The sequence below is a fragment of the Oratosquilla oratoria genome, chromosome 23 (genome assembly GCF_046742065.1).
Source record: "Oratosquilla oratoria isolate Oo_2021 chromosome 23, ASM4674206v1, whole genome shotgun sequence".
NCBI lineage: Eukaryota > Metazoa > Arthropoda > Malacostraca > Stomatopoda > Squillidae > Oratosquilla > Oratosquilla oratoria.
This window is the reverse complement of record NC_134799.1, coordinates 37091312-37235490: the sequence shown is the minus strand read 5'-3', so window position 1 is coordinate 37235490 and position 144179 is coordinate 37091312. Positions and strand designations below refer to the sequence as shown.

Below are 144179 nucleotides of genomic sequence, written 5' to 3'. Positions count from 1 at the left end.
AGAACATGTCCAGGTGTTTGTGTATTGGTTTGTGTCAGCAAGTGTTGTACAAGTGAGGTGGGCCCAGTTTTTGCACATATTGCACTGAACTGAGCAATATGTAGAAGTGGCACAGGACAGTATTAAGAGTGGGGGGACAGCATAACAGAGGGACAGTCGCAGTATAATAAAGTAGCATAATTTCTCTATGAATAGAGATTTCTTATATCACGGACAAAAATTATGCGTGCATGATTGTGTATAATGCAGTCTTCCATTATGTGTTGTATGGTATGGGGTGAAGTGTTACATCCTGGGCAGCTGCTTAAATGAAAAAGAAAAGGAATACAAGAAGCTGAGAGAAGAGTGGATTTGAGTACTAATCGGGGGTAAGGGCAAAGGGAAATTGGGAGTGGGTAAGGGTGTGAGGAAGTGTAGTGTTAAGTATTTGGGAGCACATGTGGTAGTGAATGGAAAGGTGGATGTGGGGATACATTATAAAGCAGGTAGGGAATACAGTGCAAAAGATAGGAATGAATGGAGGAAGATTAGAATGGCTGAAAGGGTAATGATGCAGCTCAAAGGGATGTTCCTCTCATCTGTTCTGTAAAGAATTTTGAATGAAGAGAAATGAGGGGGGCATACAATGACATCATGGGATAACTATGGATAACTGATTTTTTCTTTTTGCATAACAGAGTATGTGCATGAGATGGAATCTCTATGTGATTCACTGCCATCTGGGATCACATTTTGGACTCATGATTGACAACTATTACATCCTGAGAGAAGCAAGTAAATGCCTTCGAGGATTAAAAAAATGTAATGAGAAATAGACATTTGGGAATGAATGCCAAGAGGAAATTGTATGGAGTGATTGTGCCGACAGCACTGTATGGGTCAGAAACATGGAACATAAGAGAGGAAGATGTGTTTGAGATGAAATGCCTGAGAAGTATGGTAGGGGTTACTAGGCTGGATAGAGTGAGAAACAAGGTGAGGAGGAAAGCAGGGGTGGAAAGGGAGTTGGGAGATAGGGTTGGTGAAAGAGTATTGGGATGGTTTGGACACATGGGAAGAATGAGTGAAGAAAGATTAGTAAAAGAGGTGTGGAAGGCAAAGGTGGAGGGAGTGAACATGTGGGGGCAAGTTGGGATGTCTGTTGAAGAAGGAAGGGAGAAGACAGCACATAAGGGTGAGTGGATAATTGTTGTGTATGGATGATGATGTGATGCATGGAAGGGTGGGGGATGGGAGGGGTGAGGGAGTATGTGTGAATGATATTTTGACACAGCCCAAAGGGATTTCTTCCCATCTTCTCTTTTTCTGCATGAGGGGATGAAGAGGGGTGGAGGGTCACTGATTAAATGAAGTGGCCTTGCTGTGGATGTGCTGTGTCTTGCTACATTGCCTCTAACCTCGGGCAGTGAATGAGATACAGGGATGACCTGTCATCCAGGAGGAGCAAAGAAGAGAGGGAGGGGTGGTAAATAGGAGTGGAGTATTTGGGGATGAAATGGGTGGGAGTGGATTTATACCTTTGACTTAGGCTACCTCCCTTGGTATATGTATGTAATAACAAAGGTAGAATAAACTTTGGGCAATTGATGCCATTTCCATTACCACATCAAGAGGTGGAGTATGACGAGAATGGGATGGATAGCAAACATGTGTTAGACATCAACAGTGGCGGCAGTTGTAGTGTCTACTCAAGTACACTTCAATGGTTGAGGTTAATAAAGTTAATGATCACTTTCAGTAAAAGCTGTTTTTTATATAATTCTGTAGGAATACATACTTATTCAAGGATCAAGGATAATAAATTCTTCCTATTAAGTCTCCTATATTATCACATTTCAATCTTCCTGATAAGTCTGCTGATAGAAAGTAATGTTTCTGAATACTCAATAATTGCCTTTCATACAGTAGGTATAATTTTGGATTAACAAATTTTTTATGATTAACATGTCTTGCATTTTTTTTTTTATAATTTGCACATGCAGTTATTGTATATATATATATATGTATACAGTCATCCCTCGTTATTCACGGGTTTTTTATCTGCAGTTTTTACTATTCATGGATTTCAATTGGAAGAAGAAGAAGAAGAAGAAGAAGAAGAAGAAGAAGAAGAAGAAGAAGAAGAAGAAGAAGAAGAAGAAGAAGAAGAAGAAGAAGAAGAAGAAGAAGAAGAAGAAGAAGAAGAAGAAGAAGAAGAAGAAGAAGAAGAAGAAGAAGAAGAAGAAGAAGAAGAAGAAGAAGAAGAAGAAGAAGAAGAAGAAGAAGAAGAAGAAGAAGAAGAAGAAGAAGAAGAAGAAGAAGAAGAAGAAGAAGAAGAAGAAGAAGAAGAAGAAGAAGAAACATTGGAAAGCCACTAATGCATCCTGCGGCCCATGCTGCCTGTGTGGGCCGCGGGCAGCATGACCCACCACTCAGTTCAAGCGTGTTCTTCAAGGTAAATAATTATAAGGTGAATAATCACAGAATAATTATTTTTTCTATAGCTGTTCATTCATCAGTTTCCTGTTGATCAGTACCAAATTTTCCCCAATATCAGCAATAGCTTGTCCGAAAATAGCAAAAAACTAGACCTATGTTCAATTGTATCACTCAGAGCGCTAGTGCGTCGATGCAGTGGGTGTGGCCTATCAACCAATCGTTGGCCGCGGAGTGATGCAATTATTTATTGGTTAAATGTTTTGTTGTTGATATTTGTCTTTGAAGTATTTCCTTTTATGCCATGCATTAAAAGTTGGATTTTAGCAATGAAGAAGGAGGGTAAGAAATATGAGGTATGAAGTCAGTGAGTGAATGGCCCTATTATGGGCCATATTGTATTATTCTTAGTTTATTAAATGTTATTAAATTATACTTGTTAACTGCTGATCTATGAGAAGTGAATATATCATAAGTGGAAGACATTTAAAGCACGTTTCAGCTGTTCGTAGAGAAGTGTGGCTAGACTGAAGCATGAGAGTGCGAGTTTTGGCGGTGATATTCTGTAGATTTTCAATGGTTTTCTCAAAAAGAGTATTAGCGGTCTTAGCCATTCATGGGGGTTTTGAGAACGTATCCACTGCGAATAACGAGGGATGACTGTATATTATATATATATATATATATATATATATATATATATATATATATATATATATATATATATATATATATATATATATATAGATATATATATATATATAGATAATATATATATATATATATACATACACATACCTATATATATATATACATACACATACCTATATATATATATACATACACATACCTATATATATATACATACACATACCTATATATATATATACATACACACACACACACATATATATACATACATACACACATATATATATACACATACATATATTAGTTTTATAATCAACAGCCCTGATCAAAATTCAATAATTACAAATCTCTGTCTCTTCTACTAGTTTTACTGATTTATATTGGTCCTTAGAGCCCATTGTATTGTAGTGCATCTGAGGAATCTCTATTTTCTTGCCGGTTACTATTTCCTGATAGTCTTGCTAGAAGCTTTCGAGATTTAGGTTTGGGATTGTTATCTGGAGCTTCAGATGAATCTCTGAAATATAAAATAATTAAGGCAGATTTAAAAAAATAGTAGGAAGAACTAATACTAGATGATATGTTGTTGGTTCCTAGTTCTCTGGCTGGTAATAAAGCAATTATAATAACAATAATGCCAGTAACAATAATAGCAATAATAAAAATAAAAGAATGTGCATACTGTTTATGAGTGAACTCCAACACTTACACTGAGTACATACACTATGATTATGTGTTATTCTAACTGACAGTACTCTATAACTTTTTAAGATGTCCAAATACATACACAAGGAATGGTAGAAGGCTTGCAAGGGTAGACTTCTGTGGGTTATTTGCTAACTGTGGATTTGTAGCCAGGATGTGGTTCATGAGGAGTCGCAGGTACTGCTGCAAGCACACTCTCCGTTCCTCAACAACAGTGATGTCCTAAATCAGTTAAAGTATATTATATATATTACAAAGAATTAGTTCTATTATTACATCAAATACATAAAATAATTTCATGTACATAAATAAACATTTATTTGTGGACGATAGTGCACCAGTGGATGATTCTGAAGAGAGATTGAAAAAGCTTGTAACCAAGTTTGAAAGGGTGTATGAGATGGGATAGTTAAAAATAAATGTATACAGAAGTATTATGTTGATGAGATGTAGAAAGAGTGATTATGGCAGGCTGGATGTTATCATGAAAGGGGGAGGTTGGAGGGTGTGTAGTGTTAAGTATTTGGGAGCACATGTGGTAGTGAATGGAAAGGTGGATGTGGGGATACATTATAAAGCAGGTAGGGAATACAGTGCAAAAGATAGGAATGAATGGAGGAAGATTAGAATGGCTGAAAGGGTAATGATGCAGCTCAAAGGGATGTTCCTCTCACCTGTTCTGTAAAGAATTTTGAATGAAGAGAAATGAGGGGGGCATACAATGACATCATGGGATAACTATGGATAATTGATTTTTTCTTTTTGCATAACAGAGTATGTGCATGAGATGGAATCTCTATGTGATTCACTGCCATCTGGGATCACATTTTGGACTCATGATTGACAACTATTACATCCTGGATGAGAGCTCATAGGCCATATGAGGTTCTGTTCGGAAAGATTCCAGCCATTATGAATACCCCATCTGGGGTATTGGCTGCATGTTATTGTGAGGTAAAAATCTGTTCAGTAGCATGTAGCTGATACTTTAGGGTCTATATGGAGAATGCCTATGTACCAAAGCCACAAATCATTTTTGTCCGTGATAGAGAAATTATGTTACTTTATTATACTGCAACTGTCCCTCTGTTATGCTGTCCCCCCACTCTTAATACTGTCCTGTACCACTTCTACAAATATACATTTCCTTTTTTGCTGTACCCTGTGGTAGGGAAGAAATAATACTGCCACCAAGCATTCCCACTTGAGTTGTAAAGGGCAACAAAAATGGGATGGGGATAGGATTAGGCATCCTACTCTCTGTAGCCTCAAAGGAGACATTCCTAAAAAAAGTATAGGCATAAGAGGGCCTGGGAGGAGTTTTCCAACTAGAATCCTAAGGTTTGGGTCTTTAAATGTGCATGGATGTGGTACAGATGACAGCAAGGGAAGAGATAGGCAGTATGTTTGTGAGAAGAAAGATGGATATGTTGGCAGTGAGTGAAAGTAAGTTGAAAGGGAGGGGCAAATTTGAGTTTGGGTGTAGTTGGGAGGGTCTCTGGAGTGAAGAGAGGAGGGAGAGAAGGAGTGGCTATATTAGTAAGTGAAGAGATAGGTAAATGTGTGGTGGAGTGGAAGGAGGTTTCAAGGTTAATGTGGATTAATGTGGTGATCCGTTTTTGTATCTTTCAGCATCCAGTTTGATCTTAAATTCTTGTATAGTTTTTGCACTCACTGTTTCCTCATTCAGTTTATTCCAGATATCTATCACTCTGTGTGGGAAGCTATTCTTTTTCAGATCTCTTCTGTAACTATCCTTTGTAAGAGCATATGGGCCTGGTTGTGAGAGTGTAGAGGAAAGGGAGTCTTTTTGAATAGATTTAAATGAGTGCATAGAGGATTTAGGAAGAAATGTCAATGTAGTGGTATTTGGATATCTCAATGCTAGGGTAGGAAGTGTGGAGTGCCATGAAAAAATTGTAGTGGAGAGCTGATGGTGGAGATGTGTCTAGAATGAGATGTTGATGATAGCAAATACAGTGTTTAGATACAAAGTCAAGCATAAGTACACATGAATGAGGGTGGTGGATGGAAGGGTGGTAGATAGGGCTTTAATGGACTATATAGTGGTAACCTGGAGGAGTAAGAAGGGTTTTGGGTGTACATGTTCTTAGGGGAGAGAGGGAATACCAGACAATTTTTTGGAAGGTAAGTTGAGAGTGGAGGATAGATGGAGATAGAAGAAAAGGACAGAAGGTTGGGTGATGCTTGGGGGTTGAGGAAGTATGCGTGAATGATATTTTGATGCAGCCTGAAGGGATTTCTCACCCTCTCTTTTTCTGCATGTGAGGATGGAGAGGGGGGTCGCTGATTAAATGAAGCAACCTTACTGTGAATGTGCTGTGTCTTACTGCATTGCTTCTGGCCCAGGGGAGTGGATGAGATGCAGGGATGACCTGTCATCCAGGGGGAGCCAAATAAAGAGGGAGTGGAGGGGTGGTGAATGGGAGTGGAGTATGTGGGGATGAAATGAGTGGGAGTGGATTAATGCCTTTGACTACCTCCTTTGTAAGGGGGAAAAGCACTTGGTATATGTATGTATGTATGAACATTTGAAGAACTGGACATGTGATCCTAACAGAACTTGGCAGATACTGACAGAAGACCCTGCTGCACATTTGTGAACAGCCATATTTCCCATGTGACACCTCAGTTACCTGCCAGACATAGTTGAGCGAAAGTGTGTGCTGTTTGACTGTCGCACTGACAATGAGTGAGTATATCAGTGAATCTGTATCAAGTTTTATTGCAAACAGAACATTCATCAGCGGAAACTATTCGAATGATTAAGAAGGCATTCCAGGATGATTCAATGTGTGAAGCACAGATAAAAATGTGGTACAAACACTTCAAAGAAGGCTGAGAATCCATTGAAACTGATCCACATTCTGGAAGGCCTTCAACAGGCAGAACACCTGAAAATGTTGAATGTGTGGAGACCAATCTATGAAAATCAGTGATTGACAGTCTGAGAATTTGAAGATCATCTTGGAATCCCGTAGACAAGTGTTTCAAAGATTTTGATGGAAGACCTTGGCATGAGATGTGTGGTGGCAAAATTCATCCTGTGTCTCCTGACCCATGAGCAGAAGGAATTTCATGCTGAAAATTCACAGGACTTGCTTCAAGCTGCTACAAATGACCCAAATTTCCTGAAACAAGTAATAACCAGAGGTGAGTCATGGATCTATGGGTATGACCCAAAAACAAAAGCCTAGTCTAGCCAATGGAAGTCACCTGCATCTCCACTTCTGAAGAAGGTACAGCAAAGTAGAAGCAATGTCAAAGTCATGTTGACCGAGTTTTTTGATTATCAGGATGTTGTCCACCACAAGTATAGCTCCTCAAGGCCAAACAATAATGAAGGAATATTACATGGAAGTTCTTCACTGTCTGAGGGATGCAGTGAGAAGAAAATTGCCACAGCTGTGGATTAGTGGAGACTGGATCCTTCATGATGATAATGCACCTGCTTGTTCTTCAAGTGCTGTGCAGGGATTTTTGGCAAAACATTCCATCACCCAGCTCATTCAGCCCCCCTACAGCCCAGATCTAGCTCCCTGTGACTTCTGGATTTTCCCAAAGCTAAAATCGCCATTAAAAGGGAGCAGATGAGATTAAGAAGAATGCGATGAACCAGCTGATGAAGATCCCAAAAGAGGAATTTGCAAAAAAAATTGAAATGTTGAAGGGATGCTGGGAGACATGTGCAAGGTCCAAAGGAGACTACTTTGAAGGAGAGTAGGGCACCATTGTCCTAGGTTAGAAGCATTTCTTGAAATCGTAAATGGCTGGATACTTTCTGGACAACACTTGTGTATGGCCCAATCTTTGGGTAATACTGTGACCTTATGCAAACACATATCCAATTTCTTGCCCAATAGTGAGGTACCAGCTTACAGTGCTGTAATGCTTTTCACCCCCAGGGCAAGGCTTGAACTCAGACCACTGAGTTAGCAGGTGAGCTTTGCACCATACACCAACAAGGTAGTGTGCTGTGTGTGTGCACTGTAATGTTCAACTCACAAGTATAGTAATCCCTCCCATACCTAAACCTTGGGTTAATTACATGATTTATGTGTGTGTTAGCTGCAGGTCCCTAGTCATCTGGGAAAAAGCCAACAAACAAATAGTTGCCAGATGTAGATGAACCACTAACATAATTTCTTGAGGTTTCTTGAAGAAAGTTCTAATGTCCACTTGATGGACAGCTAAGTTTATCATACTTTGGGTGAGGCTAATGTACATGGACTGTAAGCAATTCTTGGATTGAGAAAAGTGGACTCCTCTCTATAAAGTGGATGACATCTTGATACAACTGTTCAAGTGCTCTTCACATTACCTTCTCTCAACTTTCCTCCTCTTCTGAATTGCTGTTTCTGTCCTCTTCATACCTTTCTCTTTCTTCTTGCATGATTCAATCTTCTGTTTAGGTGATGAATTACATGCTGCAAGTTACTCATCACACTTTTCATGCCAATCCCCGACTGTACTTGCTTCCTTAACTCTGTAACTTGTACCTACATCCACTCCACACTAACATCAAATATGAAACATATCAAGATTTTTTTAAATAAACCAATTTCTACACTACAATACAATGCAATTCAAAATAGTAAATAGCATACCTTGTATCCAAATGTCTTCTTCTGTGGAAAATTGAAGGTTTTCACAACCGGATCCTTTCTCTTCAGAGACTTATGAAAATGATGAAGCTGTGTGTAACGTCGATATACGTTCCACTCCTCATCCTTTATACGAATATATATCTGCAAGACATGCAACTATATTACTAGGAAGTAGGCAAGAACTGGTTTACCTACAAAGTAGTTAACACATGGAATAGGCTTAGTAACCATGCAAGATTTCTGTGCAAATTATAAAGCTAAGCAAATAAATCTGTAATCCTTTTCTGTAAATCTAAAACAAACTCCATATCAGACTACAAATTTTTTTATTCTGTTACTGATAATTCACCAGAGCTTCTATACTTGAGGACCATATTGTGCTGATATAAAGGATTCTTTATGATTTATAAAGTCTGGTGAGAAATAAGGGTCAGTTGGGGCACAATATTAGGTGTATATTGTATGAAGGGATTATACTATAATCATTATCATTTGGTAACAAGGTTCATCTCTTCAAGGATAGTATGAGAAACTATAGTATTGATGCTGGGTCCAAAATATAACGTAATAAAACTATTGTTGTTGTTCCCAAGACTGTCTAGCTGAGCAGTCCCATCTCCCTGAGGAACTCCACAGCTGGAAAGGGGTTTTCCCACAAATCCTTTATAGTGTGTACATTGTGATGTTAGCATGTGTGATTGTGTACAATGCAGTCTTCCATAATGTGCTGTATAGTATATGGGGTGAAGTGTTGCATCCTGGACAATTATCTGGGGTGGTCATCCAGTCTCTTCTGGTAGCTTAGAAGGGTTGGATGGTGGCTGCACTGCAGTCTGGCCAGGTGGACTCTGTCCTTTCAGGGGAGAGAGGATTCAGAGGGATGGATGTCAGGGGGTCTAGCATGCAGCAATGTAGTCTTTCAGTTTGTTGATAGAGCAGTGAGTGAAATGATTATGGACATGCTGTTGCTTGAGGAGGAAGGTAAGAAAGGAGATTGTTATGAATAGGTAAGATATTAAAGTAAAATATGTTCTATGATAAGAGGAATAAAGTGAGTAGGTAGGGGGTTATTAGACAAAAAATTGTCATGGTTGAGACAAGTTTGTTGATGGAGCAGAGTGAAATGATTATGGATATGCTGTTGTTTGAGGAGAAAGGTAAGAAGAGGTTGTTATGAATAGGTAAGATATTAAAGTAAAATGTGTTCTATAATAAGAGGAATAAAGTGAGTAGGTAGGGGGGTTATTAGACAAAAAAAATTTCATGGTTGAGACAAGAATGTCCTGTTCTTAAGCATATCAAAGCTCAATCCAATAGTTATGCTGGTGAGAAGAGTCCTATGTCTTTAAGTGGCTTATCAAGTACTCTTCCCAGCATTTTTGGCACAAGTCTCATAGTGTGAACCACAGGGTGGGAAGTCTGTTGTAGGTAGTAGGATGAAAGCATTACAAGGGGCTAATGCTGCACCTTGAACTGCCTTGTCAACTTGTACATTGTCAGGGATGTCAATATGAGACAACACCCAACAAAAGGAAAGATTTGAAGTGGGAGAAAATTTAGGTGTCATGTATTCAGTATTTCATCATTAATAACCAACGCTTCTTTCGTTGTGGAAAATATTATAAGGAAGAGGTGGAGTCAGAGGTAGTACAGGAGAGATACAAATAAGTTAGCAGAAAGGACAGATAGTACAAGTTAGAAGTTATCAGTTTTCTTCTTTTAGAATGTTGTACAAGTGGTTCATATGAGTATTACTAAAGCACCTAAAATAGTGACTGCATAAAAGTCAATACCTTGTATGTGGGGAAGGGTTGAGAATTGCTGTTGGATGAGCCATGAATGGATTTTACATGTCAATGAGTAGTGGCAATGAAAGGTGGAAAAATTTAGGGTGCCACAAGTCAGAGATGATTGGAATGATGAGGATAGGGAGTTGAAAATAAAGCCAAAGTGGTGAGTATTGCAAAGATTTTAGCAGTACAGACTGAAATGAAGGGGAATAGTTATCTGGACTTTTGTGTCTGTGGGGAATATTTCTGCATATCCTACTTTGTAGTCTGAATAGGAACAGTCTGTATAGATGTGGATAGCAGGAGAATAAGAGGATAGTGAGAAAGCAACTTGTCAGATAGTGTTCAGGTTTTTGATGGTGTAACTGAGGCAATGCAAAGATGTACAGAAGCGAGACACCAAGGGCCCCAGGTACATGTTTTAACTACAAGAGTATTGCCATTTACAGTAGAACAGTGGTTCTCAAATGTCTCACAAGTCAAACAAATTGGTTCTTGACCAAAAGCTTAGATAACTTTTTGCTTTGGTAGTCGTCCAAAATATTGGTCCTCTGCCAAACAAGAGAAAAATGGAAAAATCGAAGCAAAATTTGAAGTTTTGTGGAAAAATATCACCCAGATAAAGCTGTATCCGGCACATTAGTAAAGTTGTTTTGGTCCTCGACCATATTGGTCCTGAAACAATTTTCAAGAATGAATGGTTAAGAACCGAGGTTCTACTGCATTTCTATTATGGATAGCAAGTTATTCATCTTCATGATGGGTACAGTGTAATTACAAAGCAAGCAGTTCAAAACCAATCAACAAATTCCCAAATCCATCAAACCTCTCTAGACATCACACACACACTAACATGTTTCCAGATGATGCAAAAATCATGAGAAGAGTGAAAAATGAGGAGGACAGTAGAACATTTCAAAAAGATCTAGATGCTATTTTTGCATGGAGCCAAGAATGGGAAATGAAGTTCAATATCAAAAAATGCAAAGTACTGGAAATGGGTAATAGCAGCAAAAGGCAATCCTTAAACTATTCCTCCTGGTTAAAGATGGGAAGACTTTAAGAGGTCATGGAAGTAAATTAAGAAGGACCACATGTCGAAAGGATGTGAAGAAATAGTTTTCCATATAGATGTATAAATATATGATATAGCCCAAGCTCAAACAACACAGGAGATCTCTTCTCTCAATGGAATCACACACAACTAGGTAAATAAAGGGGATAGATTGCATTGATAGAAGAGATCTCCTGATTAAAGATACATACATACATATACCAAGGCTTTTTCCCCCTTACAAGGGAGGTAGCCAAAAAGGAAAAGGCATAAAATCATTCCCACCCATTCCATCCCTGAATACACTCCACACCCCTCCACCCTCCCTCTTATCTTAGCACCTCCTGGATGATGGGTCATCCCTGCACCTTGTCCACTGCACTGGGTCAGAAGCAGTGTCGCAAGACACAGCACATCCACAGCAAGGCCGCTTCATTAAATTGGCGACCCCCCCTCTCTGTCCCCCCATGCATAAAGAAGACGGGGAGAAATCCCTTCGGGCTGCGTAAAAATTTGCTCACACATACTATCCCACCGGTTATGGAAGTAAATTGAGAAAGACCACATGTCGAGCGGATGTGAAGAAATACAGTTTTCCCTATAAATGTATAAGCCCAAGCTCAAACAATATGCAAGTTCAAATCTAAATACGATAATTGGAAATCAAAGATATAGATAAAGTTGGAACCATACATGAATTTGAGTCTAGGTATGTTTGAAAATTAAAGAATTAGAGAATAGGACACAGGACCCAATGAGCATCGCAGTTAAGAAAAAAATAAAAAATAAATAAATAAATAAATAAAATAATAATAATCACACTATTACAAATGCATTCAGATAACACAGTATCTGCATAGAATAGGCACACAACATCAGAACCCAACTGTCACATATATAATCATCACATAGAGGACATCTAACACTCCATCTTACACTGCCATACCCAAACCAGACAATATGAAATTTCTTCCTTGAGTGACTTTTGGGTCAATCTGGTGACTGTTGCTGGTTACCAAGGGCAATAGAATGACTGATATGTAATATATTCAGGGCGTGTTAGTTTTGTGCTGAAGAGTGGTTTTTGGATTTTGCCCTTGGGTGCAGGTCCTTTGTGTTGTGTGGTTAGTGTTAGTGATTGTGGTATATGATTGGTGGACCCAAGATTTGCATGTGTGACTGATGTGCACATAATTTGTGTCTTGTACAAATTGGGCATGGAAAGGGGCATTGCTTAGTTTCAATGTCACCAGTTAGAGGGTGTGGGATAGTGGTATACTGTCCTCTTTTTTTTTTTTTTTTTTTAACCAGTGGTTCTTAACTGGGGGTACTCACACCCCTTAGGGGTGCAAGATCAATTCCTGGGGGGAACTCTACATTGGCTCCTAGGGGGTCAGTTATGTGAATAAAGATTAAAAACACACAATTTTTATTATTTACACATAATATCAATGTTGTTTCTTTTGATCAATTCTAGAAGGATATATGAGAACCCGTTTGTGATTTGAAGGGGGTGCAAACAAGGAAATAGGTCAAGAATCACCGTTTTAAACAAAGTTGTATTTTGGGTCTGTTCTATAGACCAGGTACTCCTTAGGGCCACATTTCTAAATGGAGGTGGGGGTTGGCAAATTGCATTTGTGTGGCATGAAGTGACTTGTCCCGCCCTTTCTCATTGCTTCAGGTTAGAAACAGCTCCATTCTGACCTCATTACCTGGTAAACATGATGAGTATCTGCAGAGGACCCAGTAAGAAAGGCAGATGGAATCCATATGTTAATGAGTGTGCGATGTGCTCCTGAGATATTATGAGCATCTAGGTCACTTGTCATACTCATGACATCTTCATCTTCGTCGTGGTCAATGGGCAAAGGACCACGCAACTCTTCCAGTTCCTCCCGCAGCCTTCTTACTTGAGCCTCACGTATTCGCACCTGATGCTGTAATTGCTCATTGAACTCCATCAGTTCTCCATGCATCTCAGCTACCTAGGATAACAAAGAAGAGACAAAATTAGGTGCAGTATATTCAACACAACATTAGTTTGCATTCTTAATTTACCAACCTTCACATACTTTACGTAACCCCTTCACTAGCCACATGATACGAGGGGCGTTCAATAAGTAATGCCCCTTACCCCCTTCCAGTTGTCCAATCTAGCTGAAATTTTGCATGTGCAGTGATTTATATCTCTATGGGTTATGTGGAAAATAAGAGCTTAGAACTAATTGTGGTTTTTTATTTACAGGTTTTTGAACTAAGTCAGGTGTGAAATGGAGCCTGTTGAATGCTGAGCTGTGATCCGGTTTTTATATTTGAAAGGACGCACACCATGGGAGACTTTTGATGAAATGAAAGAAACTTATGGTGATGATGCCCCATCCTATGACCTTGTAAAACACTGGCATCATGAATTCAAACATGGCCGGAACTCTGTGGAAACAGCTCCCAGACCTGGTCGCCCCCCTTCTGCCATTGATGAGGCATCTGTCCGTCAAGTTGAGGCTGCCATTTTGGAAGATCGACGCATTACTATTCGCCAAATAGCCCAAGAGGTCAAGATTAGTACAGGTTCTGTAGAAACAGTCATTCATGATCATTTGTATATGCATAAGGTGTCTGCCAGATGGATCCCCAGGTTGCTCACACCTTTCCAGAAGCAAGAACATGTCGTGTGCTCGAGGATGAATTTGGAGATGTGCCAAGATGAGTCAAAGTTTTTCAAAAGACTGATTACACAGGATGAAACCTGGGTCCATCACTATGATCCAGAGACCAAAGCCCAGTCAATGCAGTGGAAGCACTTAGATTCACCACCTCCAAAGAAGGCAAGGGTGCAGCCCTCCACTGGCAAGGTCATGCTCACAGTCTTCTGGGACCAGGATGGAGTAGTGATGACAGATTTCCTGGCAAAGGGTACCACAATTACAGGAGCCTATTATGCTTCACTTTTGAGGAAATTAAGAGAAACTATCAAAATCAAAAGGCGGGGTAAGATCAGCAAAGGTGTCCTCCTCCTGCAGGACAACGCTCCGGTCCACAACTCGCATGTCGCCAGATCAGAAGCACGGGCGTGTGGCTATGAAATTCTCCCCCATCCCCCCTACTCTCCTGACCTTGCACCCTCTGACTTTCACCTTTTCCCAGCTATGAAGTTGTTTTTGAAAGGAAAGCGTTTCCTAGATGATGCAGCCTTGATTTCTGAAGTCACGTCGTGGTTGGAGGACCAAACTGGGGTGTTCTACAAAAACGGTCTCCAGAGCTGCATCAAACGATGGAAGAAATGTGTAACTCTGGGTGGTTCCTATGTAGAGAAAGACTAATGAATGTTCCAAGTTTCGTTGCTCTGTTGCTATGGGAAATGGGTGAGGTACTTATTGAACGTCCCTCATACAGTCTGGTGTTAGAAATAAAAAGGTATCACTCAGTAATGTTGCGTCTTGCTATACTGCTTCTGACCCAGGGCAGTGGGCAAGATGCAAGGATGATCTGTCAGGAGGAGCCAAGAAAAGAGGGGGGGAGGGGTGGTGAATGGGACTGGAGTATGTGGGAATGAAATGGGTGGGAGTGGATTTAAGCCTTTGACTTTGGATACCTCCCTTGTAAGGGCGAAAAGCCATTGATATATGCATGTACTCAGTAATGAAGGATCAACCATGACAGGTCCAACTCCTTTGGATACCACATATGAATAAAAGTATCTACCAAGGAAGAGCTTAATAATAACATTTCCTCCCAGTATTCAAATGTTTTGAGTTCAATCTTAAGTGGACCATCTAAAACTTTATTTTTCTCCAATAATGTTTTCAATATTATGATCTAACAGCTCTATCATAATATTCAAAAAAGACTTATTAGTGCAGTTATCCAAATTTGCCAGACTAGCCAGCATTCTTAAAAAACAGCAAGAATATACTTAAGAAATTGATAACCTGGCAAAGATAATTATATTTTCTTGTTTCTCTTTTAAGCTTATGAATGTTTTCTTATGTTTTATTTTTCCCACTAGTTCTATTGTAATCTTTATTAGGGAGTGGTCTGAGGGGAGGTCACATATGGTTCCCCACATTATTTATGTTTAGAGGGAGGGTGAGCACATTGTTATTTCAGAGGAATTTGCTTGTTAGTTATACTGTGGAGGCTGGGAAGTTGTTCTTGTATTTTGTTTCCTCTCTGGTTTGCTATTTGTGTGTTAAGCCAAACTAAGTGGTGTGTGGTCATGCCACTTGTCTATATGTGGTTCATGAGCAAGTTGAGAGGTTAGAGTTGAGGGTTGTAGTCCACACAAGGCAGTAACAACTCTAATGCGCTTATGGTAAATCATTAATAAGGTATTTCATCAGCATTCTGGCTACTCACCTGTATCAATTTGCTTTCGTATTGTGTAGCTTCATAGTGATAGTCCCGGTATTGGGGAGGTGGTGTTGGGGGTTGAGGGTTGTGTAATGCCACTTCACCGCCTTCTCTTCTGAGCAACTGTACTGCACCAACATACTTCTTTAACTGGTGTTTCAACAAGTCATTCTCCCTGTGAAAAATTCAAGTTACCGTAAATACAAGTGATGTTGATTTCATTTTTTTTTTTTTTTCCCCCCCCCATATGCAATTAGTCAATTGATGTCTCGTTTCTGTCAACAAATTTACAGACCCCTGGCAGCCAGATCTGGTCCTCAAGAACTTCCATAGGTTGAAAAACTGGACTCAACTGTATTGGGTGGTGTAGGGCTGTTTCTACCTCACCAGCTGATATAAGGAGGGGGATAGTTCCTGCATCTAGAATTCTTACAAGAAAAAGTGGTAGAAAAATAATGGAAGATAATAAAAGAACTTTAACCTGGTCCAGTGCTTCTAGTCTCTTCTTGTATCTCATCTGCAAGGCTGGGCATATTTTGCTTGCTGCTCTTTGTATTTTCTCGATCTTTGTATGGGGACCACACCACTGCTGTATATTCCAATTTATGGCAGATTAGGGTCTTCATGATTTTTTTCATATCTTCATCCATGTAGTGGAAAACTCTTTTTATATTCTTCAATAATCTGTAGTCTTTCCCAATATGTTACTGATGTGTTTGTCAGGTGACAGATTATCCCTAATCAATACTCATAAGTTCTTCCTCCCTTCTGGTGTGTATATTCTCTTACAAGATATGATTAGATACCAGGTATTACTAGTATATTTTCTATGTAATTATTTCTATCACTCATAAAACTATCACATTTTCTATAATTCTTTATTTCAGGCATACAAGTGACTGCACCTCCTCATTCTACAAGCAGATGGCACTGAAACAATTACTGTATGAAAATATCTATGGCTGTACTTAAAGATTGTTGCTGGCTGCCATGGGTTCATAGGTTTTAAGCCAGAGAAACTTAAGGCAACAACTAAATGATTATCAATGGGAGAGTCATCGAATCAATTTGTACTAAACTACGTTTACCTTGAGAGAGTGCTTATCCGTGCATTGAGTTTCTCAATTGCTTCTGTATGCTTGGTTTGTTCATGTGCCATCTGAGCACGAAGCACAGATGAGTTCTCCATTTCTTTAGTTAAGGCAGAAGCTACTTCCATCCTCCTTCCTTCTGCAGCATCCCTTGCAGCACTGATCTCCAAAACTGCTGCACGCAACTCACCTGTTCAAAATAAGAAAATTATTTAGGCATTTTCTTGCACTAAGGTAAGGAGGTAAGGAGGAGAACAAGGGTGGTAAAGGAGTTGGGAGATAGGGTTGATGAAAGAGTACTAGGATGGTTTGGACACATGGAAAGAATGAGTGAAGAAAGACTAGTAAAAAGAGGTATGGAAGGCAGATGTTGAGGGAGTGAACAGGAGGGGGCATCCTAGGATGAGATGGATGGATGGGGTGAAGGGGGCTTTGGGGAAGAGGGGAATGTCTGTTGAGGAAGGACGGGAGAGGACAGAAGACAGGGGTGAATGGAGAATGGTTGTATATGGATGATGATGTGATACATGAGGTGGAATGTGTGGGGGGATGGGGGTGAGGTAGTCTGTGTGAGCAAAATTTGACGCAGCCCGAAGGGATTTCTCCCCGTCTTCTCCTTTCATGGAGGGACGGAGAGGGGGGTCGCCAATTTAATGAAGCGGCCTTGCTGTGGATGTGCAGTGTCTTGCAACACTGCCTCTGACCCAGGGCAGTGGACAAGGTGCAGGGATGACCCGTCATCCAGGAGGTGCTAAGATAAGAGGGAGGGTGGAGGGGGGTGGAGTGTATTTAGGGATGGAATGGGTGGGAATGGTTTTATGCCTTTTTCTTTTTGGCTACCTCCCTTGTAAGGGGAAAAAAGCCTTGGTATATGTATGCTACTTTCTATAAAAAAATAATAATAATAATAAAAAAAAAAAAAAACTAAGTACATTACTCTATGTTACACATCCCCTTAAAAAATATATGAAGATCCCTTAATAAATCCTCACATTTACCTCCCATACTACCCCATCCACAGTGACATAACACAGCCCCTGTGCAACCCTACTTTCACACCAAGCCACTTAATTTAACCATTCTCTATCCTACCCCAAGTTCTACTCTATCTATATACCAAGGGCTTTTTTCCCCCTTACAAGGAAGGTAGCAAAGTCAAATGGCATATACTCACTCATACCTATTTCACTCCCATCCACCAAACTTTCCTCCCTCTCATCTTAGCTCCTCATGGATGATGGGTCATTCCTGTATCCCACACAATGCCCTGGGTCAGAAGCAATGCAGTAAGACACAGCACATTCAAAGCAAGGCCACTTCACATAATTGGCGGAAAAAAAACTTTATTCCTTCATGCAGATTTGAGAAGATGGGGAGAAATCCCTTTGAGCTATGGCAAAATATCACTCACATTTAACAGCTCCCTATCCTTCCCAATCCCCCACCCAGTCCCTTCCTTGCATCATACTATCATCAGCCATTCTCCACTCACTCTTATCTCCTGCCTTCTCCCTTCCCTGCTCAACAGACATTCTCCTCTTGCTCAATGCCCCCTTCACCCCTTACATGTATCTCATCCTCAGTCCTCCCCTCAAATTCATTCCCTCCACCTCTGCCATCCACAACTCTTTTAGTAATCTTTCTTCACTCATTCTTTCCATGTATCCAAGCCATCCCAATAATCTTTCATCAACACTATCTGCCATTTCCTTTTCCACCCAAACTTTCCTCCTCATCTCCTCATTTTTCACTCTATTCAACCTTGCAACCCCTACCATACTTCTCAGACATATCATCTCAAACACATTTAAACTTTTCCTCTCAGCTTCTCTAAATTCCAAGTCTCTGCCCCATACAGTGCTATTGGCACAATAACCCCTTCATATAATCTCCCCTTTGCACCCATTCCCAAATGCCTCTTTCTCATGACAATTTTTAATCTCCCAAGGCATGCTTCTCTCAATCTACAATTTACCTCCACTTCCACTCCTTTTCCTGCCACATGCGACCCCAAATACCTAAAGCAATCCACTTCCTCCAGACTCTCTCCTTTAAGACTTCCAACTTGCTGCAATCCTCTCCCCTTGTACATCTCATCACCTTTTACCCACATTTAACTTGAACTTCATCCTACAGCATACCTTCCCAAACATTATCACTAACTCCCTTAATCCCCCTTCCGATCCTGCTACAAGTGCTGTGACTTCAGCAAATACAACTGACTCACCTCCCATTTTTCTCCATTTTCTTTAACCATTCCAGTCCCTCACCCATTACCCTCACTTACCTCCTGCACCACCCCATCCATGTACACATTGAACAGCCATGGTGACATGACACATCTCTGGCACACCCCCACCTTTACCTCAAACCATTCACTCTCTCCATTTCCAATTCTAACACAGGCTCTACTACTCTCATGAAAAACTCCTGACTGCCCTTTACAGCTTTCCCCCCAATCCCATATATCTGCAAAACCTCCCACAGTGCCTTCCTGTCTACCAGGTCACAGGCCTTTTCCAAATCCACATACACCTAAAAAATATTCTTACCTTTTGCTAAAGCTTTCTCACATATCTGCCTTACCACAAAAATCTGATCCATGCAATCCCTATCTTTCCTATACCCAAACTGTTCCTCACCAATTATTCTCTGTTCCTCACTTAATCCTCTCAATTAAAACCCTCCCATAAACCTTCCAAACTACACTCAACAACCTGATCCCTCTGAAACTACTACACTCTATTTGTCCCCTTTTCCCTTAGACACACATTAAACAACCTCACTAGCCAGTCCACTGTCACTGTACCTCCCTTCTTCAGACACTCAACATGGCATCCATTTAACCCAGGTGCCTTTCCTGCTCTTGCCATTTTCAAAACAACTTGCTATTCATCTTTTCTTATTTCTCCTTCATTCTCTTTTACCATCACCATCATTTTCTTAGCACCTCCCACTGCTACCATCAATACCTATCCTCCTCCACAATTAACAGCTCCTTAAAATACTCTGCCCATCATCCCCTTACTGCCTCCTTTTGTTCATCTGCACCTTTTACCTTTTTTTCTCTACTTGACTCACCTCCCCTTCCTCTCAACTTCCTCCCAAAACATCTTTTTAGTACTTTCATTTTTTTTTGTCATACTCTTCCCCATTTTACATCTGCTCTCCTTTTACCCTCATTTTTTCCCACCTCTCATATGTTTCTCTCCTACTTTGCAAATAGTTCTCAAATGCTTGCTGCTTCTCTTCTATTATCTTCTTCACTTCATGATCCCACCACCCACTATACTTCTTTCTATTCCCTCCCATCCTCCTTGTTCCACATACCATCTTTGCACATCTTGTCACTCCCTCCTTGAAACCCCCATTTCTCTTCCACTTTTACTTCTACTCTATCCTTCATCACCTGGCACACTTCTCTCAGCTTCTCCTTGTACTCCTGCCCCTTTTCCTTCTCATTAAGGCAGCTTACTCTAAGCACCTCCCTACCCTCTGCCCTTTTCCTCTTTCTCCACCTATCCTCCACTCTCCTCTTACCTTCCACCAAAAAATTATTTTGATATTCCCCCATTCTTAGGGTAAAGAATGTGGACAACCAGAACTCTTCCTATTTTTCTCCTGGATACCACTATATAGTCCATTAATGCCTTATCAACTACCCTTCCATCCACCACCCTCTCCCATGTGTGCTTATGCTTGACTCTTTTGCTAAACACTGTGTTAGCTATCATCAACTCTTTAAACATATCTCCACCATTAACTTTCCACTATAATTCTTACCTGGCACTCCTGACTTCCCAACCACTTCATCTATTGGTTCATCCCCTACTCTAGGATTGAGATCTCCAAATACCATTACAATGACATTTCTCCTGAAAGTCTCTAAACACTAACTTAAATGTATACAAAAAGCTTCCCTTTCCTCTACACTCTTCCCACTACCATGCCCATATGTACTTGCAAAGACCCTGTAAGGTTAACCTTCATCCACATATTCTACTACTAGTGTAAAAACTTTTGACTGCCCTTAACAGATTTCCTTCGATCCCATACATATGCAAAACCTCCCACAATGCCTTCCTGTCTACCACATAAGCCTTCTCCAAATCCATAAAGAGAGAGAGAGAGAGAGAGAGAGAGAGAGAGAGAGAGAGAGAGAGAGAGAGAGAGGAAAAAAAAAAAAAATCTTGCAAATCTACCTTAGTACAAAAATTTGATCCCTTCACCCTCTACCTTTCCAAAACATTGTTCCTCATCAATTATTCCCTCTGTTCTTCTCATAGCCCTTTCCATTAACACACTCCCGTATGCCTTTCCAACTACACTCAACAAACTGATCCCTCTAAAACTACATTCGCATTTATCCCCTTTCCTTTGTAAAGCCAAAGTGTACAAGCTCTCTTCCAGTACACTCCCCCCATATAAACACACATTAAACAGCCTTGCTATCTAATCCATGATAACCACACCTCTCTTTTTCAGGCACTGCATAACACCCATCCAACCCAGGTGCCTCACCAAGCTTTCATAATTTTCAATCCTCCTTGTACTTTCCCTTTTCCCAACCCCCTATAATTTTTCTCTCCCACCACCATCATTTTCTTAACATATGAGTATGAATAAATACAAAAAAAAATTCTGTTTATCTAAATGAACTTACTTTATCAAACTCAGAAGGATATGAAACTTACCTATATTCAGAGTGGAGAAAGATGAACTTGTGGACATGGAATGATTGGTGACACTTTGAGAGTCTTGAGCTACAGCTGCAACAGCTGCTGCTGCATCTTCTACCTCCTGGTTAATGCAATATCAACATCAAAGTTCCACTCCAATGTATACTTTCATTGAAATATGAATATTAAATCACACACTCCATGGTAGTCTCATGCAAGAATAATAATGACAGAAGCACTTTTTTTTTCTTAAATCTCAGGATGATTACTTATATATATATATATATATATATATATATTATATATATATATAAATATATATATACACACACACACACACGAGGTCTGTTAAAAAAAATACACAGACTGTTTGAATTGCACAGCTCAAGTTGGTTCCAGGGAAATCTGCTTGATGTTGCTAGATTTGCACAGATCAGTTGATTATGACGCCATTTCCCGATTGCAAATAACTTTATTTGTGTATTAGCTATGCAGTTTTTAGTGAAGTGCGATTTCTTCATTTGGCAGATTTCAGAATGAATGATGTGAAGGAGCAACGACTTGCTGTAAAATTTTGTGTTAAACTTGGAAAATCTGGGACTGAAACTTTTGCTATGCTTAACACGGCTTACAGTGATGTTGCTATGAAGTGTATGGCATGTTTCAAGTGGCATGAGCGTTTTAAGGATGGTCGACAGTCCATTGAAGATGATGAGCATCTTGGACATCCTTCCACATCAACCGATGACCCACTTGTCAACAAAATCAACACCCTGGTGTGGGCAAATCGATGTCTGACTGTCTGGAAGCTTGCTGAAGAGTGTGGTATATCAGTTGGATCTTGTTACAAGATTTTGACAAAAAGATTGAAGATGCACCGCGTTGGTGCGAAATTTGTGCCATGCCTGATGACATACTTACATATACCAAGGCTTTTTCCCCCTTACAAGGGAGGTAGCCAAAAAGGAAAAGGCATAAAAACATTCCCACCCATTCCATCCCTAAATACACTCCACACCCCTCCACCCTCCCTCTTCCCTCTTATCTTAGCACCTCCTGGATGACGGGTCATCCCTGCACCTTGTCCACTGCCCTGGGTCAGAAGCAGTGTCGCAAGACAGCACATCCACAGAAAGGACGCTTCATTAAATCGGCGACCCCCCCTCTCCGTCCCCCCATTGCATAAAAGGAGAAGACGGGGAGAAATCCCTTCGGGCTGCATCAAATTTTGCTCACACATACTACCTCACCCCCCCATCCCACCTCATGCATCACAACATCATCCATATACAACTATTCTCCATTCACCCGTCTTCTGTCCTCTCCCGTCCTTCCTCAACAGACATTCCCCTCTTCCCCAAAGCCCCCTTCACCCCATCCATCCACCTCATCCTAGGACGTCCCCTCATGTTCACTCCCTCCACATCTGCCTTCCATACCTCTTTCACTAATCTTTCTTCACTCATTCTTTCCATGTGTCCAAACCATCCTAATACTCTTTCATCAACCCTATCTCACAAATCCCTTTCCACTCCTGTTCTCCTCCTCACCTCCTCATTTCTCAATCTATCTAGCCTAGTAACCCCCATCATACTTCTCAGACACCTCATCTCAAACACATTCAAACTCCTTCTCTCTTCCTCTCTTATGTTCCATGTTTCTGCCCCATACAGTGCTGTTGGCACAATCACTCCTTCATACAGTCTCCTCTTAGCATCCATTCCCAAATGTCTTTTCCTCATTACACTCTTCAATCCACCAAGGCATTTACTCGCTTCTCTCAATCTACATTCTACCTCCACTTTCACTCCACCTTTTCCTGCTACATTTGCACCCAAGTATCTAAAACTATCCACTTCCTCCAGTTGCTCTCCCTTAATGCTCACTTCCAGTCTACTGCCACTTTCACCCCTTGTACATCTCATCACCTTACTTTTACCCACATTTATCTTTAGCTTTCTTCTATCACATACTCTCCCAAACTCTGTTACCAACTTCCTCAATCCCTCCTCCGATACTGCCACAAGCGCAGTGTCGTCCGCAAACAACAGCTGACTCACCTCCCACTTTTCTCCATTTTCTTTAACCATCTCCAATCCCTGACCCACTACCCTTGCATTTACGTCTCGCACTACCCCATCCATGTATAAGTTGAACAGCCAGGGCGACATAACGCATCCTTGACGAAGTACCTCAAACCACTCACTCTCTCCATTTCTAATCCTGACACAAGCTCTACAACTCTCATAAAAACTCTTGACAGCTCCCAGAAGCTTTCCTCCAATCCCGTATATCTGCATAACCTCCCACAGTGCCTTTCTGTCTACCCTGACGTAAGCCTTTTCCAGATCCATAAAAGCCCAAAAAACATCCTTCCCCTTTCCTATAGCTTTCTCACATATCTGTTTTACCACAAAGATCTGATCTACACAACCTCTACCTGTCCTAAATCCACATTGTTCCTAACCAATTACTCCCTCTGTTTCTCTCCTAATCCTCTCAATCAAGATCCTCCCATAAGCCTTCCCAACTACACTTAACAAGCTAATTCCTCTGAAACTACTACATTCACACTTGTCCCCTTTTCCCTTGTAAAGAGGAACTATACAGGCACTCCTCCAGTCCTCCGGCACTCTACCCTCTCTTCAGCAGACATTAAATAACCTCACCAGCCAGTCCACCATCACTGTACCTCCTTTTTTTTAGACATTCTGCATGGCATCCATCCAGACCAGGTGCCTTACCTGCTTTCATCATCTCAACAACTGCCTTCACTTCATCCTTCCTTATTTCTCCTCCATTTTCCTCACTCATCACGGTCATTTTCTTAGCATTTCCCACTGCAGCTATCTTTCCCTCCCTATCCTCCTTCACATTTAGCAACTCCCTAAAATATTCTGCCCATCTTCCCCTTACTGCTTTCTCTTCCATTATCATCTCTCCATCTGCACCTTTTACCTTTTCTTCTCTACTTGATTCGCCTCCTCTTCCTCTCTTTATTTCTTTCCAAAGCATCTTTTTATTACTTTCAAAATTTTCTGTCATACTCTTACCCCATTTCACATCTGCTCTCCTCTTTGCCTCCTTTACCTTTTGCTTTACTTCTCTTTTCTTTTCTTTGTACCTATCATATGACTCCCTCGTCCTATTTTGTAACCAATCTGTGAAAGCTCGCTTCTTCTCTTCTACAACCTTCTTTGTTTCCTCATCCCACCATTCACTACCCTTCCTTCTATTTCCTCCTGTCCTTGTTCCACACACCATCCTTGCACACTTTGTGACTTTCTCCTTGAACCATCCCCATTCCTCCTCCACACCTAGCTCTACTCTATCCTTCACTCCCTCCCACTCCTCCTTCAGCTTCTTTTTGTACTCAGGAACTGCTTTATTGTTCAGAAGAAGAAAACTTCTTGTACAGGATCATAACAGGTGATGAATCATGGTTTACGGTTTTGACATTGAAACAAAGTTCCAATCGTCCCAGTGGATGAGTGAAACATCCCCCAGACCCAAAAAAGCTCGCCAAGTTCGATCCAAGGTCAAGGTGATGTTGACAGTTTTCTTCAATGCTAAGGGTGTTGTTCACCATGTGTACCTCCCCGAAGGCTCCACAGTGAACCAGACTCACTACACTGAAGTTCTGAATTGTCTGAGGGACTCCATCTGTCACAAAAGGCCAGAAATGTGGAGGAGTGGCGACTGGTTTTTCCATTACAACAATGCTCCAGCCCATTCAGCCCTCAGAACTCATGAGTTTTTGGCCAAACACTCGATCACTGTTCTTCCCTAACCCCCTTACTCACCTGACCTTGCTCCTTGTAATTTTTTCTTGTTCCCAAACTCAAAAGACCCATGAAAGGAACAAGATTTAAGACAATTCCCAAGATTTAGGCAAATGCGACACAGGAGCTGAAGGATATTACAAAAGAAGTGTACCAGGACTGTTTCAACAAGTGGAAACACCATTGGGATAAGTGTGTGCATTGGGGAGGAAAGTACTTTGAAGGGGACCCAGATCTGTAACTTCTAAATAAAGTACATTTTGCTTTATGACGTTAGTCTGTGTATTTTTTTAACAGACCTCGTGTGTGTGTGTGTGTATATATGTATGTATGTATACATATATATATATATATATATATATATATATATATATTATATATATATATATATATAAAATGCTTTATCACTGGTTCAACTGTATCCTACAACTTTTTTTCATTAATCAAGAACAATTGGTGCTAAAGAAAAATGCCTATACACTGTGGCCATCCTAAATCAAATGTGCAACAGCAGTAGGCAGCTGGGAAACAAAGAGTACTGAAGTTATAGTTACTGAGTATTCTGAGGTGAGGAAACTTCATCCTCTAGACAGGGGATTTAGCCATATATTACCCATCTTACTATTTTGATTACAATATATATATATATATATATATATAATTTCAATAATCTTGCCCCTTATTTCATGGCTGCACCACTATGCAACACATAAGATAATGCACATGGTTGAATTATTTGTGAAAGACTATTTTTTGCATGATTCATTACTATGACTTCCTGTAGCCTATGCTTACCATTACAATGAAAAATTCACTTTAAATGTATCCTCTGCGCATAGATACTTTAACCTTTTGGGTAGTAAGAAGGGGTTCCTTAAACAGAATAAAATCACATAGCAGCAACCTGAACAAACGAGACAGAACCACCCCCAAAAAGGGTTAATATCTTAGAAAACAAGAAATGAACTACATTATAAAGTAAATGATCAAATACCTCAATTTTAACTAAGAGAGACCCACACAAAGGCAGCTTGTTTCATTGTGAAACCATTTGAAATGAGATCTGACCACTTTCTTCATATGTATTCTACGAAAGAAATTCAGATATTGATGACTAAGTTACCAATGGGCAAAGCAACAGGGCATAATCTCACTTGCAAAAGAAAATGGGTTGGAATGACATCAAGAAATTTAGTTACCTATATAAAAGCATATAAATGGAAGAAGACACTAGCAGAGGTGGTGTAGCCAAAATATACAAGAATTTAAAAAAGTTGTATGAAAAAAAGTCAACACATGAGATACTACAGAACAACCTTTACCCTGTAAATGACTTAGTAAATACCACAAGGTAAAGTGGGTAAACAAAAATAAATACAAACCCGACATGTATGCTTGTTTTCAGAGATAAACAGAACAAATAGAATTCTTATTAGATATCATAAAGATTATCCATAAAACAACAGCTGTCCCTAGTGTTGCTCCTGATATTCTTAAAACACAACTCACAATATCTTATATCTGATTCAAAAGCTTACACACAATTTGAATTAAAAAAAAAAAAAAAAAAAAAAAAATCCTATGCCAAACATGGCATCCCCTCAGCACTTTACTTAAGCAATAGAAACAAACTGCTCTCTCTTACACAAAGTTACATATTTACTTCACATAAGACTGTATGCACCAGACATGCATATGTGACAGCATACCTGAGAGTAACTTTGTTCAGACAAGTCATCATCAGACTGTGTGGTTTCTAGTGCTGCAGGAATGGCTTGGGGACTGACGGGTATGAGATTTCCTACTACGCCATCCTCAAGAACAGGAGTCAGTATGGTGGCACCAACACCATTCTCAGTCTCACTGCCAATACCAATATTGTACCTTATTTACCTTAAAATACATTGTTAAAAGCAACAATAATAATAACAGTACAATAATCCCTCCCATATCCAAATTGTCATTATATGGACCTCATTCATTATTACATGAAGTAAATGTGTTGTATACCTATATATACAAAGGGCTTTTTTCCCCTTACCATGGAGGCAGCCAAACTCAAAAGGCATAATACCACTCCCATCCATTTCATCACCACCCATTCCACTCCCATTCACCATCCCTCCCTCCCTCTTATCTTGGCTCCTCCTGGATGACGTGTCATCCCTGCATCTTGACCATTGCCCTGGGTCAGAATCAATGCAGCAAGACAGCACATCCACAGCAAGGTTACCTCATTTAATCAGCAACTCCCCCTCTCTGTCCCTTCATGCAGAAACATTGAAGATAGGGAGAAATCCCATCAGGCTAAATCAAAATATTATTCACACATAACCACTCCCTAAATGCCCTCATCCCTCACCTGCTCACTTCCATCCATCACAGTATCACCCATAAACAGCCATTCACCACTCACCCATATTTTCTGCCTTCCCCCCTTCCTTCCTCAAGACATCCCCCTCTTGCTCAATGCTCCTTTTACCCCATCCATCTATCTCATCCTCTGTCACCCCCTCATGTTCACTCCACCCACCTCTGCCTTACACACTTCTTTTACTAATCTTTCTTCTCATTCTTTCCATGTATCCAAACCATTTCAATACTCTTTCATCAATCCTACCTTCCACCTCCTTTTCCACCCCAGCTCTCCTCCTCACCTCTTTGTTTCTCAATCTATCCAGCCTAGTAACCCTTACCATACTTCTCAGAAATTTCATCTCAAACACATTTGAACTCTTCCTCTCTTATGTCTCTGCCCTATAGTCCTGTTGGCACAATCACTTCTTCATACAATCTCCTCTTAGCATCCATTCCCAAATGTCTATTTCTCATTACACTTTTTTAATCCCCCAAGGCACTTCTTGCTTCTCTCAATCTATAATCTACCTCCACCTCAAGTCCTCCCTTTCTCACCACATGTGACCCCAAGTATCTAAAGTTATCCACTTCCTCCAGCCTCTCTCCTCTAATAATCAATTCCAAATTGAAACCGTCTTCTACCCTTGTACACCTCATCACCTTACTTTACCCACATTTACCTTTAACTTTCTCCCCTCACCTTCTTAAACTCCATCACTAACTTCCTTAATCCCCTCTCTGATCCTGCCACAAGCTCAGTGTCAGCAAACAACAACTGGCTTACCTCCCAATTTTCTCAATTTTCTTTAATGATCTCCAATTCCCTGGCCATTACCCTTGCATTTACCTCCTGCACCACCCCATCCATGTACACAGTGAACAGCCATGGCAACATGACACATCCCTGGTGAAATAAGAGGGGTACAGGATGCCCAATGAATGTCATGAGTAGGGAAGAGAGAGGGCAAAAGATAGATGCGAGTGTGGAATGGTTGTGAATGGTTGAGGAAATAATATGGCCCAGTGATTTTCTTCTTGTCTATTCTATATTTAATCAAAAGAAATTGTGGAGGGGGGAGGGCAATCATGCAGTAAGCCAGTGGGCATAAGCCAGCTGCAGTTGTCAGACCCTACTATGGAGGTGTTGTGTCTTGTTACACTGCCTCTGATCCAAGCAGTGGATGGGGGATAGGGATGACCCTTTATTTATAAGGAGCTAAGATGGGAGAGAGAATGAACAAATTTTTAGATGGGTATATGGTGGGCATGTGTTTTGACACAGCCACCCATTATGAAGGGAGAAATGGCCTTTTGGTATATAGTAGTATTTTCATGATCTTTCTTAGGAGCAAGGCCGCTTCATTAAATCAGTGACTCCCCCTCTTCGTCCCCCCATTGCATAAAAGGAGAGGACGGGAAGAAATCCCTTCGGGCTGCGTCAAATTTTGCTCACACATACTACCTCACCCCCCATCCCCCTGCCCATTCCACCTCATGCAATCACATCATCCATATACAACCATTCTCCATTCACCCGTCTTCTGTCCTCTCCCGTCCTTCCTCAACAGACATTCCCCTCTTCCCCAAAGCCCCCTTCACTCCATCCATCCACCTCATCCTAGGACGTCCCCTCATGTTCACTCCCTCCACATCTGCCTTCCATTCCAGATAAGAGGGAGGGTGGAGGGGTGTGGAGTGTATTCAGGGATGGAATGGGTGGAAATGATTTTATGCCTTTCCCTTTTTGGCTACCTCCCTTGTAAGGGGGAAAAAGCCTTGGTATATGTATGTATGTATATTTCTTAGGAGGTAAAAAATAACAAATAATCCAAATATCATGTTCTTACACAAACATATGATCCCCTAAAAATTATCAGTTTATTTTTATTATCTAATATCAAATGCTCCTCATATATAATATTTGCCTACCTGGAATAGCTTTCCCCAGAAAGGTTAGATATACTTGATTTATACGAAGCTGTATCTTGTTCAGTGGTGTTTACCAAGTTAACAAGTCCAGACAGGGTTGCAGCTTTCACCTCGGCATCCCCACTACCTTCTGTTTCCTGTGACTCTTCTTGAAGCTGAGCTTTGGTGGGCTGTTGTTGAGATATCAATTGATCAAGAACCTCAAAATAACTAGGTTCAACTGAGGGATTTCCTTCCCGATATGACTCATCATTCATATTTGAGGTCTGGTTTGAGATAGTATCCTTGTTTAGGTCAAGTGATTCTGTAGAAAAGTTGTGGTGTAATTTTGGTCCCTCCTGCTGAGCTAACTTGTCAAGACGATCTGCATATGGCGTGGAAGAAGGAGGAAGGGTTGGGGCAGGGGAGTTGAGACATGTGGTTGGGGCACTGTGGTAAAGTGGTGAGTGAACTGCAGGTTGCTCTATGGAGCCAAGATCTTCCTCATCAAAGGAAACTAGCTGTGAAGGTACTTTCTTCTTCTTCCTTCTGTGCTCCTTTTTTTTACTGGAGTTTGAATCTGTTAAGTTATAGAATGAAGACACAATGAATTAGTGATCTGGACCAATAACAGGTATCTGCTACTGGTAGTCCTGTAAGATGAACATAAGACAGAATTATCTCCCTACTGTCCATCAACCTCCTCACCTCTATCTAGAGGTGCAGCCCTAGACTAATATATCACAGGTAAATGTCTAAAAGATTCTTCCCTGAATGATCTATGGGAGAACCTGAAGATTATTGCTCAACACTGAGGGGCTGTGGATTTCTAGTCAATCAAACCTGATGTAACAATCATTATTATCATCATTACCATTATGAATAAATGTGATACAAGGCAAAGATCACAATCAATATGAGTGTTCATTTGAAATCATATACCAATATGCACTCAATGAATATGACTTTCCTTACACAAAAGAAAGCTTAGATGGTAAATGATTCCACTCAAAAAAGTACTACAGTACTACCTCTCATTAACGGACTAAAAGGGGGTAACGGTGTCCATTGATGTGAATAATCTGTTGATTTGGAGTGTTTTTTGGGTGGCATAGTGATTGCACGCACTAAACAACAGCACCGAAAACAGCAAAAACACCGCAAACACAGCTAATTAACGTCCGTTAATGAGAGGTAGTACTGTATGTGTATTTATACAGCAACACAGTGCCACACAATAAAAATAGTAGAAAAATCATCATTCAACCATTCAATAATGTTCTGAATCATACCTTCTCCAACAGGAGGGCCAGATTGATTGGAAACAATCTGAGGTTCTGGTTCATTTTGTGTACAAAGAATAGGTTCAGATCTGGTCCTGCCATCTCCATCTCCATTCAAATTATGATTGTCAATGTTGATGGCAAAGAGTATAGAATCCAGACCTAAAAAATAATAATAATAATAAAAAGAAAGGGAGGATAGGCAATGAAATATATTGTAAAACATATCAACAAGTACACCAGTCCCTTGTAACATGCGTCTTTCCAATATGTGAATTCATATATAAGCAGTCTGTTCAGGAAGGAACGGAGAAGACAGAAGATAGGGGTGAGTGGAGAATGGTTGTGTATCGATGATGGTGTGATGCATTGAAGAGAGCAGATGGGGGATGTGGGGGTTGAGGGAGTATGTATGAATATTTTGATGCAGCCCAAAGGGATTTCTCCTAGTCTTCTTCTTTTCTACATGAGGGGACAGAGAAGGGAGAGGTTGTCAATTAAATGAAGAGGTCTTGCTGTGGATGTGCTGTGTCTAGCTGCATTGCTTCTGACCCAGAACAGTGGGCAAGATGCAGGGATGACCTATCATCCAGGAGCCAAGAAAAGAGGGGAGGGAGGGGTGGTGAATGGGAGTGGAATATGTAGGGGATGAAATGAGTGGGAGTGGATTTGTGATTTTGACTTTGGCTACCTTCCTTGTATGGGGGAAGAAGCCATTGGTATATATATGTATATATAAGCAATGAACCTATTTCTTGCAAGTCCCCATTTAATGAGTAAAGATTTCACAGGTATGAGAGATGTGTGAGGTAAAATGTGATATGGCCCTAATTTTCACATTCACACACTGTGACATTTTTTCACAGCATATCACCTACCCCCTCATCACTCCTGACAACTCTACCCACCATGCTCCCAAACTCTAACTCACCCTCCTCTATCAATTTAGTTTCAATCAGTGCTAACACATCTATCTTTCTTACAAATATATTCCCAATCTCTTCCCTTTTACTTTCATGTGTACCACATCCATCCACATTTAATGATCCAAATACTAAGTTTCTGGTTGGAGTCCTCTCCGACTCTAAGAGTAAAATAGTGTGGGGAATCCCTAGTCCCTGCATTCTGTCCCATTTAGCAACCTTCTATGACAGGCATGGGATTACATTGGTACCAGTCTTCAAGCCCCACCACAGGGGGATTAGAAAGAGGATGAGTTGTGGAAATGGTCAAGAACAGTTTGAAACAAACAACAGAGGAGAGACTGTAGTAATATAAAAGCAGCATCATTCTTTCATGAGTAGATTTAAACCCTAACATAGATGGAAGCATAACTTTGGTTCATAGAAGTACCCCATAAAACAGTCCCTAGACTGATGACTTGTGTCTTTTATTAATTTGTACCAATGACCTTGTGACATCCTCCAGTCCCAAACCAAGATATCATATCTGTCAAATTGTGTATTACCACTGTTGAACAGTCTGTAAATATGTGCTTCATTGCATGTGAAACTGCCTGACCCAGTGATGTAAAACATCAAAATAAACTCAAGACCTACCAGCAGCTAGAGTAGGAAGCATGGCTGCTCGCTCCTGGTCCCGTAGTAAAGCCCATGGTTCATACCATTGAACCAAAAGTTTTTCATCACACACTAAAATCTGAAATAAAGTCCATGAACCTCACTACATGAGCCTGAGTAATTATAAGATACAAACAACCTTATCTTACCAATGACAAACTCAAATGTGAAAAATAGTGCTAAATAAGTTAATTATTTTAGGCCATGTCTCTGAGAAATCAAAAAATCTTGTGTATCTCAAACTATTTTCTACTTATAACAATTCTCTTCTCTAGTAATATCCAATTTCAATTCAGCTTGAAAAGACTTCAACTATGAAAAATTGTGCCAAATAAGCTAAATACTTTATGCCATGTCTCTGAGATACCATGAATTCTTGCTTCATATCAAACAATTGTACTTTCAATTTATTGCATAGTTCTCTGCTGTAGTAATGACCTGTTTTTCCTGGACTTGAAGTTTTAATACACATATACACAAGCGACTGAAACTAGCTTACACTGATAAAATGACATCAGCAAATTAGATATATAAAAATACCTAAAGCCCCCTTCCCCTTTATAGAAATGGCCAGCCAAGCCATACACCCACCTTTCAAAAATTCTTTTACTTTTTTTCTTGACTCCTTATAGATGAAGTGCCATCCTAGTCCCCTGACCACTACCTGGGTCTGAAGCAATGCAGCATGACACAGTCCCTTTACAGCAGAGCCCATCAGCCAAACCTGGTTTATTCCTACTGTTTATCTAGTTGTAGTATACAGGTTTTGAGTCATGTTCATGGGGTCCCACTTCTTTGTCCCCATTTATGGTGGTAGCTGAGATTATAGTTTCATCCAACTTGTTCCACAAGGTTACACATCTATACGGAAAGCTATACATTTAATGACAAATGTTGCAAGTTTCATGATTCTCTAGTTAAACTTGACAGCTGGAATAAAACAAAGGCAGAACTCATGAACCCACTGTAATTCCATTTTATATCAAATTACCTTTTCTGGCAGTCCAAACAAACAAGGTAAAGGTAACAACTCTGGCCATACCTAAAAAGCTTCTGACATTTGTTACTCACCTTATCTCCTTTGCTAGTAAATAAATAAATTAGCTGTGCTTTTAAGCTAAGCAGTAAAAGGAATATATTCATATATACAGTGGAATCTTTATATTTAAATGACCCTTTATTTGATTTTTTCATTAAAAAAAAAAAAAAAAAAGCTCCAGTACTTGAACACTGCTCCAATAAATTAACCAGTTGTTGCCTTGAGTTTTACTGAAAACCCATTGCCCTACAGTGGTCAGTAATGGTCCTTGGGCCCTCCCACAGATCTTTCTAGAAAGAAACTTTGGACTGTGTTGTCCATGTTGTGATGTGACATGTTTTAACGTCACAAACCCCCCCCCCCTATCAGAAGGCTAGAATGGTGTCCCTCACAGAGGACTTTGTAGCATGGAATCTAATGAACCATGCCCTTGATTTAACTTTGCCAGTGCCAGGATTCGAACCACCATCACTTCGACCTTCGCTGAAATATGGCGCCCTAACCCGCTCAGCCAGCGAGGTTCCTGTCTGTGTTGTAAGTATGGGAATGTTTCTATGTCACCAGCTAAAAGTGGTAGGGGGAGGGGAGCAGTTACTGGTGTAAGAAATTATTTGGTGACACCATTTAAGAAATAGTAATTTGTGAAAAAAGAAAAAAATGCTGGCATGTATTTATTCTTTTTTACAGTTTTCAAGTACAATTTTATGCATGTTATTACTATTACACAGGTTCAAATGTGTAATATTTTCAATTGAATGTGTGTGGAAGGCACAGATGAATGGAGCAAACTGGAGAAGATCAAGAATGGGAAGTTTTCAAGTACAATTTTATACATACAATTACTATTACACAGGTTCAAATATGTAATACTTTCAATTGAATGTGTGTGAAAGGCACAGATGGATGGAACAAACTGGAGAAGATTGAGAATGGAAAGTTTTCAAGTAAATGTTTTTGCATGCAATTACTATTACACAGGTTCAAATATGTAATACTTTCAATTCAATGTGTGTGGAAGGCACAGATGGATGGAGCAAACTGGATAAGATTGAGAATGGGAAGGATGGATGGGGCAAAGGGGGCTTTAGATAAAAGGAGAATGTCTGTTAAGCAGGGAAGGAGGGTAAACCAGCTTCAGCTGTCAGCCCCTACTGTCGAGGTACTGGGTTTTCATATTATTGCTTCTCAGCCAGGTAGTGGGTATGGGACAGGTATAGCCCTTAATCCACAAGGAAGTAAGACATCTTTCCAACAGGAAAATAAATGTGTGATTAATGGGTGTGGGATGGGTGGAAGGTGGTTCCATTCCTTGGCTGGCTCCCTCTCTTCTGAGAAGGAAGAAGCCGTTCAGCATATGGACAGTTAGATAGAAACCTGATTTTGTATCTTACGTGAAATATCTACTAAACAGTGAAAAATACATTAAATCTCCCATTTGGTGATTTCTAACCTATGACTTGGTGATTTTTTTCCTAATTTTGTCCAATTGGCAAATAGGCTTCAATATCTCAGTGCAGTGTGTTAAAACATAGATTTATATAACCCAGAAAACAGGTATATCTTAGATTACACCATTTTAGAGAAAACAGAATTTGAAAAGGACTTGGGAGTGTTAGTGAGTCCTGAACTTAAATCCAGGAAACTATGCATTAGTACCAACGATAGAACTAACAGGGCATTAGGATTTATTGCTAAGACAGTTACAAAGGTGCAGATGTAGTTATTAAACTATCTGGCAATAATTAGACCCATCCTCAACTATGCAGTACCATTTTTGGTCTCTGCCCTATAGAATGGATATAAATTCACTAGAATCAGTACAGAGGAGAATGACCAAAATGATACAAGGGTTTAGAATTTTGCCACACAGACAGGCTTAGGCACTTTAACTTACAATCTCTGGGAAGGTGTAGAGTGTGGGGTGATCTGAGTTATTCTAATGGGTCAGGGGCTTTAACAATGGTAAAACAGACAAGGTCTTCATATTAAGACAGCAGGACAGGACTCATAGCGCTGGATTTAAATTTTACAAATTTGGATTTATGAAGGAAATAGACAAGAATTGGTTTACCAATTGAGTGGTTAATGAATGGAATAGACTTAGTAACCATGTAGTGCGTGTTGAATCTATTAAGTTGTTTGAAAAGGTTAGATAACTATATAGATGGAGATAATGGGTGGTAATGGACATGGAACTTCCTTGTGTGGGTATTACGGTCTCTTGCAGTCTCCTCCATGTTTATGTTTTTAACTCTGTGTTCCAATGGATTTTTTTTTTTCTTTTTTAGGGGGGGGGAAAGGTTTCAAAACAAATCAATACTATCTACATGGCTTTGCAAAGGAAAATTTTACTTAATATTTGAACAATTCCATAATCAAACAACTTCATGGAATGAATTAAGTTAAAATATAAAGGTTCCACTGTAGTCTTTTCTTTCAATCAGACACAAAACAATGTTATGGGCACTGACATGCATATATCTCTCCAAGGAATGTTCATTGAGTAAACTCCGTATCCAGGCCTTTCCTCGTCCTTCATCTGTCAATACATTTTTCAAAAGCAGGAAACGTTCATACTCATGTCTAGTTAGCAGCTCTCGCACATACCACCACAAAACTGAAAAATGAAGAATAGCATATCAATGGGGTATTGACTGCATGTTATTGTGAGGTTAAAAATTACTCAGTAGCATGCAGCTGATACTTTAGGGTCTATACAGGGTGCCCCTAATGGACCAGATCCACACATCATTTTGTCTGTGGTGGTGGAAATCTATATTCATATAGAAATGATGATACTTTGATATACTGCTAACTGTCCCTCCATTATATTGTCCCCCCCACTCTTGTTACTGTTCTATACCACTTCTCCGAATATTCATTTTCTTATTTTGACAAACCCAGTGGTGGGGAAAAATAATACTGGCACCAAGTGTCATAAAAGGCAACAAAAAACAGGACAGAGATAAGACTATACCCGTTGCATTGAGAAATGGCCGTTAGGGCGGAGCACTGGGAGTCCCCCTGTGGTGCCACATATAATTATTTCATAATTCTATTTTATTTTATAATTTTATTTTATGATTTTATAATGTTGCCACATATAATTTTTTGTCACACACCACCACTGAAGTAAAAATCAAAGCAATGTTTTCTATACAAAGGTTTCGTTTCCTCGAGTCTAGACATGGCATATCAGGAAGAGAGAGCGACGTTGCCGCTACATCTAATCTCTGGCCCCGCCCCCCTCACACTGCATTCAGAAAACATTACATCCACACGCACGTTCTCGCCATGGATGCCCATGTGTGGCAACACCGGGAAATCTCCTAGCCACGCCTTAGCGGTCATTTCTCGTTGCGTTGACTATAGGCATCCTTCTCCCTGTAACCCCAAAGGAGACATTCCTAAAAAAAGCAAAGGCATAAGTGGGTCCGGGAGTTTTCCAACCAGAACCTTAAGGTTTGGGTCTTTTAATGTGCATGGATGTGGTACAGATGAGAGTAAAAGGGAAGAGATACGCAGTATGTTTGTGAGAAGAAAGATGGATGTGTTGGCATTGAGTGAAACTAAGTTAAAAGGTAGGGGCAAATTTGAGTTTGGGAGTGTAGTTGGGAGAGTCTCAGGAGTGAAGAGAGGATGAGGGAGAGAAGGGGTGGCGAGATTAGTAAGTGAGGTGATACGTAAACATGTGGTAGAATGGAAGGAGGTTCCTTCAAAGTTAATGTGGATGAAGGTAAAACTGGGAAGGGAGATGTGGGTTTGTGTAAGTACATATGGGCTTGGTAGTGAGAAGAGTGTAGAGGAAAGGGAAGATTTTTGGAGAGATTTAAATGAGTGCATAGAGGGTTTGGGAAGAAATGTCAATGTAGTGGTATTGGGAGACCTTAATGCTAGGGTAGGAAATGAACCAATAGTTGGAGTGGTTGGGAAGTGTGGATTTCCAGGAAAAAATCATAGTGGAGGGTTGATGGTGGAGATGTGTCTAGATGGAGCTGATGATAGCAAATACAGTGTTTAGAAAGAAAGCCAAGCATAAGTACACATGGGAGAGGGTGGTGGATAGGGCATTAATGGACTATATAGTGGTAACAAGAAGAGTAGGAAGAGTTAAGGATATACATGTTCTAAAGGGAGAGAGTGGGGTAATGCCAGATCATTTTTTGGTGGAAGGTAAGTTGAGAGTGGAGGATAGATGGAGAAAGAGGAAAAGAACAGAAGGTAAGGAGGTGCTTAAAGTAAACTACTTAAATGAGAAGGAAAATGAGGAGTACAAGAAGAAGCTGAGGAGTAGGAGTGAAGGATAGAGTAGAACTAGGAGTGGAGGAGGAATGGGGATGGTTCGAGAAGGAAGTCACAAGGTGTGCAAAGATGGTGTGTGGAACAAGGAGGACAGGAGGAAATAGAAGGAAGGGTAGTGAGTGGTGGGATGTGGAAGCAAAGAAGGTTGTAGAAGAGAAGCAAGCATTCACAGATTGGTTACAAAATAGAATGTGTAAATCATATGAGAGGTACAAAGAAAAGAGAAGTAAAGCATAAGATATCCGAGGTAAAGAGGAAAGTAGATGTGAAATGGGGTAAGAGTATAACAGAAAATTTTGAAAGTAATAAAAAGATGTTTTAGAAAGAAATTAAGATAGCAAGGAGGAGGCAAATCAAGTAGAGAAGTAAAGGTAAAAGGTGCAGATGGAGAGATGATAATGGAAGAGAAGGCAGTAAGAGGAAGGTGGGCAGAGTATTTTAGGGAGTTGCTAAATGTCAAGGAGGATGAGTGAGGAAAATGGAAGAGAAATAAGGAAAGATGAAGTGAAGGCAGTTGTTGAGATGAGAGAGAGAGAGAGAGAGAGAGAGAGAGAGAGAGAGAGAGAGAGAGAGAGAGAGAGAGAGAGAGAGAGAGAGAGAGAGAGAGAGAGAGAGAGAGAGAGAGAGAGAGGGGGGGGGAGAGAGAGGAAGGGGGGGGAGAGAGAGGGAGATACTTTGATCCAAGAAGTTCAATAGGGGCAAGGACTATCCTTCATCCATAAAATGAGGAGATAGAAGGGGTAATTAACTGGGTTTTATTTGTTTATGATGTGGGAGAGTGTACTGACTCAGCCACCCCTTTATATGGTGAAAAAACACTTTATTACATATACCAGCACATGACCATCCCTTCCTACATTTAGTACCTTGATTCTTGCTTTCATTACTTCAATGAAGTCTCTACCCTTACCTGGTTGTGTGCCCTGCTGGGAGTTGAGGCTGAGGTGAAGACTAAGTCCTGAGCTTACTATGTCCTTAACCTGCCTAAAAGAAGGTATAAATAATATCAGTTATTTTCCAAATTTAAAATGTCATTTGCTATTGTAAACTTTATACCCTATGTTATCTGATAAGAACTGGAAGACCTCAAACCATATGAAACAATAATGGAAATAATTACAAGAGATGCCATGGAACAGTACTCAGAAAGTAACTGTCTAATGAATACCAGCCAGTATAGTTTCAGATATTGACTTTGCAAGATTAACCTAAAATTCTATGACAAAAGGAGTTGTGTAGATTTTATATCTAGACTTTGACAAAGCTTTAGAAGCTGTCCCAAATATATTTTTACAGGGTTAGGTTGGGTTTTTGACATTTTTTTTTATTGATTTATCTATTTTTCCATTTGTATGTTGTACCCAATTAATGACCTATGTCAAGTATGAAGTGTTTATGAAGTATGGTGGGGGTAGCAAAGATGGATAGTGAGAAATGAGGAGGTGAGGCAGAAAGTAGTGGAGGAAAGAACTGGCAGATAGGGTTGATCAAAAAATATTGGGATGGTTTGGAAATATTATATGGAAAAAAATGTGTTACGAAACACTAGGAAAATGAGTGTGGAAGGCAGGGGTGGATGGAATAAGAATAGGAAGCTGTAAGCTTATTCTATTTAATGACAATCCAGTTGGCAACATTATTTACACCTACTTTTAAGTTAAATCTAAATCCTGACAGCTTGAAGCACTTTTTATTTTGGCTGCCACCAGGATATTCTATATTTTTTGTGGTACCCCTTGGTAATAAATGGGAATCTCAATCAACCTCTTCCATACTAGGTGGTATTTTTCTTTTATATTGGCAGCCCCCCCCAACTTTTCTTAATCTCCATTATATATACACCTAAGTTTTCCGAGTATCCAACCCAACAAGCTCCCAGCATGTCTGGGTGAAGGTTGGGCATACATGTGTAGCAGAAGAGAACACACCAATGACCCAATGGTTCCATATTAAGATAAGGTTGTCCACAGTACATTGTAGTAGTGAGTTAATGAAAGCCAAAATCATCATTCCAAATATCATAGCACTAACAACAAATGAACATGGTACTGCGTTCCTTTCCTTTCACAAATTCTATCATCACCTTATTTCCACTGCTTCCATACAACTTTTCTCTCTTGCATTCATCACAAGGTCCTACCCCTTTACATACCACTTAGCACAACTACTTTTCCATACATTCACTTTAGTACTTTCAATGACATTTTTATTTCTCAAAAAAAAATCTCCCATGGCACCTCCTACCTTCTCCCATCCCTCACTCTCCCTTCAGACTTCCACTTTCATGTATATGAATTCCCTACTGTTGATAACTATAACTAAAACAACAAATACCAAATATTACAATAAAAAATCTACTACACTCTTTGGTATTTAAAGTTATGGATACTACCTAATAGCAGCAAGACCCTTGCTGCTTGTTCGAGGTTTAAGGCCATGGGAAAGTGCATCTTCCAAACACTTGCATAACCCTGCTACACGACTATCAGATTCTGTTGCCAATTCAGTGCGCCCTCCATAGCGAATCTGTAGAAGGAAAAATGTTAAGCATCTACACAGCAACAAGAAAACCAAAGAAGCTGAGTCTGTGATTATACAACTATATATGTACTAACAGAACTGAAAGTACCATCATATGGTGAGATGATTATATGAATACATACATGATGCATACCTGCTAGTGGTGGTCCTGCAAGATAGACAACTAAGAGAATCATCTCACTGAATACAACTACTATAATATTCAGAGTATTCCTCAGAAATGAATCCCATCTACACTATAAAATCAAAAAAGGATTATGAATTTACCTGACAACTCTGGACAGCAGCTAGTAGTCCTGACAGCAGTTCCTCTCGTTCAGCCCCGCCAGTATCTGAAGATGTAAATGAATATATAGCTTCTTTTAGACAAAACTATAAAATATGATATACCAATGGCATGTTCCTCCTTATATGAAGGGTGCCCAAGTCAAAGTTCACACTCACACAGAATTACAGAACAATTAAAAATACATACACAAACATGCTGAATATAAATACTGAGACAACTAATATCTACCAGAGTAATATTTGGTTGTTTCCTTCTTTATCTATTTTTTGAGTGCATCCACTACCTTCCTTGCATCCTGTAATTTACTCCATTCTACCATCTGCCACAACATTCTCTCAAAAAGAGAGCTGGCTAAAAGAGACGCTTTGAGCTCTTCCAAGCAGTTCTTTTTACTTGATTTATTGGGGTTTCTTCACCACTATTTCCTGTTGGTATCCCCTCTTTGCATAAATCATGATACTCTACATTGTATCTGAACCACTGTTATCTGGATTTGCCACTACTTAAGTGGCCCCTGGTAAGAGTACTTTCCATTCTTAAAATGTGGTTATCCCCATGGCAGTCACATATCTATGAATGTTCACAAGTCTTCATGTACAATTCCTAATTACATTAGCTGAGAAGGTACACAGTAACAGTGTAATAGTATCTCAGTGTATATGCAAATGATATGAACGTAAAAAGTTAGAGTACTGCTTATCATTTATGACAAAATGCATAAAGAAGCAATTGTAATAACCTATTTCACTGCAAAATCTAGCTTATAACTTGATATTTTGCATTACAACAGACACTAACATACAATACTATATTTTTTTCCTCATCAATAACTATCACAGTTGATGTGAATGTACCTGAGAACATGACTGACTGTACGACTCCTCTCACCTATTAATATACATGTGACACCCTACATTTCCAGGTTTCACATTTCCAGATTCATAAAATTGTGATTTTTCAGACTTTCACATGACAGGTCTATAAGCAGTACATGGAAGAAGATGGGTACTTTACATTCAACTGACAATGTCCCACAGAGGAAACTGAGCACTGAAATAATACCAACCTAAAAAGCTACAAATGTAGCAGCCCTTTTTGTTCCATCTTTGCTCCCCTGCCACATCTAGCTTTTTTTATTACTATTATTATTATTTAGAAGTATAACTAAGAGATATATCAATAAAAAAAAATGAATTATCAATTTTGTAAATCAAAATATATCAATGTATTACCTGCTTTTCTTGTTGGAAATCAATAATTAAAAAATTTGCTATAAGTTGTTTGATTAGGTAAGGTATGGTTATGTAAGATTTGGTTAGATAAAGCTAGGTTAAGTTCCACAAAGTATGGTTTTTCCTAGTGTTTTTTTGTGTTTTATTCAAATTTTGCCTTTGATTTGTGCTTCCCAACCTGAAAACCCTGCTTTTCCACCACCTCTCCATTACTTTAAGGGTGATGGGTAAGGTAAAACAAAAAAGTGGTTTCTGCCAAACTTGATGATCAGAGTTGAATGAAACACACAAAAAACTCTGGGATTAACCATGTATTATGAAAAAATATCTTAGCTTTGCTCTTCTAAAAATTCACCTTTATTTTCAATAAAGAAGAGTACTCAATAAAAAATTCATCATATTATACCAAAAGTGCAAGAAGGAGCTGGCAATTCTATTATACATATGGAGGGAATCTTTAAATCAAGATAAGGTTCCTGAAACCATGAAGTATGGATTGATCTCTCCCATCCATAAATGAGGCAGCAGAAGTGATCCAGCAAAGTACCGGCCAATAACACTAACATCCTGTATGGTGAAAGTTTTTGAAAAAGTTTTCAAGCCCACTTTGTCTAATACTTTGACAATAAAGGACTATTCAACAGTGGTCACCACTGTTTCTGTAAAGGTCATTCTTGCCTGTCCCAGTTATCAATACACTAAGATTATGTATTAAATAGCCTTGAAAATGGACAAAATATAGACGTGATCAACCTTGACTTTGCTATGAAAGGTAGATCACAGTGTATTGCTATGAAAACTATCAAGATGGTGCATAAAAGGACAACTGGGGATGTAGATACACAGTTTTTTCCAAGGCAGAATACAGCAGCTTGTAGTAAATGGAACTCTCTCCAAACGTTCTTCAATAATAAGCGGTGTAACACATGGGTAAGTCTTAGGGCTGTTCCTGTTTCTAGGTCTCATTGCTGACATAGAAAACAATGTCAAACACTCTGTCACATCATTTGCAGATGACACAAGAGTTGCACAAGGGGTCAAGATACAAGAGGAAATGTAACTGCTGCAGGAAGACCTAAACACGATATACTCATGGGCAGCCAAAAATAGCATGCTGTTTAATGAAACCAAATTCGAATTACTACAATATGGCTGCAACAATACCATCAAAGAGCACACTTGTTACAGTACCACTAACAGACACATAGAAGTCAAAAGAGTAAATTTTTAGTGCACACCTATATGATATAGTAATAGGAAATTAAATAATAATTTTGTAAATTATAAAATATCAACACAATATATGTTATTCTTGGTGGAAATCAATAATAGAAACAGTTGCTAAAAGCTATTAACAAACAAACGTAACCACTTTGATTACTTGAGATGCCATGCTTGTTTTGGTAGAGGCAGAGGTTTAAGAAATTAAAGTATGCTAAATTCATATATTCTACCCCAACCTAAACTAACTTGCTTACCTAACCTAACCAAACCTGCCTACCTAACCTAACCTGCATTTAGTAATGGGGTAGCTGTAATTCTAGAGGTCATCAGGCCATTGTCGTCATCTCTGACCTCTGAATTTATCAAAACAAAGATGGCATCTAAAGGAGTCTACACAACTTCGTTTGTTTGTTTACAGCTTTTAGCAACTGTTTCTATTATTGATTTTCACCATGAATAATGTATATTACATTGATGTATTATAATTTATAAAATTGTTTAATTTTCTATTACTATACTGCATAGGTGTGCACTTATAAAAAAAAAATATCGTCAAAAGCAGCCCCCAAGACTTGGGCATAACATTTTGCCCCCTCCTATTCCTTGTCCATATGAATGACATAAATAGTAGGGTGGACTCAACCCTCCTGTCTTTTGCCGACGACACCCACATCAGCCATGCTGTGCGAGAAAGTGGGGATGTGCAACATCTACAAGACAATCTCAACTCAGTTTATGCATGGGCCAACAACAGCAACATGCAATTCAATGATGAGAAGTTCGAGGTCTTGAGATATGGCACAAATCAAGGCATTAAAGACGACACTGAGCTGCACACGGAGAGAGGTATGAAAATCACACCAAAAGCCCATGTGAAAAGCCTGGGCATTCACTTAAGTGATGATGCCACTTTCCAACACCACATCATGCACTCAGTAAATAGAGCAAGAGGGATGGCCAGCTGGGTCCTAAGGACCTTCTCCTCAAGAGAGGTTCAAGTGATGCTTACCCTCTGGAAGTCGCTTATCCAACCGATACTGGACTATTGTAGCCAACTCTGGTCACCACACAAACGCGGAGACATCCAGATGCTTGAAGCTGTCCAACGGAACTACACCAGGTGCATCAAAGGGATGCAAGATCTCAACTATTGGGATCGCCTGGGAGCACTAGGCCTATACTCTCAACAGAGGAGGAGAGAAAGATACAGGGCCATTTACACATGGAAAATCCTTGAGGGACTTGTTCCGGACCCCACGCCCTCTACAATCAAGCCATACCACAGTATAAGGCATGGGCGTAAATGTGAGAGACAAACTCTCCCATCAAGAGCCCCGGTGAGGATTAAGACCCTACTGGCAACCAGCCTAGGCCATGAGGGTCCTAAAATCTTCAACGCCCTCCCAAAGGAGGTGAGAGAGAAAACTAAATGCTCGGTGGACAGCTTCAAACATGCACTGGATAGGTTCCTGCGGAAGGTACCAGACGAGCCTCCAGTGCCAGGCTACACTGCCATAAGTAGGTTCTCTCAAAACACACTACCAGACCAACTGACCCTCGCAAGGAAGGACAACAGGACTGGCAGCAGCGGTAGTCCACTACGGCTGTGAGGATCGACCTCAGGACTCCACTAAGTAAACTAAGTAAGTAAACCAGAGAAGAGCACTGCCTTATGACTCTATAGAAGAACTTAGTGCTGCCTAAACTTGAATACTGCTGCCAGCTGTGGACCCGAACTAATACTGGAGAGATAGAAGAGCTAGAGGCTGTGCTGAGGAGCTTCACCAGGAAGACTGTCTTATTACATGGCAAAAATTCTTTGAATGACTGCAGCACCTCAAGCTCTATTCTCTTCAAAGAAGAAGAGAATGATACCAGATCATATACACCTGGAAGATACTGAAAGGTCTGGTACCAAATATTGGCCTGAAATTAACCTCAAACAAGACAAGAGGGAGGTCATGCTACATTGAAGGCCCGAACCAAGACAAACTGCCAGTGTGAAGACACTCTGAGCTTGTAGCTTTAGCAGAACAGGGCCAAAACTGTTCAACAACCTCCCTCAGAGTCTGAGAGACATATCCTCCAGTGTAGTAGTTTTCAAGCGTCATCTAGACATCTTAGAGTGGAAGGTTGAAAACACACCTCCTCTGCCTTCATACCAACCCTGGCCTCACTACAACAGACTAGATTACCTCAGTCCTTTGTATATAAGACAAAACAGAGATTACAGTAGTAGTTCTGGTAGCTGAGGCTGATAGGCTGAAATCACCACAAGGTATCACAAGGTGACAAGGTATAATAATACCCTATATTCATCCATTACTAGTTAGGTGAAGAGGGCACCTCAGAAGGTGCCAAGCTGTGGCTGAAAGTCACCTTTGTCCTATGCGATTAGGCTGTTGGGAATCAGATAGAAGTGTAGGACTCAAACCCACAATTAAGTGAATATTTGATCAGCATGCTTCTCATTAGTACACCACCAGCACATAACTAGGTACTTGGTCTCTTAAATATACAGTATGATACAAAATAAAAAAAAAAATTAAAAAAAAATCCATAATAGCAGAAACATGTCTATTTCCTACCTGGAACAGCAGTCTTGGTGTCCATGCTGCAAGTTTACCAAATTTATCTGAAGGTTGAGTTAGTGTCGACATTACCTGCCAATTAATATTAGTTTCACATACATTGCAAGTGTCGCGTGATCAACTACACTTCGATCTCATTCCAGCATAACACGATTTTCTTTCAAAATAAGAGCTCTATTTCACAAACACTGCCGTATTTCTCAATCGTTTTACTACATACTACACTTTGATTCTATGGTGCATTTTATCATTATCATAAACTAAATTAAAGCGTTTGTTCCATTAAATTATAACTGTGACCTTGAAACATCACAACCATGTTCATTTAATAAGTGTTTATATTTACAACCAGGAGTTCGTAGTATAAGCATAATTTTGCCTATGAGTAATGCATATAAGCAATAAAATTCACTTCAACGTCTCACAACCACTTGTCACTCCCACTACTTTCCTGAAGTTTCAATCATACCTCCCCCAAAACATTGTTGTTCTTAAAATCTCTTCCGTCATCAAAAGTATTTTAAAAATATATTGTAAAATGATTCGTCATTCTATACTATCTAAATACAACACATTCTAATATGTTTGACAAATGAAAAATAATGAAAAAGTAAAATATACGAACTAAGAAACAAGACAATTTAGCGATAAAACATAACTATCTAAAACCAGCTTAGTGGGTCAAATATAAAGAACAATATTTACCTCTAATACAAATCATATTCACATACAATTAATGTTTTAAAACAATCTATTGTATTTACATCTAATTGAAACTAATCTAATCTAAGTCCAATCGTCGACATTAAAACTGAAGTCTCTTGCCACCATATTGGATTTCACAGTCACCCCATACTGTAACAGTACTACCTCTTTGCAAACATATTTTGCTTCTTTTCCTCCTTCCCATAAGAATCTAAGTATTCTCCTGTGAATATCCTTAAGCTTGCATTTTGTACAATTCTTATTGTCACTGTCCTAATTCCACTTCCTATGCTTCAAATACACCACGGGGAACCGAATCTCTAGGATTTTTTTTTTTCAAATAACGTTTGTCAAACTCTTTTGAAATGTCATACTTTGAAAGTGTGACCACTGCATAATAAAATTTGATTATAATCATTACACAGAGAAAGTACAGTATTAACAAAACGTTTTTTTTATTGTGGTTTTACTTACTCTTCGAACTTATTTTGACTTTCCTTGTTCAGATCATCCAGAGACCAGAACATATCTTGCAAGTCCTGCTGCTTCTGAAATGAGAATAACGTCATCCACAAGTCTAAGATGATTATATTCCTCATTAATATACAAGCCGCTCCCTTCCCAAATCAACACTGAAAATATCTTCCAGACAAGCTGTAAATAACTTGGATGAAATTATATTGCCTTGAACTCCTTTCTCGATCTTTATCTCTGTATCTTTATGTAGTCGAATAACAGCAGTATATTTTGCATAAATGCTCTCTAGAACACTTGCAGTGTGTTTTTGTACCCTATTGGGTATAGACTTAGTTCTACCGAGTCAAAGGCCTTTTCGTAATGCATAAAAAACTAAACATAGATTTATTGTGTATACCGTCTTCTGTATTCGATGGTGTGTCGTCTGCAAATGGTTTATAGCAAGTATCCGTTTCTGAAGCCTGTCTGTTCTCTTAGTATGTTTTCATTTAAAACTTTAATTGGTCTATTTGTAAGAATCTATTAAATTGTTTTGTATACAGTTGATAATTAAACGATCGGTCGGCGGTTACTAAATTTTTCTGGTGTCCATTTTTGTGAAGTAAAACCACCATAGCATTGCACCATGATTCAACTCTTTGTTGGTGTATAGCTGAGTTGATTTACAATTAACTTCTTTCCTGTGTCTTTCAGCATATCTATCGACATGAAATCTTCCTCATGTGTTTTTCCTCGTTTTATACTATTTAGAGCCAAGGATACTTCTTCACATGGGTGTATGTGTGGTAGGGTGGTGAAGTAAACACAGAATTGTAGAATTTTTATTTCTGATGTTTCGTCTTCACCAGGAATTCCTCGGTTGGTAGAGCGCTCGTCTGGTAACCGCGTGGTGAATTCTGCGTCTGTTCGAATCTTTGCCGCGGCGTAGAGGTTAAGAATGGCATCCACTCTCAGTAATGACCCCCGACCGCTGCTCACTGCGGATGTAATGTGATTTGGGCATCAGAGTGTATTTACCTAGTTGTATTTTACGGGAAGGGGAGCTATGCTCGTGGGGTCCCGTCTTCATATCTCATTTTATCTAAACTATTTTTAAATTCATGTATTGTTTTTGCACACACCACTTTCTCATCTAACTTGTTCCAACTGTCTATTACTCTGTGAGGAAAGCTGTTCTTTTTCAAATCTCTTCTATAGCTGTCTTTTTTTATTTTCTTTCCGTGTCCTCTTGTATTTCTGTCATCCCATTTTATCAGATTCTCTCTGTCTGTAATTTCTATGCCTTTCATGATTCTGTAAATAGCTATCAAATCTCCTCTCTCTCTTCTTTGCTCTAGTGTCTGTAGTTCAAGTTTTTCTAGTCTCTCTTCATATGATAGTTTTGAGAGTGTTGGTGCCAATTTTGTAATTGCTCTTTGTATTCTTTCAAGTTTTTTTTATACATTTTTTTGTACTTGGTGACCATATCGTTGCTGCATATTCCAATCTTGGTCTTATCAGGGTGATTAGGATTTTCTTCACCATTTCTTCATCCAGGTATGTAAATGCCACTTTGATTGTTCTTATTAGGTTATAAGTTTCTCCAAAAATCTTATTTATATGTTTCTCAGGTGACATATTATTCATAACAATGACTCCCAGGTCCTTCTCATTTTCTACTTTTTTTTATTCCTTCTTCTCCCAATTTATATGCTCCTGTTATTCTGTTTTTGCTTTTTCCAAATTCCATTATACTACACTTTTTTGTATTGAACTCCATCTCCCACTTCCTACTCCATTCTTGTACTTTATTTAGATCTCTCTGTAGTGATTCACAATCTTCTTCAGTTTTCACTCTTTTCAGTAGTTTTGCATCATCTGCAAAGAAGCTCATATAGCTTTCAATTCCTTCATCCATATCATTAATATATATAGCAAACATTATTGGGGCCAGAACTGTTCCCTGCGGAACACCGCTTATTACTTCATCCCATTTTGAGTGCTGTTCTCTTATCACTACTCTCATTTTTCTTTCTTGCAAAAAGTCCTCCATCCAATTTAGTAGTTTGCCCTGTATTCCTCCTTCAGTTTCTAATTTCTTAAGCAACTTCTTATGTGGTACTTTGTCAAAAGCTTTCTTTAGATCTAAAAATGCACAGTCCGCCCATCCATCTCTTTCTTGTATTATATCTATTAGCCTTGAATAGAAACATATTAAATTGGTGACGCATGATCGTCCTTGTCTGAATCCAAATTGCCTTGGATTTAACACTTTTTTTTTTTTCTAAATATTTTACCCATCTACTTTTGATAATTCTTTCACAAATTTTTGCTATTGTACTTGTTAGAGAGACTGGTCTATAGTTGGTAGGTTCTTCTTTATTTCCTCCTTTATATATAGGTACTATATTTGCTTTTTTTCCAATCTTCTGGAACTTTTCCTTCTTTCAAGGAACTATTTAGTATGCTATGTATTTTGTCTGCCAGTTCATTCCTGCATTCTTTCAGTATCCAGTTTGCTATTTCATCTGGTCCATGCGATTTTCTGACATCAAGATTACTCAAGTGTGTTAATATTTCATTCTTTGTTACTTCTATTTCTTCCATAGGGGGGACTTTCTCTTTCCATTCGTTCTCTTCAGGTTGTATGTTCTCCCTTGTAAACACTGATTTAAAATGTTTGTTCATAATTTCCGCCATTTCCATTTCCTCAGTGTATTCAACTCCCTCCTGTCTTAATTTCTCCAAGTCTTGTTTGTTTTTCAGTTTATTGTTTACAAATCTGTAGAATAGTTTTGGTTGATCTTTACACTTTTCTATGATATCTTTTTCATATTTTCTCTTTTCCTCTCTGCACATTTGTACATATTCATTTCTATAACAGGTATATATTTTCCATTTTTCAGGTCTTCTGTCTTTTTTCCATCTGGTCCAGGCTTTGTCTCTTTTGTCTTTTAGCTCCCTACAGCTTTTGTTGTACCAGCATTTTACATATTCTTTTTCTTGTTTTTGTCTTGGGACATACTTTTCCACTCCTTTTTTGTAAATTTTTGTCAAAATATTCCATTTCTCTTCTACTGTTGTTTCTTCTTTGTATATTTCTTCCCAGTTTTCCTTTTGAAAGAATTCTCTTATTTGATCAAAGTTTGTTTTTTCATACATCATTCTTCCTTTTCTATATTGTTAATTTCTTTTCATATATTTTTCTTCATTAAGTTCCAGTTCAATCAATATGTGGTCACTTTTACTTATTGGTGTTTTATATTCAATTTTGTCCACTATTCTAGGTTCGGATGTAATTACTAGGTCTAGTCTCGATGGCTCTTCTTCATTTCTATACCTAGTGTTCTCCTGTATCCATTGTGTCATTGTATGGTCAGTAACCATCTCAAGTAGAGCGTTTCCCCATGAGCTGTCTCCACCCTTTACTGTCATTTCTTCCCAGCAGATTTCTTTGCAATTAAAGTCGCCCATCATAACTATTTTTCCTCCCTCTTCCATTATCTTGTTTAATGTTATCTTTGTGTCCTCTAACATACTTTTATGTTCACTCTCCTCCCATGAGGCTGTTTTCGGGGGCACATAATTTATCACAAACTTTCTGTTCTTCTTATCTCTGCCTTCTACTTCCATCATTATCATCTCTACTGTATTCTTTCCATATGTGACACACTTCACGTTTATATCCTTCTTAGTCAGGAACATAACTCCACCCCCTTCCTTTTTCACTCTGTTTCTAATCCAATAATTATATGCATCATGTCCTACACTGTTGGGTGGTAGTGGACCTTTTAATTTTGTTTCTACAATTCCCATTATGTCTGGTTCTTTTTCTTTCAAATAATCATTCAGCTCATTCAATCCTGTTATTAATCCATCTATATTTGTGTAAGACACTCTTAGTTTTCTGCCACTTCCATTGTGTTCTCTGTTTCCCTTTTGTTTTTCTCTTGTATGTCGACTTTCTTTAGTTTCATATTCACTACTCTCCAATAGAATCTCTCTTTTTCTGACTCCGTTCTTATCTCGTTTTTTTCCTTTGCTTCAAGTCTTTTCTGTTTTTCTTCCTCTCTTTCCTCTTTATTCATTTCCCTTTTTATCCATACCTTTTTATATTGTTCACTTGTTGCTAGTTTCCCTGTTTTGGATAAGATATTCTCAGCCGTAGTTTGTGACCTGAATTTAATCTTAATTGGTCTGGTCTTGTCTGTACTATATTTCCCGAGCCTGAATTTCTCTTCGATTTGTTTAATTATTTCTGGTTCATCTTCCTGAACTAATTCTAGTAAATTTCTTACTTTTTCATTTTCCTCTTTGATTCTTGTGGTTCTATCTGGGTTATGTTTCTCTTCCATTCCTAATATAATTATACATTTCTTTTTGTCTGCTAAGTCTCTTACTATATTCTCCTTCTGTCTCATCACTTTAATAACTGAGTTTTCAGTTTGTTCATTCATTTGCTGTCTGATTATGTCAGTGAATGCAACTTTGCTATTTTCTTGAATTTTTTTCCAACCCTCCTTGTTCTCCTTATTATTCTCCTTTAAGACTTTATTCTCATCTTTTACTTCTTTTAACTGTTTTTTTAATTCTTCAATTTCCTTAGTTAAGTTTTTGTTCGCCTTCTCTAGTTCTTCCAATTTTTCAACTCTCCGTATAATATTGTTAACATGACCGAACCTACGCTCCAAGTCCTCGATCATCTTATCGACCTTCTCTTCTAGTCTTGTCAGTCGGGGGGGGGGGGGGGGGTTGTGTCCCCCCCACCCTCTTTAAATCCCTGGAAAATATTCTCATCACTTTCTACTGTATTGCTCTTATCTATACTTCTAATCTTTACATTTTTATTAGACATTTCATCGTCGTCGGGGGGCCTTTTGTTTACCTTTCGCCTGTCTGCCTGGGCCAAGTCTACTCCTTCCTCATTTCCTTCCATTTCCCTCAGTAATCCCTCCCCTTTTCCTCTTTCCCTACTTTCCTACTACCCCACGAGCAATTTCCCCCCCACCCTGTAAATACAATAGGCACTTCTCTTTGCGTTGGGATCCACAAAACTTCAATTTTCTTCAGAACGTCTTCTAAGCCGTCCATTCGTTGAAGTGTGTGTGTGTGTGTATTTACCTAGTTGTATTTACCTAGTTGTATTTTACGGGAAGGGGAGCTATGCTCGTGGGGTCCCGTCTTCATATCTCATTTTATCTAAACTATTTTTAAATTCATGTTTTTTTTTTTTGCACACACCACTTTCTCATCTAACTTGTTCCAACTGTTTATTACTCTGTGAGGAAAGCTGTTCTTTTTCAAGTCTCTTCTATAGCTGTCTTTTTTTATTTTCTTTCCGTGTCCTCTTGTATTTCTGTTATCCCATTTTATCAGATTCTCTCTATCAGTAATTTCTATGCCTTTCATGATTCTGTAAATAGCTATCAAATCTCCTCTCTCTCTTCTTTGCTCTAGTGTCTGTAGTTCAAGTTTTTCTAGTCTCTCTTCATATGATAGTTTTGATTTGTGTGTGTGTGTGTGTGTGTGTGTGTGTGTGTGTGTGTGTGTGTGTGTGTGTGTGTGTGTGTGTGTGTGTGTGTGTGTGTGTGTGATATGTCAACTTCTTCCGGCTATTGCCATTGCAGAGGCACACCGTGAACACCATCTACTGTGTTCATATATGAACAGTTCCGGACCATCGATAAGGTTGAGGTCCGAGCGTTACCAGCCCGGCAAACCACGGAGAAAAAAAATCCTCAGTTAACATACGAATAGAGAGAAATCAACATCTTATATACTACAGCCGAATATTATCCCGCTCCTCCGGGGTCAACCTCACTCCACCCACCCCTTCCGTTCAGCTTCGTGAAATACCATGCAGCTCACGGTTTTTGCCAACTTAATGAACCATCGGGCTGGGCGGGTTAGAACGTCGTTACTTACGGCGAAGGTGGAGGGGATGGCGGTTCGAATCCTGCCACCGGAGAAGTTGAACCAAGGGCATGGTTCATTCAATTCCACGCTACAAAGTCCCCTGTAAGGGGCACCGTCCTAGCCCTCCGATAGGAGAGAGTTTGTGACGTTAAACCATATTACAGTATTACGTTTCGACAGTCTTCTTCCGAGAGTATATACAGGCAAGTCATCAGACAGCATATATATCCTCATTTGGGTCATCTTGCGAGGTATCTTGAACCTTTCCAGGTTTTCGCATTGACCAATCCTTTTTTTTTTTTTTGGGGGGGGGGGCTCCCCCAATGGTGCTACTGGTAAGAGGGATGAAGAGAGTTTGATTATATGAGGAGAATGGTTAGGAAAATGAATCTAAAAAAGTACATTCAAGTCTCACCCACTAGCTGGTGCGAGCGCAATACCGTGACCGCAGAAGCCAGACATGTGTACTTCCATCCCAATTCCTGTGTTACGGCACAAACTACATAAGTTACAGCTCAGGGCTTCACAATCCTCAGAGACCACACAAAATTTCAGATTAGTTGGGGTCGGAATTTCAAATATTTTCTATGACTTTGTTTACTGTATTTTTGAAATGTTATATAGCATTTTATGTGTAATTATAATACGGTTCCATTTGTAATTAGTCAAAGTAGTATCTTCAGACTGAATTGTTTGTTTTAGGCCTATCTGTTAACAAGGGGCCTTCACGATCTATATAGCACAGGCCTAGAGCTTGAATCCCGTAGGCGGAGCTATTTAATCACATTATTAATACGAGTATATTATATTTTTGTCGAAAGGCTCTCCTGTAATATGGACTCGAAACAGACTACAATACGTGCACTACGGGAAGATGATGCTGGGAGTGCAAGTGGTCTCTTTTGTACGTCTATGCTGTAGTACAGTCGGTAGCGTCTTGTGCTCAAAAAGGTATAATACGGCACAGCCTAGAGTTCAAATTCCATAGGTAGAGCTATCTAATCAAACTGTCAATGCAAGTTTATATAAGTATAGTGAAATGTAGTAGCACGTTTGTAAATCACATAAAAACTCCACTGTCGGAATGGAAAAACAAAAAATATATGAAAAGTGAGAAATATATTTTGGTCGCAGGGTGCAGTCCTCGTCAATAGATTACATATACAAGGACGGTCTTCTCTGTTTCTCTGATTCCTTCTGTTTCTTTGCCCTTCCCTTTATCCCTCCTCCATTCCCTTCTTCACTTCACTCACTCTCTTCACTCCATTCTCTCATCTCCTCCCAATCATCTCCCTAAATGCAATCCTTATTCCCTTCTCTTCCCCCTCCTCCTTCCTTTCTCCTTTCCCTCCTTTTTTCTTTCCTCTTCTTCTCCCTTTCCCTCCCTCTCCATCTACTTTCCCTGACCTCTGACACACCAGCCCTCTCATTCCCACCCATCCAAGCCACCGTCATCCCTTTCGGACAGTTAGACTCAACCATCGTGGCTCACTTCACCATTTGCATAAAGCAACGTATTGTAAGAACACCTGTAGGGGACCGGCTGATCCATGAGAGCCACAGCTAAAAAGACAAATATATAGATGAATAAATTGAAATAAAATAAAATAGAAAACAAAAAATAAAGTCAAATAAACAAAATTAATAAGATGAAATTAAGAAGATATCGCTAAATCAGAAGCTTTTTCCCTGCTCCAATATATATATATATATATATATATATATATATATATATATATATATATATATATATATGTGTGTGTGTGTGTGTGTGTGTGTGTGTGTGTGTGTGTGTGTGTGTGTGTGTGTGTGTGTATATATATATATATATATATATATATATATATATATATTCAACAAAAACCCACTGTGTTGGATAAGAAGAAATGAAATAAAATTAATTCCATATATTTCGATCACGGACTGTGATCCTCTTCAGTGGAATACAGAAAGGTAGATTATTATTATTATTATTATTATTTTTTTTTTTTTTTTTTTTTTTTTTTTTTTTTTTTTTTTTTTTTTTTTTTTTTTAGTCCCAGCGGAGGGATCCGATTAGGGACTGTCTTTTAGTTTCTCATTATTGGCTGTGTGTCTACATCTAGTATATCTAATTCGTCTCCGGGAAGATGTCAAGCGCCAGCGGTGCTATAATAAGTGTCCAACTGGTGAGGTGGAGATTAGGTGGGCTGCCATGATGATGCTGTGGTGGTCGGTGACTGAATATAACATTCTTGGGGGGCTCTTCCCAAGGAGGTTCAGCAGCGGTTGGAAGTGGTTGCGAAGGATGGGGCATAGGAATAAGCAGTGGAGGAAAGAGACCAGCTCCGTCCCGCAGGCACAGACGGTCTTCAGATAGCGGGTTTTCCAGTGGTTAACACGGATTCTTGAGATGAGGTGAAGAATGTGGGCTGGAAGTGGATGAGGGTGGGTCCAGAGGGTTCCCTTATTGCATGTCTTGATGGGCCAGCCTCGGGTAGCGGCAGTCCCGGCATATTCCTCTGACCAGAGCTCCCATGTTGCTTGGTCAATTTTTTTGTTGGCATCACTTGTTGAAAAGCAGAGCGAGATGCAATCCTCTTCAGAGGTTAGGGCCCCTCGTTTGGCGGCTCGGTCGGCCATCTCGTTTCCATGGATGCCTACATGGGAGGGCACCCACTGGAAACGAAGACGGAGTCCGCATCGTGCGATTTCTTCTGATAGGATTAGTATTTCCTTGAGGATTTCCGGTCTTGTTTTGCAGTACTCACTCTGTATTACATATAGGCTGGACTGGGAGTCCGATAGGATGACTATTTGCGTTGGGGAACGGGGGAGAGTTTTGACTTTATTCAAAGCTTCTCTGATGGCGACGAGTTCGGCAGTTAGGATGGTGGTGGGCGGGAGCTTCACTTCGAAGTGCTCTCGCGTGGTCTCGAAGAACAGTCCTGCTCCTGTTCTGCCGTCACTGAGTACCGATCCGTCTGTGAAGATCTTGAAGTCGTCTGCGTATTCCTTAGCCAGCAGTTCTCGAGTACAGGTGGCGATTTGATGTGGTGGATCTTCTTTTGCTACTCCAGGGACATTGGTTCGTACCTCCGGCGGCTTCATGATCCAGGGTGGGTATGGATCGATTTGGGCTTGGGGGACACGGAGGCGGTCGGCTGGCTCTATTCCCGCTCTTGAACATAGACCTGATATCATTTAAAAGATCAAAGGCTTTACTTTCATATTCTAACTGATTCAGAATAACTATTTTCCCTCCCTTATCAGCACGGGAAATGACGACATCTATTACAAGGCATAGTGGATTGTTTTAAGGATGAATGTGGTTTGCCTAAGCGTTATAAGTTAGCAGTAGACAGTCTCACGAATCGTAAAGATGTCGTCATTTCCCGTGCTGATAAGGGAGGGAAAATAGTTATTCTGAATCAGTTAGAATATGAAAGTAAAGCCTTTGATCTTTTAAATGATATCAGGACTTATGAAAAACTAACTAAAAACCCTCTCAAAAGTACTGCCTCGGAATTCAATAGAAGAGCACGTAATATCGTGGGAAAAGAGTTTTTTAATAATGATTTATTAGTCATAAACCCACAACTACCTAATTTCTATGGACTACCAAAAAATTCATAAAGAAAGTGTTCCCCTAAGACCCATCATTTCAAATAGATATTCTTGTACGAGTAAGACATCAAAATGGCTCACGAACATTTTATCACAATTTGTAGGGTGCTTTTCCGACTCGCATATAAAACATTCAGAAGATTTCATAAGTAAGATCAAGAATCATCATTTATCTGGGCAGAGAAAATTACTAAGTCATGATGTAGTTTCTTTGTTCACCTGCATCAACGTAGCTGAGGTTTTAGCTTTCTTGGAAACAAAATTACAAAATTATCGGGACCAACTACCAATCTCTGTCAGCAAAATCATTGAATTAACGGAATTATGTGCTAACACTAATACCTTCTCATTCAAAGATCAATATTATAAACAGCAGTTCGGATGTTCAATGGGATCTAATCTCTCCCCAGTGTTAGCTAACCTATATATGGAGTATTTCGAGACAGTGCTTTTACAAGACATTAAGCCACAAGGAATGTTTTGGTATAGGTATGTGGACGATATCTTTACGATTTGGGATGACGAATGGGGATCTTTTGATGCTTTCTTTGAACAACTAAACAACTTAGCCACTAATATTAAATTCAAAGTTGAATGGGAGGTGGATAATAGACTACCATTTTTAGATATCCTATTAATACGGCATCAGGACCAATTGTCCTTCACAGTGTACAGAAAGCCCACACATACGGGGAGTTATGTGCACTTTTTCAGTCACCATCCTGATAAAATTAAATATAGTGTTGCCTCAGGTCTTTTCCTGAGGGCACTTAGATTATGTAGTCCACATTATTTGGAAATGGAGATAACAACCATCAGGAATCAATTAAAAAGAATAGGGTATCCTGATTGGTTTCTAAATAGAGCCCTAAGTAAAGCCAAAACTAGTTACTTTGGATCCACTTCCCATTCCAGTAAGAACTTCAGTTGGGACAAAAACTGTATTAAATTGCCTTATAATAGGTCCTTAAATGACATTTCCCAATTTCTTCCACAGGAAGATATTAAAATTGTTTTTAGTTATCCCAATAATTTGTTTAAGAAAATAGTCAATGTACATCAAAGACCTAGAGAAGAAATACATCAAGGTGTGTATAAACTCCCTTGCTCTGATTGTAACAATGTATATTGGGGACAAACAGGTAGAGATTTATATACTAGGATGCAAGAACATAAAAATTCAATTAAATACGCACAACATAATTCCGCTGTCTTCCAACATGCAGACAAGGAAGGCCATCATATGGATTGGAATGAGGCAAAGATTATCTTTAATTCAAAATGCAGTTTTAAAAGAAAAATAATAGAATCATCCCTGATTAACAAATTTCCAAATTTTAATATATCATATGGACAGTGGTCACCTGACTGCATTACCACCTGGGCAGTCAACAAATTGTTACCATCGTTGGTGAAGGCGGGTGACCTGCCCCGCAAAGTACTAGACGCTACCTGAGTCCTACCCTTGTCCCTTATTTTTATTGTATATAAGACATGCCTTTTGCTCTATCTTTCTGTATTCCACTGAAGAGGATCACAGTCCGTGATCGAAATATATGGAATTCATTTATTTCATTTCTTCTTATCCAACACAGTGGGTTTTTGTTGAATCTTTACGAATGTGTTACGACATTACTTTATAGTTATATATACATATATATATATATATATATGTATATATATACTTATATATATATCTATATTTTTTTTTTTTTAAGGAGTGGGTAGGCATGTAGACTTGTGTTGTTCTAAATTAGTTTGGAGGCGTTGCAATAAAGGATTTCGCTTGGGTTCTTCTTTGTATTTGGTAAGTCTTGACATAAGCGTAGTCCAACCTCGTCTGACTCTTGCCACTTAGGCCGCGACAAAGTGTCGATTGCCAACACGGTTATATTTATATGAATATATTTTCTTTATGACTAAATCCATGTACAGTATAGAACTGAGGGTGAGCACCCAGTATAAAATATATATACATATATACAGGAAGAAAATACATATGTACAGAAAGAAACATTATTCTATTGACATAATGAATAAATTGTCGTAAGGCAACATTGTAAGGCCGACTCCCCGTTCGGAATGTGGGTGGTTTGGACAATTGAATCTGAGGTCAAGCCAAACTGACCACGGGTCGGGTCAGACAATGGGTAGTCCGTTGAAGCTTGGTAATACCACCAGATATGACGTCGTGTAGCTAATGCATGCGCGTGCGCATGTGCATGCTAGTATAGAATGAATCAATGACAATCTACAGGCATTTCTTACAACAGATAACAGGGATTTCATTTGACTGAAATGCAAAGCCCGGTGAGATCGGGCTCTGATTGATTGAAGGTCCTTTCAGATAGGGGACCATACACCAGCTGCAAACGCGGACGCACACACACACACACACACACACACACACACACACACACACACACACACACACACACACACACACACACACACACACACACACACACACACACACACACACCGATAAGACCAAGATTGGAGTACGCTGCGACACTATGGACACCCAGTACAAAAAAGAATATAAGGAAATTAGAAAGAATCCAAAGAGCAACAACAAAGATGGCACCAACACTTTCAAAATAGACATACGAACAAAGATTGTCTAAACTGGAACTACCAACACTGGAACAAAGAAGAGAAAGAGATCTATTGGTAATTTACAGAATCATGAAAGACATGGAAGTCCTTGTCGGAGAAGACTTATTAAAGTGGGATAAAAGAAAAACAAGGGGACATGAAAAGAAACTCAAAAAAGATAGTTATAGAAGAGACCTAAAAAAAAAAAAAAAATAGTTTTCCACACAGAGTGGTGGATGTCTGGAACAAATTGGACGAAACAATAGTGTGTGCAAAGACCATACAAGAATTTAAGAACAAACTAGATTTTGCGAGATACAAAGACGGGTACGAGCATAGCTCCCCTTCCCGTAATATACACCTAGATAAGTACACGTACACACGCACACACACACACATACACACACACACACACACACACACACACATAGATTCACGGTTAGATGGTGTGGTGGTACCACAGTCGACCGTTGATTCAGTTATCCGAATTTGAGTCCTGGGGTAAACATTTCAGCGCCGCTGCACTGCGAGTCGTCACTCCAACTTCAGTGGGTAAGGAGTTCGGGTGTGCGCGTGTGTGTATTGGCATTACCCACAGATCGGGCAATATACGAGCTTTGAACTCTCATCCGATAGGATAATAGCTGTCGATCACGTGTCTAACACGTGATCCAAATCATGGTGGTGAATCACAGCTGGGCAGTGGGGATGTAGGTATGTTGTGGAGGAGGGAAGTGTAAACAGAAAATTCAAGAGTGTAAGAAATGTCTGTTTATTGAGATGCATTCACTTGAAGGTTGAAAAATTGTCGGGATGAAGAGGACATTGATAAGGATATTATCTTAATTCAGTTGGTGGTGGGGAAACCATCGTATCTTTTGTTTCATGCATAAAAAAAAGATGTCTAAACCAGCTGTTATTTACCCCATGGGATATCGGAACCGGTTCTCGGGGGTATCCAAAAAAAGGCATCATGGAGGAAATATCAAGTTAATAATATGTGCAAGAATTTTACTTTATTTATTTATTTACTGAAAATAAGAAATAAAGTCTCTAGAAATCAGCTGTTTGTTCATAGTCGTCCAGTTTTCTCTCTCCTTGTTTTACAGTAAATTCAAAGTTAAAAGTCGGGAGAAGTAGGCTAATAATGTTGGGAAGGGTTATCAGGTTGACTTGGAATTGAACTTAGGGGTATCGGGGCTGAAAAACTTTAAGACCCATTGGTCTAAATCCATCGTTGCAGTCAGCGGCGTAGAAACCGGGACGGGGCTGGGGAGAACCACCCACCAGGAAAACACAGACCAAGTCGACAACATTGCTGAGGATGCCGGTATATGCTTGGGCATATCCAAAATTTTAGCACAGAGGAGTACAACAACAAATTACCTAAAATTTTCTTGTGTGATTTACATAAAACAAACTGTTCACTACATAACATTTTACCTCATATGTGACAAGAGTATTTTTGTGCTCACCAACTTTGTGTATTTCAACAACGAAAACCTAGTGCTTCTCTCTTTGGGGACATTATGTCACGCCGATGAAGTGAAGTCATAGGGTTGCATAAGGAGAGATTTAAGAAGAGAGGAGAGATAAGATAAGAATTGTCAGCTTTTTTTGAGTGAAGATTATCTCTAATCATACAACAATGTTGTGTGAGACTGTCACTAAAGCCAATGACTACGTAAAACCATAAAACTTATGTAGCTAATAATCCATATGGGGCAGAGAAGGACTTGTGAGGGGTATGTAGAGAAGGGGGAAGAGTTTGGTATGGTGTAGGTCTGGTATAATAGAATATTCAAAATCAAAGAAGTCAGGTGTGCATGAAGATAAGTTTTTGGAGGTGTAAATAAGAGTTTAAAGATGAAAGGGTGTGAGAGTGAGGCGTGAGAGGTAAGTAATGTACATCGGAGGGATGTGATATTTTTCGCCAGGGGTGGTGGTGTCATGTGATAACCCCCCCCCCCTTAACAACAGTAGAAGGTAATGGAAAGGAAATGATGAAAGTATAGCATGCAGTATTTCTGAAGTAATGTCTTCTGAAGGGGGTAGGTATAGAAAGATGATAGCTGGGCTTTGTAGGATCAGAGTATATCAATAAACATATATGTGTACATTTATATATATATATATATATATATATATATATATATGTACGTGTGTGTGTGTGTGTGTGTGTGTGTGTGTGTGTGTGTGTGTGTGTGTGTGTGTGTGTGTGTGTGCGTGTGTGTGTGTGTGTGTGTGTGTGTGTGTGTGTATGTGTGTGTGTGTGTGCAGAAAAAAACGGCAAATAAGAAACGTAGTTCGAACGCTCTCGTCCTTGATGATGTCTTAAATCAGGGATCCCCAAAGTGGTCGATATCGACCCCCAGGGGTCGATGAGACCATCCAAGGGGTCGACAAATAGCTAAGGGGTCGAAAGGGGGTCAGTAGATTGCTAGGGGGTCGATGAAACCATCCAAGGGGTTGAAAGGGGGTCAGTAGATTGCTATGGGCTCGAAAGGCAGTCTTTAAAATTAAATGGTTAGCATGAAATGACCCTGTTCTCTTCCCGTACTGAAAGAGTGAGAATAATCAACCAACCAATATCTAAATTTAAAGAAAAACCATGTCAGTTCACTCTGAGTCGAAAATTCTCCCCATTCTGTGCATGTAGGGAGAATCTCACATACACTAACCACATCGTGAATGAACGTCAAGATGACGAGCTTGTGTAATATCATTGGCTTGAATATTACTTATAGTAATATAATAGATAATATATGATATAAATATTTATTCTAAAACGTTTATGTTAATGTATATGTGAAAGTGTCTGTATCATTATTGGAACGCCGTCGCCTTGATAATAGTTGTCAGTTAGCCCTTTTATAACGGATCAAAATTATGATGATAACACTATTGATGATTAGAATTGTAATAATAACAATAATAAAAATAATAATGGTAATAAGAACAACAATAATAATAAGGATAATAACAACTATAATAAAAATATTATTAGCATTAATAACAATAACAACATCAATAATAATAATAAGATGACATAATTTGTGAATCAATAGTTTGGGGGTCTATAGAAATTCTTAAACTTTAGTAGGGGGTCGATCAGCTGAAAAGTTTGGGAACCCCTGCGACTTAAAACAGACGAAAACGTTCGGACTACGTTTCTTATTTACCAGTGTTTTTTCTGCATATCATTCACGTTTCGTTTGTGAAATACTGCAATATATATATATATAGATATATCTCTATATATATATATATATATATATATATATATATATATATATGTATATATATATATATGTGTGTGTGTATATATATATACGTATATATATATATTATATATATACTATATATATATATATGTATATATATATACGTATATATATATTATATATACGTATATATATATTTATATATATATATATATATATATATATCTATATATATATATATATATATATATATATAAATATATATATATATATATATATATATATTCCCTCCGACCTGATAACATGGCCTCCTAAAGCTTTATATAAGTAAGTGTGTTAGTCATTTTTTCCGATCTAAGGGGAAGGATCCACAGTGCCCGTAACCTAATGAATAAAAAACTCTAGCCTAAAGATGGGATACTAGAGCGTTCCGCGATTGTTGTTACACCTCGTTTGGCTAGAAAGGGAAGAAGTGAGTGGCAGATGTGAGGTATAAGCTCGTAAGTGAAAAAGTGGATGTTTCCAATTGCATTTCTTATAATTAGTCATAGTTAGGTTCGAATGGTTGCAGGAAGAGGAACAGGTCTTCCCAGTTACAAAGGATTACAAACGCAGAGCATGCCGACAGGAGAGCTTTTGGTCCATATTTAGGTCGGATGCGAAAAAGTCATAATAATAATAAATAAATGAATGAATAAATAAAAACTATAATAATGTAAATAATAAATAAAATACACAAATAAATGCATAGGTATAGTTAAATAATAAACAAACAAATAAATAGTAAATAATGATAAATTGACAACTTCATTGTAGTACTGGGTGCATCAGTGTCCAGGCTGATGACATACATATAATTAGATATATAATACATCGTCCACAACTACTATAAATACAGTACAGACAATATAACATAAAAATATGTCTTTAGGAGAAACTGGTAACTATCGCCATCTCAAAGATTTGGCTGCCCAGTGAGAGAACGTCGAGGCAGACAGTAAGGTAAAATAATCTGAAATAAGTTGATTGCTTACTCCACTATAGTATACAAAATAACTGCTGAATGCAATTCATAGATTGGTTTCATTTTTGCAAAGCTAATGGTGATAACGTTTGATAACATACGAGGAAATGACATTGATGGAATAATAACATTACCAAAGCATTACAGATAAGATTTGAAGAACTAAACTTTATCAGTGAGCTTTAGGGGCTAAAGCCAAAAAATGCCGTAATGCACATGAACTATATTTCCTCTTAGAATAAGGTTGTTAATATTGGAAATATGGAAAGTCGATCCACACATGTCAGTGCCGCGTCAGTTCATTGTCAGTAAAATTCGTAACTCTTTTGTGACGTCTATTCACACATCCGTAATTACTCCGTGCAGCGTGAAATCAGGATGTCCCATGATAAAGTTTTCAAACGTGGAAATAGTAATGGTTACCATAATTCTTGGTGAAGAAGAAGAGTCTGAACATTAGCTGAAGAGAAGAACGTAGGTAAATGAAATGTGGAAGAAAAGAGAAAATGAGTTTGTTACTCTATAAAGGAATTAATTGATGATGGACTTTTTTTTCCCGTACTTCAGAATGTCCGAAAATTTCTCAACATATTGCGCAATAATACAGAGGTTCACCTGAAAAAAACACCCACTGGAGCTAGGCCATCACATCGAGGGAACGTAGCAATTTCTTTGAGGTAAAATAATACAAATATTTTGTACTAGGGTAGTGACTGTATTTATCTATTCAAAAACATGCAGATTTCCTTAACGATAAGCAAATCTTAGGCATTTGCTACATAGTGATATTATATAATTTTTGTGTATTAAAAATGGCTAAATTCATCCATTTTGTCTCCAGCACTCGCCTGACGTCCGTAAAACACACACACACACACACACACACACACACACACACACACACATATATATATATATATATATATATATATATATATATATATATATATATATATATAGATAAATATATATATATATATATATATATAAATATATATATATATATATATATATATATATATATTGCAAAGGATTACAAAGGCAGAGCATGCCGACAGGAAACCTTTTGGTCCATATGAATAAATAAAAAATATAGTAATGTAAATAATAAATAAGATACATAAATGAATGCATAGGTATAGTTAGATAATAAACAAACAAGTAAATAATAAATAATAATAAATTGACATATAACTAATAATAAATGAGAATAGAAAAATAACAATAAACAAACGGACAAATTATAACAAAACAAATAAACAAATAATATAAAATAAATGACTGTCATCACAGCATTTTGCTTAGGTGTTTATCTAATTGATTTTTAAAGCTTCGAACTGAACTACATTGCACTGCCTCTACAGGAAGTTGTTTCTACCCACTTCCAAATTAAATCTATTTCCGGACAGTTTGAGACCATTGTTTCTTGTCGGATTCTCATTCAGTGTGAAAATTTTGTCACTTTTGATGTTGTCAATTCCCTTTAGAATTTTAAAGACCTGTATCAAGTCACCACTGAGTCTACGCTCTTTTAGGGAAAACAGATTCATATGTTTTAGTCGATTTTCGTATGATTTATTTTTGATATTTGGAATCAGTTTTGTGGCTCGCCGTTGTACTTTTTCCAGTCTGTCAATGTCTTTAATGAGATTCGGTGACCATACGGAAACAGCATATTCCAAGTGTGGACGAACTAACGATTTATATAGCTTGTTAATTAGAGATGGAATTTAGAAGTCAAAAGATCGCGCAATCAGTCCTAGGATCTTATTTGCTTTCTCAGAGGCTGAAATACACTGCTTGGATGATTTGAGATCGTTACTGATAATTACGCCGAGATCCTTTTTCACTATTCACTTTTGTTCACGAATTTCCAAATAACTTGTAATCGTAACTACTGTTATTTTTACCTATGTGCATTACCTTACATTTACTTCAGTTAAATTTCATTAGCCACTTTTCAGACCATTGTTGTAATTTATCTAATTCTTGAATATCTAATTGGTAGTGATCATTTGCCATTCCGCACAGTTTTGTATCATAAACAAATTTGGAAACAGTAGATTTTAGTCCATAGTCTATATAATTTATGGATACTATGAATAGAAGTGGCCCAAGAACGGAACCCTGAGGAACTTCACTTGTAACATTTTTCCATCTAGAAGTTTTTCCATTTAAAACAACTCTCTGTTTTCAGTCATTCAACCAATTACTAGTCTAACTTGATAGGCTACCACTTATTCCGTGTGAAACTAATTTAGTAAGTAGTCTTTCGTGGGGGACGGTATCAAAAGCTTTTGCAAAGTCTAGATATACTAAATCTATATTGTTTCTTTTGTCATTTTTCGAGATAACTGTGTTGTAGAATTCGAGTAAGTTAGTCGCGCAAGAACGTTTCCGTCTGAAACCATGCTGGCTATCATTTATCAAATAGTTTCTCTCTAAATGATGTTCGATAGCATCTTTGATGATAGTTTCCATTATTTTTCCTACGATTGAAGTCAAACTTATAGGCCTGCAGTTATTTTTTTTTTTTTTTTTTTTAACTTTTTGAATATGGGAGTAACGTTAGCTAGCTTCTATTCTCTTTGGACATCTCCAGATATCATGGATTTCTTGAAAATAATTTCGAATGGAACAACAATCTCATTTTTATTTCCTTTAAGATTGTTGGATGCCAACCGTCAGGCCCTGGTGTTTTAACTTTGAGTGTCTCTATCCACCTTTTAATTATTTCTTTTGTTATATTTACCATAGTAAGTTTACCCTAGACTTTTCACAGGTTTCAGTTTGGAGTTCACTTTAGGTGCGAATACTGAGCTAGAATAATTGTTTAGAATATGACACATTCCCTCATTTGAATATTCAAGTTGACCGTCAGCAGATAATAGGGGACCAATGTGATTCCTAACAACCTTTTTATCTCTAATGTAACTATAGAATTCTTTGGGATTCACTTTGGATTTATCAACGAGATTCATTTCGTATTGTCGTTTTCGTTTTTTTTTATTGTCGTTTTTAAATCTCTCTGTATTAATACATAAATTTTATAGTCATTTGATGCACCCGAGCATTCATATTTCTTGTAAACCTGTCTCTTTTTAGCAATATTTTTTTTTTCAGTTTCTTCGTCAATCCATTTTGGGTGAGCCTTATTTGGGGGACGTCTGTCCTTAAAAGGAATGTAAGTATGAATCATCCTTGTGAGCGTATTTTGAAATATTTCCCACATCTGATCTACAGGTCTTTCGCTTAATTCTGTCTCCCAATATATACATTATATATATATACATATATAAATATATATATGTATATATATATATATGTATATATATATATATATGTATATATATATATATATATACTGTATATGTGTGTGTGTGTGTGTGTGTGTGTGTGTGTGTGTGTGTGTGTGTGTGTGTGTGTGTGTGTGTGTGTGTGTGTTTGTGTGTATGTGTTGAGACATCGTGACAAGTTGAAAAAGGTGGAAAAAGAGTCACGGGTCTCGTTCCGAGTTTATTCCTATAAAGGAATAAACTCGGAACGACCCGTGACTCTCTTTTTCCACCTCTTTCATATATATATATATATATATATATATATATATATATATATATATATATATATATATATATATATATATATATATATATATATATGGGTCCCAGTGAACAGATTTCACATTTATCAGCCACAATTCATTTTAATTCTAAGCCATCAACATCGAGACACTCGAAGCGGCATACATGCAGAAATTGAAACATGGTTCAGCCAAGGACTCGAATCTGCACTAGCACGTGACAAATGATAGTGACTTAACCGATTGCGCTACTCATATGTGTTTTGGGCTAGTTCTTCAATACTCGCTGACTGACAACGTGCAAGAGGTACTTGATTCTGAGAAAGTTCTTTTCTTCATTCTGATGTGTTCCTTTCGATCTCCTGTGGTCTCGCCCTGTGGTACTTCCTCGTGGTGTCCTCTGAGTCTGTTAATGCTGCTCCTGAGGACTGAAATGTTGTTCTCGAGCTAGAAAGAGAAACCATTATGGAATTCAGTGTTTGGTTACACCTGGACAGAACCTGAATTTGACACCTCCACAAATAATTAATTGAATTAATCTGTTAATATAATTTATTTTGAATAGGAATTGTATTAACGATGGATACTATTGTTGATTGTCTCAAAGTCTGAACAAAGTTCTGGGCACATGAACTTTTATACACACACACACATACATACACACTATATATATGTATACATACATACATATATATATATATATATATATATATATATATATATATAAAGATATATAAAATATATATATATATATATATATATATATATATATATATATAGAGAGAGAGAGAGAGAGAGAGAGAGAGAGAGAGAGAGAGAGAGAGAGAGAGAGAGAGATAGGACGAGGGGAAGGATTATGGATGGAATATTAGTGTCCCAGAGGGAAAAAAATACATTTGATCGGATACATTACACTTTTTATGTTCTCCTTCTTGCAGATTAGCACGAAGAAAATAAAAACTCCCTGTAGAGCGTTTATGCTGTCCAAGATGATGCTGGAAAGATTGATTTGGTGTGAGTGGGATTGTCGGATTGGTTGGCAGGTGTGAGGCAAAAAATAGTACTAATACTAGAAATAAATTAATACATAAATGAACCTATAGATAAATAGAAATGGTAAAAGAACTAACGCAGAGTGCCTTTATGGATCGGAAACAAATTTTTTGCATAAATAGGTTATGGTCAATGTGCTGGGGGATTTTGATATCCAGTGATGACTCTTTAAGTACTGCTTGAACACAGTGAAGAAGCATTTGATGATGACTCACAAGTAGCAGTTATTGTACTCTAACGATGTCGCTATCTCAGACAACCATCCAATCCCCATAATGATGAATAACTTCAGATAGATCCAGAGCCTGCAAAATTAATAATATGTCACTTGGTTCATTTTATTCGTCATACTGAATGATTGGTAGGCTTTTGTACATACACAAGCTTGACGTACCAATGTACTTTACCCGATATTTGCCTGCTCGTGACCTACCGGGCCTTCTGTTTTTTCCTTGAAGTGTTACTTCGGATGTGGCTGTGGTCTATTTGTGCTTTGATAAGAATACCTGCCACATGCAGAAAGAAGAAAACGTTGAAGACCTGAAGAATGGCCACTACCGAGTAGAAGTATGCCCACTTCCTTTTCTCGTCCACTGTATGTGAGAAAAGGAGAGGTCAGTCTTAAGAATTTTCTATTTCCTCACTTTAATATGGAAAAGAGGTTAAGATTTCTTTGTTGGCTGGTCTTAGGAAAAACTAGGAGGCACTCAACTGAGGAGTTGAAGAAAAACTGGACTTGGTGAAGGACTTCAAAGATAAGAATGGTAAGGACTATATAAAAAGGAAACCATTCAATCTGGAAGCAATTAACAACCAGAATACTACAGGGATTGATACTAGCCCCAGTCATGCTGATCTTACACATTAACGAGATGTCATGTAGATGGTACAAAATTACAAAAGAAAAAAAGGGGACGATTGCTCATGTTAACTATACAAAAGGATTTAGGTAAAATATATATAACTAATACAAAATGACATACATTTACTTGATTGTATTCAGCTAATTATGATATACTGTACAGGATAGGAGCTTCGTTAGTGTTTGTGCCAACAGCACTGTATGGGGCAGAAACATGGAACATGAGAGAGGAAGAGAGAAGGAGTTTGAATGTGTTTGAGATGAAATGTCTGAGAAGTATGATAGGGGTTACTAGGCTAGATAGAGTGAGAAATGAGGAGGTGAGGAGGAGAGCAGGGGTGGAAAGGGAACTGGGAGATAGGGTTGATGAAAGAGTATTAGGATGGTTTGGATACATGGAAAGAATGAGTGAAGAAAGATTAGTAAAAGAAGTGTGGAAGGCAGAGGTGGAAGGAGTGAATATGAGGGAGCGTCCTAGGATGAGATGGATAGATGGGGTGAAAGCGGCATTACATAAGAGAGGAATGTCTGTGGAGGAAGGACGGGAGAGGACAGAAGATAGGGGTGAATGGAGAGGGGTTGTGTATAGATGATGCTGTGATGCATGAGGGGGAGTGGGTGGGACAGGGGGGGTGAGGAAGTATGTATGGGAAAAATTTGACGCAGCCCGAAGGGATTTCTCTCCGTCTTCTCCTTTTCTGCATGAGGGGACGGAGAGGGGGGGTCGCCGAATTTATGAAGCGGCCTTACTGTGGATGTGCTGTGTCTTGCGACACTGTTTCTGACCCAGGGCAATGGACAGGACGCAGGGATGACCCGTCATCCAGGAGGTGCCAAGATAAGAGGGAGGGAGGAGGGTGGAGAGGAGTGGAATGTATAGGAAATGGAATGGGTTGGAGTGGTTTCTTTGCCTTTTTCTTTTTGGCTACCCCCCTATAGGGGGAAAAAGCCTTTGGTATATGTATGTACCCCAAATTCACACGAGAAAAAAAATATATATATATTACCGAACCAACAATTGTTGATACCGAAGCCAGGTAGTAGGAGATGGGTTGTGGCATCAGTTTCAGGTAGGCAGGCCATCACCACCACAACCACACACAGTATGAATGTGCAACCCCAAACATAGGCACTCATCCTGGCGAAACGTTTGCTGGAGTTCCTTTCTGGAGGCAACAGATTCCTGGAACACAAGAGCATAGAAATTATTCTTCATGGGTTTGAATTTCGATACGATATTAAATATATTCCATTACTCAAAAAAAAAAAAAAAAAGTTGAGTAAACAAACGTATTTTTTCTTCTTTCAACTATTAATTTTCAAGATTTCTGGATCCAGAGGGAGGTAAGTAAAACACAGGGCCATGGGTAAAAAAGCAGAAACGATATTGAGGGGAAATAATATTGATTCTGCTTCCCAAATAGAACTACGGTCAGATGTCCTACCTGAAGCTGGACCACATGTCGAAGCAGAGTACATTCATCCAAAAGAAGGCGGAGACAAGCCCAAAGTAGGTCACAACCCCTGTTTGAGAAAACTATTAATAAAGATACAAGTAAACTAATTTTAATCATATATATATATATATATATATATATATATATATATATATATATATATATATATATATATATATATATATATATATATATATGTGTGTGTGTGTGTGTGTGTGTGTGTGTGTGTGTGTGTGTGTGTGTGTGTGTGTGTGTGTGTGTGTGTGTGTGTGTGTGTGTGTGTGTGTGTGTGTGTGTGTGTGTGTGTGTGTGTGTGTGTGTGTGTGTGTGTGTGTGTGTGTACATATATCTAATTAACAAATATATATTATGGGATTGTCGCATTCAACTCTCACTCCTGGGAGGACATTACAATGTCGACGCTCATGAGTCTTACCGATGTAAACTGTCGAAAGCTGTCTAGCAAGCTCATACTGACAGAGCAATTCTTTAGACACGGGCGTGGGAAAGAATTGATTATTCCTATATCGGTGGTTAACAAAACCATACAGTCCCTCTTATGGGATTTCTTCGTGTGAACCTGCCGTACAAACCTTTCAGTTGTCTTACTTATTCCCCATTTACAACAGAAACAACGAATAATAGCTACTGTGTTTCCATCGCCCTCTATCGGAGACGCCTCTCTCCTGAGCCCATAAAAATTGTTCCACATGTATGAACTCCACTTTTCAATACAAATTTCAACACGAGAGAAATGCATTAAAAGCCACTGGACAAAATTAGAGCTGAAGAAGTTAAAACGTGACAGCAGTAGTGATCTCCGAGGAGTAATCGAAACGGTGAGATTCCCACAAATTTTCTACAGGATCCCCCTTAGATATCGTTATGGATGGCAAATGTTAAACACAGAGAGAGAATCACAAGCACTGTCAACTCTGTAGGGCTGAGGTGCAACAGCCCCTCCACTACTAGAGTTCAGACCCTCTGCCATTCTTCGCCTAGGTCTCAGCCCGCCGATCACCTCGGAAGGAGTGGCGAGGCACCTCACCGTATCCCCTTCCGAGGCAAACCTCAGCTTCCTGAAGACACACCCTCCCCCTGGCGAAGTCTAAGGGCGAGGAGTGCCTTCCCTTCCTGATCTCCTCTGGCCACCGCCACTTCTAACAGTGGCATGACGTGGACACCACCTCCTGGCTTCATGTATGAACTGTTTCGGTCCGCCACAAGGTTGAGGTCTGGTCGGAGCCCCCCCCCCCAAAAAAAAAAAAAAAAAAAAAAAAACTAATTTTACCGGTCTGGATTTGGAAACACATGCCCAGGTTATGGCGTTGAATGCGAAAGGATAAGCGTTCAGTACATGAGACTTTGAAACTCACCGATGACTGTACATGACGTGTGTGACACCCTCTCAAAGGCAAACACGGAGGTAATGACGCCGAGGAATCCGACAAGGAGAGACAGCACTTGACACATGAGAGAGCGGGTGTACAAGGAACGACGCAAGCTCGGGATGATCATGTACACTACGAGGGTGGCAAGCAAGAAGGCACAAGACACTACAAGCAGGATCCCATGAACGTAACTCATATTTGGACAGCCTGGTTCTTCGTGGGGCGGGAGGCACACCAGAGCCGTTAATATTGATTCGTTCGCGAAGAAGTGGTCAAGACAGTATTCTTTGGTTGAATAAACTGTCTCCATGATAGGGAGGCTCAGGGACCCGTTCTTCAGTAGAAAAAAATGTCCTTCCGGTGTGTCCTCATATTCAAAACCGATCCTCTGATCGCATAACGGCATCCCTGAGATGATGCTGTAGGCGATTGGGGCGCTGTCATTGCCGAAGTTTGCTTTCCACTCAATTTCGCCCTCTGGAACCGGCGCGCACTCTCTTATCCCAATATCAAAAATGTTCCCCTCCGGGCAACACTTTCGCACACAAACTGTGCCATTGCAGTTTTCGTCCATCTGCAAAGAACATATCGATGAAAATTACTATGATGATAATGAAAAACATATAAACATTTCTAATGGCAGTATAATTTATATGGAAGTAACAATGATAGAAATTATAACAATGATACTGACAATATGATTGAAATTCACACTGTCACCTTTGAAGTGGAGCTGTGAACGCAGCTCGTGTCGTTGATGTTTCGGCAAATCCAGTGATAGCTGCGATACTAGTTACCTGCAACCAAATATAGAAATTTTGTTATATTTCATTGTAGCATTTATCAAATCCGGATTATTATCACGATATAATTATATAATTTATTGATGACAGGAGTATTATCAAAATATTATTACGATAATGCTTTTTATCGTTTGGTCACCGAATCTCGTTAGACATTGACAGATTGGAAAAAGTAAAACGGCAAGCCACAAAACTGATTCCAAATATAAAAAATAAATCATACGAAAATCGACTAAAACATATGAATCTGTTTTCCAGCGTAGACTCAGAGGTGACTTGATACAGGTCTTTGATTCTAAAGGGGACTGACAACATCAAAAGGGACAAAATTTTTACACTGAATGAGAATCCGACAAGAAATAATGGTCTAAAACTGTCAGGAAATAGATTTAATTTGAAAGTGGGTAGAAACAAATTCGCCAACCGTGCAGTTAATGAATGGAATAAACTTCCTGCAGAGGCAGTGCAATGTAGTTCAGTTCGAAGCTTTAGGATTCGTTTAGATAAACATCTAAGCAAGATACTGTAATGACTGCCATTTATTTTATATTATTTGTTTCTTCGTTATTATTTGTCTGTTTATTTATCATTTGCTTGATTTTCATTTATTATTATTTATGTCAATTTATTATTATTTACTATTTACCTGTTTGTTTATTATTTAAGTATACCTATACATTTATTTATCGTATTTATTATCATTTATATCATTATAATTTTTATCTTATTCTATTTATTTTATTTTTCATCATTATTATATTTTTTCGCATCCGAACTGGTTATGGACAAAAAGGTCTCCTGTCGGCATGCTCCGCCTTTGTAATTCTTTGTAATGTTTGCGTCAGTCAGATTTACTTCCGACATCCTAACTACATTAAAAAGAATCATTTGGAAACCGCTGAGGACAACCCAAAATTAATTGTACCTCGCCGCCGACAATTCACCTGTGTTTCTATCCTTTAAGGGGGTTGGAGATGGATGAAGTATTACAATCTGTTATCAGGATTCGGATGAGCGATAATCTAATCATAAAAATACAATGCGTATATAACAGAAACAATGCGCCATCTCACTGATTGTTGTTCGTTGGAAGGCTCACATATCACGGTACAATGCTTTTTGGTCTCCCGTACCACCGGTCTCAGTTTTCGCATCTCAAAAAGAGACAACCAAAACACTACAAATTATTTTAAATTCAAAAGGTGACAACGACTCTGCAGTTGAAAAGAATCACAACTACAGCGTACATATAGTTTATGAAAATTACTACCAATGTGTTCGGAGCACTGTCTCTCGTCTCCTGGCTCACTTGTCACCAAAATTACATAATACCTGGATTTTTTTTTCTTTTAACTGAATTAAATCAACCCATTTTGGGAGTGGCTCCTACTATCCATTTTAATTCAAGTGACGGAGCTCCCTCCCCTCCTCTGTCTTGGGTAACCTACTTGTGACTACAGTTGCTCTACATATTTTCTTGGCTGCCGCTGGACGACTTTATTCGAATGACGGAACCCCCCTCCCCCCGCACACATACACTACTCATAGGGTCAACTCCTTTTCCATATATATATATATATATATATATATATATATATATATATATATATATATATATATATATATATATATATATATATACATATATATATATATGCAAAATAACCACAGGAGTTATTTTGCATTTTCGTATCACGGTGATGTGATAGCTTGCATATATATACATATATATATATATATATATATATATATATATATATATATATATATATATATATATATATATATATATATATATATATATAAAAAATGTGTGTGTGTGTGTATTTCTTATTTACCTATTTATTTATTTATTTATTTATTTATTTATTTATTTATTTGTTTGTGTATTTATTTTTTGCCTATTTATTTACTTATTTATTTACTTTAAGGCTAACACTTGACTGTATTATGCCACAGGGCGGAGTTGAGCCGAAACCGGAGACTCGATCAATCCGTTTAGCCTGGTTTTGGCTCTAATACTTTCCTTTGACTAATTCAGATTTGGTCCATTGAATAAAAAGTCTAAGAAGTACACCATAGCAGAAATGGGGTTAATGGGCACAACATGTTACCATGTCGCTAAAGCCTGGGGATTTCCTTCAGTCCAAAGATGTGATCATTTATCATATGCCACTACCAAGTGTCAGCGCTCACGTCCGGTGGCCGGGAACGTTCAATAGCCGCTCTTGCTCTCAACAGGGTGTGGTAAGAATGTACCAGCTGGCGCAAATGTTCAGATTTTAAGTAAAAATACCAGTTAATTGATCGTGTTCTATATATGTGCAAATTTCAATATAGCAGATAAAAGAGTGACTTTACAGCCTAATCATTCAGAAGACAATTCAAAACAAAATTGTTTGAACTGAATCAGGGAAAAGAAAAAGAAGAAATGCGAGGTATTAAGAGAGTAATTCAAACCTGTAACACATAGATTAAATCTATAAGAAGAAAAAAATGAAAGGTAGAATACGAGACTAACTGATATGGCTAACAAGCTTAATAGGTATCATTATATATGCAATGAAAAGAACAGAAGTTGCACAAAACATCATCATCACGGCTCTACGTAGGTGTAAATCAGATTCATTGTAACTAATGGTAATAGAAGTCCCATACACCTTTTATTTGATTTTTCTTTCATTTTTGTTTATTATGTAGGTCAAAGTAGGTAATTCAGCGGTTCCTTGCTGGCTGGCATCACATTGGTTGATTTCTAGTTCAGTAGCACCTTCCCTTCTTCTAAGAAACATGCAATCTGTTGGTGTGGTTTATCCACCAATTGTTCTTTGCAGTCTTTCAATGCCCAATCCTATATATTTCATATTGTTTAAGACATTTTCCTTAACTTCACCGTTATTTCCCTCAAAGTCATCTTCGTTGGTGAATACCGAATGTGGAAATTTTAACCTATTATTTCAATTTGCCTTTTTGCTTCTTCATATACTACCATTTCAACTTTTGATTTGAAGATACTCTTTATGTGCTTCAGCTTCCCATTTGGAAATTTGTAGAATCACTCAATTTCATTTTCACAGCTACATCCCTGCCACAGTTCCTTCTCCCTCATTTTTACTATTGTGTATTCGCTTCTGATTCTTGTTTATTATTTTTTCTTGTCTTTTCTCACCTTCATGCCCTATCTCTTATACTTTGCTATTGAAATATTTTGTTGAACTTATCTATTTCTACACCGATGAATTTTCCCCCTTACAAGGGAGGTAGCCAGGTCAAAAAGCGCTTACCCACTCCCACCCATTCCACTTCCATCCACCACCCTTTCCTCCCTCTCATCTTAGCCCCTCATGGATGACGGGTCATCCCTGTATCCCGCTCAATGCCCTGGGACAGAAGCAAAGTAGCAAGATACAATACATGCAGAAAAGGAGAATACGGGGATAAATCCCTTCGGGCTGCGTCAAAATATCATTTACTTATAACCACTCCTTACTCCCCTCCCTTCCTTGCATCACAGTATCGTCTATACACAGCCAATCTTCTCTCACCCCTATCTCCTGTCTTCTCCCTTCCCTGCTCAACAGACAGTCCCTTTCTGCTCAACGCCCCATCCATCCATCTCATCCTCGGTTGTCCCCTTAAAGTCACCCCATCTACCTCTGCGTTCCACACCTTTTTAGTAATCTTTCTTCATTCATTCTATGTATCCAAAGCATACCAATGCTTTTGCATCAGCTCTATCTGCCACCTCCTTTTCCACCTCAGCTCTCCTCTTTACCTCATCGTTTCTCGTTCTATCCAATCATGTAACCCCTACCATACTTCTCAGACACTTCATCTTGAATACAATTAAACTTTTCCTCTCTTAAATTCCAAGTCTCTGCGTCATACAGAGCCGTCGGCACAATCACCCCTTCATGCAATCACCTCTTTGCATCCATTCCCAAATACCTATTTCTCATGGCATTTTTTCATCCCCCAAACAATTTACCTTCCTCTCTTAATCTAAAATTTACCTCCATCTTCACTCTTCCCTTTCCTGTCACATGCGACCCAAATACCTAAAATTATCCTCTTTCTCCAGTCTCTCTTTTTTAAGACTTACTTCCAACTCGCTGCCATCCTTTCCCCTTGTACATCGCATCACCTTACTTTTTCCCATATTTACCTTCACCTTTCTACTATTGCATACCTTCCCAAACTCCGTAACTAACTCCTTTATTCTCCCCCTATGACCTTGCCACAAGCGCAGTATCGTCAGCAAACAACAACTGGTTTACTTCCCAGTCTCCATTTTCTTTAAGCATCTCCAGTCCCCTGACCATTACCCTCCCATTTACCTCCCACACCACCCCATCCATGTACACATTGAACAGCCATGGCGACATAACACGTCCCTGACGCAGCCCCACCTTTACCTCAAACCACTCGCTCTCTCCATTTCCAATTCTAACACAGGCTCTACTTCTCGTGTGAAAACTCTTGACTGCTATTAACAGCTTCCCTCCGATCCCATATATCTACAAAGTCTCCCACAATGCCTTTCTGTCTATCCTTTTCCAAATCCATAAAGCCCCCGTCCCCCAAAAAAATATTTACCCTTTGCTGAAGCTTTCTCACATATCTGCCTTACCACAAAAATATGATCCACGCAACCCCTATCTTCCCTAAACCACTGTTCCTTACTAATTACTCCCTCTATTCCTCTCCTAATCCTCTCAATGAAAGCCCTCCCAACTACACTCAACAAACTGATCCCCTGAAACTACTATGCTCACATTCGTCCCCTTTTCTCTTGTAAAGCGGAACTATACAGGCATTCCTCCAGCCCTACGGCACTCTACCCTCTCTTAGGCACATAATAAAAAACTCACTATCCAGTTTAGTCAATCTTATCAATATTATTATTATTATCATTACTACTACTACTACTACCACTACTACTGCTACTACTACTACTACTACTACTACTACTACTACTACTTTTTATAATGACCTCCATCCTCGTAGAAATGTGTGGTGAAAGCAGCCATGGTCTGTCTCCCACAGAGAGTTCATTGGCCCCTCTCTCGCTAATGACTGTAGTCGACTATCCTTTTTATATTTTACATTATTTCACTTTAATGAAATCTAATACAGAAGTTCATTTATCCTACTTTCTACTGCAGTCTGCTCAAAATCGAGGTTTTGTACATGTGCTGATTTAGGTGGTGACCTGGCACCTCTCAGGCATAGGAGAGCTGATCTTAAAAGTGAGGTGAGCCAGCTGTTGTTTGCTGACGACACTGCGCTTGTAGCAGGATTAGAGGAGGGATTGAGGAAGTTAGTGACAGAGTTTGAGAAGGTGTGTGAAAGAAGGAAGCTGAAGATAAATGTGGGCAAAAGTAAGGTGATGAGATGTACAAGGGGAGAGAGTGACAGTAGGCTGGAAGTGAGCAGTAAGGGTGAGAGACTGGAGGAAGTGTATAGTTTTAAATACTTGGGTGCGAATGTGGCAGGAAAGGGAGGAGTGGGGGTGGAGGTAGAATGTAGATTGAGAGAAGCGAGTAAATGCCTTGGTGGATTAAAAAGTGTAATGAGAAATAGACATCTGGGAATGGATGCTAAGAGGAGGTTATATGAAGGAGTGATTGTGCCAACAGCAATGTATGGGGCAGAAACATGGAACATGAGAGAGGAAGAGAGAAGGAGTTTGAATGTGTATGAGATGAAATGTCTGAGAAGTATGATAGGGGTTAATAGGCTAGATAGAGTGAGAAATGAGGAGGTGAGGAGGAGAGCAGGGGTGGAAAGGGAGCTGGGAGATAGGGTTGAAGAAAGAGTATTAGGATGGTTTGGACACATGGAAAGAATGATTGAAGAAAGATTAGTAAAAGAAGTGTGGAAGGCAGATGGTGGAAGGAGTGAATATGAGGGGACGTCCTAGGATGAGATGGATGGATGGGGTGAAAGGGGCTTTACAAAAGAGAGGAATGTCTGTTGAGGAAGGACGGGAGAGGACAGAAGATAGGGGTGAAGGGAGAGGGGTTGTGTATAGATGATGCTGTGATGCATGAGAGGGAGTGGGTGGGGGATGGGGGGTGAGAAAATATGTATGAAAAAAAATTGACGCAGCCCGAAGGGATTTCTCTCCGTCTTCTCCTTTTCTGCATGAGGGGACGGAGAGGGGGGGTCGCCGAATTTATGAAGCGGCCTTGCTGTAGATGTGCTGTGTCTTGCGACACTGCTTCTGACCCAGGGCGGTGGACAGGATGCAGGGATGACCCGTCATCCAGGAGGTGCCAAGATAGGAGGGAGGGAGGAGGGTGGAGGGGAGTGGAATATATGGGAAATGAAATGGGTGGGAGTGATTTCTATGCCTTTTTCTTTTTGGCTACCCCCCCATGTAAGGGGGGAAAAGCCTTTGGTATATGTATGTATGTATGTATTATTATTATTATTATTGTTATTATTATTATTATTATTATCATTATTATTATTATTATTATCATCATCATCATCATCATCATCATCATCATCATCATCATCATCATCATCATCATCATCATCATCATCATCATCATCATCATCATCATCATCATCATCATTATTATTATTATTATTATTATTATTATTATTATTATTATTATTATTATTATTATTGTTGTTGTTGTTGTTGTTGTTGTTGTTGTTGTTATTATTATTATTATTATTATTATTATTATTATTATTATTATTATTATTATTATTATTATTATCTGCTTTACTTCTGACCCAGGGCAGTGGGCGAGATGCAGGTATGACCGGTCATCCAGGAGGAGCCAAGAAAAGAGAGAGGGAGGGGTAATGAATGGGTGTGGAGTATGTGGGGATGAAATGGGTGGGAGTGGATGTATGCCTTTAGTTTTGGCTATCTCCCTTGTAAGGGTGAAAAACCCTTGGTATATGTATGTGTATATATTATTTCTATTATCACTGTTCGCTTCTTCAGAGTAATTTCTCAATTCCGCATCGTTAGTTTATGCATAGTTGCATCTTCCTAGACTGCATTATTTTTCTCTTCTTTCCGTCATTTCTACTTCCAGAATGAATTCAAGGACTACATGATCTCTTATACCTATCGGGCACCGGGAATTCTTTTATTCAATCACCTCTGGCTGCATTGTTTGGATCAAGTTCAGTCTTGCTGATATGTCTTTGCTTCTATATTTTGTTGGTTCTTTCACACATTGATTCATTATATAATTCGTTGCTATATCCATGAATTTATTGCCCCATGATTTCCGACTCCTCCCATTTTACTTTTGCACAAATACAATTTCCCGTCAGTTATATTTTCTCCATCTACTTTTTTTTCCAACTGTTCGGCCGCAGTTGTATTTTTCATGCTCAGCCCTATTTGATTTTTCTGTATGCAACTGCGAAGCCTCTTTTCCCACCTCACTCCGTGATAACTCACTATATTAATTATCTTGGGCATTCCTTCTTCCATTGTCACTCCTTTCAGTAGCATGAGAACAAAGCTACGACCAGAACCCACTCTTGTTTCTTGTGCTTCCCGTCGCGTTAGCATCCCCTTCCCTTCCTTCCCTTCTCCTTTTGTCCTTTATCAACTCGTCCCTATTTTCATATCACTTAACACAACATAGTGTTTACTCATAACGTCTTAAAGCGCCAAAGTTTCTTGTATATTTCAAAAGATTTCCGTTACCTCTTTTTATTTTGCCTTCAGTTCCATTGAAGCTTGATTTTTTTCATCCCGCTCCTCTATTTTTTCCCCTTTTTTCATATTGGCCTTTTGTCCTGTCGAGGGAAATTTCTCCCCAAAACCCTTACGCCCCCTCCCCAAAGGTGCCTGCAATTTCGCTAGCCTATGAGGCAGTTGAATCGGATATAATGAAGCGCAGGCCCCGGGACCCAATTAACGACAAACTTGTCAACAGCAGGTAACTGGACTTGAATACCTGGTTACATTTTTCAGTCCTTTGTGATTTTCCTCTACTCTCTTCCCCAATTCCTTTCAAATAGAGAGCTAACGAAGTCTGGTAACTTTGGAAAAGGTGCAGAGCTCCCTCATCCGCACTCCTGAGCGAGTGGCAAACTTTATTTTCCACTGCCATTTTTATCTTTACTCCATCTTTTTTTCTATATTACTCTTTCAGTTTTCTGGTTTTTATTTATTGCCAATTAAGTTCCACTGTTTCACCTAAGATTTTTCCGATATTAATATCTGATATTATTTGCAATTTTCAGTTTATTCTATGGGACATAGTCCTGCTACTGAAAAACTTACGAACACTTCTCGTTGCCGATATTTTAACACAATAATTGCAAACACACAACGATTTTCTTCACAGCTGTTATCTATAATTCTCCGGCAATGACCACTTATTACCATATTCTAAAAAGACGTTAAAGACCATGATAAACCCTTGAATATGGACCTACACTTGATTTCCGATCTTTTGTCCTGCAGTGGATAAAAAGAGAAATGCGAATGTGCAACTAATCGAGAGGAATTGGCTGTATGTTGTCTCTTAACCTTTTGTTAAATAATATAATTCCTTTCTTGCCACATAAGCAGTCTAGGCATGCAAAATATAAAGACACTGATACAGACTAAGTAGACCCACCCGCTTTCACAGAAGTATACATATTATTAAATGACATACCTGGTTTGGTGCTCCGGTTATTTATATATGCCAGACTGAATATGTTCTTGAAGATGTAAAGCGCACCTCAATAAACCCTCTGCAGCGGGATGTCACTGATCTCTTTTATGGCAATGGGGATGGGGACTTCAGTGAGGCAGCATCCGCTGGACTAAAGCGAAGCGTGCGTATAGTCATGCTCTCCTCATCAAGACCGGAAATCAGTGGCGTAGCCAAAGAAGGAGAGTGTCAAGGGGTCATTTGGCTCCCATCAAATCATATAATTACACCGGGTTACCGATTATATAATGGGACAGAGATCCAAGGTGTATTTTCATGGAAGAACCAGATAGGATAATTTTCACGCCCTTCCTTCTGCTTTGTTGTTTTCATTTGCAATACGGGGCTCTGCATTGTCACCTCATATGAAATTGATATTTCAGAAGGCAATCAATCACTCGATCAATCAATCAATCAACCCAATATAGTCCATTGCTGAACAAAGGCCTCTTCCATGAGACGCACGGTTGCATCAACTGCCACATCACTCCTGGAAAATTCTCTGTATTATCTCTTCACCTGCCTGGTCTCCCTTCTCCACGCTTGCTATCTCACGGCGTCCAGTCAGTAACAAGCTTGGTCAATCTGCCATCCCCCTTTCTGGATACGAGCTCTGCCTAATTCTACTTCCGGTTTTTTATCGCTTCTACAGTATATTTCACTCGAGTCTGCTCCCTTTACAGATTACCCTCTGATCAGTTTGGTCTCTATCGCCTTCGTTATTTTACATGTTTCTTACTCACTGATGGCCGGTTGAACTATACTCTTGATGGTGATCCCAACGTTCGAGTTTTGTCATTGTAAGCTACACTTTGAACCTAGTTTTCATCCTACTCCAGCATTTGAATTTCATACATTTATGTAATTTTACACATGATATTTTGATAGTAGCGTTTTATTTATATGTGTGAGATACTATACTGTATACTGCACTTAACAAATTGACAAGCATTTGAAATGCGTATGTAATTTTCATCATACTCTTGCCAATGATCTCAGCGTTTGAGTTTTGTTTATAGATCGTTATCATACACTTTGGATCTAATTTTCGTCCTACTCCAGCATTTGAATGTCACATATCTGTGCCATCCAACACATGACGTTTTTATTTGTGTATGAAATGCCATTCTGCACTTGAAAATTTGACAAGACCATTTGCAACTCGTCTGTCACTTTCATCCTACTCTTGCCAGTGATCCCAGCGTTTTAATTTTGTCTATAGATTGTCATCGTGCGCTTTTAATCTAATTTTCATTGTATTCTAGCATTTGAATTGCATATATTTATGGCATCCTACATATGGTATTTTGAGTCTAGTATTTGATTTATATGTGTACTACAGATGATTATAGCGTTTGAAATTCGGCTGTCATTTTATCCTACTCTTGCCAGTGATCACAACGTTTGAATTTTGCTTATGAGTTGTCGTCGTACACTTTGTAGGCTATAAAAATTTCATCCTACTCCAGCATTTTAATTTCACATGTCAATGTTATCCTACATGTGTCGGTTTGATTCCAGCGTTTGATTTTATGTGAATGGTACACTGCATTTGACAATTTGACTTGAAAGTTTGACATTTGTCCGTCATTTTTATCTTACTCTTACCAAGATCTAAATAAATAAGGTCAGACCGTTTGAATTATTGTGCGCAGCTTCTGACGTCATTAGGCTGGGTCCGTTTTCTCTTTGTGAAACACTGAAGAAAACTGTGAAACGCCAAGGAAGACAGGAACTATAATATTCTATATATTATATATATATATATATATATATGTATATATATATATATTATATATCATATATATTATATATTCATATATATAGACAGGAACTATAATATTTTATATATATTTTTTATATAATATTTGTCAGAATATAACTAATTGCGTGGAGCGGTGCGAGCGAAGGCAACAACATACCCGAACGACGCACCAGCTTCAACTGACAGCTATAGGACCCGCGAACCCCACTTTGAACAGCCAGGTGACGTTCACGGGCCCGCTGCGCCAACTCCCTCGAAATTCGGTCGGAAGTGGTTAGACCTGTTATTCCTTAGATTTTGACTCTTACCAATGATCCCAGTGTTTAAGTTGTTTATAGCTTATCATTGTACAATTTGAATCTATTTTTATTGTGCTCCAGGGTTTGAATTTCATATATCTGTCATCTTACCCACGATATTTTCATTCTAGCGTTTAATTTATGGGTGAAATGCCATTTTGCACTTGAGAATTATAATAGAGCGTTTGAAATTTGTCATTTTTATTCTATTCTTCACAATTAGTACATCATATAAAAGTTGTAGGCTATATGTACATGATGAGGCCGAAACGTCCGGGGTCGACAATTTCCTGAAGCCGAAACATCCACGGTTCCTTTCACATCTTTGTTGGACATAGTGAGGTAGGCATCTATGTCTAGTTTGACGTTTCATATCTCTTACATTATTTTCCTATTTTCTGTTGCTGTGGGTTTTAAACTTGTTTTAGAGAAATGCATATTGATATTACATTACACTTTTGTCTTTGGTATTTTTCCTTGGGTTACTGTTACTACATAGGAAGAGCATACCGACAGAAGACCTTTTGGTCCATGACTAGGTCGGATGCCAAGAATCGACGGTTAAACAAAGAAATTAATAAACAAGCGAACCAAACAATTGGCAGGCATTACAGCATATTGTTTAGGTGTTTATTTAAATGAATCTCAAATCTCCGAACCATAATACATTCCACTCACATCCATCACCCTTGTTTCCCTCTTATCTTAGCTTCGCATGGATGAGGGACTATCCCTGTCTCCTGTCCACTGCTTGGGTCAGAAGCAAGGTAGCAAGACACAGTACATCCACAGTAGGGTTGCTTTACTTACACTGTGAGCCCCCCTTCCCCCTCCCCATGCACAAAATAGAGAAGACGGGAAGGAATCCATTTGTGCTGTGTCAAAATATCCAAACACACCTGTCTTTCACTCACCCCTATCCCTGCTTTCTCCCTTCTTTGTCCATCAGACATCCCCTTTGCTCAAATCCCCTTTCACCCCATCCATCCATCTCATCCTTGTTATCTCCTGAAATTCGCACCAACCACCTCTACTTTCCACATCTCTTGCTAATCTTTCTTCACTCCTTTCCATGTGTCCAAGCCATACCAATAACCTTTCATCAGCACTATCGGCCAGTTCCCTTTCCATTTCTGCTCACCTCATTTCTCAATCTATCCAACCTTGTAACCCCTACCATACTTCTCAGACATTTGATCTCAAACACATTCAAACTTCTTCTTTTTACTTCTCCTAATTCCAAATCCAATTTTAGGCCTTCTATACTGATAAGCATAATATTTAGTCATACCGATTTGTAAGGTCAAATAGAATACCCACATGTTTACTGTGTCCTTTGATTCACATGGCCATATGATTTTTTTTATTTTATTTTCAGTCATTGAATAATTTAGACTTTACAATGAATCTATAATATTCTAATGGCAGGTCAGTCAAAAGCATTTGGCAGCTGTGGGAATTTACTTGTGAAAGTGTACAGTTGCTGGACATGTGCTTGTCTTGATACGATTGTAAGAAGTTGCAATAGTAACACAGAAACTTATGCAAAATGCAGATGAATACATAATGTACACAGAACTAATGCAGAAACACTACTCATATGTGCTAAATATGACAATCAAGAAACAATTCTTAGTGAAAAACAATTTCAAAAGATATATGATGTCTGATATGATGGTAAGAAGGTTGTAATATCATAGAAACTTGTGCTAAGTGCACAGATGAAAACATACTCAAGATATATGCACAAAATTCAATTGCTATAATCAAACATATGACAGAGAATGCAGAAACACTACCTACCAAGTGCTAGGATAATTAAGAAACTTCATGAAAAACACATTTCAATGAACATGACAGACTAACAGTATAAGGAAATTTTCAAAATGCTGAAACAAAACATGATCATGGATTTATGAAATTAAACATCTGCAAAGGTTAATAAAACACATGTTTGGATAAATCACTGTATGAAAGCCTGCAAGTACAAATGAACAAGGAATGAAAAGTTACTGTAGTTCAAATTTCATCAACAAGAACAACAGCACAACTTAAAACTGTACGGGCAACACAACCTATGGCATGAGGACAACAGAGGCAAAAATTGAAGAACTGGTGATTAAAGGCTGAACCTGTAGTCTAAAAATCAGACCACTAAACAGTTGCAGAAGAGAAGAAGGACTCAAAGTGAAGAGCAGCAGGTGGAGCAAACCAAAGCATATGCACCTTGACTAGCACTCATTCATGGCACATTCCTCTCCAGCTCCTGCTCTTTATGTCAAGTGGCTCAGGCACAGCATTTTGACTTCTAAAACTTTATTGTAAATATATCTATATATATAAAGCTTCTCAAATACTCAAGGCCAATAATAAGAACCTCTAAAGGAATGAGGGTCTGGGAAGCATAAAAATACTGACACTCCAAGAAACATTTCTTGAGATTCTCGCCCTCAGACTAAATCTCCACCAACCCCTATGCTTATATCTCTCCTCATTAATCTTTCTCTACAACTAATTTATACTGAAGACATTAGCTCAGTAACATCCTTTCGATCCACTTAAACAGAAACATAAGCCCATGAGTTGCATGTACTATGTTTCTGTGACTGTTATTATATCCTTGTTTCACAAGACTTATTCTTGTAATATTCCATCCTCTGACCATATTTCACCAGTTTTCTGGAGCTCTCATATGCTTTGAGCAAACAACAATTCTGCTGATAGGTTATTTTACATGAATTGTTTCACATCTTTTCCATCCCTTTCCTTATCTAATTTTAAATCAAATCTCTATTGCTTTACATCTAGAAAACTAAGCACAATCTGTTATCTATGAAATCGTTGCCCAGGATCATGCAATATGATCATATTGCCCTTCTCCCATCTTGTGTGTATTACATACCCAACAGGCTTGTGGCCATCTCATGATGGCTCTTTGTATCCTCATTTTTATGTGGCCTCCATACTATCACAGACTTTCCAAGCTAGGTCTGAGGTATTTGATTACTAAGACAGGTAGACCACTAATACAACTATCTGTAATCTGGTTCCTGCACTAATTCAACACTGATTTCAAAATTCCTAGGCCAGTTTAAAAATTCCTAGGCCACAGCACCAACCTGCTGCATAATATTTTGATTGCAGTAGATCTGTTCACTTATTGGCTTTCTCTTGTAAACACAGCCCCCATATGGGGTACTGACTTCATAAAACCTATGTAGTTAACGTCTTTGAGACTTTAGTGACATACCTATGGATCACAGTCACACATCATTCTTTTATGACTGGAGACTGATCTCCACTCAAAATTGAAAGCTGACCACTTTTAACTTTTATTGTCCTTCCTTTGTACTAACTTCCTTAAACCTCTCCTTTACCACTTTTATGATTCTGCCTCTTTAGTATATTTTCCCTAAGGATAGAAGCACTGGTCATTGCCCACATCCAAACAATTTCCTTCTTCATCTATTATAATGTACTCTTAACACCTGTTATGGTGCTTGTGAACGATTGAATTGCATCTTGTGCTGTGAGGTGAAATTACCACACATTATTGACTACTAAGTTTGAACTAATGAAAAAATGGAAAATTGTGTATTGGTGAAGAATTTGTGTTTCAATATTGGCTCTTCCACTGTGTATGATATAGAAACAAAGATAAACTAATGTATTTTTTTTTTTTTTTTTTGCTGATAGAGGTTCAAAGAGAGATGTGAAAAAAAATGGAAGATGGAAGAAATTTAGAGCCAGATAAAGTATTGATAAACTGGTTTAATCTTCATGTAAGTACTACAGGTTCTTATTTTATGAAGTGTGATGAGAAATATCAAGTTAACAAGGAGGCAGCAGCAAAATATTTTGAGTAGCAAAATTGTTACATACATACATATACCAATGGCTTTTTCCCCCTTACAAGAGAGGTAGCTAAAGTCAAAAGGCATAAATCCACTCCCACCCATTTCATCCCCACATACTCCACTCCCATTCACCACCCCTCCCTCCCTCTTATCTTGGCTCCTCCTGGATGATGAGTCATCCCTGCATCTTGCCCACTGCCCTGGGTCAGAAGCAATGTAGCAAGACACAGCACATCCACAGTAAGGCTGCTTCATTTAATCAGTGACTCCCCCTCTCCATCCCCTCATGCAGAAAAAGAGAAGACTGAGAGAAATCCCTTTGGGCTGCATCAAAATATCATTTACACATATTCCCTCACCCTCCCATCCCCAACCCACTCCCTTCCATGCATCATAGCATACACAACCATTCTCCGCTCATCCCTATCTTCTGTCTTCTCCCTTCCTCAACAGACGTTCCCCTTTCCCAATGCCCATTTTACCCCCATCCATCTCATCCTTAGTCACCTCTTCATATTCACTCCATCCACCTCTGCCTTCCATACCTTTTTTTACTCATTTTTCTTCACTCATTCTTTCCGTGTCCAAACCATCCCAATACTCTTTCATCAACCGTCTCCCAACTTACTTTCTACCCCCACTCTCCTTGTGTCTCACTCTATCCAACCTAGTAACCCCTATCATACTTCTCAGGCATTTCATCCCAAACACATTTAAACTCTTCATTTCTTATGTTCCATGTTTCTGCCCCATACAGTTCTGTTGGCACAATCACTCCATACAATCTCCTCTTGGTATCCATTCCCAAATGTCTATTTCTCATTACACTTTTTAATCCCCCAAGGCATTTACTTGCTTCTCTCATTCTACCTCCACCTCCACTCCTCCTTTTCCCGCCACATTCACACCCAAGTATCTAAAGCTATCCACTTCCTACAGTCTCTCTCTTTTAATAGTTCCAATTTGCTGCTATCCTCTTACTTTTACTACACTCACATTTGATTCTTTTTTTCCTTGTAAAATGGAACTATACAGGCACTTCTCCAATCCTCCGGTACTCTACCCTCTTTTATACAAACATTAAACCTCATCAGCCAGCCCATCATCACTGTACCTCCCTTTTTTAGACACTCCACATGACACCCATCCATCCCTTGTGGCTTACCAGCTCTAATTTTAATAATTGCTTTCACCTCATTTTTCTTTATTTCTCCTCCATTTTCCTCATTCATCACTGTCATTTTCTTAGTGCGTCCCACTGCAACTACCTTTCCCTCCCTGTCCCCCTTCACATTTAGCAACTCCCTAACATACTCTGCCCATCTTCCTCTTACTGCTGTCACCTCCATTATCATCTCTCCATCTGCACCTTTTACCTTTTCTTCTCTACTTGATTTGCCTTCTCATCCTCTCTTAATCATTTCCAAAACATCTTTTTATTACTTTCAAAATTTGGTAAGGAAATGAAATTTGCTGACCTCCATTTTATAGGACTGCCACAGGCAATTGCTCATCATTGGTCTGTGGCCATTTGTTGTTACCAATGAAAAATTAAGTCCTGAGTAGATATTCAATGCTGACAAGAACACTAAAAACAGCAGAATGCAGAATTACCATCAAAATATAAGTCATCAAAAAATCATGTGACTGTACTAGGATGCTCTAGCACAATTTGTACTGAGTTACATAGTACACCTAGGTCTCTGCAACACTCGCAAGCCACCACTTGTGAGGATGTTTGGTACCAGGACATTGACCCACTTTGAGAATTGGTGGTGTTTTATGTCCTGGGCTAACTCCCAAAGCAGGTTTATATCCTGGGTCAAACGTCTGCACAAGTGGTGGTTGACAAGTATTGGATTAAGAGACCTAGGTGTATCTTAAAGATATAGAGTTGGTTAGCTGGTGTTCAATGTAATTCTAGGAATCAAGATTTTCACAAATCCAGCACTATTTAGATCCCACTGGTGTTGGGTTAGTGAGAGTCTACCTATACTTTCACCATATTTTCATCCATGGTTTTATCATTACCAGTACTATTACAGATAATCTGAAAGGAAGAAGAGAAAAATCCTAATCCTATCATGAACATCTTCATAAATCTGTTCTTGTACACAATTACCCCTAATCATTTTTTTCCCGATTTATTTCTTTACACTCCACATGCCATTTATTGGATTGTAGCTCTCATATTCCCATTATACAACACTTGGCATATCAAAAACAAATAGCCACAGACTGATTAGCACTTGCCTGTAGCAGTCCTATGAAATGGAGGTCAGCAAGATTCATTTCCTTACCAATCATCTTCAAAACCTGCCAAAATACAGTGGGGGATCCCTAGTCCCCTCATTCTGTCCCATTCAGTCACCTTCTACAACCATACATGGGATCATGGTGGCAGCATTCTTTTTCCTGACCACAAGGGCTCAGGAAGAGGTAGAGTCATAGAAGTGGTAAATGATAGGTTCAAGTGGACAGCAATAGTACATACATACATTTGTATACCAACATTTTTTTTCACCCTTACAAGGGAGGTAGCCAAAGTCAAAGGTATAAATTCACTCCCACCCATTTCATCCCCACATACTTCCCTCCCATTCACCACCCCTCCCTCCCTCCTTTCTTGGCTCCTCTAGTAGTACAAACGTATTATCCTTCCTTTATGAATACAGATTTTAAACTCTAACATAGATAAATGATGTATGGCTCTGGTCTGTAGGGGTGCCCCAGAACAGTCCCTAATGTATCGACTGTATGTTATCATAATAAAGGTTCTTTGTAGAGCTGTTTGCAGAAATACTGCAACATACCATTTTTTATTTTTTTTTGTTAAATGATGTAACAGCAACATAAACATCTGAACTTCTAACAGCAGGCATGCATGCATGTGGGTGCATGTGTATGACCTTTGACAGGACTTTCTGGAAAGGAAAGATGATGATGAAGAAAAAAAAAAAAAAAAAATCATCATCCACTAAAAAGCCAAGATAGAGGGACCAACAATTGGTTTTTGGAAGAGCGTGCAATGAATGTGGGGTGTGTGTGTGTGTGCTTGACTTAGCCACACCCATTGAAAGGAGGAAGGGTCCTTTTGTTACATGTATTACTATTATTATCATTATTATCAATTATCAACTATTATAACAATGAGATAGTACCTGGAGAAGAGCAGTGTAGGTGTACAAATCAAGTGTCTGGCAAAGGGTTAGGATGGCTTTTGGGCTTTCAAGGATTTAGAAAAAGGCATTTGACAGGGATGGCAGAATGACAAGGATGGAGTGTGTTGTAGATATATGGGATAGAAAGAAGTCTATTGCAGGTGATCAAAAGGTTTTATGAATGGGTAGTGAGGATGAATCAAGAATGGAGAGATTGAGTGGTTTTGTGGTGAAAGTGGGGCTGTGACAGAGTTGTGTGATGTTGCCATAACTGCTCAACATATACATAGGTAAGATGGTAAGGAAAGTAAATATGAATGTGCTTGACAGATGTTTGGAGTTGATAAATGAGAGTGAAGGGAAGTGGCAGATGATCTAGTTATTTGTGGATGGCAATGCACTTATGGTTGATTCTTAGAAGAGACTAAAACAGTTGATGACTGAGTTTGGAGGGGTATGTGAGAGGAAAAATGTTGAGAGAAAATGTGGTCAAAAGCAAGATAATGTACAAGGAGTGGTAATAGTAAGATAATAGAAGAAGTATATAGTTTTATGTAATAATGGTTGCAAGTAACAGGCAATGGAGAGATGGGATGAAGGTGAATTATAGAGTAAAGGAGGCATGTAAATGTTTGGGTTGAATGGAAAGTGTTATGAGAAATAGGTATCTGGGGATGGCTGTACAGAAACTTGTATGGGGTAACTGTATCCAAAGAAGAGAGATTGCAAATTAATGAAGGAATGATGTGACCAGAAGAAATATTCTTCTTGTCTGTCCCATAAACTTTTGAAGTGGACGAGAGGTTTCACTATGTTATGATGTAATGGGAGTAAATCAGCTCTGGTTGTTAGGATCTGCTGCAGAGGCACTGTATCAGGAGCAGTGCGGCAGGAGTCAGGGATGGCCCTTCATCCATGAAGTGCTAAAATATTAGGAGGCAATGAATATATTTTAATGGGTGTAGTGTGGGTGTATGCTTAGACTTGGCCACCCCATTATGAGAGGTGTATTCTAGATGTTGTTTACCGATTTAACATGTTCTAAAAGAAAATGTACAAGTTAAATTACCATCAAGAACTTATTTAGACACTACATGGTTAATAGAATGAAAAGAGCAGAAGTCTAGTGAGAAACTAATAATTGCTCTTTGGTGCATAAGAATCTATACAGTACCTCAGACCCGAGTTGAAGAGTTGAAGCATATATATGTATATATATATATATATATATATATATATATATATATATATATATATATATATATATATATATATATATATATATATATATATATATACACACATACATACATATTCATATATACCAAAAGGCCTTTCCCACTTATAAGTAGTGTGGCCAAGTCAAAGCCCACCCTACACCCATTACATACCCATCCAGAACCCATTTGTTGTCCTTCCCATCTTAGCACCTACTAGATGAGGAATCATTCCTGTTCCCTGCCACTAGTCTGGGTCAAAGTTAACAGAGCAGAACAAAGTATTTTTACAGCATGGCATGACAGCCAAAACTGGTTTACCTCCACAGCCCCTCCCAACACACACACACACATACCACCATCTCAAGAAATTTACAGAATATACAAAATGAACATACATTTGGGCCATGTCATTCCCTTGTCTATTTACAACTACTCTACATTCACTTGTCTCCTGTACTCTTACTTTCTTGCTCAACAGAAATTCCTCTCACTTCCCATGTACCTGTCACCCTGTCCACCTACTTCATTCTTGGTCTTCCTCTTCTTTCCACACTTTTTGTTTGTTGTTCCTCAGTCATTTTTTCCATATGTCCAAGCCACACTTTGATCTACCCTGTCTGCCAGCTCTTTCCACCCCTGCTCTCTGGTTCACCTCCACATTTCTCACTCTACCCATCCTTGCAACACCCACCATTTATCTCAAACACTTTTCACACATATAAAAAGGATAAAACTAAAATGAGAGCAAGCAGCTGTGTATGAAGTGTAAAAGGTAAATAAATGAATAACTAAAATACATAAATACACATACATATATCAAACAACCCTTTCCCCTTTACAAAGGGGTGGCTAAGTCAAATAACACACCCACCCTACACCTATCAAAAAATCCATTTATTGTCCCTCCCATTGCAGCTCCTCATGGATGGAGATTCATCCTTGTAACCCTTTACTTTGCTTGGGTCAGAGGCAATGCAGCAAGACACAGCACCACAACAGGATCCAACAACCAAAGCTGGTTTGCCCAAAGTACTAGAAATGGATAAAGGCTAAAAAATACCAATGAATTAGTCAATGGGAAATGGTTCAAATACAAAAGCAAAAGAAGAGACATTTTAAAGTGGGAAATGGTTCAAACACAAGAGCAAAAGAAGAGACATTTTAAAGAGTTGATCAATGATAGCTTACCATCTTGACGGCAGTGTTCTGAGCATTGAAGGAGATGGGCAAAGATGAGAGAGAAGACATCAAGTAATAATCACAAGTGACAGAAAGTCTGAAGGATATGCAAAAATAATCCAGTACTCCATACTGATGCATATGCTTTTGGAATAGCTTAGATGATCTAGCACAAGCTGAGACCAAACATAACTTAAAACAAGGTATACAACAATTAGTAAATACCAGGGAATAAACCAGCTTCAGCTGTTATGCCCTGCAATGGAAATGCTGTCTTGCTGCACTGCCTTTGGTTCAAACAATGTGGCAGGGGGCATGGATGACCCAACCAAGGTGCTAAAATGAAAGGGACAACAAATAGATTTAAGGATAGGTGTGGAACTGGTAAAAGGTGATTGTATCCTTGGACTTGGCCACCCCCTTATAAGATTATATGCAGAAAAGGCTTTTTGATGAGAGAGAAAGAGAGAGAGAGAGAAGAGAGAAGAATGAGAAAGAGAGAGAGAGAGAGAGTGTGTGTGTGTATGTGTGAGATTCACCATGGTCTTGGATCATGAGCTGGACTCATGATCAACAGCTATTTCCCTCCTGGAAGTGAGCTCATATATGACTGATCTATGGGTAATGCTGTGACCTTACACACACACACACACACACACACCCCCGACTCCCAGTCCACAAGAGTTGGAGTAACGACTTGCAGCACAGTGATACTGAAATTATTTCAGCCCTAGGCAGGATTCGAACCCGGACCACCATAGTGATGGCTGCGAATGCTACCACTGTGCCATCAAGTTGTGTGTTTTGTGTGTGTGAGTAAATACCTGATAAACATGTGGAAATCTGTGGGTGAAACAGATAAAAAAAGAAATAAAATAAAATAAAAGTACCTTTTCACAGCATGAATGAAGAAATGATAAAATCATTGAAGGCCTAATACACCCAATACTGGAATATATAGCTATGTTGTGGTCATCACATGAAGTGAAGGATATCAACAAATATGAGAGAATACAAAGGGCAATGACCAAATTGGTTCCCAGTCTTACAGATAAAACATATGAAGTAAGATTAAAAGTACTGGACCTGCCATTGTTGAAAGAGAAAAAGGTAATTTGATAGTACTGTTCAGTTTATTAAAGAGAATAGATCAAACTGACAGAAAAGGTCTCTTAGTCTGGGAGAGTTAAGAGTCATGAGATCATGGGAACAAGAAATTGTAATGGATGTCAAGAAACACAGTTTTCCAGATATGCATTAGCTCTTGGGCTTAGCTGGTACAGCCCAAGTTAAAAACATAAGTGAATTTAAAACCTGTATGGTAAGAGAAAATAACAGGACCATACGTTTACCTCCTTTCCTGTATATTACAATCAGGTAAATAAACACACACATACACATACACATGCATACATACACAAACACACACACACGCACACTAATGTAAATATTTATACATCTACAAAGATACACACATACAGACAATCATAGAGGGCTGGCATATAAATGCAAACATACAGACAAAACACATTTTGTCATACACCCTACTCTTGCACGTAAGTGCAACTGAGCCTACACAGGTACTTAAGTCTTGATCATGCTGTGCTGGGGCTGGTGGAGGACCAAATGCAGCACAAATGTGCAGGTGTGTGGGCTAGGATTTTATTGTCAGGTCAATGTCAGCACTTATAGTGACACTTTAGTAACTTCATGACGATTGCTGCAATTTCCGACTGTCAGTATATAATTCTGCTTCATCTAAGCACATCTTGCTGGTCATCTCCTTCAGTGGTTCAAGTTCCTTTTGAGGAACTAGATCAAACTCGGTGATGAAATAATAGAAGTGTTTATAGCAGGTGTTTACATGGGCTTCCTGCAAATCAAAATCAAACATGAAATTTACAAAAAGCATAAACCAATTAAAATCTAAAAATTAGATAAATTTACAATAATCAAATATCAACTTATCATTTTTGTGACATCCTTTAAACTCATGATCCCAAATTACTTTCAAATTATATTCACATTCACATTTTATACAAATGAACATTCCCACAAAATACTCACCGCACATATAGCAACTATTCTGTCAAAGTGGTGGATGTACACATGGACAAACACTCTAAAAAGTCTTGTTAAAATCTTCTTGCACAATGGAATAAATGTTTTAGGGAATGGCACATCTGCAAAGTTGATCCAACCATTAGAATATGCCTTGTGAAAGATAGTGCTATGGCAGTAAATGTGCTAAGGTATACATCAGGATGTGATCTTGTGACCCATGAGACAGATATATATATATATATATATATATATGTATATATATATATATATATATATATATATATATATATATATATATATATATATATATATATATATATATATATATATATATATGTATATATAAAATTATATTGATAGTATATATGGGCAAGAGATTTTCTCTTATACATACTTCATTGAAAGTGATGGCTTAATGTGTATTCATTATTTTTTTTAAATGTATTTTCTATATATCATAAACCTCCTTTCCAAGGAACATAAGTCCATAGTAAGACATATGGAAAATACATCTAAAGAAATAATAAATGCACGATTAGCCATCACTTTCAATGAAGTATATATATATATATATATATATTTATATATATATATATATATATATATATATATATATATATATATATACATATGCAAGCAATCACATCACCGTGATACAAAAATGCAAAATAACCACAGGAGAAAGGAAACTTATAGACAGTAAGTACTTTCGTATATTACATCTTCAGATGTAATATACGAAAGTACTTACTGTCTACAAGTTTCCTTTCCCCTGTGGTTATTTTGCATATATATATAAACACGCACAACTCAGAAAAATTAAGCTGACAGAGTGCAATATAAATGTTTTATTACACTGTTGCATGAAAATTTATTTCTCTAACAAGATCAATCAAATAAAATGACATCACAAATATTAACCACACAAAAACAAATAAATCAGCTCATGACATCAACAATAACTACATATCACCAAGAACATCAACACCCAAGGGTACTTCTCACAATTCAATCCCCTTAAATATTACAAACCACATTCTGGTTGGTGACATGAAAGTATTAATCAATCTTTTCTCCTGGTTCCTCTTCCAGGAGACCTGTGGGCTCCCAGGAAGCTGGCCATAGCCACTGGTTCAGCCTGTAAGTCACTTGGTGATGATATTTTGTGTTGCTATCTGGTAAGGTGCTCAGATGAGAGGGAGGGTGGAGTGTATGTAGGGATGAAATGGTTGGGAGTGTTTTTATGCCTTTCCCTTTTTGGCTACCTCCCTTGTAAGGGGGAAAAAGCCTTGGTATATATATGTATGTATGTATCTGGTAAGGTTGAATATAAAGCAGTGCTTTATAAAAGGTGTTCTCTCTTCTATAAGGTGTTTGCATATGGGGCAACTGGAGTCTGTTGCCGGGCCAATTTTGTGTTGGAACTGTTTTAAGATAGGGTGGTGATCTGAATGCTAGTGTAATTCTTTCTTTTCTTGTGAGTGTTGCATCTGCTGGGTGGATTTCTGGGTGAATTTGGTGAAGTATAGAATCTGGCTGGTTATAATGGAGTGTTTGTTTTGTGACCTGAGTGTGCATGTACTTTTGTATGGATGTACTGTATGATACTGAGGGGCAGGTTATTGTAGATATTTGTGTAGAATACTGCTGAAGTTGTTTCTGTGTTATGTTTAAAGAGCTGTTTTTGTGTGATGCAGTGTGAGAGGTGGAAGAGTTCAAGGGCCCTTGCATAAAATTATGCTTATCACTTACATATTGCTCTGTGGGAAGGATTTTGGTTTCTGAATGTAGATGTTATAGTGATGTTGTTTTAGTGTAGCCAGTACATAATCCTACATAGTTGGACACATAAACATCAGATGACACAATGAATGGCCAGAACCTGGTCTATGGACCAGGCCTAAATTACATTCCATTTTCAATGCTCCAACTTCCTTCTGACTTTTTTACAACTACTTTTTTCTCCCACAGGAGGTAAATGCAAGGCTAATGGGCCAGGGATTGGAGATGGTTAAAGAAAATTAAGAAAAATGGGAGATAAGCCAGTTGTTGTTTGCTGACGACACTGCACTTGTAGCAGAATCAGAGGAGGGCTTATGGAAGTTAGCAACAGAGTTTAGGAAGGTGTGCAAAAGGAGGAAGTTGAAGACAAATGTGGATAAAAGTAAGGTGAGGAGATGTACAAGGGGAGAGGATGGCAGCAAATTGGAAGTGAGTACTAAGGGAGAGGCTGGAGGAATTGAACAGCTTTAGATTACAAAGGATTACAAAAGGTGGAGCATGCCGACAGGAGACCTTTTGGTCCATATCTAGGTCGGATGTGAAAAAAATCATAATAATAATAAAATAATAAATAAAAACTATAATAATGTAAATAACAAATAAGATACATAAACAAATGCATAGGTATAGTTAAATAATAAACAAACAGGTAAATAGTAAATAATAATAAATTGACATATAATTAATAATAAATGAGAATCAAACAGACAAATGATAACAAAACAAAAACAAATAATATAAAATAAATTATAATCATTACAGCATCTTGCTTAGGTGTTTATCTAAATGATTCTTAAAGCTTCGAACTGAACTACATTGTACTACCTGTGCAGGAAGTTTATTCCATTCATTAACTACACGGTTGGCGAAGTTGTTTCTACCCACTTCCAAATTTAATCTATTTCCGGACAGTTTGAGACCATTGTTTCTTGTCTGATTCTCATTCAATGTGGAAATTTTGTCACTTCTGATGTTGTCAATTCCCTTTGGAATTTTAAAGACCTGTATCAAGTCACCTCTGAGTCTACACTTTTTTAGGGAAAACAGATTCATATGTTTTAGTCAATTTAGTCGATATTTGGGGGCCAATGTGGTGGGGAAGGAAGGAGTGGAGGTACAATAGAGATTGAGAGAAACAAGTAATTGCCTTAGGGGATTAAAAAGTGTAATGAAAAAACAGACATTTGGGAATGGATACTAAAAGAAGATTATATGAAAAGGTGATTGTGCTGACAGCACTGTATAGGACAAAAAATGGAACATAAGCAAGAACAATGACGCTTATGTGAGCATCATGAGGAGCGAGGGGGTATATGAGGATGCTGGTTTTGGTGTCTTGATTATATTTATTTTGTTGTTGTAGATGAGTGACCCCCATATTCTGTGAACTGGCCTGATCATATTTTCTGTGGTTATTAACATTCTGAATGAAAGAGAACAAGTCATACAGCTCTAACTTTATATTTTATAATGCGAGTATTGTAATGCATCATCATACATCAGGCAGCTAATGCTGCCAGAGAGAAATTGGCTTATATTGAAGAGATTAAATGTGTTTGAGATCAAATATCTGAGAATTATGGTAGTGGTTACTAGGCTGGATAGAGTGAGAAATGAGGTGAGGAGAGTGGGGGTGGAAAAGAATTTGGGAGATAGGGCTGATGAAAGAGTATTGGGATTGTTTGGACACATGGAAATAATGAGTAAAAAACGATTAGTAAGAGAAGTGTGGAGGGCAGAAGTGGATGGAGTGAACAGGAGGGGGCAACTGAGGATGAGATGGATAGATGGAGTACGTATAAGGGACATTGAGAAAGAGGGGGATGTCTGTTGAGGAAGGAAATAGAGAAAACACAAGATAGGGGTGAATGGAGAGTGATTGTATATGGATGATGCTGTGATGCATGGAAGGGAGTGGGTGGGGGGATGGGGAGGCTAGCAAGTGGTTATGTGTGAATGATATTTTGAGCAGAAGCAATTTCCTTCATTTGCCAACCAGATTTCTTGAGGGCAATTATGTGGGCTATGGTTTCTGCACCCAAATCCTTAGTATTGCTCATATTGATAACACAGGGTGGCTCAGAAGATGAAGTGGTCGGGTTCAAGAGGGGGCCCTAGATGGAGGGGTTGCAGCACACAATCTCCCTCCTTACTGACATGACAATGACTTACATGATTAATTCTTGGCTTGCTGATAAGCTTCACCCATTCCCTGCTTTATATAGGTAGACAGAATTTTTGGCATGAAACCATGCCACTCATATGGGTCTTTCCAGATTCAACAAAATTACTGTCTGCCTCACCCTGGCCAGACAGTACAGTAAGTCCTCATTATACGGTACATATGCATTCCTGAAAACCTTACCACAAATTGAAATTACCATATACCGAACCCATTATAACATGTAATAATAGGATATGGCAGACATACCTTCTCCCTGCTCTTTCCTCTTCAAAATATCTAGCGGATACCGGATCTGTGAATTTTTCTTACCGTAAATAGAATCGAGGGTAGTAATTACCAAATACCGTAACTGTGAATTTACTGGATAAAGAATTACCATATAAGGAGGACTAACTGTACATATATATACAAATATATATACAAATATAAATATATATATATATATATATATATATATATATATATATATATATATATTTATATTAATGATAATAAAAAAATCTACTGTTACACTTACCAACTGTGACAGGGAAAATATGTTCATCGTTGATCTGAGCTTCCACCCAGTCCATGAGATGTGAGATATATTGTGTGGCAGGTAGGGGTGTGGGTTTTTTCACCTTCACTCCATCAGCCCATAGATACTCAAACTTAGGGCCTCCAGACATGGTGGGACATGTTGTTTCAGTGCAATATTCACAAACAGTGCCATAAATCAGGTTAATTCTATTGAAGAAATCAACCACTGGGTAAGAAAAGAGAAAACTTGATGAAAGAAGGTACATACTATGAGGTTGTATGGCTTACATCTTCTATAACATCTATTCAGTTGTGACAAAAATAACAAAACCTTTTGAGCTTTACCATGTACTGCAATCCAATCATTCATATCTTCTCCAGGCGGAAGCTTGACAACAGATCGAAGGTTGATTCCGGAGCTCAAGGATGCCTGTGCTTGTTTGTGCAGAGAATGTTTCAGTGTTCCTGGTTCAAACTTTTTTTTTGGACGAAAGGTCTGAGAAATAAATACAAAAAACCTTAATATGACAATGAATTAAATGGGGACCAATGACAGGTGTCTGCAAGCAGTTGTCCTACAAGATGGGAATCAGAGAGAATCCTCTCCCAGCTAACCATCTTCACCTTCACCTAGATATGCAACCCTGACGGGCTGACACTCAGTCTCTGGAGTGTGCCCAAGATTTCTATTAACTCAACAATATTTCTTCCACCTTTTCACATATGGAGAACTGGCAACTGGCAACTACTTCCTTCTTCCTACAATAAGCCAGTAACAAAGAAACAGTCCTGTATTTATACAATACTAATGATAATCCAACATTTTTTTTCCCCGAGAGATCTATGGAGGGGCAAAAGGACTAGTGCCAGCCACTATGATGCTACAGTTTCCAATCAGCGAAACTTGAAGCAGCAGTTATTATCATTATTATTATTATTACTATTATAATGAAATAAACATGAAAGAAAACAATGACATAGATGCATTATTAATATTCACTCTATGCATGGTACTCATGTGACATTCATTCCATTCCACAGCCCCTAAGCAAAAATGAGGGAAAGAACAAGATCTTTTTCATCATTGCTCACCAAACAAGAAAATAATACATGAGCACAAGACAAAAGACTTAATGCACTTGCCTGAATATCCTGCATTTTGTTGGCCCTGGTCTCAGTTCCCTGAGGTCCCATACAGGACAATGAATGCATAAGCTTTATGCATCATTACTTTAGGGGCATGCGGCATTCTTTTATGATAGGAGGCTAATACCCACTCAAAGAGGAATGGTGATCACTTTTAACTTCTACTATCCCTCCTTTTTATTACCATCTTTAAATCTTTTACTACATGTATGACTCCAAGTTTTTGGTGCAATAATGTCCCTAAGAATAGAAGTACTGGTCTGCAGTGATGAAGTACAATACATTTTCCAAGGTAGGCAATATCTACTAAACATATATATCTAAGAGTTATCATTCAATTTAGTTTCCTTTTTGAACATATTTTTCCCAAATTATTGGTAAAATATTGCAATTTCTTTTAATCACCTCTTATCAACACCACATTTGCAAAAAGTATAAGATGAAACTTCCAACTATCTTCAAATTTGTCCTCACTAATTTCTTTCATCATTACATTCAAAAAGTTATTAAATATCCATGAACATTGCACATCCTTGTCTCCATTTTGTCTACAATTATCCTCATAAATACTTTTTTGTCCTCATACATACATGTATGTATCCTATATCCATTTTACTTACCACTTCTATGACTACCACTTTTTCCTCTGGTCCCCCTGTGTTGAGGAATGAAGAAGATGCCACCACTGTGTCACCATGTGTGTTATAAAAGGAAACTAAATGAAATGGAATACAGGGACTAAGAGGCCAGCCATAATCTTAGTAATTGAGTCATTAAATGTGCATGGATATGTCTGAAGACAGTAGCACCCCCTTAGGGCTATCCACCTAGTTGGAGGTGAGGGTCCTGATGGATTTTGAAAACTGGCAGCAGAGATAATTATTTTAGATATCCATCTCACAGGACCAACACATGCAGGTGTGTGGCAAAAGCACAAATCCAGAAATGTGAACCCCCCCAGATCTCCATGACAGCTCCTGAAGCTCACCAAAATGCAAACCAATCAAAAAAATATTTTTTTTTACATAATTTGAGCCAATATTGCAAAACAATTACAATATTTACAAATTCTGACTGTATATCTTTTTTCAATATTCCAAAAGCTAGATATGGATATCAAGCAAAGTTTTTCTGAATAAATAGTGGGAAGGGTAGAAAAAATATATCTATCCATACACTGGATGCTTGGTCACTCTTTCTAAGCAAGCACACATACTTTAAGCCATATTTACCATTCATACAGCCAATTGCTCCCTCAGTGAAGCTCTAAAGCAATTCATAACTTCTGTTTTAAGTCTCTCATGAAGATAAAAGTACAGTTTTGGGCTACCTTTCATCATGTATATTGCTACTTGTGACCATGTTTAAAAAAAAATCAGTGGTTTCCTTTAAATTCTTGGGTGCTATCTGTCAAATCTTAGTGTTATATTAGCCCTTAATCTTATTTATAAGTCTGTCAACATATGTGGGTATTATACCTAAATAGCTGAGAACATTTTCATTTAACAAATCAATGTCTGGCACAAATTACAACTTAGTCTGAGAAAGTAAATTTGTTAATATAGAGCTAATGTTTGACATGTCACACATGCTTCCACATGAATGTTCATTTTCTATCTTCAGTAACAGTAGACAATTCAGTATGAGTACAAAGTATTCAAATAATCATGTGCTAATGTGTAGGTCTATTCCTAATTAGAATCTTATAAATTTACTTGACATGTTCACCCAATATTTTGTTTTCTAGTCTACATTGGAACAATTATTTTCCTACTTCTTAGCGTAAACTTATTAAGCTACAAAGTGATGTGCACAAATCACCTTACTGCTTCCTTAACTATGTGACATTTTTTTTATATAACAACCAAATACAAGCATGTCTGGTACACACTGTGCACCTTCAATGCAACATCTACTTAAACTACACTTAATGCTGTTTTGCTATACTACTACCACCACCACCTTCACCATCCCCAACACTACCACCAAAATGATAAGTTTGTAAATATTCAAACTTGTATAATTGGCCTATGTATATCACTGCAACAGACTTTTAAAATAATATTCACTTTAAATATGGGCCTCACTTTGTTCTCTAAACCATTCAATAGTTACCTTTAACTGAAAACACATTTTCGTATAAAATATTAAATACATATGGATGTGTTAAGAGTAAGTAACCCAACACAGATTTTTCTTTAAAAGCTTTATTATTTATAATTCTTATATGATGGTTTCAAGAACAATAAAACACATTTACCCAAGCCATAAACCTCCATGCAAGTTAATAGTGTAAGACCAATATTATATGCCATACATTTAAGAAAACCTCTGTGCAACAATAAGCAACAAAATACATTGCACCATCCACTATTCCAATCCCTCATCATGCATTAAAATCACTTACTTTTTTAGGATGAAGCTGAAATAAATAAAATCTATGTTAGCTGCAAGAAATGGATGCATCAAACACACATATTTGAGAAGTGTTTATACTGCTGCTGAATGATTTTTCAGCATTTCAACAACTAAGAGAAAAACACAAATTATATATAAAAAACATGCTGGCAAGAGTGCTGAGTTTAATTTTGCATTAAATCATACAAATGAAATGTGAGAGCTCAACATCACAGCAAAACTAGGTTTAGGTAAAATTACCACTCACTTATTATTGATGCCCCAACTCTCTTTTACCAAAAAAAAAAGTGGCCCCACAACTGCCAGAGCATTTCTATTGGCTCCTGTACATCTCTTAGTGAATAAAACATAGCTCTACTGTCTAGTGTGAGTGTGAGTAGTACAAGGAAAAGAATAGTAGAGACCATTTGGGTCTTCTCCCTCTCATATAAGAAAATAAACAATCAAATAATAAACTAATTGGCAGAAAATTAGTACAGTAAAATTTTGAAAGGTTTTATGACATATAAAGATTGGTCTAGAGACCAAAAGACCCCCCTGGGGATGTATCTGAGTTGAAGGTTGGAGTGTGAAGCTTTGGAGATAAAGCATGGTAAGGTAAGATCCTCCCTAATATTTGTCAAACAGGACTACTGCATACAGTTGCCCATCATAAGTCCTTACAATTACCAAGAAGTATTCAGGGCCACAATCCCAAAGGGGGATGAGGGAAGCTATAGCCCCCAACCCAATATTTTTATGCATTCACATTCTTTGGTTCATAACCACCATATGTATTGTTTAGCTGCTTTACAGATGAGTTATTTTCATAAATCCATACATACATATTTGTGCTTTTACTTTTGTTGTTTTTTCTCCCCCCTTCATATCCTCTTCATCTTCTTATCTCTCCATACTAATCCAGTTCTTCACTTGACATCTGCTTCCTTGACATATTCTTTGTTCCCTTTTCTGCCATTTCCATGTCACCACTAGTAGGTGAGGATAAGGGATTGAGTTGGGAGTTGTAGTGATACAAGTGATAAGGAATTGTAGAGGGTCCTTACATCATGTGGGTCTCTCTTGAAGCGGTTCTTCAAACAGAACTTTTATTTTTTTATATATAAAGAAAGTTAAAAAGAACAAGAGCCACCATGTGACATGCCTCTTTAATTCATCTGCCTTTTTGGTTTCTTTTGTGTACTTCCGCTTTGTCACTGGCTATCTAACTTGAGTTCAGGATGTTGATTTTGGAAAGTAACTGGCAGACACTCCAATGGTACCTCAGAACTCAGATTTCATCCATTCCTGGAGGTTGTTCAAGTTTTAAAACATTTGAGCTCCAAAACAATTTTCCTTTGTTTGAATTTGAACATTAATGTACCACTAGAATGATTTTTTTTTTCTATCTACCTGTCAATCTATATACCAATAGCTTTCCCCCCTTATAAAGGAGGAAGCATTGTCAGAGGCATGTACCTATTCCCACCCATTTCACCTTCCACCACCACTCCCATTTCAGCTCCTCATGGATGACAGGTCATCCCTGCATCTGCTAATTGTCCTGGGTCAAATGCAATGCAGCAATACACAATAAATCCACAGCAAGGCCACTTTATTTAATTGGCAAACCCCCATCTCTGTCCTCTTATGCAGAAAAAGAGAAGACAGGGAGAAATCCCTTTGGGCTGCATCAAAATATCATTCACACATAAGCAACCCCTACCCCCCCATCCCTCTCTTCCTGCATAACAGTATCATCCATACACGGTCATTCTCCACTCATTCCTATCTCCTGGCTTCTCCCTTCCTTGCTCAACAGACATTCCCCTCTTGCTCAGTGCCTCCTTCATCCTATTCATCCTTTCATCATTCATTTTTCCCATGTGTCCAAACCATCCCAATAATGTTTCATCAGTTCCATCTGCCATCTCCTTTTCTACTCTCACTCCCTTCCTCACCTCCTTGTTTCTCACTCTATCCATTTCCTCCACCTTCTCTCCTTTTAGACTTACTTCCAACTCATTGCCACCCTCTACCCTTGTACATCTATATTTCAATACTAGGAACTGTTAAAATCTTCTAGGACATTATCTTTTTACTGAAGCATACATACACAATGCAGTCCCACATGATACAGCTCTCTTTATTTGTGTTTGAATTCCAAGAAAAGTTCAACTTAAGTGGAAAATTGTTTTTGAAAAAATAGCTTGGATTCCACCCTGTTTGACCTCTGAGGCATTCAAGTTCTGAGGTATCAATGTATGTCTATGTGATGGTCAGCCATCTGGTGGTTAGTCACAAACCACTACTGTGGATGATATTCAAACACTACATTTTTAACTTGTATTCTATTTTACTATTGGGATGCCAAGTGGTTTGTAATGTTTCTACTTGGGCAGAGGTAAGAAATGGGGCAATGTGAGTCCAGCCCAGCAGGGAGCAAGTTCACAGTATGGGCAAACTACATTAAAATTTCTGCTTCAAAAAGTTCCCCATAAGGCACCACCATTGAACCTTCTTAATAAGATAGAGAGATAGAGAGTTTGTAACATTAAACCAAATTGAAATCATTATTATTATCAGAATGTAAAATTGCAAGGATTTAAAGTCATGAACATTAAATTAATGAGTAGTAAGGGTTTACTTCAAATGCATTAAAGAGAAACATGACACTAACATATACATTTTCTTTTTCTCAACTAATAAGAATCACAAGTGATTTGAATGTGGCTGACAGCATGGCTAACTGTGCAACACCTCTCTACAATTAACATCATATATGGCTTACATTAATAATGTAACAATGTTATATCACAGCTGTGTATATACCTATATACTATCAGTATAATGATGAAAATTCAATAAACATTAGAAAAATACAAAAAAAAATATACATGCAAAAAACATGGTCTTCAAATACATTTGTCATGAACAACATACATATTTTATACCAAAAGGCCTCTTTCCCTTTATAAAGTAGGTGGCCAGCCAAGGTATGCACCTACCCCTCCACCCATTCAGTACCAACTGTTTTTCCTTTTATCTTAGCTTCTTGTGGATGAACAATCATCACTGCCCCCTGCCAATTTCCTGGGTCACAAGCAATGCAGTAATACACAGCATCTCCACAGCAGGGCTCATCATCCAAAGCTGGCTTACCCCTATCACTTCATTACATGGCAACCCTTCCCCTTCATCCATACATTAGTAATTAGAGAGGACAAGGAGAAATTCCTTTGGGCCATGTCAATTTATCATCCATTTACAATGAGTCTCCCCTCACACTTTTCTCTTACCCTCTCTTCCCTGTTCTTGGCCCCCTTCACCCCATCCATTCACTTCATTCTCAGTCTTCCCCTCAAGTTCACTCTGTCCACCTCTGCCTTCCACACTCTTTTTGCTAGTTTTCTTCACTCATTCTTTCTGTATACTCAAACAATCCCAGTATTCTTTGATCAACACTATCTGCCAGCTCCCTTTCCACCCCTGCTCTCTGCCTCTCATTTCTCACTCTATCCATCCTCATAACTCCCACCATACTTCACAAAACACTTCAACTCAAACACACTTAAATTGTTCCTTTATGCCCTCTCTAAATTCCAAGTCTGCCCCATACAATATCATAAGCACAATCACACCTTCATGGTCTTTTTTTTTCTGCATCTATCCCCAGATACCTATTTCTGACATTTTTCATTACCCTAGATCTTTACTTGCCTCTCTCTAGTTTGCCTACACCCCTGCTCCTCCATTTCCTGCAACGTGTGACATTAAATGCTTGAAACTTTCTACTTCCTCTAACCTCTCTCTTTAAAGGGGGTTTTACACAGTCAAACATGTTGGCCAACACATTTGACAACAGGATGTTTGAGAGTATGTTACATGTGAAAGGGGTAAACATGTTGGATCAACGTGCTGGACGGATGTCTGATCTGGTCCGACTTTTGTGGGCGGAGCTTACTCGTTCATGTCCATACATGAACGTCTGACCATGCACCAGTCTCCAACCATCATACATACTCAAATCTCGCAGAGGTAGCATCCATCTTAACAGCTCCTTCAGTGACAGACTTGCCGATTATTTCCAAAATGAATGATACGTGTGCCGTTAATGACAAGGACAGGGAAATTATGGTAGATTTCATTGACATATATAGGAAGCATATAGAACTGTGAAAGGTGAAATCGAAAGAATACTCTCATGGGAATTTAAGAAATAAAGATATAGATGAATTACATAGAAAGCTAAAAGAACTTGACTTTCAGTGCACGCGGGATGATGTAATGAAAAAATCAACTGTCTTTGTAGTTCTTTTAGAAGGCATGACAAGTTTCTGGTATAAGCCTAGATAAGGTGTCAGTTGTGATAAGAGCTGAAAATCTCAAGTCCTGCAGAGATCTGTCCGTTGCTAAAAAACGCAATGTTGCACTCAGCCATTCATGAGGGCTAATGGACTTTCTCATTACGGTGTCTTTACAATTAATGAATGGAGTGACCAAATTCAAAAGTTCTAAATATGTTGATTCATCCATGCACATACAATTGTGCTAATCATCTGGGTGTAATTTCAGCTCTTTCATTAAGTTGGTATGAGAAATGTGGTCCCTTTTCAGTAACCAGTCCTTTGTCCACTTTGAACGCTTCCTTTTCTTTTCGTTGAGGGCAATCACTATCCCAATTGCCATCACCTTGTCTTGAGTAAGGAAGGGACATGTTCCACCCCTTTGACTCCTCTTGGCACCAACTGAGGTTGTCTGTCTATTTGGTCTAAACGTGTAAAAACTCTTCAAACATGTTGTGTTGGAGGTTTGATGAGCAAGTTGGCTAACACATTTGATTGTGTAAAATCCCCGTAAAACTTACCTCCAACTCACTGGCACCCTCTTCTCTTGTATATCTCATCAACTTACTTGTACCCACATTTACTTTCAATTTTCTCTTGTCACATACAGTACTACCTCTCATTAACGGACTAAAAGGGGGGTAACGGTGTCCGTTGATGTGAATAATCCTTTGATTTGGAGTGGTTTTTGGGTGGCATAGTGATTGCACACACTAAGCAACAGCAACAAAAACACCGCAAACACAGCTAATTAACGTCCATTAATGAGAGGTCGTACTGTACTTTTTCAAACTCCACTCTAGTTGCCCTAGATTCTCCTGTGACCCAACAAGCACAGTGTCATCATCAAACAACTGGCTTACCTCCCACCTCCCACTTTCATTAACCATCTCCAAACTCCTGTACATTTTTTTATTACATTGAGTCCTCCTTATATGGTAATTCTTTATCCAGTAAATTCACAGTTACAGTATTTGGTAATTACTACCCTTAATTCTATTTACAGTAAGAAAAATTCACAGATATGGTATCTGTTCGTGTTTTGGAGGTAAAATTAGATATTTTGATGAGGAAAGAGCAGGGAGAAGGTACGAATGCCATAAGTCGAAACTTGGGTTCGGTATATGGTAATTTCAATTTGTGGTAAGGTTTTCAGGAACGCATGTGTACCGTATAATGAGGACTCACTGTATCACATCTGTTATTTCACAGCAAAAACAAGTTTATAATTTAATATTTTACATTTTTCCCTACTAATACACATCACAGTTGATTTGAACGTGTCCAACAACTTGGGTGACAATGTGACTCTTCTGCTATTAACCTCTTCAATAGTGATGCAATCTCCCAGTACTGTTGTCCCGCCAGGCATTTCTATTAAGCCCAGGGTGACACCCTTCCCTTAAATCAAACAGGCCTCAATCAAAATTCTCTTCAACTTGGGGTTCATCCCTTGGCTGAATAAAATTGTCTGTCACTCATAGGAAGAGAATCTATAGGACACATTACCATATTGAAGGTGTTAACATAATACATGGTTTAGATCTGGTGGTACATTTAAATGTTATATCTCTACTATGTATATAGCTGTATACTACCAATATTATTATTAAAAAGCAATAAATACCAAAGAAATGCAAAAAATTATACATGCAAAAAAGAAGACATGGTTTTCAACTACACTTGTCATCTACAATGTGCATTTTCCCCCCTTCATTATTTTCACCTCTTTTGCTCTTAAAAATATGAGAAGTTGGAACAGTGGTGGAGTGGGGGAGGGATACAGGAATTACCTCACATATCAAGAAACTCCATGTATCTGGATCCCCCATAGCCCAATTAGTGATGTATATTTTGTCTGCTAGTTCCTCTTTACACTCTTTTAATATACAATTTGTTATTTAATCCGGGCTCAGCGATTTTCTGACATTGAGGTTTATTATTTGATCCATTATTTCTTTCTGTGTTACTATTATTTCCTTCATATATATATTTACCTATTTGTATCTTACAGGAAGGGAAGCTATGCTCGTGGTGTCCCTTCTTTATATATCTCGCAGTGTCTAGTTTGCTCTTAAATCCGTGTATGGTTTTTGGTTTTGCAAACTGTTTTGTCCAGTTTGTTCCAGACATCCACCACTCTGCGTGGAAAACTTTTTTTTTCAGGTCTTTTCTATAACTACCCTTTTTGAGTTTCTTTCCATGTCCTCAAGTTGTGTTTCTCATGTGTGTGTATTTACTTAGTTGTATTATATGGGAAGGGAGCTATGCTCATGGTGACCCATCTTTGTATCTCTCAGCATCAAGTTTTTTCTTAAAATCTTGAATAGTGTTTGCACACAGTTTCTTTGTCCAATTTGTTCCAAGTATCTATCACTCTGTAAGGGAAGCTATTTTTTTCAGATCTCTTCCGTAATTATCTTTTTTTAGTTTTTTTTTCGTGTCCTCTTGTTCTTCCATTGTCCGATTTCAATAAGTCATTCTTATCTAAGATTTCCATTCCCTTCATAATTCTATAGATAGTCTCCTCTTTCCTTTCTTTGTTCCAGAGTTGGTAATTCTAATTTGGACAGTCTTTGTTCATATGTCATTTTGGAAAGGGTTGGTGCCACTTTTGTTGTTGCTCTTTGTATTCTTTCTAACTTCTTTATATTCTTTTGGGTACTAGGTGTCCATAGTGTTGCTGCGTACTTGAGTTTTGGTATTATTAGTGTAGTTTTTTTTTTTTTTTTTATCATTTCCTCATCCAGATAGGCAAATGGCACTTTTACTGACCTCAATAAATTATAGGTTTCTCTGACTATTTTATTAATATGCTTATCCGGTGTCATGTCATCACTCCAAGGTCTTTTTCTGAGTTTAGTTTTTTTACCTCTTCTTCACCAATTTTATAATCTCTCGATATTCTGTTCTTACTTTTTCCAAATTCCATTATACTACATTTCTTGATATTGAATTTCACTTCCCACTTTTAGGTCCATTTCCAGATCTTGCCCAAGTCTTACTTTCTTTAGTATTTTTGCGTCGTCTGCAAAGAAATTCATATAACACTCTACTCCTTCATCCATGTCATTTATGTATATAGCAAACATGATCGGGGCCAGTACTGATCCCTGCAGGACACCACTTATCACTTCTTCCCAATTTGAGAATTTGTCTCTAAATTTAATAACTACTCTCATTTTTCTCCCAGTCAGGAAGTCTTTTATCCATTCCAATAATTTTCCTCTGATGCCACCTATTGATTCTATCTTCCTTATTAGTTTATTGTGTGGTACCTTATCAAATGCCTTTTGTAGGTCCAGAAAGGCACAGTCTGCCCAACCATCTCTCTCTTGTATTATGTCTATTAATCCTGAGTAGAAGCAGATCAAGTTTGTTGTACATGATCTTCCTTGTCTGAATCCAAATCAGTATATTTTTTTCTTCCAAATGTTTAACCCATCTTTTTTTGATGACCTTGTGTAAACCAGTGTGTTACATATTCTTTTGACAGTAAACAAGCACTTATATGCATGATTATCCCAAAATAGAATATATATCATATAATTACAAAATCATTAACTTATGATTACAGAATATCAAAATGTACATACATATATCAAAATTCATTTTCTCCCTTATAAGGGAGGTGGCTGACTAAAAGCATATACCCATCCTATGTCCTTCACACACCCAACCAGACACCCATCCACTGCCCCCCTCATCTTGGCTCCTCATGAATGTCAGGTAAGAGGCAATGCAACAAAACATAGCATCACAGTAGGGCCAAACAGCTGAAACTGGTTTAGCCATACTGCTTCATTACATAGCAACCTCACACCCCATTCATTCATTCAAAAAATGCAGGGCAGACAAAAAGAATTCCCTTTGAGCTGCATCAATTCCTCATCCATTCACAACCACTCTCTACTCACACCTTTCTTGCCCTCTCCCTTCCCTGCTCAACAAGCATTTCTCTTGCCTCCAATACCCCTTTTGCTCCATTCATCCACCTTATTCTTGGTCTTTCCCTCAAGTTCCCTCCATCCACCTCTAATTTCCACTCTATTTGTCAGTCTTTGCTCACCCATCTTTTCATATGCCCATATTATTGTAGTGTTCTCTGCCTCACCTCCACATTTCTCACTCAATCCATCTTCAGGTCTCACCATAATTCTTAAACACATATAGGCTCTTCCATTCTGTCTCCTTCAAATTCCGAGTCTCTGCTCCATAAAATGTCATAGGTTCGATTGCCCCTTTGTAGTCTTTATGTATTCATCCCCAGATACCTATTTCGCATGGCATTTTTCATTCTCCCCATTCATTTATCTGCTTCTCTTACTCTATAAGTCACCTTCACCTTCATCTTCACCATTCTCTGCTACATATGACCCTGGAGTCTTTACTTCTCACAGCCTCCCTTTAAACTCGTCTCTAACTCACTGCCACCCTCACCCTTTATATATCTCATTACCTTATTTTTGCCCACATCTACTTTCAGCTTCCTTTCACACAAACTCCCAAACTATACCATTAACTGGCTAGATTTACCCTCCAACTCAACTAAATCAGTGGAGTCCAACAAGGTTAAGCATTAACACGAAAAATACACCTTATATATTATATTAATGAGAGTAGTACACTTTCTTCTCTTGGATAGCAGGTCTGCCACTTACAGGCACACATCTTTCTCAAACACAGGAGTGGATTTTCTAACAAAATGCATAATACCAATGAACAGTACACATTTCTCAAAACTGGCAAAGAAGGATGTTGAATATTACAAAATAAAATAATAATGGTCACATCTGTGACCCAAGCTGATTTTAAATGGACATGATCAATTTTTTTATCTGTGAACCTAACCACTCTTCAATATGATCCTATACATTTGAGTCACCTGTTAAATTATGGATAAAATTTCTCTAGCTTTTTGCAGTTAATATTCTCTGTTGATGAAGGAATATGATTTTCTGCCCAGCTTGCAATATTAATTTTTGTTTGTCAGGTCCCTAACAAGAGCTTTTTTTGTATAACTATCACTACCTCTATTATACCTTGTTCTTTTTATCTATTTACTTATTTATTCATTTTTTAAGCTAACAATTTTCTTTCATAAATTGCACTATTTTTTATACTTGTTTTGTGGACAAAGGAGTTATGGAAGTCCTGTCAAAAAATTTAATCTCCTTCATCCCTGTGATGATACATGGCAAAATAAATGTAATGTAATTTCCCAAACTTGTTTGAAGGAATTAAAAGAGAATTCTCAAAATATTTTAGTCTCAAATTTTTTTGGTAAATTTCCAGAAATGTGCAAGTACAGGTATTTGACATGAAACTTACATTGTGCAATAGCTCCTAACCTAACCACTCCATAGAAATAATGGATCTTTTGTATGCAAAATTGGAGAAAAAAAAAAGTGAAAAATACATTTCTTTTAGTGAAACTGAACCAAGAATTTATTTTGCTGTGTTTAATCCAGTATTGATGGGGCGGGAGAGGAAATGATAAATTTTTAGTTGTGCATACCTACACTATATAGCAATAGAAAATTAATCATTAATTTTGTAAATTATAATACATCAATATAATAAGCGGTTTTCTTGGCAGAAATCAATGACAAAAAATATGCTAAAACCAATTTACTAATGAACAAAGTCATGGTGGTTGAATGATACGCCATGTTTGTTTTGATAGATGCCGATGTCAAAGAAATGAAAGGAAGATATATTTGTATTCTAACCTAACTTACCTAAACTACTCAACCTAACCTAACTTAACTTACCTATGTAACCTAACTTAACTTACCTATGTAACCTAACCTTTATTTAGTAATTCGGTACCTCAAATTTTAAAGATCATCCGAGTCGTTGTCATCGTCATGGATGCTGATGGCCTGATTATTATTGTACCTCGGCAATTAACAGACAACGGCAGAACCTCGTGTTTTCTCATAAAGTCCAAGGAAGCCCTATTATAGGTAGGTCAAACACCACCAGAGGCGCCACCGTCGATGACGAACACAATAGCGCGTCATTTTATGCGCACGCCACGCAAACGGCCAAATTTACATACCGCCGGAAATTTCATTCATACAAATGTTATGCGAGTGTATTTACTACAATCGTAGTAAATTTCAAACAATTACATCATCAGTTATATGTCGGTACATAAAAACAAAAGATAAACATGGCGGCTTGCATTCAGCAGTAAATCAAAAATTGGTTTATGTTTCAGCGTAAAAAATGAGCTAAATAAATTCAGAGTTGTGGCAACTAACCAAAATAAAGGAAAACTACTAGTCTCGCGGATTATTCTAATACCAAAATAAAGGCAGCGTGTTACGGTAGAGCTGAGAAATCGGTGGTTTTAATTAGTTTTTTTCTATCGGGTCGGATTATCGGATAACAACATCAACATTCATCCCGCCATCTTATCTATCACTGGTGGTATGGATCAAACTTCACTCTATTAAATTTCTTACTATTATGTTATTAGTGTAATAGACTTATAGTTGAATTAATTGAACTATTTTCTTTAAAATGTGATTTTCATGTACCCGGTAATTTGATCAAAGAGTAGTTACGTTTTTATCCTTCGTAATATTACGGACCACAGCTACGATTCGTCCTGCCCGCTATCTATGATCACTGGTGGTATGGATCAAACTACACTATTAAGTTTGTTACTATTGTGTTATTAGTGTAATAGCTTGCATATAGTTGAATTATTCAAACTATTTTCTTTAAAATGTGTGATTTTCATGTAATTTGACGGTATTCGTAGCTGTGGTGGGTAATTTTGCAGAGGATAAAAACGTAATTCTATGATCAAATTACATGGAAATCACACATCTTAAAGAAAATAGGTCAAATAATGCAACCATATGCTAAATTTTTATATAAAATTGTGCCTGTCAGTAAAAACCGTCATTGTTTACGTTTGATCGGCGATTAGTCAGACCGCACGTTTCGGCCCGATTTCCTGGGACAAAATAGGCCCGATTTAATTCCATTCAAAATGCAATATCTCGAGAACTAGGACAGGTAGATGGATAATTCAAATTGCATTATAATCATAGCAACTTTTTGCATCCCATGAGAACTACTTCAGCTCAAATATCAGGAATTTCATTTTCATGTTGACCTAGCTATTATTAACGTCACCTGTAGTTGGAAAATACCCAGTCCACAATGTGAAAGCCATCGTCTAACTGACAGTGACTGGACTGGATAGATGACATCACAGCATCCGTACCGTATCCTAACAGCTTCATTCATTAGTAGATATGTTTGTAGTAAGGTTTTTTGTTATTTATTTCCTCCAAGAAAATTGCATACTACATTCATGTATTTTAATTTACAAAAGTTATATCTAATTTTCTAATGCTGTATCGCATAGGTGTGCACAACTAAAATGATACTGAGGAAACTGCTTTTATTAATGGGGACTCCTGGATTAATGAGCCTATATGAACAAATAAACTAACTCCCCATATCTATTCACTCTTTACAATTGGTAAAATATAAGTGTACCACAAAGTCAACACACTTCTTTGTAAGTATATAGTTGTGTACATGTGTATTAAATGGCGTTTGTATCAATATGAAGTTTTTTTCTGACATACTATACTGGATAAAAAAAACTAGTTTCTTTAACTGTTTGTAAACAATTCTTAAACTTGCAGGCAAAAAGTGAGGAAGTTGAGTCAATCGTAAACACTTAGAAAAACTGGCAGCAAGAAAGTGAAACACTTCCAAAAATGCATCTTTGACAAAAACTTGCTGGGAAAAGTGTTCGTGTGTACAGGTTCTAACATTTAGCCTTCACACTACGGACTATTGCCCAAACGGGGGACTACACACCCTCTCTCTCTTCTGGTTTCACCTACACTTGTTTTAAGCACTTCTGTCAAATCAGAGAATATTCCCTTCGAAACTGTCATCCGCTATGATTAGTGTTGAATCTCTTTAACAAAAATAAAATGAAACATCAAATAATGTATTATCTTACTTTTCCTTTTTGGAAGAACTCAACAAAACCTCCTAAGGCAGCCATGACTCAACCCAAAACACTACATTCGAATGTGGCCATATGATAACACTGAATTACATTTTGTTTATAAGTAAATCACTGTTTATCTTGACGACTAAATCTTATATACATGATTGACAACAAATTATGATATCATATTTCTCATGAAATGAAGATAAATATTTATTTAGTTTTAAATTTTGTGTACAAAGCATTAGAGCTACAATTATAAAGAAGCCTTTATGACTCGTACGAACGATGCTTTTCGTTATCGTCTGCATGTATGTTATGATCATGACGGGAAGGACGTCACAACTGAGATAAGCAGATTACAACATTCATTTGTGTATGTTGCTGTTTCTTTTTCTCTTTGGCATATGGCCCCAGAATTGTGTACTTACTAAATGGACCAGCAGTTCATAAAAGAAGTATATATAAGATATTATATAATATCAAATCTGACAGGCAAGCTTTTTTCCTGTATTACGTGCTTGTTGATCTGTGACTGTATCATGATCACAATAAATAATCAGTTTTCTTGAATTGGATACAGGCAACAGAAAAGCTAGGATAACAATAAAGCTTGAAATCAGTATGATTTTATGAAAACTACATAAAAGGTTTCCACGGAATCATCAGGAGTGTGTAACATATAGCATTACATGGTGTTGCATGAACCAATTTAAAATTTCTTCAGAAAGTGTTTAAAGTATGATTTCCTGTTTACTAATCTTTCTCACAACAATGGCAAGTACTGGGATAACTTATTCCATGCAATTGTTCTACATTTAAGTCAGCTTTCCTCAAATAATAATAATAAATATTACTTTGTGTTTTACTGGCTGGAAACCTGTGGACCCATAGATGATAGTGGCTGCTTTTGGTTCTTGGGTACTCTCAAGGTGTTTCATTATTGGGAACCATTTGAAAAAAGCTACTAGCTGACAGCTTTCCTTGTGTATGAAACTAATGCTGAAGTTGATAGAAATATTGATATAAAGGACCAAACAATAAAAAAAATATATCAAGGATAATTGCAAGCTCTAGTATTGGCCAGCACAAAGATGTACTAATCACAAAGTAAACAAGGGCAAGATTTTTTTACCTAAATCCCATTTTGAGATCTTGGAATCCTCTCCACCTCATCCTTCACTTAATAGGATCTTGAAATGTAATTTGGAAGCATCCTGAAGGAAAATTAACTCATCACCACATGGTATCCCTGGGTTTAGCTCCCATTCGTGAGTTGATGCCAAGAATTAAGCATTAACAGACTGACTACATTTAGTTACTGTCAAACTTTTCTCCTACTACCTATTTCATTCTTCTACTTGACAACAAAATTCCTCTGATAATGGTGCATGATGGTCAGTATAGAAAGTGATCTCTGAAAACCATTAGTCACAACCCATTTAGGTGGTGCAGGCCCAATGGTTGCTATACAGTGGGATAAGAGGCACTACAGTTCAGAATCAGCCTTTATGACTGAGCCATTTTTAGGATCCACCCTACTCATCCCACATGGAGAAACTAGAAAAACTACCTCAAATGTGGCCCCCTCACCTAAATCTGGCTAGATAGCCAGCCCAGCAAGATCACCCAGATATGGCAGAAATAACTATAGTGATAATGATATAATACATATGTACATATACCAAAGGCTTTTTCCTCTTACAAGGGAGGTAGCCAAAGTCAAAAGACATGAATCCACACCCACCCATTTCATCCCCACATACTCCACTCCCATTCACCACTCCTCCCTCTTTTCTTGGCTCATCCTGGATGACGGGTCATCCCTGCATCTCACCTACTGCCCTGGGTCAGAGGTAATGCAGCAAGACACAGCACATCCACAGTAAGGCTGCTTCATTTAATTGGTGATCGCCCTCTCCATCCCCTCATGCAGAAAAAGAGAAGATGGGGAGGAATCCTTTTTGAGCTGCATCAAAATATCATTCACACATACTCCATAACCCCCCCATCCCCCATCCACTCCTTTCCATGCATCACAGCATCATCCATACACAACCATTCTCCACTCACCCATATCTTCTGCCTTCTCCCTTTCTTCCTTAACAGACATACCCCTCTTTCCCATTACCCCTTTTACCCCATCCATCTCATCATTGATTGCCCCCTCATGTTCACTCCACCCTCCTCTGCCTCCCACATTTCTTTTACTAATCTTTCTTCACTTACTCTCCATATGTCCAAACCATCCTAATACTCTTTCATCAACCCTATCTCCCAACTCCTTTTCCACCCCTGCTCTCCTCCTCACCTCCTCATTTCTCACTTTATGCAGCTTAGTAACCCCTACCATGCTTCTCAGACATTTCATCTCAAACACATTTAAACTCTTTCTCATGTTCTATGTTCCTGCTCCATACAGTGCTGTCAGCCTAATCACCCCTTCATAAAATCTCCTCTTAGCATCCATCCCCAAATATCTCTCATTACACTTTTTAATCCCCCAAGCTATTTATTTGCTTCTCTCAATCTACATTCTATCTCCGCTTCCACTCCTCCCTTTCCCACCACATGCACCCACAAGTACCTAAAGCTATCCACTTCCTCCAGCCTCTTTCCTTTAGTACTCTGTTCCAATTTGCTCTCAACCTCACCCCTTTAACAACTCATCACCTTACTTTTACCCACATTTATCTTCAACTACCTTCTTTCGCACACCTTCCCAAACTGTCACTAACTTCCTTAATTCCTCCTCTGATCCTGCTACAAAGCACTGTTGTCACTAAACAACAACTGGCTTATCTCCTATTTTTCTCCAATTTCTTTAACCATCTTCAATCCTTGGCCCATTACCCCTGCATTTACCTCTCACACCACCCCATCCATATATCCATGGCAACATGACACATCCCTGGTGAAGTCCCACCTTTACCTCAAATCATGCACTCTCTCCATTTCTAATTCTAACACCGGCTCTACTACTCTTGTAAAAACTCAACTGTTCTTAACAGCTTTCTTCCTATCCCATATATCTGCAGTATCTCTCACAGTTCCTTCCTGTCGACCCTGTCATAAGCCTCTTTGAAATCCATAAAGGCCCAAATAACATCCTTACATTTTCCTAAAACTTTCTCACATATGTGTCTTACCACAAAAATCTGATCCACACAACCCATACCTTTTCTAAGCCCACACTGTTCTTCTCCAATTACTCCCTCAGTTCCTCTCAACCAAAACCCTCCCATAAGCCTTCCCAACTACACCCAACAAATTGATCCCTCTAAAACTACTACTACACTCACACTTGTCTCCTTTTCCCTTGTAAAGTGGAATCATACGGGCACTCTTCCAGTACTCTACTCTCATTTAGACAAGCATTAAACAACCTCACCAGCCAGTCCACCATCACTGTACCTCCCTTTTCTAGACACTCCACATGACACCCATCTAACCCAGGTGCCTTACCTGCTTTCATCGTTTTAACAACTACTTTCACCTCATCTTTTCTTATTTTTCCTCCATTTTCCTCATTCATCACTGTCATCTTTTAGTGTCAACTACAACTACCTCTCCCTCCCTGTCACATTTAACTTTTCCTCTTTACTTGATTTGCCTCCCCTTCCTCTTTTAATTTCCTTCCAAAACATCTTTTTATTACTTCAAAAATTTGTCATACTCTTCCCCCATTTCACATCTGCTCTTTTTTATCTTATGCTTTACTTCTCTTCTCTTTTCTTACCTCTCATCCTATTTTGTAACCAATCTGTGAATGCTCGTTCCTTCTCTTCTACAACCTTGTTCCACACACCATCTTTGCACACTGTGATCTCCTTGAAACTTCCCCATTCCTCCTCCACTCCTAGATCTACTCTATCCTTCACTTCATCCCACTCATCTCTCAGCTTCTTCTTGTACTCCTCCTTTTCTTTATCATTTAAGCAATTTACTCAAAGCATCTCCCTACCTTCTGTCCTTTTCCTCTTTCTCCATCTATCCTCCACTCTCAACTAATCTTCCACCAAAAAATTATCTGATATTCCCCCATTCTCTCCCCTTAACATGTACATCTAAAACTCCTCTCCTGATTAACATTATATTGTCCATTAAAGCCCTATCTACCACCCTCTCACATGTGTACTTGTGCCTGACTTTGTTTCCTAAGCACTGTGTTAGCTATCACCAATTCTTTTTCCAGACACATCTCCACCATCAACTCTCCACTATGGTAATAATGATACTAACCAAACAACAACAGGGAGAGACCAACAGCCCTCCCAAAACCAAAGTCAACTTCATGATAAACCCCTCCTCATTTACAGAACAGACATGAACATCCCTTTAGGTTGTGCCATTTCCCCATCTATTTACAACTTTCCATTTACTCTTATTTTTTTGTGCTCTCTCCTCTTTGTTTAACAGACAATTGTCTTGTTTCCAGTGGCCCCTTTACCCAGACCATCTACTTCATTCTTGGCCTTACCTCTATGTTCCCTTCACTTACTTCTGCTTTCCACACTCATTTTGCTGGTCTTTCCTAACTCATTCTTTCCATGTTCTCTTTCCACCCCATCTCCATGTCTTCTCACTCTGTTCATCCTCATAACCCCCAACATACTTCTAACACTTTATATCAAACACAATTAGGCTCTTTCTGCCTCCTTAAAATTCTAAGTTTCAAATCCATATAGTGTCATGGAAACAATCACTCCTTTGTAGTCTTCTCTTTTCATTCATCCCCAGATAAACATTTCTCATGACACTTTTAACACCTTTAATTATTTTCTAACTCTAATTCACCTACACCTCCATTCCCTGCCATATGTGACTCCAGATACTTAAAGTTCTTTATTTCTTCCAGCTTATTACTCCTTAAATTTACCTCCAACTCTCCACCACCATCACCTTTGTATGTCTCTTCACATTAATTTTGCCCACATTTACTTTCAGCTTCCTTTTCACACATACCCTCCCAAATTCTGCCACCAACTGACTCACCCATAAGTGCAGTGTCATCAGCAAGTAACTAGCTCATGTCCCACTTCCCTACACTCTTGCTAACTCAAAACCCCTCCCCAACATCCCTGTACCCATCTCCTGCATATACACACTGAACAATCATGGTAACATTACAGTTTAAGCTTAGCCTGACCTTTCTCATCATTATCAATCCATCTGTATACTAAAGGCTTCTTCTCCTTTATAAGGGAGTTAATTAGCCAAGGCATGCACCCACCCTCCACCCATCTGTGTTTCCCTTTTAAAAATCTCTTGGCTCCTTGTGGATGAAGAGCCATCCAGCACTTCCCACCCACTTTCTGGATCAGAACCAGTGCAATAACAATAATAAGGATAATAGCAATAACAGATAGTTTCATTTGGTTTAATGTCACAGACTACCACTCTGAAAAGACTAGGATGGTAATGCCTGGCTTTTTTTTTTTTTTTTATAAGATCTCTTCTATAACTATCCTTTTTGAGTTTCTTTTCATGTCCTTTTGTTTTTATTTTATCCCACTTTAATAAGTCTTCTCTGTCAAGGACTTCCATGCCTTTCATGATTCTGTAAATGGCCAGTAGATCTCCTCTTTCTCTTCTTTGTTCCAGGGTTGGTAGTTCCAGTTTAGACAATCTTTGTTCATATGTCAATTTTGAAAGTGTTGGTGCCATGAAAATCCATGTGAACCAGTTGTATAGACACGGTAAAGGGAACATGGACTGGAGGTGAAGCTTTTATTCCTGACGTTTCGTCTAATGACTTTCTCAAAGGAATGAGCATACTAGAAACATACAGAGTTTATAAACCCGCCTTATGGCTCAAGGGGGTGTGCGAGCGTATAGCGCTGTGTTCTGATTGGCCCGCTGAGACAGCCAATCACGAAGCGCTATATTCGCTGAAGATTTGGCCCAGGTGAAGCTCCCAGCCTTATTGTTGATATTCGGACGAGTGGTGATGTACGCAGCTTCTATAGATTTTCTGGTCTTCTTATCCATACCTTCGTGTAGAATCTCGGCTCGGATCGATAGTGGGAGGTGCCCAGAATCGTCAACATGCACCACCATTGCGTTGGTGAGTCTATGGTGACGGAGGTCGGCCTTATGCTCCCTGATTCTAGTGTTAAGGCCCCTCTTAGTCTCTCCGTAGTATGCTTTATCGCATGATGTGCATGGGATCTTATATACGACGCTGTCTTCTCTCCCCCTCATCTTAGTCCCGCTTTTTATCATGTCACCAATCTTCGTTCCCGATGTTACGGCTGCTTTAACTTCCGTGCTCCTGAGCATTCTAATAATGTCTCCTACCTTCTCAGAGTTAGGAAGCGCCATGTATGATGTTTTTGTGGTGGCGTTGCCTTCTCTTAACCTGCTTGTGTGGATTATTTCTTCCGCTCTTCGTCTTAAGCTCAGGACTAAGCCCTTGGGGTAGCCAAGCTTCAAGAAGGCCGCGATGATGTATTCGATTTCCTCCTCCAGGAATTCCTCGCTGCATATCCTGTAGGCACGCAGGAAGAAGCCCATGACTACCCCCTTTTTCGTCCTCTCATTGTGTGCCGACAGGTAGTGTATGAAGTCGTCACGGTTCGTAGGCTTTCTGTAAACCCTGAACAGGAGGCCCTCAGTTGTCTTTATTAACAGGGTATCCAGAAACGGAAGCTTTCCCTCTTCTTCCTCTTCTATAGTGAATTGGATCTGCGGATTCACTCTATTTAATTGACTCCTGACGTCATCCAGGTCTGTCCTGTTCGGAGCGATTATAAGAACATCGTCCACGTACCTGAGCCATATTGCCCTCCTTCCTATGATATGAGAGTAGTGGTCCTTCTCTTGGACCTCCATGAAGAGGCAAGCAGCCACGGCACTCAGAGGTGACCCCATTGCAAGGCCACTGTGTTGAAGAAACTCCTCTCCCTCGAAGGTGAATGAACATGGATACCAGCTTCATGAAGTCTCCCCTGGGCAGCGGCAACTCCTTCTCGTCCATGTTGATGACCACTCTCCACACTGCCTCCAGAGCGCCATCTGTGGGAACTTGTGTGAATAAGGATTTCACATCATAGCTGGCCATTTTCTTGTATCTCATGCTTGTCCCCTTTAATCTGCGTAGCAGGTCCTCTGAATTTCTTAGATGAGATCCACTTATGGATCCCATGGCTTTAGATAGGGTCTTGGCCAAAACCTTCGTTGGTCACTGGGGGACACTGACGATCCCTGATGTGATAGACCTCATGGGGACCCCTGGTTTGTGGGTCTTGGGAAGACCCCTCATTGTTGGCGGGCGAGGGTCCTCCTCGATTAGGTGTTTTAGTCTGCGTCCCTTCTCCGAGCCTCCCAAAATCTTTCTCACCTTACCGTTAAAAATCATAGCTTCCTCCTTGGCGTGACCTGGACGTTTCTTCGTGTACGTGTCTTCATCTTCCAACAATTGCTCCATCTTCCTCACGTAATCTGCTTTGTCCATGATCACGACGCCGCCCCCTTTGTCTGCTTGTGAGATGAAAATGCTGTTGTCCTTACCGAGTTCCTTCAGCGCTGAGATGTATCTGTGCGGGAGGGATCTCGAAGTACTGCATAGCCCTCTCTGCCAGTACTACCTTCCTTAACCTCTTCAGTATGGGCCTTAAATCTTGCGGGCAGCAGCCGATGCTAGCTGTACGACATGTCGTAATAATACTCGCATCATAAAATATAGTCACCGCTTATATCGATCGTTCTCTCTTTCACCCGTGAATTTTGATAACCATAGAAAATGTGATTACAGACAGTTTAGGGAGAATGTCATTACGGAGGGGCAACTACAATAAATATAATCAAGACGCCGATATGGCAGCGTCGCGTATCCACTTGCTCCTCATGACGCCTACGTATCTGGCACTGTATGGAAGGGGTTAAAAGGGGGAAAAAAGCCTTTGGCATATGTATGTATATTGTTTTCTTCCAGATGTTTAGTCCATCTACTTTTGATTGTGCCGACAGCATTGTATGGGGCAGAAACATGGAACATACATATACCAAAGGTTTTTCCCCCTTACATGGTAGGTAGCCAAAAAGCAAAGATATAAAATCCACTTTCTCCCATTCCATCCCCACATACTCCACTCTCATTCACCCCCCTCCCTCCCTCTTATCTTGGCTCCTCCTGGATGATGGGTCATCCCTGCATCTCTCCCACTGCCCTGGGGTAGAAGCAGTGCAGCAAGACACAGCACATCCACAGCAAGGCAGCTTCATTTAATTGACAACCTCTCATGTAGAAAAAGAGAAGACGGAGAAATTCCTTCAGGCTGCACCAATTTATTATCCACACATACTCCCTCACCACCTCCTTTCCATGCATCATCCATACACAACCATTCTCCATTCACCCCTATCTTATGTTTTCTCCTGTCCTTCCTCAACAGACATTCCCCTCTTTCCCAATGCCCCTTTTACCCTATCCATCCATCCGTCTCATCCTTGGTCATCCCCTCATGTTCACTCCTTCAACACCTCTTTTACTAATCTTCCTTCACTCATTCTTTCCATGTGTCCAAACCATCCCAATACTCTTTCATCAACCCTATCTCCCACCTCCCTTTCCACCCCCATTCTCCTACTCCTCATTTCTCACTCTATCCAGCCTAGTAACCCCGATCATACTTCTCAGGCACCTCAGATATAATATTTGCTTAATGTTTATTAATTTGTTAATGTTTTCTCTCAATTGGAAGACACAAGGTACCCAGCAATGTCTGCCAGGTTGTCCCCTTTTCATCAAACTCTGGTTTATCCATGTTAGAACTTTAAATCATTCTTGATCTCGTATAATTCAGGAAAAAATTCTGCTTTGGCTAAAATAACTTCAGTACAACTAGGTGTTCTGATACTACCTCAGTTACTGCCATAGTTTTGTGTGTCCCCTGTATGATAAATATATCTCATATTTGGACTTATTTCACTGTTCATGAATAAGTTAATCTAAAGCCATCTTGTTCATTTTCTATCATATCTAGTTCAGCCTTCAGTATCTCCTTGTTTGCTACATTGTTGCAGTTTTTATCTATCAATATTTTGATGTCTTTTTTTCTGAATCTAGTTATGCATGCCTCCCACCCTTACCATGCATAATAAAGGACTTGTATATAAAAACTAGAAGGTAAACTAAAACAATCTGCATAGAAATTGGATTTTACTGAATGCAGAGCTCATTCTGATCTTGTTTGTTCTAGCTTGAATACAGTTGATGTCCTAAAGAAACCCTCTCAGCTGCAAAGTAAAATGGTGTTGATGACCTCGAGGAATTATCTTCTGAAACTCCTGAAATGAATAAATGCAAGCTTCTGCATTCTCAGCATGAATTCTGGAAAAAGAAACACTTACTTTAAGGAGTGTCATTAGCTATAAGCTAAGTACATATATACCAAAGTGCCTTTCCCCCTTACAAGGGGAAGGCTGGGTCAAAGCATACAACCCACCCACACCCATTCATCACCCCTCCTATCTTGTGGATGAAGGGTCATCCCTGTCCCCTGCCACACCACTCACATCAAAGGCGATGCAAGGAGACACAGCATCTCCACAGCAAGGTACAACAATCACTGGGTATGGTCAGCAGAAGGAAACTCTAATCATAGTTTACAATTTGTTCTTGAGATCCACACTCAACCATCTTTCCACAACATAATTCCAAACAATCAGGAAGACAAACAAGACACCTTAAAAACAATACAAAAACACTAAGAATAATAACAAGATGCACTAGTACCACCCCAATGGAACATCTGCATACAGAAACCAAAATCCTCCCCTAAGAACATCACATGAAAATAATAGATACACTGTTCCATGCAGGAGCCACCCTTCACTGTACTCACAATTCCATTACATCACATATGCACAACCAACTGAAAAAACACCAGCAGCATATTACTCTATGTACCCACAACACTTCCTGTAACAACAGTCCATCTATTCCCTTTATCCTCACCTCTCTACATGACTCATCTCCCTGCACTCTATACTTCCTTCTATAGTAACTTTCTATTTTCAAAATTCTCAGTCAAACACCTACTCCACCCCACATCTATTCTATTGGGTTCCTTCATCTTTGTTTTACTTCCACCCTCTTCACTCTATTACTCTCATTAATCTATTAATTTTTTCTTTGCAACCATATTTTTTTTCCACTACTACCCTCATCTCTTCACCCCACTATTCACTGCCTTTCCTTCTGTTCCCTATCATCCTCAACATCCTACACACTATTTTTCCACACTTTGGGATTTCCTCCTTGAAATAAATTTATATCCTTCCTCTACTCCAATTTCTTCATTTTTCACCATACTCCATACATCTCTCAGCTTCACCTGTTTTTTTTCTTTCTCATATAACTTTTTCACTTCTAGCACTTCTCTGACCTCCTCCCTTTTCTTCTTTTTCTATTTTACTTCCAATCTTAATCTTTCCACAAGATGATGATCATACATTCCACCACTCCCTCTTCTGAACACATTCTTGTCCAGAATTCTTCCAATCCTCTTTTAGGGCACTACACCATCATCCATTCATATCTTAACTACCCTCCCACCTACCACCCTGGCCTACATATACTTATGGTTATCTTTCTTAAACACTGTTTATTATCATTATTTTCTTTTCAATACACATCCCCAATATCTGTTATTGTTCCTTCCTGCCACACCATACCTCCCTACTACTCCATCTACCCACTCATCTACTCTAGTATTAAGATTCCCCAAAACCACTACATTCACATTATTCCCAAAACTCTCCAGAAACATTCATTTAAATCACCCCAGAATGTTTTTCCTTATTCACTTTTCTCACTCCTAGAACCACACACTCACAAACACTCCTTCATCCTGATCTTAGCTTTATCTACATCATCCTCAATAACATTCCCCTCCACTCCACCATGAACTTATATCTCATCACTTACCAACAGTGCTGCTCCTTCCCTCTTTTATCCTCTTGCCATCCTACCTACCATACTCCTAAACTCCAACTCACCTTACCCTTTCAGTTTCACTTCACTAAATGCTAACGCATCCATCTTTCTCCTCACAAACACATTAGCAACCTCTTCCCTTTCATTCTCATTTGTATCATATTCAAACACATTCAATGACCATATTATTTGAGTTTTGGTTGGAGTTCTCTCATGCTTTGAATTTACACAGGAGAAAAATATAAAGAGGGGAATCCCTAGTCACCTCATTCTGTCCCATTTAGTCACAGTCTATGACACGAGTATGGGCAGCATTCTTCTCCTACTATCACCACAAGGGGAAAGTAAATACCTACATAAATATAGATTAGTCCACATTTTCTTTTTCTTTGACCAAATTTGATTTACTGTATTTCTTTGCTTAGCTAATGAAACATAATATTACAAATCACTGAAATTTTGTTACTCATGATTAAGTAAGGTAATTTATAAAAGCTCTATATCACAACATGATAACAATATATTGATTATTGTCTCAAGTTTCATTGAGTGGAAAATCTGCAGCTCCACAGTGGCTCCAATGTTACTTGGGTCCTCCCACAGATCTCTGAGAAGAAACTTTATGCTGTTATCTGTGTTATACTAGTGTGGGACTGTTTCTTTGGTCAGCTCTCCATGTGTGAAAAGGTATAAGAAACATGCTTGAAATTGATAGATATCTTGGGCCCAGTCTAAAGACTGTGTCAGCCCCTCATGGTTGCATCTGATGGAGATGAAGGGGTAGACAAGTTTAGAAAATGGCCAGCTATTCTGTCTATCTTGCAGGACCACCACAAACAGATACCAATCATTGGTAACTGCCACAATATTAATGCTTGGAATAAATACATGCAAATACCAATTACCCTTGGCTTTAGTCTATGCTCATCATGACTTCGGCAGTTGGTATCTTCTTCAGCATCTGAACATGGCCGGTTACAGCATTCCTAAAGTGAGGTTGGGCAATTCCTTACATCATCTGCAATGAATAAAAATGAAGAGAATATTACATTTCTTATGGTCTTGGTACTAAGATGAGTGGCCTTGGCTGACTACCTCTCTTGTATGGGGAAATATGCTTGTTGGTAAATAGGTAAGCAAATCTAAGCAGGTGGAAATGTATCACCCTAACTACAGTGGAGCAAATGTCAGGCACCCTTACCCACCATGCAAGTCAGTTTTGTGGTGGGGAAGCTGAGAGAGACTTTAGAAGTGGTTATATATGTCTGACCCTCTCAAGCTAACCGATCAGCTCTTTGAAACAAAGGTGACCTGATATTACTCAGCTACACTAAAGCAGCCATTAGCCTCTTTAATAAGAGTCAAATTCTTGCAGGCAGCATCAGCTGCCTGATGTATGATGATTTGATGATGCATCACAATACTCACATTATAAAATATAAAGTTACAGCTGTATTACTTGTTCTCTTTCACCCTGAATATTAATAACCACAGAAAATATGATAGAGCCAATTCACAGAATATGGGGAATACTCAGCTACAACTACAAAATAGATATAACCAAGACTCCAATGCCAGCATCCTCATATACTCACTCACATCTCATGATGCCTATGCAGGTGTCATTGTATGGAAGGGGTTAAGGTTGGAAGGAGGGATAAAATGTATTAATAAAAAAAAATAATAACACAATAAGAAATAAGACTAAAATTAATAATGAAGTGGCTACCTAGAAAACTTCTACCTAAGGAAGAGCTAAATGATTTTCAATGACACATACTAGGCAAATATGGTGGAGGTGGAGCATGACCAATATTTTTTTTTTTTTTTTTTTTCTTTTTCAGTGGTCACACAATTGAATACTTAAATAAAAGATAAATAATCAAGGCTATAGAGGAGTGAAAAGACTTGCTGTTTTGATGACAATATCAATGAAAAAAAGTATACAAGTGATTCTATGAACAAGAGGCATGAATACCAGGGCGTTAGAGATGGACACCATGTGGTGTCCACTAGATTTTATTCTAATGTATGACAGTTATGTCATTAATCAATGGGGCACTTGTTTGTCTGTTCTCCCAGCACCAATTCTGAATGGTTCGTGAGAATATGGATTTGATGATGGATAATTTTTTACTGATCCAGTTTATACCCAACTTAATCTAACCTAACCCCCTACTCCAGGCAAAATGCAAATTCTTTCTTCAGGATGTTTACATCTTCCTAACAATCTCTTCTATCCAGGGATGCTCTTATAGTGGCAATGGCTCTCTATGAGAACACATGAACAAGTGCTCAAAATGGGATCTTTATCAATCATGGCATCATCTTATTCAAGTTCACCCCCTAAGTTAAATAAAATCTAGATTTGGGGTAATAACTATTTATGCAGTAAGATATTAAGGATTTTTGTTACACTCCTACAGATCAATCATACAATGATTTTTTGAATCGCCATTCAAATAATGAATAATGATCACTACTTCTATTAGTCCTTATTTATGTTACTGTCCTTAATACTCTTCTATATTGCCTCTTTTGTGCAATATTGTTCCCAAGGATAGAAGAACTGATCATTTTCAATAAAATACAAATTCTAGTATTGGCAAAAATAAGTTATGAGGACATAACCTGGGTCTCACCATAGCCATGATTAATAAAGGAAATTGGAGACAGGAATGTGGGAATTGGGTAAGGGGGACAAAATGAGAGGACTTTTGAGATGGTATTGTGTATGGCAAGTATAATTCAGCCCCCCCCCCCCAAGAAAAAATCCAATTTCCCTAAGTATCTTACAAGTTATAAACATTACATATATGCTATACCTTAATGAAGCTGCTGGAGTTGTCCCATTTACACATCAATAAGGTACATGGCAGTGGAGGTGCTTATAGTTGTTATGATGACAAAATAGGAGAAGATGAAAGAAATGAAGGTTCCTTTAACACCCAAGTGTCTTTCATTTAGAGGTTATGTTGATTTCTGTCCTACATACTTGCCAGTCATTAGACCAAGGGCAATAAGAGCTAAAAGAACACAAGTTATTTTGTCTCTTGGTGTTTTTCATGTTGTTGCATTGATTCAATTATTTCCCCACGAAGCTGTTTGAGTAACACTTTTTTATTAGCATCTTTCATATGTGGCTGTTGGTGCAAATATTTAAGAACTGTGTCCAGTGCCTCAACTGCTTCACAAGGGCTAACTCTTCTGTCAACTGGAAAAGATTTAACTTCTGATCTTCTTGAAGAATCTATTGGATGGGAGACCGAACCAGTACACTGGGTGCCACGCTGACCAGAATGATGATAATTTGTAGATGTATTTACTTTGTCAACAAAAGGTACCCAATTGGAATCATCATTGTCTATTTCCTCATAGTTGGGTAGTCTCAAAATTGCAGCCAGTTCTGGTGTCACTTCAATAACTTCTCTGATTTCATCTAAACCTCCCCCCTCCGGACTTGGTGGCTCCTCCTCTTCTTTCACTATTTGATCAACTTGACGCTTGAAATCTTCCATGGCTTCCAAGTTAACTGCAAGATGATCTCCCTTTGAATTTCTGGTGATGCCATGCCGAGATTTAAAACGATGAATCCATCCTGGACTTGCTGTAAAAGAACCATCACCACCAAGCTGTCCATTAAATTCCAAGGCTTTCCTCTGTAGTGCAGCACCACTTACACATTTGCCTTCCATACGTTGCTCCATAAACCATTCATACAAGGCCTCCTCCACTCCCAAGTTCTTTGATACTTTCATCATTTTCCTCTGCATCAATCCATCTCTACTTTCATTTTCACTCACAAATCTTAATATCTTTTCCGCCCCTTTCCGTAAATCTCTAACAGTGGAATACCCTAACTTGTACTCCATGGATAAATTCCTCAGAGTTTCTCCATTATGGATTCTCTGGATGATCTCCACTTTTTTCTCCAAGGAAAGTACACTTCTCTTTCTCTTTGTCCTACTCATACAACTAGGTCCTGACACTGACTCCATTCTGGATTCACAAACGGATCTCCTTGTGTTTAATAGAATTTGCAATTGACCCAATGGATCTAAGTACAAATGTACTTGATATATTGGTGCTCAAGAGCTGGTGAGGATGAAGTTCAATTAAGTCTTCCAGTTTTTTCATCTGTCCATAAGGAAACACTCCAATTATAACACATCTCTCTTCACATAAATGGCAAGACTTGTTATTAATAATGGTACAATTAACATATTTGAAGTTTAGCATGCTTTTCATTCATTTAATCCTATACTATTCAATACACTTCTTGAAGTCAGTGTCAACACTTCAGTAGATACAATTCTTGCAGACAATTACAGATCATTACCGATGTGATGTCACAACAGCTGACCTTGCTTGAGACCATATGCATCAAAGGTTGTGCCTTAATGAATTTCCTTGACAATATGTATGAACAAAGACTTGCCATTTCAGACGAAGCAAATGAGACGGAACTAAATTTATTTTGCTGCACCACTATTTGTCACCGTCTGATTTAGTATAAAACTGTAATATCATCACATTACGTTGACACAAAAATCTGCTTCTTTCTACGATCTGTTTTCGAACTGTCTGTGTTTTCGGCTTTTGCGAAATCCTCACCATTCTACATAAATCTACAAAGAAAACCGATCGCCAATATACATCTAGTCTTGTTTATATCGTATCCAATCAATGCAATGGATCTCAAAACAAAGTGCCCCAATCCTTCTGACATCTATTGAGATTTGTAGTCTACTCAACTTTGCCAATTACACTTTCTACAGACTACCCGAACTAATCGCCCTACGAGCCTCTCACAATGGCCAGTAATGGCCCGGCCTTTCTAATTTTCAACATGGTTTATATTTATTTTGTAGTTGTAGGTTGTATGTATAATGTTGTCTTACAGGACTAATATCATTCTTGTAATATCCGTCTTGAGATGATGAGTTCAATCTAAATATTGTAACCCTTGAGCAATTACATAAACTAAATTGCAATGGTAACTAGGCAACAATAGCACTCCGCATGATAAGAGATAAGTAGATAATTATCTTATGCTTGAAAAAATACCTCGCCCGTGTTTTGTACACAAGATCTAAGAATTTCTTGACCAAACACTATTTTAGAGAAAACTATTTGGTAACTATGAACTATGCTATTATATAAACACTGCTGCATTGATTTGAAAAATTGTATCTGAGCTTACGTAATCGAGAGCTTACCTAACAGTGAAGAAATAAGAATCAAGCTTCTTGTCGTGTTCCCCACCTCTAGGACTTGTTGTTGGATCAGTCTTACATGTCTGTCATAACAAGTTTTAAAAGAGGCTAATGAGGGCGCAGTTACTACACTCTCTGGGAGTGCATTCCAAAAGTTTACCACCAATTACCTTTCAAATTCTTTCTACAGTGTGTACGTTTAGACAACTTAAGTAAGTGACCCCTTAAGTTACTCGTGTTGAGGGTGAAGACCTTGGTGGAGGGGCCGTTGTCAATGCCGTGAAGCAACTTATATACCTGTATTAAGTCCCCCTCGTCCTCCTATCCTGAAGGGTCTGGATCCCCAATCGCTGGCACCTATCTTCGTAATTCAGGTTCGATAGTTCTGGCACCAATTTAGTGGCCCTCCTCTGCACTTTTTCTAAGGTCTGAATAATTCACCAGGTATGGAGACCATGCTTGTACCCCATAATCGAGAATTGGCCTGACCAAAGAAAGAGTGGCTCCAGGATTTCTTTATTGAGGATGGTGAAGTTTCTCTTTATGATGCCAAGGCGACTGTTTGCCCTGGCAGCAATCATTGCTACGTGAGCAGACAACTTAGGGTCACTCGAGATCACTATTCCTAGGTCCTTCTCTTGTGTAAATTTGTTTAGTAATGAACCCCTAAGTCGGTAGTCCGCCTGCTGATTCCTGTGGCCAATATGCATCGATTTGTATTTGTCTGTATTAAATGTTAGCAGCCTTTTATTACTTCATGTATCCAGGCGCTCCATATCCCTCCGGAGCGCCTCGACATCCTCTTCCGATGAAAGGGTGTTGTACATTTTCGCATCATCCGCAAAGAAGCGTACTGAGTACTCCAGATTGTTGACCAGGTCATTGATGTACACCAGGAAGAGACAAGGCCCCAATACATTACCTTGGGGGGATACCGCTCATGACTGGTAACCATCCTGATATTGAGCGTCGGATTGATACTTGATGTATTCTCCCTGACTAAACCCTTAGTCCACTGGAACAATCTACCTTCAATTCATGTTGCTTGTAATTTGATCAATAATCTTCCATGTGGTACTCTTTCAAACTCTTTCTCACAATCTAGATAATTAACGTCAACACTCTGCCCACTGTCGACAGCGTTAATAAAATCGTCCAAGTAGCACAGCATGTTGGTGACACAGCTCCTCTCTTCCCTGAGCCCATGCTGCGCACTCGTGATCAAGTTGTTATCGAACAGGTGTTTAACAATTACTTCCCGAATGATACTCTCCAACAGCTTTACCACAATGCTTGTCAGTGATACAGGACGGTAATTAAGTGGGTCAACTCTGCTTCGAATCACTGGGAACCACACCAGAGTCGATGCAGGACTGGAATAGGTAAAGGATTGGTTCCAATAGTATATCTAAGCATGCCCTGAGGACTACAGGTGATATGTTGTCAGGCCCTGGTGACTTGTCTTCCTTGAGTCCCTATCGTCGGCTCTCCAAATCCTCTCTAGTTACTATAAAATTGGTAACATTGGGGCCCTGGAAAACGAGTTCTGGAGCTGTGGGTGGTAGGCCCATATCTTCTCTCTCTCTCTCTCTCTCTCTCAAAAAAAAAAAAAAAAAAATGCCCTGTTTGTTGCCCGTGGTATTTCCTGGTCATTGTCCGTTATCTCTCCGTTGGTGGTTCTTATTCTATTGTTTTTCTCTTTAGCACTAGTCCTAGAATGAACGCATACCCAGAAGTGTTTGACATTATTACAGGAGCCCAAAGCTACTTTCTTCTCATTGTTGTACTTCGCCCTTCTCACTTCTCTTGTCACAAGGTTCCTCGCAGTACTGTACAGTGTACAGCTTCCGATGTGCCGTGGTCTTCCTCTCTCAGTATTTCTTCCAAGCATCCTGTTTCTTCCTAACCAATTTTGTCATTCAATGCTTCATCCACTTGGGTTTGGTGTCTCCTCTCCTGTTCTTGTAGAGTGGTACACATTTGTTAACAACTTCCCTGTAGATTTCCAAAAAACATGTCCCACTTTTCACTTGTTTTGTTATCAAGTAGTTCTTCCCAACTCAGTTCGGAAAACGGTGTTCTCATTCTGTTTTTGTCCGTCTTTTGGGGTCTCTCTTCTCGTCCCTAGGTATGTGTTCTGTCAGTAACTGAAATATAAAGACAGCATGTTAACTCTTCCCAAGTGGGGGAAAATTCTGTATATCATCCACTTCACAATCTGTCCTACTAAATATCATGTCCGAGTCTTGATGGGTTATCCAACTCTCAGTTGTGTCCACTCCCGCACGTTTGTGTCCACAATTTGTCACTTACTGCCTCCAGGAAGGTATTTGCTTGACCAAAATCTTGAGAACCATCCACCACCCTGCTTTCCTCCCATATAATATTTCCATAATTAAAGTCACCATATACCAATAATTGCACATCTTTGGTACACTTTTCACTTAAACTAAGCATATCACAGATAAGATCATTGTTACTGGTAGGGGAGGAAGTGGGTCTATAAATATTACCTAATATCAAGTTCTTTCCTCCATTCTTAAGTTCACACCAGATTGTCTCTTGCGCACTGTGTTCAGCAAGATTGGTTATTGTTGGATCATCTACAATGAGTGGTTTCTTTACCAAGATTGTTATTCCTCCCTCTGGCGAATTTTGTATAAATCTATCCTTTCTCACCACAGTATACCTGTTTGTGATTCCAACTTAACATATCGGGTCTGGTTTTAGTTTCTGTCAGGAAAGCGATATCTGGGTTTTCCCTACGTAATAGTTCTTCTGTATTTCCTGTGGCGAAATGATTTTCGCCTTGTGTTACCCTTCAACACTCTTCTAACCTCCATTTTACTAAAGTCTATTATCCACCAATAGGCATCCTCCTCTTCATTGTTTCTCGTTTCAGCAAGGGCAAGTAGTCTCTTTCTTTCATCCCTTTCATTCTTTGGCCTGTCTCTGAAGATTCGTACTTGCTTAACTACCGGGTCTTCAGACTTCTTGATGATCGGTGCAGCCCTATCCAATCTTCCTACAGTTTCAGGAATTCCGAAACGTACCCTGAGGAGTAGGGTGGCCATTTCCAAATTTCCAAAAAGGACACTGCATATCGATGATTACAATATACAGTAATATATATATATATATATATATATATATATATATATATATTTGTAAATAGAAATGTAGTAGCACATTTGTAGTCAAAAAAATTCGGCTGTTTTTCCAAAGGGCAGTGGACTGACATTATCTCACGCGCAGCAATAAATAAGCTAGTGCGGACTTTACATCCTCCCCCTCAATTATTCTTTATTCGAAGTTTATTCTTTCTCCGACTGTGGGTTCCTGTGTTATATATATATATATATATATATATATATATATATATATATATATATATAATATATATATATATATATATATATATATAACTGAAAGTGAATAATATTTTTCACTTCTAATGAAACCGACAAAAAACAAATACCTGTATTTATTACTAAGTTACAACACAAACAAAACCTAGTTGTATCCTCACCTTGGTTGCCAAACTCTTTGGTCCAGAGTTAAACAAAGTCTTTCTTTTCGGCATTTTCAGACTCCCTAACCTCATAAATTAATTGCCAAACCACACTGCACCGTGACCACCTCAGGACTGCAGCCCATTATAAAAGATGTGAATCACGCAATTACTCGTTCACAACATTGGCCCTGTGCAGTTCCTGTCTACCTCGGCTGGCAAGTTCCGACGTTGACCTTGGCCTGGGTACTCCCACATGATTTAATTGTACGGCATCATTGTATACCAATGGTTATTTATTTATTCATTTGCTTATTTATTCTTTATTAATTAATTCATTTATTTGTTTGTTTATTCATTTATTTTTGTCACACCCCAAGAAAGGACGACAAATGCACGTCCGGCGGGAGGTTGCGCCGGATGGAGGACAAAGTGCTCAAAAGGATGACTGCCCGGCTTAAAGGAGGACGTCTGGCTACCTTACTGAGGAGTCTTGGTTTCCCAGTCTCACCTGATGAATTTTTACCACCATATATCCTAGTCGTAATTCGATGTTATAACTGCCCCTCTCCAGCTTCATTTATTGTGAAAAAATATTATTTACAAACTGTAGGTCATCTGTATCTGGCTTTAGGACACCAGCTAAGAAGAGATTTCTAGCCCTGAGTTTCTCGTCCTTTTCTTCTTCAACTGCTGTTTTGATCTCCACTTTCATACTATCCTTATCAGCTAAGTCTAAATCTAATATATTTTTGGCCTCTAATTTATCTAGTCGAGCTGTATTTTCCTTAATTGTACGTGTATTAGCATCTACTTGCTCCTTCAGAGGCCCCAAACTATTAATTAAATGACTAGCAATTTCATCACAATTTCGTACTGAGCAATAGAGTTTGGCCCGGTGTCCAAGTTTCTCCCAAACTTTGGCCTCGGCATCAGAAAATTTCTCACATTAGAAATGCACCAAAAACTTGCAACAGTCACACTGTATACCATTATGTACGCATTTATTACAATCACCGCACAACTTCGACTTCTTCCTTCCCATTTCTTTGTTTATGCTAGATGCCGATGTCACCATGCTCATTAAACGACAGACACTAGATTTACTGGCATAACAGAACCGACAAGCCTTACTTGTATTCCCCACTTATCTTTAGATTAAGCAAACAAAGTGTCATTTCCACTGCTGGGCCGGAAAAGTTACAGCAAAAGTCGGGAGGACACAATGCACACGTCCGTCCTCCACCACCGCACTCTATTAATTTTCAAGTGCAATTGTTAATGAATCACTGTAAATAATATATGCTTCTTGTGGCCCCCCTGGCTGGATTATATAACCCATATAAGATAAAAGACAATTGTGTCTTTTGTGCCCATATTAGGTAATTTGTAGAACCCCCCCCCACACACACACACACTGATCAACTGTAGAATATCCACCCCAACTACACTCAGTTGTAGAATACCCCCTCCACATTAATCAACTGTAGACTACCTTACTGACATAGGCTAGGTTAGGCTATGTATCACGAGCCAGAATCAACTGGAGAATGTCCACCCCGGCAACACTCAATTGGACAATCTCTACCCTTAGCGTACGTGTCTGTGGAGGGGATCCTACAACTGACCCCCCATATTTTTATACAATATGATCCATAAAATGTTAATGTCGCAAACAATTGCTTTGTAATTATGAGGTCCTGTAATATCGTGAGTATATTGCGCCATCCAGACAGCCCGCGCTGCCCCCTTGGCAACCATAATGCCAAACCACAGAGGTTGAAACAAATTGTTGTTGAAGAGGTTTCAATGCACTTCAGCTCCTAACAAGATCGCAACGCAGCAGGTTATCATCCCGTTTCCCTTGTAGACGTCTAAGTCTGTGTTTCGTAGATTCATCGCACGACCTCTTTCTGAACGATTCAGTTATGCAGGAATCCAATTAAACTGATATGTTGAGCATCACGTTTGACACCAAACTGACATTTGAATGACATTCCATCGATGGTTGTTTCCCCTACTCATAGATTGTGCATTTCAAGAAAGAATAAAGGAGGTTTTACACAATCAAACGTGTTGGTCAACTCACTCATTAAACCTCCAACACAACATGTTTGAAGAGTTGTTACACGTTCAGACCAAACAGACAGACAACCTCAGTCGGTGCCAAGAGGAGAAGGGAACATGCCCCTTACCCAAGACAAGGTGAAGGCCATTGGGATAGTGATTGCCCTCAACGAAAAGGAAAAGTGGACAAATGACTGGTTACTGAAAAGGGACATTTCTCATACCAACTTAATGAAGGAACTGAAATTACACCTAGATGATTGACGCAATTATAAGCGCGTGGACGAATCAACATATTTAGAACTTTTGAATTTGGTCACTCCATTCATTACTTGTAAAGACACCATTATGAGAAAGTCCATTAGCCCTCATGAACGGCTGAGCGCAACATTGCATTTATTTAGCAACGGGAAGATCTTTGCAAGACTTGAGATTTTCAGCTCTCATCGCAACTACCATTATCTAAGATTATACCAGAAACTTGTCATGCCTTCTAAAAGAACAACGAAGACAGTTGATTTTTTTTTTTTTTTTTATCACATCATACCGCGTGTACTGAGGGTCAAGTTCTTTTAGCTTTCCATGCAATCAGGCCCGTGCAGAGTGGGGGTGCTGGGGGTGCCCGAGCATCTGCCCCTTTGCCCTGTGCCCCAAAAGTGCCCTTCACAAAAATATATAAATATGAATGAAAAATTATTTCTCACAGGCTTTTTCCATTTTCTTACCATTCAGAAATTATAATGTGGAAAATGGTGTTCCACCCACCGGATAGTTGCCAAATACGAATAATACAAAAGAGTGAAATGCCCAATTTCCAGCCCAAAGCACCTGCCCCTTGCAATGTCTGTGCACATTACTGCATGCAATTAATCTATACCTTTATTTCTTAAATCCCTATTAGAGTATTCTTTCGATTTCACCTTTCACAATGCTATATGCTTCCTATATATGTCAATGAAATACACCATAATTTCAATTTCTTTGTCCTTAACGGCATACATATAATTCATTTTGGAAATAATCGGCAAGTCTGTCACTAAAGGAGCTGCTATGGATGTTACCTCCGCGAGATTTGAGTATGTATGACGGTTGGAGACTGATGCGTGTTCAGACGTTCATGCATGGCCATGAACGAACAAGCTCCGCCCACAAAAGTCAGGCCAGATCAGACATCCGTCCAATACGTTGGTCCAACATGTTTACCCCTTTCACATGTTCAAACATACTCTCAAACATCGTGTTGTCAAACGTATTGGCCAACATGTTTGGCCGTGTAAAACCTCCTTAAAAGATATTTCGTGATATTTCCGTTTTAACTGTTTTCACTTTTATTTTACGTTGTTTTATTTTATTCTTTCTGTTTTACTTTATATTATTCCAATTATTCTATTTGATTTTGTTTTGTTTTATTTGTGTATTCGTTTATTCATTGATTAAGTTATTTTATCTTTTACTTTTAGCCGCGCGTTCTATAATAGTCTGGTCATCCGCTGCAACGGCTCACCTGAGGCTGATTGATCGTATTTTCTTCGTGGTGGTGAGGTGATGAACAACGTTAGTCATCGTCGTTAACTCAGCATGGTTTGTGTGCTGTGCATGCTTCGGTAAAATTTTGTAAATCCAATGTTTGATTGTGATCAGAGATTGTACGTTCCCCCCATCCTCAGAATCATATGTCCTGCGACAATCGGGCAGTCCTCCAGTGTGCAACAGGTAAAGTGACAGTCTAACCAATATAATTTGTGTTTCTTTCCCACATTTGTTAGTCGTCTATGAAACTGCTAGGAAAGTTATGCTTATGCTGCGGATATCCCGAAATTCAAATCAGCGGTTCACAGGTTCCTGAAGTAACATCATATGACAATTTTTGTCGTTTGTTGTGCGTTATATTTTATGCGAAAGCAGTCGATATTTTACTATTTATATATGATAAATTAGTTTTAGCCGCTGAATCAGAATATTTACTTTCGATATACTCTTGTTTTCCTTATATTCCTGTCTACTTTTCAGGTGTGTTTGGGTTGCTTCGTGGATATATTAATCAACTTGAGGTGCTCCGTACAAGTGCGACAGCTCCTCCGTGGACTCGCATGGCTAAATTGCAGGAGGAAACAAGCTTCACCACGCTCTATTTGAGAGTGTAGAGGCTATGCGCCTGCCTCATAGTGAATGTGATCTGTAACCGAAGAGGAAATGGCGTCAGGCAAATAGTAGTGAGAGCACTAGAAACAAATCTGCACTACACTAGTTTCAACGGTGTAATGTGTGCTGCGAATAAGGTCCATACCCTCGGATTGCATAATTATATACACCATAGGTTGATGGACCGCCACTTTCTATGTTAACGCTTCGGAATACCGCAAAAAGAACTACGATCCAGAATATCTCAGGTCACTAATCCGTAGGAGGATGCACATGATTACACTACCAGACACCAATTATTGTGGATCAGAATATATACAGAAAGGTGGGGGAACGGCAGTTTGGAGTGGGATGGCAATCCCAATTTCCAAACGGAATTGGCAAACATCTCTTAAGGCACTAGACCATGTCCTATCTCCCCAACAGGGCGCAATCGTAATTCAGTCTCGAATCGGGTCATCTACACCATACGGTCTGGAAATGTCAGCAAAAATGCCGATCGAACAACATTCATCCAAACCGCATTGGGTTGTCTGAAATAGCAGGAAAGGAGTACGAATTCCAAATGGGTACCTAGTCAAATTTGACATTCCAGGATCCTTTTCGATGATGCGGCGAATAAAGCGGTAACAAGACAGTCACGCTGCATCTGATGCCCATACAATCGCAAATAAAGTAAACCACAATATCCAGGGCCTGAAGTGATGGCCAGACTGAAGAACAATGAATTGATTGTGACATCGAATTTCACGAAATTATATATATATATATATATATATATATATATATATATATATATATATATATATATATATATATATATATATATGTATGTATGTATATGTATATTGTTGTCAACCCTTTAGATGTCCAGCGTGCACACGCCCGCACGCACGCATATGGAGTGAGCGTGTACTCTAACGTCTCAAGTCAACTCTCGAGGGATTCTCTATTGTCCCGAATTTTCCTTCCAAGGGACATTCAATTTTCTCCAGTGACCAGAGGACTATGCCTTCCAGGAAACGCCCGAACACCTCCTCGGACAATGGATCTAGCCCTTCCCGACTACAATAGACATTTATCTTCAGCTTTCTTCTTTCACGCACTCTCCCAAACTCTGTCACCAACTTCCTCAATCCCTCCTCCGATCCTGCCACAAGCGCAGTGTCGTCAGCAAACAACAGCTGGTTCACCTCCCACTTTTCTCCATTTTCTTTAACCATCTCCAATCCCTGACCCACTACCCTTGCATTTACCTCTCGCACCACGCCATTCATGTACAAGTTGAACAGCCAGGGCGACATAACGCATCCCTGACGAAGTCCCACCTTTACCTCGAACCACTCACTCTCTCCATTTCTAGTCCTGACACATGCTCTACTATCGTAAAACTCTTGACAGCTCCTAGAAGCTTTCCTCCCATCCCGCATATCCTCAAAACCTCCTACAGTGCCTTTCTGTCTACCCTGCCGTAAGCCTTTTCCAGATCCATAAAAGCCCAAAAAACATCCTTCCCCTTTCCTATAGCTTTCTCACATATCTGTCTTACCACAAAGATCTGATCTACACAACCTCTACCTGTCCTAAATCCACACTGTTCCTCGCCAATTGCTCTCTCTGTTCCTCTCCTAATCCTCTCAATCAAGATCCTCCCATAAGCCTTCCCAACTACACTTAACAAGCTAATCCCTCTGAACTGCTACATTCACACTTGTCCCCTTTTCCTTTGTAAAGTGGAACTATACAGGCACTCCTCCAGTCCTCCGGCACTCTACCCTCTCTCCAGCAAACATTAAATAACCTCACCAGCCAGTCCACCATCACTGTACCTCCTTTTTTTTTTTTTTTTTTTTTTTATAGATATTCTGCATGGCATCCATCCAGAACAGGTGCCTTACCTGCTTTCATCATCTTAACAACTGCCTTCACTTCATCCTTCCTTATTTCTCCTCCATTTTCCTCACTCATCACACTCCTTTTCTTAGCATTTCCCACTGCAGCTATCTTTCCCTCCCTATCCTCCTTCACATTTTGCAACTTCCTAAAATATTCTGCCCATCTTCCCCTTACTGCCTTCTCTTCCATTATCATCTCTCCATCTGCACCTTTTACCTTTTCTTCTTTACTTGATTCGCCTCCTCTTCCTCTCTTAATTTCTTTCCAAAACATCTTTTTATTACTTTCAAAATTTTCTGTCATACTCTTACCCCATTTCACATCTGCTCTCCTCTTTGCCTCCTTTACCTTGTGCTTTACTTCTCTTTTCTTTTCTTTGTATCTCTCATATGACTCCCTCGTCCAATTTATACCCAATCTACGAAAGCTCGCTTCTTCTCTTCTACAACCTTCTTTATTTCCTCATCCCACCATTCACTACCCTTCCTTCTATTTCCTCCCATCCTTCTTGTTCCACACACCATCTTTGCACACTTTGTGACTCCGTCCTTGAACCATCCCCATTCCTCCTCCACACCTAGCTCTACTCTATCCTTCACTCCCTCCCACTCCTCTCTCAGCTTCTTCTTGTACTCCTTCTCCTTTTTCTTTTCATTTAAAGAGTTCACTCTAAGCACCTCCCTACCTTTTGTCCTTTTCCGCTTTCTCCATCTATCCTCCACTCTCAACTTCCCTTCCACCAAAAAATTATCTGATATTCCCCCACCCTCTCCCCTTAGCACATATACATCCTTAACTCTTCCTATTATACTCCTATCTACCACTACATAGTCCATTTATGCTCTATCTACCACCCTTCCATCCACCACCCTCTCCCATGTGTACTTATGCTTGACTTTCTTCCGAAACACTGTATTTGCTATCATCAACTCTATTTCTAGACACATTTCCACCATCAACTCTCCACTACGATTCTTTCCTGGAACTCCACATTTCCCAACCACTCCGTCAATTGGTTCATTTCCTACCCTAGCATTAAGGTCTCCCAGTACTATTACATTGACATTTCTCCCTAATCCCTCTATGCACTCATTTAAAACTATCCAAAAAAGACTCCCTTTCTTATACACTCTTCTCACTACCAGGCCCATATGCACTTACAAAAACCCACATCTCCTTTCCCAGTTTCACCTTCATCCACATTATCCTTGAGGAAACCTCCTTCCACTCCACTACACGTTTGCCTATCTCTTCACTTACTAGTATAGCCACCCCTTCTCTCCCTCACCCTCTCTTCCCTCCTGATAACCTCCCACTTACACTCGCCCTTCCCTTTCAACTTAGTTTCACTCAAAGCCAACACATCCATCTTTCTTCTCACAAACATACTACCTATCTCTTACCTTTTACTCTCATCTGTACCACATCCACGCACATTAAAAGACCCAAACCTTAGGGTGCTGGTCGGAAAACTCCCAGACCTCTTATGCCTTTACTTTTTTTTTTTCTTTTTTTTTAGGAATGTCCCCTGTGGGGCTACAGGATGAAGGATACCTGGTCCCAATCCCCGTCCCTTTTTTCTCGCCTCTTACGATCCAAGTGGAAATACTTGGTGGCAGTAAACTTTTGCCCCCACCGCAGGGTAGGTAGGCGAAAAAGGGAATGAATATTCAGAGAAATTGTACAGGACAGTAACAAGAGGTTGGGGGAGAGCATAACGGAGGGACAGTCGTAGTATAATAGTGTATAATTTCTCTATGAACAGTTTTCCTCTATCACAGACAAAATGATGTGTGGCTCTGGTCCGCAGGGGTGCCCCATATAGACCCTAAAGTATCAACTGCATGCTACTTTGCCACAATAACATGCAGCCAATACCCCAGACGGGGATTACACACACACACACACACACAAAAAAATAATGCAGTTGTTTACTTCTAATCAAGCACACCATCCAATCTGACATTGACCTGTACACTGTAAATATACATTATAATACAATTAAATAAAAAATTATATTTTAAAATTGGTTCGTGTTCAGTGCTGTCACAACTCTGCCCGCAATACGTGGGACTCAAGGGATTATCACAATGGGTTATTTTTGTTCCTACATCCTCCTTCTAATCTCCATTTGAATAACTAGAATATAACATCGCTTACAGAAACCTAGACTTATCTAACAATATTTCAACAATATGTCTAATATTCGTGTAGGTTTACAATCTGGTTAAACACGTGGAAGCCCAGTGTAATAACCCCTTTACAGACTATGCTGCAACATAATTTGTCCGTTGCTTCTGATATTCGTTAAATGGAGGCCAGTTAAAACGAGGGATGAATGTATATATATATATATATATATTTATATATATATATATATATATATATATATATATATATATATATATATATATATATATATACATACATATATACACTATGTATGTATGTATGTGTGTATGTATGTATGTATGTATGTATGTATGTATGTATGTATGTATGTATGTATGTATGCGACACTTTTCTAACACCTCTGATGTCCGCCATTGTCATTTGTGGAGAGGGATTGGAAAATAATGAAAGTGATTTGCACCTACCAGGGATCGAACCCGAACTCTCCGCGTTCCGATGCGAGAACGTACGTAGGGCTAATGAAACGCCTGTGATAAGATGACATTACTGCTGGATAGAGCCACAACTTCCCCCTTCAAAAGTACGTCATAGGCTCTAGGGGCTCCCTTCGAGCAGACTTCCTCCCCCTCTCTTCACGGAGGACGTGGCAAGGCACCTTAGCATATCAAATCCCGACGCAATATGTTACCTGAAGAACTAGTAGGGGTGATATAGATAGATGGTAGGAGTTCCCAATAAGGTCTGGACTCCCTTCTATAAGTTGAGGTCTAGACAGGAAAAACAAACAAAAAGTCCAAAAGACTATAAACTAACCGAGCAAGTGGGTCTGCCCCACATCTATCATAACTCTTACTTCCTTCCATTTCACTCTTTCCTTCCATTAAACCCCGAATTCCCCCCTCCCTCCCTCTCCCCCATCTTATCTATCCTGCCCTCTAACTAACTAAAAGAAAGAAAGAGAAAAGGACCACACAGGCGGTAAAATGTCTTCGCCAAGTAGACGAAGTCAAGTAATCGGAGCTATCTTGCGCCTTCATGCATATACACGCGCAGCGTGCGAATTACAATGAAACTCATGCATGGGATTAGAAACTGCTTTTCTGTTAACGGTTGTTTTTCCATGAAACCACAAAGTCTATGTGACAGTGAATTATTCTAATGGCTCAAGAAAGGGTGTGGGTAAACATTCTACAAATCACAGCATATTATGCAATAATGGTTACATAGGAGTAAAGTTGTTAATATAAATTGGAATTCTCATCTGTGGTGGTTCTGTTTACGGTGACAGTGAAAGTGCAGTGAGAGGCAGGCAGAAAAGGCGTATTTATTTATTCACGGGGGAGGGGGGCGGTTATAGGTGCCATACTTCTCGCCAGCCCTTTTCAATAATAACTAAATTCTATTATTATGAAACCTTCTATATAGACAAATCAATACAACTCAAAGGAACATTTTAGGCCCTATGTATCCTTGTATTTTCATTCACGCCGTGACATTCGCAA

At 38.8% G+C, this 144179-nt stretch overlaps 3 protein-coding genes across 9 annotated transcripts; all 3 read right to left on the bottom strand.

Moving 5' to 3' along the window:
• Positions 1–3286: 3286 nt before the first annotated feature.
• Positions 3287–46010, bottom strand: LOC143038070 (sorting nexin-29-like). 5 transcript variants are annotated; one of them, XM_076206971.1, is made up of 17 exons: positions 45493–46008; positions 40427–40491; positions 40011–40144; positions 38529–38602; positions 35788–35933; positions 32257–32356; positions 30707–30859; positions 29436–29994; positions 26858–27011; positions 26531–26542; positions 21382–21487; positions 16685–16877; positions 15603–15771; positions 12959–13231; positions 8400–8540; positions 3854–3993; positions 3287–3583 (listed from the first exon to the last, which is right to left on the bottom strand). In XM_076206971.1, the coding sequence occupies exons 1-17, from the start codon at positions 45515–45517 to the stop codon at positions 3454–3456; spliced, it is 2574 nt and encodes an 857-aa protein (XP_076063086.1). In that variant the 5' UTR covers positions 45518–46008; the 3' UTR covers positions 3287–3453. The 5 variants fall into 5 exon arrangements, 4 of the variants coding, with proteins under 4 accessions (XP_076063086.1, XP_076063088.1, XP_076063090.1 ...); XR_012967545.1 differs by lacking the exon at positions 3287–3583 and adding an exon at positions 8114–8307 and having other exon boundaries at positions 3860–3993; positions 45493–46010; XM_076206973.1 differs by lacking the exon at positions 26531–26542 and having other exon boundaries at positions 45493–46007.
• Positions 46011–66689: 20679 nt separating this feature from the next.
• Positions 66690–80958, bottom strand: LOC143037683 (G-protein coupled receptor Mth2-like). 3 transcript variants are annotated; one of them, XM_076206216.1, is made up of 9 exons: positions 80819–80958; positions 72062–72164; positions 71353–71941; positions 69965–70043; positions 69527–69702; positions 68091–68250; positions 67873–67962; positions 67518–67599; positions 66690–67051 (listed from the first exon to the last, which is right to left on the bottom strand). In XM_076206216.1, exons 3-9 carry the CDS (start codon positions 71939–71941, stop codon positions 66881–66883), a joined length of 1347 nt encoding a protein of 448 aa, XP_076062331.1. In that variant the 5' UTR covers positions 72062–72164; positions 80819–80958; the 3' UTR covers positions 66690–66880. The 3 variants fall into 3 exon arrangements, with proteins under 3 accessions (XP_076062331.1, XP_076062330.1, XP_076062332.1); XM_076206215.1 differs by having other exon boundaries at positions 72088–72164; XM_076206217.1 differs by lacking the exon at positions 72062–72164.
• Positions 80959–84363: 3405 nt separating this feature from the next.
• On the bottom strand, positions 84364–114923 carry Mob3 (MOB kinase activator 3). The gene is made up of 5 exons (XM_076206970.1): positions 114780–114923; positions 99234–99384; positions 98887–99114; positions 94406–94521; positions 84364–94211 (listed from the first exon to the last, which is right to left on the bottom strand). The coding sequence occupies exons 1-5, from the start codon at positions 114822–114824 to the stop codon at positions 94047–94049; spliced, it is 705 nt and encodes a 234-aa protein (XP_076063085.1). The 5' UTR covers positions 114825–114923; the 3' UTR covers positions 84364–94046.
• Between the last annotated feature and the right edge of the window lie 29256 nt (positions 114924–144179).

What these genes read in the sequence shown, in the direction of transcription:
- LOC143038070 (XM_076206971.1), bottom strand. Translation starts at nt 45,517, where the DNA reads ATGGACACCAAGACTGCTGTTCCAG. An exon ending in CCTTGGAGAGATATATGCAT is followed by an intron (nt 32,357 to 35,787) that starts GTCAGTGCCCAT and finishes ACTTTATTTCAG; the next exon opens with ATTTTAGTGTGTGATGAAAA. An exon ending in TTTCTCCACTCTGAATATAG is followed by an intron (nt 16,878 to 21,381) that starts GTAAGTTTCATA and finishes TATTTTGAACAG; the next exon opens with GTGAGTTGCGTGCAGCAGTT.
- Mob3 (XM_076206970.1), bottom strand. Translation starts at nt 114,824, where the DNA reads ATGGCTGCCTTAGGAGGTTTTGTTGAGTTCTTCCAAAAAGGAAAA. An exon ending in TATTTTCCCTGTCACAGTTG is followed by an intron (nt 94,522 to 98,886) that starts GTAAGTGTAACA and finishes TCAACTTTGCAG; the next exon opens with ATGTGCCATTCCCTAAAACA. An exon ending in GAATAGTTGCTATATGTGCG is followed by an intron (nt 94,212 to 94,405) that starts GTGAGTATTTTG and finishes TTTGATTTGCAG; the next exon opens with GAAGCCCATGTAAACACCTG.
- LOC143037683 (XM_076206216.1), bottom strand. Translation starts at nt 71,941, where the DNA reads ATGGACGAAAACTGCAATGGCACAGTTTGTGTGCGAAAGTGTTGCCCG. An exon ending in GAGTACAATAACTGCTACTT is followed by an intron (nt 67,600 to 67,872) that starts GTGAGTCATCAT and finishes CAATCTTTCCAG; the next exon opens with CATCATCTTGGACAGCATAA. An exon ending in AGAAGGAGAACATAAAAAGT is followed by an intron (nt 67,052 to 67,517) that starts GTAATGTATCCG and finishes TTCTCTTTCTAG; the next exon opens with CTCGAGAACAACATTTCAGT.